We start from the raw sequence: 144,179 nt of genomic DNA, 5'->3' as shown, positions 1-144,179 counted from the left end.
TCTCCAAACACTTTTCTAATTTCTTTTTCCCCAAAATTCAACTTCTATTATTTTTGTAAGGTGATCTCCCTGAACCTACACTTGATTGAATTCCTCTGCTTCTGAAACCTGACTTGCTGAGGATACATTCACATTTCATTCTATTTGAAGAGAAATAAAAAAAAACCGCACAAATAGCAGATAAAAATCTTAGTATTGAATGTGTGACTTGCTATCTTTCTTATTGAATTATTGCTCACCAGGTAAAATAGCAAAACTAAACAAAGTAATAAAAAATCCAAATGATAATACTTTGAACTATTAGATACACTTTATTATTTTTCTTAATATGTGATTTTCTTGAAATGGATAGTACATGGATATTTTCAATAGCAAGTACATTTTATGATTGTTCAAATGTTATTTTCTTAGAGAAAAAGCACTGAGTTTTGTGCTTCATATTGAACACTCAAACTGTCTACACCATTTTAGTGACTTTATTCAAAGCCTCTCAATTCATTTATTCACCAAACACTTATTGGTATAATTCTAAGCTCATCTGAGATGTAGCATGTGATCTTTTACATTTTAAGTTTAAGAGGGAATGTTAGGAAATATTGAGCAACTTTAGGTTTGCTAGGCATATAAAATCTCAAGAGCAAGGACCGTGATGAGTTGTGAAGCATAATGAGAGAAGAAAAGCAAGGACCACAGAGGAATCAAATGAGAGATAACACATAGTTGTGAAAGGCTCACTGAGTTTGGTAGTTGGAACCCATGGACACAAGGATGGAAAAAGCACGTTAAAGATAAAATTTTTAATTTGAAATTGCAGGAGTGGACCAATGATAACAAAATGTGATTGTGGCTAAGAGGATCAATCTTTGAGATCAACACACTTGATCATAATAGTCAAGCTCTTTATTGAATATTGTGAAAATCAACCCAAGTGTTTATTGACAGATGAATAATAACATGATGGATATATGCATGCAATCAAACTGTATTCAGCCCTTTTAAAGGAAATTCTAATACATATTATAACATGGATAAACCATGAGAACAATATGATAAGCAAAACATGCCATATAAAAGGACAAATACTTTATGACTCCCCAAATATGAAGAATTTAGAGTAGTCAAACTCACAGACTGAAAACAGAATTATCTTTTCTAGTGTCTTGGGAGAGGGGAATATGAGAATTTAGTAGATTTTATTATTATTTTTCTATTGAAAGTAAAGTTGTGTATATTTATCATGCACCATATGAGGGATTGGAGAATATATATCTGTATATATACATATATATGTATATATGTGTGGATATATGTATATATATGCATACATGTATATATATGTATAATGAAAGAGGTAAATCTAGCTAATTAATAGATGCATTTTGTTTTGTAGTGATCATTTTTGTGGTGAGAACACTTTTTTTAATTCATTTATTCACATGTGCATATATTATTTGGGTTATTTCTCCCCCTTGCCCCCCTACCCCCAACTCTTAATATTCACTCTATTTCCATTTCTCAAGAATACAATATATTCCCATTAACTCTACTTGCAGTGCTCTACAAAAGAAATAGAGAACTTATTGCTGTATATAACTCTAATTATTTATCATTTTACTGACATCTTCCAAATTCTTCTCCCCGCTTCTTCAAGCTCAGTTCTTTCTAGTCTCCACTGTACTCTTTACTTCTATGATATCAGTTTTTTCAAGTCACGTATGGGTTGGATCATTCAGTATTTTTTTGTGCCCAGTTTATTTCATTAAACATAATGTCCTCCAGTTTCATCCACACTATCCCAAATGACAGAATTTCCTTCTTTTTTATGACACAATGAATTTTTGTCATGTATATGTACCACATTTCCTTTATCCATTCTTCCATTGAAGGGCACTTATGTTGGTTCCATACCTTGGCTACTGTGATTGGTGCTATAATGAACATGAGCATGCAGATATCTCTTCGATAAACTAGTATCATTTCCTTTGGATATGTGTGGTAGTCTTTAATGGTGACAGAATTTTAATTTGTGAATATAAAAATAGTTTCACAGATGGATAGTGGTCAGGGATGCACAAATATTTGAATATAGTGAATGGATGTATATGAGTACAACTAACTATACACATAATTATTAAAATGGCAAATGTGTTATATGTATTTAATCACAACTTAGATAGATATAACAGAAAAATGGAAATGAGTCCATACTTAGAGATTAAACTGTTAGTCTTTCATGTTCATAGATATGTAAATCATTAGGAATGATGCCAGGAGGAAGAAAAGTATGTGAGTGGGACAAATGGCCTTAAATGCAAAAACAACTGTAACCAAAGGCTGGATTCCATCAACAAGGAGGATATGGTTATAACATAGCTGAATGCTATATAGTATTAAATGTGCAATGTGGAAGAATAGAAATAGTATGACATTGGCAATATGATTGAAAGAGTGTTCTAGTATTACATTCTGATCTAAAATACATAACATGTGATAGAAAACTAAGCTTGCTTTCAGGAGAACTACAAGTTCTATTAGCTAGGAATTGTGTTAATTTGGGATGGTAGAAATTCTAAGTTACAGTGACATAAACAAAATAAGTGGTCTGATTTTTCTTTCATCTAATATGAATAGCTGTAAATATTTAGTTCATGAATGTCATCAAAGAAACATGCATCATTTACACATCTACCTTCTTTAGTCTTGGATTTTATCTCCAGTATGCCTACAAGTTACTTAACAAGGCATTGAATAGTAGCATGATCATAATATTCTTGGCAAGATGAAGAAGGAAAAGAAGAGCTCAAATATGCTTCCCAGATGATTCATTCTCTTTACAGAGCTTACTATAAGAAGGACAAATCAATCATTTCTGCTTTGATTTCATTGGCAATCTGTATATATGAAAAATGGTTGGAAATTGTATTTAATTGAGTATATTGCTGACATCGTATTTGACTTCTGCTGGGAAACTATACAAAGATAATGGACATCGGTAAGCTACAATTATTTCATGTCACATTGGGAAATTGGCATTTATACTTAGGGAGCAGTTTGATTTCAGTTGTGGGAGAAAAGAAAGGGAATGGAAACCCAAGACATAGAAACTGGACTGAGTTCATGTTTGCCAATTACATTAACATTTGAGACAAGTTAATAATAATAAATGAAAACCACATCACTCATTAAAACATCTTTATCATTTTATAATAGGTTTCAAAATTCAAATTATATGCAATTATTGAACAAAGACTAGGATGCTTATTGTACATTAACAATTAACACACTGAAAACTGTTAAACAACACAGGATAGGGGGAAAAGGATAAGACAGTGAAGAATAGGGGGATTAGATTGATTTAAGTACAATGCCTATACAGGTACAACATCAGGCAAAAATCCCACTGAACAATGAACAGACACCTAAACAATGAAGGACAAAAATGAAAAACAGGTCACACTAATGGCAGGGGAAGGGTAAAAAAATGGATGTAAAGTAAATATGACTCATGTAATTTCTATACAAGAATAAATATAAAATATTAAAGCTTGTTGAAATCACTATAAAAAAGGGACATGGTAGAAAGGAGAAAAATGGAGGAGATCAACCAATTCAAGATAAAACACATATATTCCAGGTCATGTTACAATGAAACTCCCTGTTTAGTTATCTTAAAAAAATAATTCTTGTTTCAAAAATGAAGGACAGGAAGGCAAAACAGATCCTGTTTTAAGGTTGGTATCGGTGGGAAGGAGGAGGACACAAGGAAAAAGTGTAAGAGAGTGAATATGGTAGAAATTATATGTACTTATGTATGAAAACGAAACAATGAGATATGTTAAAACTGTTCTAAGGAGAAGGAAGGGGAATAAAGGAGAATGATGGAGGGGATGAAGTTAGCTAAGAAATATTGTAAACACTTTTATAAATGTCACAATGTACCACCAGTACAATAGTAAGATGCTATAATAAAAATAAAAACAAAAACAAACACAAAAATTATGGAAGTAATATGAATATAGTATTTAACAAAATGAACACGGTTAAGGTCCTTTGATAGTGATGTTTTAGTGATGGTAAATGTATTAAACAAACCAATTCATAAATATTTAATTGCATGCAGTAGAAAATACTGCACTAAAAGTCCATGTTGATATAAGAAGTCTTTTTTTTTCTGAAAAGGACTAGATAGTAAATAATCTTGGCTTTGTAACCAAATGAACTCTGTCATAATTGCTTAACTCTACAGTTGTAATGGAAATGACAAAAATAAAAAAGTGTGTATAACTATGTGCCAGCAGTATCTCAATTACTAAAATAGTAGCAGACTACATGTAATTCCAACTGCAGTTTGCTAGCTTCTGTCATAAAGCATATTTTAAATTTATAATAAAATGAGAATTAGGTGAAAATAGTTGAATTTAAGTAGAACCCACTATCCTTTGTCATCTAGTAATAAATACACAAATGGTTTTAATGAGTATTATCAACTACTCTTCTCTCTAATTTTGTCAGAACTTAGTTGACAATGTCTTTGTTCATTTTGATTATTTTCTTTTCCTTCCTCAAATTTTGACATATTGAATTATTAACCTTTAATAATAAACACTATATATCATATTGATTTCAATTGCAAGAATAATAAATTAATTTCAGAAAATTTAAAATCTTGATCTTAAGGCACTCTGTCATAGTATACAGAAAATGAATGATTTTCACTTCCCCTGGAAACCACTTGCATCTCTCTCACACACACACAAACCCTCTTCACCCACTATAAAATTTAATTTTACCTATTATTATTTCTTTTATTCTATGGTTAATAATACCCCTACTGGAATTATCACTTGGTGGTTTTATTCTTTTGCTCGCACTGCTAAACAGCACATACTTATTTTCAAATACTTCTGGAAATTACAAGTCCAACAGAATTGGTTTCTTCCAAACCCTCTCCTTGACTTGGGATTGACCACTCTGTTGTTGCCTCTTCACATGATCTTTTCTCTGTGTGCACACTTCTCCATCCCTGATGTCTCTTTTTTTTGTTATAAGAACCCCTCTCCTATCAGATCAGATCAGTGAATCACCTGTAGGACCACATTTACCATTAATTACCTCATTAAGGCCCAATCTCCAATACACCCAAATTGTGGATTAGTTTCTCAACATGCAGTTTTGGGGAAACATAATTTAGTTCACAATCATGACTAAAGCAGGTGTCTGTAGAACAAAATGAAGCACTGCTGAAGCTTGGCCACTTCATTATTTCACAACCTGTTCATTAAGACTTAGCTGCCACTTGTGATTTTAATTTTGATGGCTTAACTCTTACAGGATTTCACTGGTAAAAATGTTATCTTGAGGGAAAGGAAAGGTAAGACTATTGACAACCCTCATTCAAAAAAAAGACAATTAAATCCTGTTGATCATGATTATAAAGTTTTGTGGGGTTTTTGGCTTTGTCTTACTTTGTTTTCACAATACTGGAGATTGAACTCATGGTAACACAGTTGCTATCCTAGCACTCTACCACATGAGACATGCCCCTAGCCCTTTTGGTTTTTATTTATTTATCTTTTCAGATAGGGTCTCATACTTTTCCCAGGACAGCCTCAGACTAAGATCAACTCTTGTGTAGATGAGATGAACGACATGCACCAACATTCCTGAATGGAGTATTACAGTTTTTCAAAATGCATATACATAATTATTATTACTGCAAAATATATATTTTAGAATTATATGTGAATTTTAAAACTAAGTTTATTATGTCTTATACAGAGGTGGACAAGTTTTGATGCTTCTTTTAAATTTTAAAGTAAGGTATTTTATTATAATATATGATATAAAATCCCTTACTCAAATATGAATTTGAGTATCTGCCAAGGTAACTCAGAGTAAATAAAATATCAGTATTAAACATATGTACTTTGTTTAGAAATTATCTGAGAAAACACCTGAAAAAAATAAAATTATTATGTTTTGTCAAAAATGTCATCCCTGTATTCTGAAGGAATGACTGATGTAATCACATAGTTTTCCTGAAATTATTTCTTAAGGAAGCAAAACATTATCTCATTCATGAAACAGATATTAAGAATATCCTTCACTGTGCATAATAGGCTACTAAACCATCTTTCAGGGAACATTTGTCTGGAGAAGTATAAAGTTAAAGAATTCAGTAGCAAAGCAGATTCAATACAGTGAATAGGAAAAAATGAATGTATACAAGCCATGAGAGACATTGCTTTCAGTGAAGATCTTTGACTTAAAATGAAAGAAACAACACTCAATGTACACATTATAGATAACTAGGGCAACCTTCCTGGCTTGCATTTACTCAGACATTTGGTTAATATTTAGCAATCAAACATGATTTTTTTTTCTCAGTTGTATTATTATTATGAATTGGAGATAAAAATCTGATTTGGATAGAAAAAGAGACATATATGACTGAGCATACTATTTTAAAAGAAAGTCAATAGAGTTTAGAAAATACAAGAGGAAATGCATATATATTAATTATACCTACGAATTGTTAAGCACAAAGAATTCTTTGAAGAAAATGCTACAAATTTAAGAACACTTCAATATTTTCTCAAAGTAAACATCACTCATCAGGATTAATCAAAATGTGGACTGTGCAAAATTTAATCAGTAATTAGTACTTTAATATCTGCCATTGCAAATTTTGTCACAATCAAATTCTTAATGCTTTGGAATTGACTTTTGCCATTTTTCTTAACTGAGACTTGAATTCACTTTTGATTTAATCAGAAAACAAATATGGGATGGAGTATTTTGAGATGCTGTTACCAAAACCTATCTTGTTCTACAGCACATTTTATATGATTTCCTTCCATGATTTCTTTTTTCAGTCAGATTCAATTGGTCTGCAAACCACAATGAAGAAATATGGAAAATGACAAATAGTCCAACAGCCACTCATGAAACAATAGCATTCTTCCATATTGGCAGATCTCTAAGGAGCTATAAATGTCACCTCTAGCAGATACACTATTTATTACAAAATAAAACTCAAACAAAGATTCCCCAAAAGAAGTTTTATTTTTTTTAAATCATGCATACCAGAGCCTCTCTTTGCACACGTAATTTTCTCATTTTCTCCCCCAGATCTTTTACAGAATCACAGCAATAGCTTCATAGAATCTCCACTACTTTTTCTTTTCTTTTTCCTTTCTTTTATGTTAACATTTTTACATATATTTACATGTGCATACATTGTTTGTGCCACCTCCTGCCCCCCTTACAAACTCCCCACTTCTGGGAAGAACCTGTTTCACCCTCTTGTTTGGGATTTCATTGAGAAAATATGAGATAATAAGAAAGATAGCATATTTACTAGTTTGAGATAAAGATAGCTATATGGAGAGATTCCTAGCACTGCTTCCATGCACTGTGTATTGCATCTCACATTGGTTCATTTCTTCCAGACCTCTTTGTTACTTCCTAATCCCCTTCCCACAGTGGCCTCTGCAAATTTAAGATTACTCTATTCTCTTCTCTATGGTGGTGAGTACATCAACTACATTCAAATTTTAGGTTTTCTTCCCTTTCCCTATTCCTTGCATGAGTGTTCTCACCTTAGGGTATGACCCATGTCCAATAATATTACTGCACTTGGTTTAGGTATATAATCTGCATATGAAGGAGAACATGTGATTTTTGGCACTCTGAGCCTGGCTAACTTAAGATGATGTTCTGCAGTTCCATCCATTTACTTGAGAATGACAAAAAATTTCGTTCTTCCTTGTGGCCAAATAAAATTCCATTGTGTATAAATACCTCATTTTCTTAATCCATTCATTGGTACTGGGGAATCTTGGCTGTTTCCATAGTTTGGATATTGTGAATAGTTCTGCAATAAACATGGGTGTGCAAGTGCCTGTGTAATAACCTGAGTCGTATTCCTTCAGGTATATCTTTAGGAGTGAGATTGCTGGATCATATGGCAGACCTAGGTTTAGTTTTTTAAAAAGCCTCCTTATTGTTTTCCAAAGTGGTTGTACTAGCTTACACCCCCACCAGCAGTGGATAAGGGTTCCTTTTTCCCCACATCCTTGTCAACATTTGTTGTCCTTTTTTTTTTTAGTTTTTTATTTTTTATTTATAATTTTTGTAATTCATTTATTCATATGTGCATACATTATTTGTGCCATTTCCCCCCTACCCCCACCCCCTCCCTCTCCCTCCCATCCACCCTCGCTTCCAGGCAGAATCTGTTCTGCCCTTATCTCTAATTTTGTTGAAGAGAAAGTATAAGCAATAATAAGAAAGACAAAGCGTTTTTGCTTGTTGAGGTAAGGATAGCTATACAGAGAGATTCCTAGTATTGCTTCCATGTACAAATGTGTTACATCCCAAGTTGATTCATCTTTAAATGACCTTTTCCCTAGTCCCTGGTCCCCTTCTCATATAAAGTGACCTCTGTCACTTTAAGTTTTCTGTATTAGTTCCTCTACAGTGAGGACATCAAATACTATCATGTTTTGTGTTTCTCACCTATCTCCATACTTCCCATGTATGCTCTCCCCTTATCACGTGACCCAAGTCCAACCACATTACTGTATTTGCCCTAGATCTAAAGTCTGCATATGAGGGAGAACATATGATTTTTGGTCTTCTGAGCCTGGCTAACCTCGCTCAGAAGAATGTTCTCTAGTTCCATCCATTTACCTGCAAATGATAAGATTTCACTCTTCTTCATGGCTAAGTAGAATTCCATTGTGTATAAATACCACATTTTCTTTATGGATTTGTCAGTAGTGGGGCATCTTGGCTGTTTCCATAACTTGGCTGTTGTGAATAGTGCTGCAATAAACATGTGTGTGCAAGTGCCTCTGGAGTAACCTGTGTCACATTACTTTGGGTATATTCCCAGAGTGGGATTACTGGATAATATGGCAGATCTATGTTTAGATTTTTAAGAAGCCTCCATATTTTTCTTTCCAGAGTGGTTGCACTAGTTTGCATTCCCTTGGTGGTGTTCTTGATGGTAGGTATTCTAATAGGAGTGAGGTGGAATCTTAGTGTGGTTTTCATTTGCATTTCCTTTATGGCCAGGGATTTTTTTTTTTTCATGTGTTTTTTAGTCATTTGGACTTCCTCCTTTGAAAAAGTTCTGTTTATTTCAGTTATCCACTTCTTTATTGGTTCATTGATTTTGGGGGAGTTTAGTTTTTAGAGTTACCTATATGGTCTAGTTATAAGTCCCTTATGTGATATATAGCTAACAAAGACTTTCTCCAATTCTGTGGGCTGTCTCTTCAATTTAGAGAACATTTCTTTTGTTGTGCAGAAGCTTTTTAATTTCATATAGTCCCATTTGTCAATCCTTTCTCTTAGTTGCTGAGTCCCTTGAGTTCTACTGAGGAAGTCCTTGCCTATATCTATTGCTTCCAGTGTAGTCCCTGCTCTTTCCTATGCTAACTTCAAGGTTTCAGGTCTGATGCTAAAGTCCTTAATACACTTTGAGTTGATACTAGTACAGAGTGACAGGCATGGATCTAGCTTCAGTTTTTTGCAGGCAGATTACAACTTTTCCCAGCAACATTCGATGAAGAGTCTGTCTTTTTTCCATCGTATGTCTTCGAAGCCTTTGACAAAAAATAAGGTGGCATAGCCATGTGGATCCCTATCTGGGTCCTTTGTTCTGTTCCACTGGTCTTCATATCTGTTTTATGCCAGTATCATGCAGTTTTTAATTGCTATAACTCTGTAGTATCCACTTTTCCAAACTGAAAGCATCATCAAGATCTTTGAAATGGAACTGATCTATTTGAAAGTCATGTTGACATTTACACACCTTGTCAGTTAAATAGACAGTCAAGCTTTCAATGTTTCAAAGTTATGCTTATCTTTTTTCCTTAATACTTCAATTATGTTGATCTTTTGCATGCTGGAGGAAATCCCATTGGTAGTAAAACAAAATTATTGTGTAATATAAAGAATGAAGATATCCTTAATAGTAACTACCAAAATATTTACCAATACAATATTTATTTTATGTATCTGTATAGTCTAGTTATTGTTAAATGTAAAATTTTATGTCTGTGCTACATTGAACAATAGAAAAATGAATAGAAGTAGATAATTGGTAGGAAAAACTCAGTCTACCTTTGTATTTCTTGTGTGTTCTACATAAAATATCTATTTTTGAACATGGTGGGATTATATTGTTCACTTTAAAACAAAAATGAGGATTTGAAGAAAATTTCTTGCCATTTTTTGTATTGTTTTAGGCTACAGATTAAAGAAAACACTGTAAAAGATGTAAGGTCCATTTTGTATGCCCTACATGATTTTAAAATAATTCAAAATAATTTACTGAAACTGGTTAAATACTGAAAGGGTTAAATTATTTACATCTATAATTACAAGTTTCATAACAAGTAATCTCGTACAAAATGATATAGTACTATCTTAGATCTTGCATCCAGAAAATTTGGACAGGATGAACTATGTGGGGATGGAAAAACAAAATACCAAGATAAACTTATGCTTCTAGGTTAGTAAGAATAAATTGTGTGGAGGAGAGTAATAAGTGATTTTGAGATAAGGATAAGGTCAGAACTAATTAAAAGAACTACCACAACCAAATTTGTTTGTGAGTAGCTGTTAATTCTGTGGGTTCCTAAGTTTAAGGAGGCATCTAACTTTAAGCTTTAAGACAAACAAGTTAATCTCAGGATTTAAAAAGAAATTGGGGTGTAAGGATAAGCTTACTTTTACTGATAAATTAAGACAGAAAAATATACTTTTCTAATCAATATTGAATATGGAAGATACTACATTTCAATATGCTTGAATGAAATCATTATTAGGTTGATTTTTAGTGGTAAGCATAGAATTTGAATCTATATTAGTAAGAATTTGAATCTATATTAGTAAAAAAGTACTAATTACTAATTATAAGAATTAATAAAAATTACAACTTAGTAGTAAGTCTATTTCAATTAATGTTACTTTCCTCTAGATAATTTTTATTGTAAGTGCTAACTTGTTACTTATAATGATAAACTGTTTTTCCCTTAATAATTGATACAATAAAATTTCACTGAGATTTTTGATAAAGTAGTTTCTTTTGACTAGAATATAATATTCATATCATCTGCAAGCAGAGATAAACTATCTCATCAATTTTCATATCTTTACTTGTTCTTATTTAACTACTCTGACTTCTAGTAAGATGTTGATAGCATGGCAAAAATGAACGCCTTTTTTCTCATTTCTTATTTTAGAGGAAAGCTATTAACTTTTCACCATTGATGATATGTATATAATTGTATATACAACATATTTTCCTATAAGCTGAGCCTCTTCAAAATGGCAGTGTATTATCATTTTTCTAAATAAAAATCTCTAAAACATGTTAAAACATTAACAGACTGACATAGTTTAATACACATACTAAAAAATTTCCAGAAAATACACAGTACAAAAGTTTGGATTTTTGAATCTTAATGTTTGCTGGGTTGTGTTTTATATATTGAATAATATAGAATATTCAAAAACCAAAGCAACATTTTATTTTTTATTGATCCCAATTAAATTATAATTTTAATTAAAGTTTATGCTGATTTGTGGATTTAGTGTCAATTGATATACACAAATTATTTGTAGGGAACTGTTGTTAAATGTCCTTTATTTAAGGGAGTTAAGAGTACTTTGGTACACATATGCCTAATCCTATAATCACAGACTGTAGTGCACAAGATGTTGACATATATAAAATAATATCTATCTCCCAAAGTTGGAAAACATGGGATTTTTGAAAATGTAAGAATCATCTCAAGAATTTTTTAAAAAAGAAACAGATCTCATATTGAATTTTTATTATTTGATTCTTTTTCCCTACCAGACACAGATTTTGGGCAAAAAGCATAATGTAATATCAGGTGGTTATGAAAAAGTCTGAAAGAAATTTATCTGACTCTATACCTGCAAACTCCAATTCCAATAGTCAGATGCTCATTTTATAATGCTATTAGAGCTGTGCAAAGGTATGTGAAATCCACACATTATTCTTCCAGAATTTTGTACTTTTATATTAGAAAATGGAAAAATTTTGTGATGTTACATTCCCTAGGTTTTAGGAAACAAGAAACTTATGTGATGTTTTACATCTATACTTGTCCAACTTATTTTATTTCTCTCAGTTTTTGGAGAAACATCTAACCAAGACATAAACAGAATTATGAAGCAATTCTCCTTTTTTTATCTTGTAGGACTAGATTATGTTACCTCAGTGTGTCCTGCTAAGTATAAAAAAGTAACAGATTATTCAAAATTAAGGTACATGTAGATTGTGTCACTCTGGCATTAATTCCATGTGCATATTTCCATCAATCAAAAATTGACACATGGAATAAATGAATAAGGCCCAAAGGAAAATCCAAAGAAGAAAAGATAATACATTAAAATCAGTTTGTAATCAGTGATATCTCAAAGTGCTGCAAAATTCTCATCACTAAGAGTTAAAATGGATAAAGGATGTTATTCAAAGATTCCTCTTTCAGCTATCTCAAATGCTAGCTGAATGTAAACTGGTAAATATCCTCTTTGAACCTTCTCTTCCTCTGAGATAGTTCAAGAGGCTAATGCCTCTAGGAATATGAATACATAGCAGGAATTCCTATGACAAGTTATGAAAGAAAAATTCTAGGATGTGTTAAATGTGTCCGAAGAATGTTGAGAAGAGCCCGAATGACCTTAAGGAAGGAGATCCCCATAGGTCCAGGGAAAAGCGAGAGCTGACAATGTCCAAAATTTCCTCTGGAGCAGAGAGTGGAGAAAAGAAGCTAATTTAATCAGAAGAAAATATTGTCTAGTAAGAATTTGGGTGTCAATTCAAGGAATGAGGAAGGAGACAGACATTATGGGGAATGAGAATAGATTAAGATAGAAGAGTAAAGGTCATACTTAGTAGCCAATAAATAGAACACTTTAGGAGAAAAAATGAGCATTAACAGGGAAAAGAGAGGAGTTACAAATGGACAGATTGACTGGAAAAGGTAGTCTTTGGGAGGTCTCCAATGGCATCGTGAATTTATTATCTTAAGAAATTTCATTCACATTTAGTAACTTTCAATTTATAATGCAAAAATAATACATCTTTCAAACCAAGTTGCTTCTGAAAAATATTAACTTTATTTGTTAAAATTGTTCAGGCTGATATTGGTAGCTCAAGCCTATAGTCTTTACTCAGAGGCAGAGATCAGGAGGATCATGGTTCAAAGCAAGCATGAACATAGAGTGAGTGAGACCCCCCCCCACCACCTTAATAAATAAATCTAGAGGGGTGGCAGGCACCTGTGATCCTAGCTATGTTATAGGCCCTACTAAGGGTGTGACTCAAGTAGTATGTGAGACAGGCTCTGAGTTCAGAAAATTGTTTTAAAAAACTTGTTCTAAAGAACATGGCTTTATCTTCACAAGAATTTCTGGAGAAAGACAAATTTTAACATGACCATAAACACAATTGACTGGCTATAGGTATTACTCATATTTTTCTTTAAATGATACACAGGAAAAATAACACTGTACTTAAAAGTAATCAGTTCTAATACCAACATTTAGTCATATCCATGCCTTATTAAAAACAAAGTCTCGGAGTCTGTCTTTTCAAGGAATTTCCTTGAAACATTAGTGTATTTATGTCAGAAAAATATGACATGATAAATGAATATAGCAGATCCCAAGTTAATTTTCTCTCACTGAATCATATGTCCTATTTTTGTAGATAAAAACACATTTTTTAATCTTGTGAATGTTTGAAAACCTCAATTGAAAATATGGAAAAAAATGAAGAAATTGACAGTTTTACCTCTTGCTGCCTATAATAGCCAAATTAGAATTCAATTGATAATTTAGTTGATGTGAGGTCTATTTTGCTCAAACTGGTACGCATGTTTTAAACCTGCAGTAATAACAATAGTTTTGTCCTAGAAGGAAGTAGAAGAGATTGGGAGAGAGAGATAATGAAAGTCATTGAAAGATGACATCTTATATGTAATGTTATTTTTTTCTGTTTCCATAGCTTCTTCATTAGAGCTTTTAACTTTAGTGATACAAAGGGAAAGAGTACTGTTATTAAAGATATATTTATATATGAATGCATATATAATGTATAATAATGCTGTTTCAATGTTATATACAATAATATATTTTCTATATAAGAAATGTCCTATCAATATTTAAAGTTAATGCAAAGGGAGATTTTGTGTAAAGAATAAGTGAAAATATGCATTAGCTTTTTCATACTGTGACCAATTGTCTGAGAGAAATGAAAGAAAGATTAATTTTGTCTCATGCTTTCAGAGGCTTCTATCCATGGTTACTTACCTCCACTTTTACAGGTCTTTCATGAGTCAGAGTATCACAATAGGGAACCATGACATCAGTGCATTGTGAAGCAAAACTGCTTACTCATAGTAGCCAGGAAGTGAAGAGACAGGAGAGAGAGAGAGAGAGAAAGAGATTGTTATTATAATGAAGCCTCTCTTGCAAAATCCAGTATGAATCCATCAACAGATTAATTGGATTAATTGTTGAGGGCAGAACCCTCATGACCCAATCACCCCCCAAGACACCACCTCTGAACACTGCTTCATTGGGAGCCAGCATTGTAGAATATATTTCATATCTAAGCCATAGCAAAATACTTAAATACTATTAGAGGTGTTCTTTAGAGTTTTAAAACTCTACCTGTGTCTTTGAAAAAATAATGTTTACTATATGCTATAGTCTTGATGTCTTACGGCTCAACCCCATTGTAGCACAGGACACTGAAAAAGTAAAAAATGGGTGAGCATGTGGAGATAGGCTCTGTACAGGCATATGGACATTCCTTTATTTGGTTATGAATTGGAAATAAGAGACCGTGATTCATCCTAGGCAGGTCTAAAATGGCATATGGGACAAAGCAGTGAAAATCTGAATTAAGGAGGTATATTGAAAATAATACAAATAAAAATATTGCCTATCTATTCTAGGCCTTTGGTAAACTGAGAGGTTTTGATAAGACTGCAAGTAAGATTTCAAGAGAAGGATGAACATGATATGAACATTGCAGTCATCCTCATCTTAAGAAAAGTGGTGTTTGGGTAGGATTTAGATCTCCAGAGTGGAAATAGAGCAAGGATCCCAGACATAATTTCAGTTTTATGGAACAATTGAAGTCTGCAAGGGCATCGTAGGGTTGTCCTGATATTTGATGGCTATTGAAGGGCAGAGCCTGAATCCTGTCATACCTGACATTGGATCAAAACAGGCTAATTTAGACACCTATCTTGCACACTCAACTTCAGTGTATTATCGAAAAGGACAGAAACTTAGTCTGCCCCAATGTGTCTTGGAAAGACAGCAATAATTCCAGCTGAAAAGAGCTGAGCTATACTTGCTCCATCAACAAATTTTAGGAGGTAAAATATTTTGCAAGTCACTAATTTCAAGTGTAATTACATTTTTTATTATTTTTAAATTTTTTTTTTTAGGCTCTCTCCCTCACACATAAATACTCCATGTTATTTACCATTCTCTTTCTAATCTCTCTTCCCTGGTGACCTTCTGAAAGCTCCTCCGGGGGAGGCAGTGAGCATGACAAAGAGAAGGGAAATAGACTTTAGTGTTAGACAGATTTTGGATTTGACTTTCAGCCCTGGCATTCACTAGCTGTGAGGCTTGAGAAAAGTTAAAAAAATAGCTAACATTTATTGTGAACTATTGGCTGGTACATTTGCAGATAGTTTATAAAAACTAGATTTTCGACAATATTAAAGGTAGGTCTTATTGTTCCTGAGAAAAATGTGGTAACAAAGAAACAGCTAGAAAGAAGCAGAACATTGTGGAGCCTAGGCCTCCCTCAGTCCACAGCACTCTCTTTTTTTTTAAATTTTTTTTTTATTCATATGTGCATACAATTCTTGGGTCATTTCTCCCCCCTACCCCCACCCCCTCCCTTACCACCCACTCGGCCCCCTTCTTCTCCCCCCCACCCCCTCAGTACCCGGCAGAAACTACTTTGCCCTTATTTCTAATTTTGTTGTAGAGAGAGTATAAGCAATAATAGGAAGGACCAAGAGTTTTTGCTGGTTGAGATAAGGGTAGCTATACAGGGAGTTGACTCACATTGATTTCCTGTGCGTGTGTGTTACCTTCTAAGTTAATTCTTCTTGAACTGACCTTTTCTCTAGTTTCTTATCATTGTGTTTAATTATTTTGGGGCTTAAGCATTCTGGATCTCGGAAGACAATACTATCACCAAATCAAATGTTATATGAAATAAATATATGATGTACATTGAAGATTATAGATAATGTGTGAAAATTCTGGCAGATGAAGGCAACTAAAATATGATGTTTTCCCATCTTTCTAAAAATTGTAAAATATCCAGAAACAGATCCAAAACTTTTTAAGTAATCTACTACTCAAAATCACCTTAAGGTAGTGTTAACAAGTTCATTTTGAGAAGAAAGCTATTCTAAGATAGCATTTGTAAATTTCAGTTATTGTATATTGCAATTTCTTACAATTGGAATAAAATTTTCATTCAAACTCTATGGGTCTTTTTCATTTTCTTTTAAACCTTCACAACATCGAATGCCATTCAAGCCATCCATACTATTTGGATCTTTTCATAAATTATATTTTTTATGTTCCCAAGCTTCTGCTCTAAGGAAATGTTCTCTTTTCCTGTTCTCATTTAGCAAAGACTATTAAAATAATTATATTACTTATGCTGTAATTATGAAATTGCTCATTTTGTGCCTTTCTTAAAATTTGATAATATTATTGATTGAGGATGCTCCATTATAAATTCAAAATGCACTTGAAATCTTATTTTATGAAGATATACAACTATTTTACCGTTCTGCTTCTAACTATCTGAAAGCTTATATTGCTACTGATAATGGCAGGGTTTGTGAGTGACTTATATTTATTTTTCATCCTCTAAGTTATATTACTAGCAGTACATTTTGTTCAAAGTTATAATGATTTCCTGTGTGCCCACTTTTTATTGAACTTGAATTATTTGACATTTAAATTTCTTTTATTTATTTTTGACTATATCTCTAATTCTCCTTAGGTCAGTACATTCCCCTTTTTGTCCTGTCAGATGAAGAATGGTAGGGAGTAAAACTTTCCCATTTCTTAGGTCTGTTTTTAAGTCAATCATCAAGTGTTATATCTGAAATCACGATTAATTCAATGCTTTAGCTAAGCATTAAATTAATGGAAGGCATGTGTGAAATGATCCGGTGGAGGGATTTCACATTTGAAATTCAGCCTTCTGTGTCATTATTCCTTATTTTACTGAATTTCACATAAGTAGGCAATGGATTATAATGTCTCAGTCTCCATTAAGATTCCTAAAAAAATCATTACAAAGCAAACCACTTAAGGCCCTCTGCTTCATGGACATTTTGTGAGAGTACTATAGGAAATATGTGTATAGAAGCATAATAATGGCTTCAGACCACTTATTTGGCTTTTCTTTGGTAAGTGACAAGTCTCTTTTGTCCTTAGAACAAGTCCCCATTCACATTCTTCCAACAGGTGCATTAGCACAGGAAGACTGTCAGGTGGATAATGAGAATTCAGTGACTTGAGAAGGCATGTCATAGTTCCAAAAATGATGAAAAGTCATTTTCCACCCTTTTCCCAGGGTGAATGTCTTATTTTCCTGCCACTCTTCCACCATCATATTAGTCACACGTTGCTTGATCTGGTCAGATTCATCAAATGATTCTCATCAATTACGTGACAGTTTATACTGTCCAAACTTGTCATGAGCCCCAATGATTATTTTAGCATGTTTCCTTAGATGCATCTCATGCTCTTAATCCACCTGCAGTTCAATCAGGATAAAAAACACTGATGCCTACAAAAGCTTGCTCCCATTTTGTTCCATCTCCTCCTTTCAGGTTTTAACACATGGGCCAGCCCATTCAGGGAGTTTCCCTTTATCTGTCTATCCACATCCACCCACACAACTAGACTCAGTATGGCTCTTTTTCATTTCTGCCACTAAAACATTCTGTTTATTCACCTATCATAAATTTCACACAGTTTGATAACTTGTCTATCTCCCTAACTAAATTCCGAGCTCAATGAGAGACTTTTCTTCTATATAGGAAAAAGAAAATCATTGAAGGTGTAGAGGAGTGAAATATTTAAGGCCACATTTTATTACTATAAGGAGTCTTCTTTCCATACTTTGTGTTGGTGTTATGGGGTACCTAGATGCAGTTGTAAGCCAGAAATTATTTCATACATGATCTAAAGAAGATTGGCTGCTTTTCATTTAGTTATTTTAAGCTTCTGGGATAACTTATTTATACTCCAACTCGTTTATTGAGGGCTTCTTTCTTGCACAATTCATTTGTAACTTCTGATTACTCTATTTGTTCTAACATTATGTTCTCATTTTGTGCTTGTGATACCATATCTTCCTTCTGACTGAATGTAGAAAATGGAACAGGTGGATTGTTAGATCCATGAGAAATGCCATCAATTAAATTCATAGAAAGCAATGTGTTGGGTGTTATGATCCACCAAACTGAAAAGAACTCAGAAGTATTGGAACATTAGGGCAGTTGCTGATGAGATATTAAACTAGTATATGAATAGCAGGTCGGAAGTATAGACTAGGTGAAGATTTTCAAAACAAATGATATAGTTTATGCAATCTATTTGTAAGTGTCTAATTTAGCAAATATAACAAAAATTCTAATAAATTTTCTGACTTAATAAAATACTGAATATCTGAGTATTTGTGCTATCAAAATATTTTATACAGCTATATGGGAAGGATTATAGAAAAGGCATGAATATTAAATTGGTAATAACTAAGGTAAACTATAAAAAAAGTAAATAAGCAAAGAGATGTGTTCAAATTTTATGACAATCATGCTCTTAAGTATCATATTTAAAAATAAAATTATTCATATCAGGAAAGAATGCTGAAAACTGTGTTTTAAAGCTTTGAGAGTGGATATCCCCAGGAACAGGGAACTGCAACGGCAGGAGAGGGGACTAAAGTGCTATTGAAAACATTGTACTGTGCCATGAACATTACTGAAGCAATTTGTACTGTCTTCTAATAATCAAATTTTAACTAAAAGTGGCCATCTGTGGCCTGAAATTTAAATTTATAGTATAAGGTGAGTTATTCAGAAAGAATACAAGACTTAAAAGTCTCATTTCTGACAATGTGTGTACATACTGGCTATGTTCAATGAGAAGACAAGTAAGAAATTAAACTTTTTTGGTAGATTTTCTCATTCATTACGTGGCATTGTGTGTGTTGAGGGCTTGTTGTTTAGTGGAATAGGATGAGCATGTAGATCTCTAACCAAATGAAAAGAAGAAACTAATGAACTCAACCCTTGTAAAAAACTTAAGCGATTTTTAAAAATACCCTCAGTGTCTATTTAAGCAAAATATTTTTTTTCTTCCTTCTCCTTTTCTGCTCAAAGCAATGGAAACACATTTCTGTTATCCTTTTCTACTTTTAAAAGCACAGGCTTCCTTTCATGGCTTAAAAATGTCTTACACAGGTGAAGCACACACAAGCGATTGATTCAGTTTCTCTCCTTCAAGGGGATATATGATTTTCACACAGAAAACAGTGAGTTCTATGTCATCCAATGATCCCTGTCACTTCCTTATGGTTGGGATGAAGTGTAGTTCTTGCAGCCGAAGGCTCACAGATACTTCTCTTAAATAGTGGCCATAATAAGAACAATGAGAAGGAAGACTGAAAAAAAGAGAAGGGAGTGAAGTAAAAGAAGAGAGAGAAGAAGAAGAGGAAGAAATGAAGTAAAAGAGAAACTAAGTCAAGATTTTAGATTCAGATTAGATCATAATTAGTGTCTTACTAGACTGCATTCCACAAAGAAATTAGTATTTAGGGTTTTTCTTTTTAAGTTACTGTTTCTTCATTTCTAACTGGCGTATGTGATCTTGTACACAGTAAGGAGCTTCATCATGACATTTCCATAAAGCATAAAATGTACACTAATCATATTCATCCCCTTAATTACTCTTTCATTTTCCTTCCACCTCCACCTCCCTAGCAGTCACCCTTTTACTATCATTATTTGTTTTGTTTTGTTTTGTTTCCCCTTAGCTTCCAAAAATGAGAAAATACATTTGATACTTGTCTTTGTGAGACTAGGACTTTTCAGTTAACACAATGATCTCCAGTTCCATTCGCTTTCCAGAAAGTGACTTGATTTCATACTTTTTTAATGCCTTACTAAAATTGCATTATGCATATTTACCACATTTTCGTCATCCATCATCTGTTTCTGGGCACCTAGTCTGATTCCATAGTTTGGCTGTTGTAAATAGTGCTGGATAAATTTGGTTATACAAGTACCTCTACAGAAAACTGACTGACTGGTTTTCAAGGTGGTATGCCTAGCTCATATGGAAATATTAACTGAAAAGATACTTTTTTAATAAAGAAATATGAATGGTCTAGAAATACGTGAAGAAATGCTCAATATCTGTAAGCATCAGAAAAATGAAAATCAAACTACATTGAGATTCTACCTTACCCCAGTCAGAATAGCTACCATCAAGAAAATATATGTTAACAAATGCTGGCAAGAATTTTGAAGAAAATGATCTCATACTCATTGCTGGTGGAAATGTAAATTAGTGCAGCCACTATGGAAATCAGTTTGGAGTTTCCTTAAAAAATTAAAAATAGAGATGACTGTTTTATTTGAAATTCATTTGATGAGTACTTAAGTATTTGTGATTCTTAGGTACTGAATTTTTTCTCTCTTGTGTCCCTCCCTTTCTTTCTCCTTTTCTAATTCCCTCTTTTTTCTCTCATACTGTGTATCTAGAATGTCTTCTCTCTAAAATTTTACTTCCTTCTCTTTTTGTTCCTCTCTCTTCTCCTTTCTTTTGTACTTCTTCAATTATGCTTCCAGACAATGGAAAAACTGAGGTTCAGGCACTTTTCTGCTTAGGTTGAGACAGCCTGCTAAGTTGCATATCCGTGACAGTTTTGTCCCAGAGAGCTGTGTGAGACATCTATCCAAATGTTACACACCTGCCAGACTCCTCTAAGTGAATATAATCCTTCTTCAGATGACAGCCTGTTGATGAGAATTCCCAGGTCCAAAATTCAACCCAGATTCTAATTAACCTGATTAAACCTGTTGTGCGTGGTTCGTTTTTTTCTTCCTTTGATCAAGTTGTCACTACCTATTTGGAAATTCATCTTTTTTCCTGTTATTTGCTTGCCCAGATATGTCACAAACAGAAGCAACTCCTGACATGTACTTTTATGTTTTTATAATCATCCCTGGTGCCATTCTTTCTTTCACATGCCAAAAACAACACCATCCTCCACAAGTTTGAGATCTAAGAGTACAATTATGATGAATTAGGATCTAAAATTACTTGTGCAGAGCGTTCACATTCATAGTGTTCAAAGAGTTAGGATTAAGAAGAACATATTCTGACTGATAAAATAAAACCATTTGCTCTCATGAGGAATTTTGGCCACACCGCAGTACATGCTTTATGGAAGGGATGACTACATGAAGTGCAAACAAAAAGTGTTGTAGTCATACTGATGCTTTAAAGATGAGGTGCAGAAATGTAGCAACAACCCTCCTGATGAAGTTCTTCAACAGGGCATATGCAGGTTATATTCAATATTTCAATAACGGTGAACTGGGAAAATAAGATGAGTATGAGAATCTGACTTTTGCTGTCACAGTATTTGAATCTTTGTGTTCACCACAAGATTTGTTGCTTTTGATATTTTTGCAGGGATTTATTCACACAGAACCCAGTTAATTATTATCTATGAATAATAATGCAATATTGCAATTAAGTCACATACCCTTGTTTTATTTTCACATACCTATTTTAACATGTTTTACATATTTTATATATTTATATAATTACTTGCAATTGTTATAATGAATATTGCTGACATTATTATATCTCAAACTAAAGCATTATCAATAATTTGCACTTAGGTAAGTAAGTCTCCCTTTTCCTATTTGCTTGCTTCCATCAAATGGTATCATAGGTTCTTAATTTGTTATTTACTTGCTTGCCTTTTAATGTATTTTCATCATACATATATATTTCTTCGTATTACTTTTTATAAAAAAAACTATATTGTTGTAAGCGATTTGCTTTTTATATTAAATTATGGCACTAAGTCATTCATATTATGTATAGATGCTTAGTTCCATAATATTTACTGCTGTGGAATAGTCTGTTGAGAATAAACCATAATTTACTTCCCCTGCCAATAGAAATTTGCTTCATTTTATATTTATTGCTGTTAAAAACAATAATATTATGGATATATATGTATTTTTTCCAAGTACAAAAATGTCAGAGGGTTTGGGGGCATATAATTAGGATTAAGAGAACATAGATGATATTTAAACATGCAAATTTTTTAAAATGCCAAGTAACTTAAAATTTTCTTGCAGCATAAAAAGTTTTCCCTTTTATTTATTTTTTATTAGCACACACAATTGTACTCCGTGGAGGTTTCATTATATACCTTAATGATATTCAGCCTTTCTATTACTCTTTCTTATCTCCCCTCTTCCAATCCACGCTTTTTCCTCTTCCTTGCAATTTTTTAAGTGGGTTCATTATTACCTTTTTATACAAGCACACAATGTACTTTGATTGTCTTCGTTCATCAATAACAACTTTTGAAGCGATCCATGTGCTCGGTAATATTTTGCATTGTCTCATTTAAATGAGTATAAAATAGCTATTAATACAGTAAACACTTCTTCATAAGTTCATGGACTATAAATGCTTTCTATTCTGTGAATGTCATACTAATATCTTTTTTATATCTTTTGTACATTTTCTAGTGAGTTTTTTAGATTATTATTTTTTGCCTATGTAATAAATATACATACAAACATATATCTGGAAATAGGTTATATATGCCACAACCATCTTCATCAATTAATCATTCTTTTTATCTTCTGCAATGTGCTTTAAATTGGTATAAGTTTGGAAGATTGCTTTTTTCAAGTATGCCAACACTTTATTTTATGTTTAACTCTTTGGGCTTTTATGATCAACAATACTTACAACAACATAATATAGTTTTTTAGAAATAGCTTTTATGAGTATAAATTACTGGATTGCCCCCAAGGTCATTAATTAAATTCAGAAGGAAAGGAAAGTATTTCCAATGAATAGTGGTGAGCCAATGCACTATTAACAAAATATTAAAAATGATCCCCACCTTATATTACAGGATTTAGTTACTTTAATAGGTATGGTAAAACTAAACATGAAAGCTAAGGCCATATGAAATTTAGAAGCCAATAGGATATTTTTCCTACAGTTTTGGGGTAATCAAAAATTGCAAAGAAGACAAGAAAATAACCAATGGAGAAAAATAATGTTAAAATAATACAGATAAAATAATGAGTTAAATAATAATTAAAATAATTATAAAAGGTAAAGATATATAAGGCATGTATGAATAAACATTGATATATTTAATTTTCCAATGTAGTTTTCAAAGTGGTAAACCAAACAATTGGGCAATTGATAATACTCCAAGATTCAGTAAGAACACATAATGAGATTCTTCAAGGGGAACATTGGTCAGAGCCATGGGAACAGCTTTGACTTCTTCTGCCCACTAAGCCAAGCAACTATGTCTGTTTTCAATTTTGTACAGCTGGTCCTGAATTTGAAGATAGGACATCTCAGTGTTTGCCACTGTATTTCAGTTTAAATAAGCCATTAGTAAAACATGGCTAGAATCTTGAAGACCATGTGTGAATGCAGGGTCCCATGGTTATGGCAGATTTGCTTCATGTTTCGTGGTGAATTGTTTCTAAGGTCAGGTCAATTATATTCATAAAGACGTAATTTCCATTTTCAAGACTATTTTGATGGGCCCTTCCCTTCTTGAAAATCATTAAGTTTGAGTTAAGTCAGACCAAAATGGGAATTGGAACCAATCAAGAATGTTTCATAAATTCATATCAAAAGCAAAGTATACATATGATACCTGCTTTAGAAAATGCATGCACATGGTTGATTCATCAGGGAAATGATAAGTCAAAATCTCATATTATTTGCCAGAAATTTCACTAGCCAGAATTATTAGTCACAAAACATGTACTCAATGTGATTGATGGGTTATGTAGCAACAAAGTTAAAAATTATCTAAGTTTTTTGAAGAGTTTTCAATGTAACTTGTTCTAAATAATGTTGATTTTCAGCTTAGCATTTAAGAAAAAACGTACAGTACCCAAGTGAGGTACATATTGTCTCTAACACCAAAAGTGTCCAAGAGACTGCTGAATTTCCCTTTAGGTAGTGTTGTCACATGAAGAGAAAGTGATTTTTTTGAATGCCAGAGGAACTGAGAGTTTGAATCAACTCTCATGGTCCCCAATACTGGTAAGTAACTCCTGAATTTAGACAGGGTTTATGAGCCACTCTTTCTAAAAGTATGATAACTCTGCAGTAAGAAACTAAAAATGAGAAAGCATATTTTCCCACCATCAGGATGTTATCTTACTATCTATCTATCTATCTATGTCATCTATACACATATTAGAATGTAAACACACTCACACTACACACTGACCTAATCACAGGTAGCAAATGAGTTTGAATACTCCAAGGAGAGCATAGCAATATATTAGTCCTTGAATTTGAATGCAAATTGTTCTCAGTTCTTAGGTTCATAGCCTAAGACAGAATATCAAATACTATCAGTTTTTCAACATTCAGTTATAATGACAATATCTTTGTAGACACAAAAACTGCATCAACACAGACTATCAGAGCAAAAATTATATTCAATTGATGGTCAGTGTGCCATAGTTCCTGAGCAAATGTCCCTCTGGTGTTATAGGTATTTAGGTTGGTGATATAAACATCAGTAGAAATAGAACCTGACCAGCAGAACCACAAACACCATTAAATTGGTCCATTTACCAGCAGGTCATCTAATTAGCCTAATAAACCCAATGCAAGGCATAATAAACTTGCATACTAGATTTATGGTTTTCTTACACACTAAATTTTCTGTCACAAGAAAATCTCTCTGAGACAGGAACTTTCTTACAACAGTCATGACCCATTTCAAACAACAACACTACCACCATTTCTAAAATAATAAACACCTCCCAAAGCAACAGAAAACCCTTTTAGTTTCCCATATGAGTAGATATTATGTTGACCTAGTAGACTGCAAAACAGACTCAGCTGATGCCGTTCTTTCTTATCATACATAATGAACCTCCATCTCAAAGTCTTCTAAGAACCCAGTCAAAAGATTAAAAATTCTGAACATTGAAACTTGTTAAAGTCATTTTAAGACGTGGAGAGGAGGATGAGGGAGAATAATGGTGGAGATGAACCTAACTGGGATACATTGTATGCATGTGTGGAACTGTCACAAGGAAACCCTTTGTATGGCTATTACATAGTAATAAAAAGATTAAAAGAAGGTTGACAGTTGACCCAGTTTGTGCATAGTAGTTGTAAATAACTATTGTCAATGTTGGTATAGATGTGTCTGTCTCTTTGTAAATATAGACTAAAATAGTGTTGGGGGAGGAAATATCTGCCAATCTGTACTTTGCTCCAGAGGTAGCAAAGATTTTTTGATATACATTGAAATGACAGAATAAGGGCAGTCAATACCTCTTCTCACAAAACAAGTCAATATGTGAGAGGTCTGTGAGCAACTGTCTCAAACATTGTGTTAAAACAAGCCATTAGTAGTTAAATATACACCTGCAGTATAACCCAGCAACTTTGTCCTAAGCACATGACACTCTTATGCTAATTGCCACAATAGAATAAATCTAAGGATGATTACCAGATTAGTGAGGATTATCTACCCAAATGGAGAATAGTTATCAAAACTCATGGCACCAGTTTGGAAGCCATCTTTGTACTAAATTTATGGTACTCTCTGCCTGCAAACACTTTACCAATTTTCTTTCACAAACACTGCTAACCTTACAATTTAATTAGCATGTATTCACCTGATTTCAATGCACTTCCCTTAAACCCAATAAGCAGATGAGGAAGTCTTCATTTTTCTTTTTTTTTTAGAAATCTCTGTCTAATTTTTGTCACCCAATAAGGAAGAACTGTAAAGGGTTTGAGATTTTACTCCACTGTGGCAAGGTAACAAGTCTAAGTCAGCCACAGTTTCATGGATGCTAGAAGAAAACACATGACTTCTGGGTCAGAGACAAAAAAAAAAAAAAAAGAGTTATTCACAGCAATGCCAGCAGTCGTGCACAAACCATCATTTCTACAGATCCCCTGGGTCACAATCCTTACAGGGTAATGAAAACAGAGTCAGGTGTCACCCATACATGTGGTACATATGTTAGAGGAAGAAACTTTGAGGTTAAGGGTCTTGAATCTTAAATAATAGTAATAACTTTTCCCTGAAAGGACATTTTTTTTATGATATAGACAGTAGACACAACTTCCCTTTGCTCTAGAGATAGCAAAGATTTTTCTGTATACATTAAAATAACAGAAAGATAGTGGTTAGCTCCTCTGCTCACAAAAATAGCCAATAATGAAAAGTCTGTCAAAGACTGTCTCACACACTTTAGTAAAACTGTTTGGCCATAAATAGTACAATATATACCTACATTATAACCCAGCAATTTTATTTCTAGGTATTTATCTACAATAAATGAAAACACATATTTACCAACAAACTTAGACTATAATGGTTATACCTTTACTCATTTGGAGCCCAAACAACTCAATTCTATACCAACAGAACAATAGAAAAACTGACTACGGTATAGCCATACAATGGAATACTTAATAAGTAGTAACATGTAAAAGTATTCTTTGGAATCCAAGAAATAAGACTGTATACACAAATTTCATTTACACTTAGTAACAGAACAATTATCAATTCACCCTTAGTGGAAAGAATAAAACCTGTGGTTTCCACGTGATTTATTCTGGAGAGGGTCATCAAGGAACTTTCTGACATGATCTATTTCTCAAAATTTATCAAACTGTACCCTTAATATCTATGTATACATATCACTGTGTATAAATTATATCTAATAAAAATTTTAGAGACTTTGGAGAATTGAATGCTTCAACCTTATGAAACTTATTTTTGAGTGTGTAAAGTATTATGTAGGGTTATAAAGACAGCTATATTGTGTAGGCTTGTGTTAAATAATGTTGTAATGCCTTATAAATATTAACTCAGTTAAGTCTCTCACTAACTTTGCTATTAATATCTACATATATAGAAGAAGAAGTTCAGGCACAAAATGGTTAAATGCTTACTCAAGATCACACTGCTAATACAGAGTGTAATAGAGACTAGGAATCATGAAGTTTATCATTACACTGACATTGTCACAACTTTTTTTACTATTGTCGTACAGGGAGTACAGTGTGACATTTACAAAAGTTCTTAAAATATAACCCTAGTTGAATTCATTCCCTCCCTAATTGCAGCAAATTTGAAGGGATTGGTAAACGTAAATCAATATTATATCAGTCAATAATTGCTACCCTGTTTTGTTGATTGGAAAGATGAGTTTGTCATCTGAATATAGTCAATTATGTAATTGAGACAAATTACTTGATTTACCTAGAATTGTGCTGCCCAATAAAACAGTAACCACTTTTCTTAAATGCTAATTATATTTAAATTTAAAATAAATTTAATTTAAATTTAGTTCAGTCATGCTACATTTTTAAATATTTGACTTTAGTAGCTACCATGGGGATAATTCATATATAGAACAGTTGCATTGTGGCAGAGTTCTCTTAGTAGTACCAATTCAAAATTAACTTATTTGAAGTGTATTCTGAGGGCACAGCTTGAGCTAAGCGTCTGCTAGAAATATAGACCTCAGACACACTGAATAAGAATCTGTGTTTTAAGACATACATATTAAGATGGCCTAGTGATTGATAAAATTAGTAACACAATAGGAGTCTGGGTTTGCATTCTAATTGTACTACTAATTGGGGCCAACTTTGTTTCATCTTTCACTAAATAGCTTTCTAGGCTCCAACTCATTGAATAATATAGGATGTGTAATGATACCAATACATACAGCTAAAGTAAATTATTGCTTACCAGACTTTAATGACACATCCATTAATTTTATAACTCAGACCAGATTGTGTCTTCTGCCTGAGAAGAACTGTCTCATGTTTGGTTTTATGCAATAGCTATCCCTGGACTTTTTTGAGGTGTGGGATTCAGGATAACAGAATCTGGAAAAGATTTGTTTAACTTGACCTTGCAATGTCTCTTTTTTGTCTCTAAATTCTATTTCATCATCTACCATGTTAGAAAGTAACTATCTTTAAAGAGAGAGGGAGGGGGCGAGGGGTCGGGGAGAAAAATGGCCCACGCACTGTATGCACATGTGAATAAATGAATAAAAAAAAGATCAGCTTTTGTAATACATTGAGAAAACTACTATATAGATAAAACTGCTATTTTATTTTTCAGTGAAAACCCAGTACCACTTCTTCCAAGTGATATGTATTGAAAACATATTTAGTAGTGGACATTGTGTTGAATAACTTACACATTTTATCTCAAAATTATCATGCCAATTGATATGAAGAATATTTTATAAACTCATTCTACAGATGCTTTACATCTGTTTCAAAAAATTAAAATAATATCCTTGAGTTTATACAAGCCAGGAAAACACTAGCAGGCACTGTAATCCACTTGAAACAAAAAGCAAGTCACTTTCACTGAATTTATACTAACAGTGCTGCTTAAACATGAGTGACGGCTTTACTTTAGTTGAATTCCAGCAACTGACCTTGACTTTTGTCTTACTTTTTAAAACTAGAGTCCTGTTTACTCTGAACTTTGCTTCCAATTATGTATCTCACAGATAGCAACAGTGGAGTGGCTAGACAATGGAAGAAAACCTGAGGAATGGCATTATTGGTCTCCATTTTTGCAAAAAAATATTTTGGTTTGTTTAAGATAGTTCTACAGGGAGTTTCCTTGTTACATTTCCATGTATATATGTATTATAACTCAAATTGCTTCCTACTCTACTTTTCTCCTTTTCTACCTCTTAGTCCCTTTTGTATGGTGATTTCAACAGTTTTAAAAATTATATATTCATTCTTGGATAGAAAGTACATCATCCATATTTATCTTCTTAACGTTCTTCTTTTACCCTCTAAAAATGCTTATTATTTAATTTGTAGTATCCTATGTAGTCTACATTTTTTTAAATTACAAGACAAGTGTACATAATTTTAATGACTGAATGTTTTCAGTATTCCTAAATAGCCACGATTCTATAAATCAATTTCATAAGAATATTGAAATATGAAACATTTTATCACTATAAAATTATTATTTACAAATGAATGCCTATTCTTAAATTCCTGCTTGTAAGAGTATTTGCAGTACATTCTAAATTATAGTGTACCCTTATTCATATAAGAAATAAATGAGTGTGATGCTCTTAAAACACAAGAGAGTAGTTAATATACATTTGGTCCTTGAGGTTCTGAAATTGGGTAATGCTAGTTTTATTGTGTGCTAATGCTGATGAGAGAAATAAGTTGAAACAATGTCTGTAAGCACCTGGAATTGGCTGGTAATGGGCTGTGTAACTTTTCCCTATGTAGTGCTGCTGGCGCTATCCAAACCTGCCTTCATGCAATGTTCATTTCAGTTAAGGCTGGTCAGAGTGGCACATTGAAGTGTTCATGTTGCCAGAAGTCTGCCAACAGGAACAATAGTGCTTGTCACTGGCTTAGATTCCATCCCTGATGTGGACTATGCCATCTGAATGCAAAAGTGTGTGGTCTCCCAAACTCTTTGTAAATGATGTTCTTAATATTCCAGATGTAATGCATTTGATGTTTCAGTCACCTGTATGTTTACAGCACTTTTCATATATTCAAGGCAGGGTATATATATCTCAAGATACAATGATGAGCATGGAAACAAAATCCCTTTTGACATTGTACTGAAACAAAATAAGATGAGTACAATGATATATGCTAGCAGAAAGAAATCACTCTTGATTCATCCGTATTGGCGGTGATGTTGATGTTTCTTTTCTCTTCATTTGTATAATAAGATAGGTGACAGAAAATGCCCATTAAATTCAATACTATAGTTTCTTTTTGAATACCAGATTTAATCTCTCACATTCATTAAAAGTAACCACTATACTGGAGTCACTTCAAAATAATGAATTTTCCCTCATAAGAATGGCTGACCAACTCTTTAAAATAAATATTTTAAATATACTTGCATATTTTGTAGAAATTAATATTAAAAGTAAAATTCAACATGAAAAAAAATAAAAGACTGGTTGGGTAACCCTATATTTCAGTCAAATCCTTTTTCTCTTGAGAGTTGAGGAAATGCTACCACCTGGTATGGTTTATAGAGAAGGAAGGGTGCCTGTAGTTTCAGAACTATGAGAGAGGCTTCAGGATTATGTGAGGACATTTTTGTTGACTAACTGGCTGATGTTAAGCTACTTGTGAAAGCAGCAGTTTTTGTAAAGACTTGGAATTTAGAGACAGAGCAAGTCAGTTCCAGAGAACAGAATGCATTTTTGTGGCTTTATCCATGGCAAAGACAATGAGTGGGAGCTGAGTGGCTAGATTTCATGGAAAGCATTCTGAGAAATGTTGACAGATTTAGAAAATATTGCAAAAAAAGAATTATTGAATCTAGAGAGTATGCAAGCAGTTTCATAAAACTGTGAACAAGGATAAATTTCTCATGCAGGCATTTTAGCTTGACATCAAATAGAGAATATAAACATGCTTTTCTTTTCTCAAAATTATTTTAATGATAAACAAGAACATTTAGTAAGAAAAATAAGTATCTATATACTGTGAAATGAGCTATTTCTTTTTTATTTTTTCCTAATGTATTTTTGGCTGAAGAATTTGGTGGCCATATTTTCTGTTTATTGTTTTTTGTTGTTGTTGTTGCTTTAATTTACAGAACAGCTCTTTCTGGGTGTCTATTTGACCTATTGGCACCATCTGCCAAAATCGATCCCTGTGTTGGCCTTGTTATCCTTTCCTTATTTGGCATGTGTTCTGTACTCTCAGTTTTTCTTCTATTTCACTATCAGCATCCTTTTACTGTCGTCAGTAAAAGTAAAACCACACTTAGTGTCTGGTATCTTGACCATCTTCATTCAATTTCCCATTAATATAACTGATTATCTCATATTAAAATACTATTAGTATTCTTAAATGTCATGAAGTATGTATGTCAGCTCCTTTCTAAACTTCAAAGTCATATTTTAAACTGAATACTTCATTTTCTACTTAAGTATTTAACAGATATTTCAAGCATAATTCATTTAAAATTTCAAATTCATTTAAAATTTAACTACTAATCCTCCCATTCAAATCCTGCTTTAATATTCAACTGCAATTCCAACTCAATATTCTGTTTACTCTGATTTAAAATCTATAGATCATATTAGTCCTCTTTCTTTCTCTCTCATTCTGTATCTGTTATATGAAAACTCCTATTAACTCTATTTCCAAAAGAAGTTTGATTTGGTTTTTTTTGTTTTAACTTGGGTGCTGGAGTTCAATCCAGGGTCTCATAGGAAGCATTTTACCACTACGCTACATCCCCAACCCTTTAAGTAGCTTTATTTAGATGTTTGCACACTGCCACCTTGACCGCCCTCCCACCTCACACACAGCATGCAAAGCGACTTTGAAAGATTTAGGTCAAATATCAGCATCTGTTCCTCAAAACACTGCAGGGGGTTTCTACTTCAGAATGAAATAACCAAATCCAGACAGATCCATTATCATCTTCATTGCATTTCTTTTTCTCTCCCATCCTTTTTGACTACTACTGTCTTAACAGTGATCTTCAAAATTCCCAATCACACACACACGCACACACACACACACACACACACACACACACACACACGACTCTAATTTCCCTATTATATTTTCACTATGAGATTTGTTTTCTAAAATGAAAATTCTATGTAATTTTGTTACTCTACGTATTTGTTGCCAGTTTTATATTCTATTTTGCTTCTAGTATCACAATTTATTCTTATATGCTTTATTTGTTAATATAGGTCTGTGCCCTAAAACATTGCCTGATATAGAGTGGTATAAAGTGCACATATAAAGATACAAAAAATTTTTATATGTATCACAAATGAATGTCAAGTATGATAATTTTATGGTTTAAACCCCAATCACAGTGCACATCACATTTTTCTATTTTTCTCAAATATCAAAAGGCTCCCATTAATTGATAAAACATTTTACTTGCTCTTGTATCTAGAAATAGAAAGAAGGCTATTTGTTGAGTAAAACAGATGAAGAAGACAGTGGGTTTTCATAGTGATTTAGTGTGGGATAAAGTGAGAGCTTTGGTCTTCACTACTTCCATAGAAAGCACTTAACCCTTTGGAAGTCTGTGTTCTCATCTATTCTGTGTGGTACCCCAGGTCCTCATTATGACCTACCAAAACTCTACCTTAATATTTATACTTAATTATTTGGAAATTAGTTATTTTAATAGACATATGATTTGTGAAAATGTAAAGTGTCATCCAGTTACCATTTTGTAAGACCATCTTTACATATATCATAGAGAAGTAATTGACCATGGCTATTTTTTATAGCTCCTATTTTTCTGTTAATGGTCAGGGTCTCTCTCTCTTTCTCTCTCTCTCTCTCTCTGCTATTGGAAATGAGATAATAATAAGTATACTCTCATATCCAGTATGTTTCAATGTACCTTAAACTTATTTTTAGTAGAAAAAGAAGAAAAGTAAATGAATTAGCCATCTGGAGTGTTACCTTTGTGCCTATGGGATCCTGTTTATGCAGTCACTTGATACATTGCTATGTTCAAGTTCTTAGATAATAGCTTTGGGTTTCTGCTGTCACTTGATATGTCTGTAATAAGTCCCAGTTTACCAACTGATGAGTGGCTTAATAGAAAAGGGAGAACAAGTGCCAACTTAACAAAATCAAGGAGCTACCCATGAAGAAAAAAACCACTTTTCTTTTTAAGTCTAATTTGGGTTCTGTATAAAAAGAATTAGAGTGAGGATTATTTTCTCTCTGCTTTCAGCTCAAGAAAGAAATAACTCCAAGTAGTAACAATTCTCCTTAATATTTCCTTTTTTTCCATTGAATGGGTGAAAATTATCCAATTCGAGCATCAATTACAGTTGCTTTAGTGATTCCCAGGAAAGCAAGCTATATCCTTCTTTCCCTAAATTGCTAAGGCTATATTTAAGCCCTGCAGCCTGATGAAGAGAAGACCTTTACTAGAGAAGACCTGTATTGCTCAATTTATGGGAGTATTTTTGAAGCTGCCTGATTTAGACATATAGAATGAATCCAATATTTGGATAGTTGAAAGTTGGTATTCCATGTTATTGAGAAAAAAAACTTTATTCAACCCATTATTTTCCACAGAACAAAATGAATCTGCAGATAGTTTAATACTTATGAAATAATGAGTGTCAGAGTTCCATGGACACAGGCTCTAGCACACATTCTTTGCTAATATTGTGGGTGAAAGTGTTGTAACGATGTGGAGCAGGAACTTTGGTATCAGACTGGGAGTTATATTAATATGGTTCTGAGTTTCCAATGTGAGAAATTATGAAAATCACAGATTATGGTCTCATCAATAACGTTAAATATGATGGTATAGTTACTATCTGGTAGCTAACTATAATAAATAATATTAATAATAATGCCTAAATGATAATGTATTCCTAACTCTTTTCTAAGTATTTTACACAATAAATGAACAAGCAACTCAAAGAGTACAATAGTACCATTATACCAAGATGAGTAAAGCGATGTATAAAATATAAAATAACTTCTATAAATTTGAAAAGCTTACAACCAACTATTGATTCACATAGACATCCCTGGTACTTGCATCAAGAGCTCGCATAATTTTCCTATATACTATACTAAAAGGTAGTATTTGAAGGTTTAGCTAATTATGGTATGAATTCATATAAAGAACTTTGTCAAGTTACTAACATATACACTATATGAGGTTTTAAAAAATTAATAATCACTATAATTTTCATTATCATCAATAATATTCATATTTTATTAGTGTTGTCATTAGTATATACTATGTATTTCTTCTATGTTTACACACTCATTTCTATATGTGACACTGAGCACAGGAGTAGAATTTGTGTTTTGGCAAAAATTTGTCAATGTACATCAGAAGTTATACTATAACAAGTACACTATTTTTTAGATTGCATATTAAATGGCTCATTTTATTATTTCTGAATCTATAGGGCATATAATATGTGACTCAATATGCCTCCTGATGTTTTATTTCATAGGTATATACCCACAAACATAAACTTAGACGTGTTGCTTTTCATTTCAAGCAATTGCTATTGTGTTAGGGTGGGATATACTAATGATGGTGCAACATAGCATGGCTAGTGCAGATTTGTTACAATTTTGTGTCTTAAGATAATTGGGTTGGATATCCTCCTTTGGGAACAATCTCAGCTCTGGAAGCTCTATTCTTTGTTACTTTTTATTTCAATCAACTCTCTCCTGCTTTATTCTCAAAAAACAATAATAATTGGTTTAACTTGTCTTCAACCAACACAGGAATGTGCTATGTTCCAGACACTGTATTGGTCTGTTCTTCCTGATCAAACATCTATGATTTGATTACAAAAGGCAGATCTGAGAGTATAGAAGAGAGAAAATAAATTCTTAATCTAGACATTCTTACCTATTAATTTAGATGATGCAATGAAACACAGTATGAAAGGGAAAAATCTTACTTCCATTCTTATTTTCCCTGTAAAGTGGATGTTCATTTACGATTTAGGATTGAAATTTCTCATTGTCTAGAACCACTGAAAACAGATGAAAGGGAATGGGAAATAAAAGAACTGATATAGTATTATTTAACTTCCTTGTGACATGTCCAAGTTGTGAATAAAGATTTATTTCTTTCCCATCTGATTTTAAAATATTCTCAGCTTATAATTTAAATATGCCTCATTTTCTTAATGAAAGACATTAGCCTTATAACTCCCAGAAGCTAGCAGCTGATGAAGACAGTGATTTAACTAGCAATCTATATCTTGATACATTGATAAAGAAAGAAGGAAGAATGTAAGGAAAATTTTACACAATTCTCTCTAATAAATAGGATATTGTAACAATTTTGTACAAAGCTATATCCTTGTAGAAGCCAAAATAACACTGTATTAAAAGAAAATTCCAGAAAAATAGAAATAAGCAATTAAGCTGCATTTCAATAATTTTTACATAAAATAGAATAAAAGCAGAGTGGTTGCTTACAGTGATTAGTCTCTGGTCAGTTACATTCTAAATCTCAGTTAATTACCTATATCATGGACACATGAGAAGCTGAATATATTGCATATCATTCAATATATTTATTCTAGTCTCTGCCCAACGTAAACAATACACACATTGCTGGTGCTATGGTTCTAACTTTTGTTATAAAAACAATAATTATAATGTTAATTTTACTAAAATAATTATAAGAATTGTCTTGCTCCTAACCAGAATCTTCTTTTTATGTTTTATTTGTTGTGAATAATGACAATATTCTTTTCCTTGTCCAAATATCAAGGATATCATTTTAGCTGCTTCTTGACTAGGAATGGAAAAATAATAGCATGTCAAATAATGCTTATGATGTTTAGATTAACTTCACATATACACATATCCCATAAAAACACACACAAAGATACCTCACAAATCTATGAGTCAAATAATAGAAAGAAATAATTCAATATGGGGAATATCTTTTGCTTATGTATTTAAGCATAGACAAATTAAACTCTTTGCAAATTCTCACCCTCTCTCATGTTACATTCATTATAAAGGTGCAAGTAACCACATCAAATCTCTAATACAAGAATCAAATAGTATTATATTTCAGAACTAAGAATGGTAAGTTCAGACAGCACTGTTTCCCACCACTGTTCTAATAATTTACTACAAATTTGGTGGTTTCAAACAAGAAAAATATTTTCTCTTTAAGTTCTTGGTCTCTAAAGTCTGATATCTGAAGGTCAGGTCCAAATCAAGGTATTATGAGGGCCACACTCAGACACTGGAGGAAAACAGTTATCTCTTCACCTTCCAGTATCCCGAAGCTGTCAGTACACATTACCTTGCATTGCATTACTCTGCTCCATTTTCCCATAGTGTCCCCCTAGTGTCTATACTCTTCATTTCCATCTGTAGCAAGTCTTCTCCTGCTATCTTATTTGTGACTGCATTTGGGGCCTAATCAGACAATATGGATAATATCTTCCTGAATTAAGTCACATTTGCACACTTCTTTTGCCTTATAAGGTAGTATTTTCAAGTTCATGGAGGGTGACCTGATATCTCTTCTGTGATTATGATTCATAACCTTAATTAGTCAAGATTACTATTACTATGTGGACCACGTAGAATTAATAGTAAGTGGCCATAATGAAGGAACATTGTCCAAATTTGAAAAATGTGTTCAAAAGATCACACTAACTCTTAAGCCAGGTGAATGAAAATAAAACTACAAAGAAAAGTTTTACAACATCAAAGATAAAGCAAAAGACTTCAAAACATCTGGAGGTGGAAAATACGTTATAACACACTCATTCTTATACACACACACATACAAACATGGTGTATCTAAAAATAAATGGGAACCAAATTGACTTCATTTTTAAAAATTGACCTCATAAAATTAAAAAAAGGAATAAAGCAATGTTACAAAATCCCCAAAGAATAAAATCAGAATATATTATTTTGTGATTGGCAGAATCAGTTAATGGTCTTAAAGCTATAGAGAACAAACATCCAACATTAATAAGACTTAAAAATAAAGTATTTAATTTCTTGTAGCAAGAACTCCAGAAGAAAGCATTCTTCCATGAGTAAAAATTGTTAGGGTCCCTCGTTCATAATAATCACCCAGATGGCACTGAGATTATAGCATTCATATCCTAGAGGTAGGGACCAGGTTGGGAGATCATGAGCACACAAACACATCAGCACTTGAAAAAACTGGGATTTTGATTTTAGAAAAGAGAAAAAGTCAAAAAAAGAGAAATCTTTCACAAAAGATGCCAGCATGACCTACTTCTTTCTGCAAAGGTTTGTTTTTGCTACTGGCACACAAACAACCAAATTGATCAATGTTTAGGGATACTAAGGAAAAAGACCACAATTCATGGTCAGTTATTTATGGCAAAATTCATATTATAGTACCTTTGAGACAGTGACTTATTCAATATGCAGCACTGTAGCACTGGAACCTTTATCATTCTATCCATTTGTCTATCTCTATCTATCATTTGTCTATTGATCTATCTAACTATCCACTACCAATCCATGTATGCATACACAGATACAGGTTATAAAGAATACATATATGAGGGTTGGAGATTTAGCTCAGTGGAAGAGCGCTTGCCTGGCAAGTGTAAGGCCCTGAGTTCGGTCCCCAGCACCGGAAAAAAAAAGGAAAAAAAAAATATATGAATGCATATTTAAGGCTATATATGGATTTTGTGCACAATATTATCTTTTATATTTCTCTTTTTTATACATTTATTTATTCATTTTTATTTTCATTAATTCTTGAATGAGAGTCACTGTGTTATTTACATATGCAAATATGATGTACTTTGATCACATTTATCCTATCTGTACTACTTTTTCCTAATCCCCTGCCCCTGCTCCCCTCCTTTGTAACCATTTTCTAGGTTTCATTATGCTATATGGTAGATCAATCACGTACATCCCCTCTTGACCTCTCCTTTCCTCCTTCCCCTACCCATTGGTTTTCCCCACCTCAAAGTCCCCCTTTTACAATCATGTCATATTATTATTGTTTTTAGGTCTAAATTACAAAGAAGAGTGAAATCATGTGGTATTTGTCTATCTGATCTTGATTAATCTTAGTATGTTTGTTTTTTTATCTTGCTAAAAACTAATTGCAGAAATAGAATATACTTTTTTGATAAATTTATAGGAAAAGATTTCTCTTTCTTTTTCTTTCCTTCCTTCCTTCCTTCCTTCCTTCCTTCCTTCCTTCCTTCCTTCCTTTCTTCCTTCTTTCATTCTTTCTTTTTTTCTTTCAGTAGTACTGGGAGTTGATGTCAATGCCTAATACTTCCCAGGAAGGAGCTCTATCACTTAAGCCACAACCTCAGCCCTTTTTGCTTTAGTTATTTTCAGATAAGGCCTTGCACTATTTGCCTCAAAGCTCAATCCTCCTACATACACTTCCTGCATACACCTCCTGCATAGCTGGGATTACAGATGCATGTTATAAAGCCTGGCTCCCAAAGATTTCTTAATTAAGACAAAACAAAATTGATAAATTGAATTGTGTTAAGAGTAAGAACTTAAAATAAATCATGAATACAACATTAAAATTTTTAAAGTGATAATCACACAGTAGGAGAAGATATTTGCATTATAAAGAGGCAAAAAAGACTTATTTAATACATGAGAAGGGTCGAATTTTGAAACTTAGAATACATAAAATATTATAAGACATTTAGTATATGAAAACTTTCCACAAATAAAGACAAGAAAAACCACTACCAACTTGAAAAATGGCAAAATTCTTGAAACACTTCACTGTAGTATCTATCAAAATAGTCACAAATCACATGACAAAGTATTAAATAATATCCATTGTTTATAAAGAATAGTGCATACCCTAATTCAATCCTCCCTCTTATCTAAAAATATGGCTATGTATAAGAAGCCTGGTTGTTTTAATTCTGATGAGACCACAATGCAAGAAAATCCCCTTTCTGTTAATAATGGGGGGAGAAAGAATAGAATGATCTTGGAAAGCTGTATCGATGGATTTAGTATTATGAACAACCTCACTCCCATCTATATTCCCCCCAAATTGGGTACATTGCTGTTTATGTGAACACTTACAGTGCTGTGAAAGCCTCAAAATGAGAATATATAGCCAAGTGCCCATCAAGATTAGAATGGATAAAATAAGTGTATCATATTCACATATGAAATATTTTTCAACATTGATGATGACAAATTATAAGTACATGTTCATAAAACAAAGTAGCTAACAATCAAATATATTGAATAAGAAAAGTCAGGGAAAAAAAAAGTACATTTGTCATTGGATTTACTTACATTTCAAACATATCATATGGTGCTATACGGCATGGAAACAGTTGAGATAGTTTTATAAGTAGACAGAAATAGGAGGCAGGTTCTATGATGTTCACAATCTCTTTTCTGAACTGTCCTATGTAAAATTTCAAGGCATTTTTGTATTTTTATGACATGCATATTCCCATGTGGCTTTAACAAAAATTAGAAAAAAAGCTAACAAAAGGGATTTTTCAGTAATACAACATTCAAGAATGTTATCAACTACAATGATTCTTTGTAAAAGTAATCATATACTTAATAAAACAGAAAGAATCATGATGTAACGGGAAAGTGATGATTTAGAAAAGGTGAAGAAATCAATTAATAAGATATGTTTTAAAATTTAATGGAAAGAAAATGTTCAGTCTGTGCTGAAACCATGTTATAAGAAGGACTTTATGTCTGCATGACACAGAACAAGACACTTGCAGTCAGCAGTCATTAGATAATGTTTTGATTAGGTAATACAACATTTTATTTAACCAATCAAAGATAAAGCTTGTATGTTCTATGAATTGGTGGAAAGATGCAAATATAGTAAAATATTTCTACCATATGTATCAGTATCAGGTTAATTTAAGAAAACACTATTACTTGTGATTCCATGTCCATTGTTGTGAGGGTTTTCCATGATAATAACATCATTTACATGTGTAACCATCAATCATAGGTGGATATACGGAGTATTTATCCACGTTATCTTCCATTACACTAATGCACAACATATTCTGCTTTGTTAGTGCTTATTCTGTATTTTTGTAAGACCATTTTATTTACCAGCAGTAGGAGGAATTCTGGCCAGAAATTAACCAGCTGTAACTTTCTGTCTTGTAAGGTTTTGTTGGTCTTTGTGAGTTAGCCTAGCGTACATGACTCTGACAGCCCTCAAGGAGTTTTCTGCAGCCTGGGTTGTGTTCATACCATTTTGAAAACACTTGTCTTGCTCTGTGAAGACAGAGCACGTTTGATTGATTAATTTTCATTGTCTTTCCTGAGCCACAAGCAAATATTGAAGAGCTGTTTGAGTTTGTATGTTTTTTAGAAGCAGGCCTTAAATTCCTCAAGGTATTAGAGTGTTGTGTTTCCCTCAAGATATCTGTAATAAAATTTTCCAGCCATTTAATAGTCACTGAAGTTCTTTGTACAGGTTTTTCTATTCATTTAATCTAATGCTGGTGTTACAATGAACTAGAAATTGCTATATTTGAGGCTTGATGAGTCTTTCTTTGTGCTATCATAAAGTTTGTTAGTAATTCAAAGCAGAAAAGATAAAGTTTTAAGAAAATTGTTAGTTGTCGCTTCCTTAGCTGGTGTTTTTATTTTTTTGTATTTAGAAAGCTAGGATTTTAAATTTTCTCTTAGTATATATGTAATAATGACCGAGTCATAATAAAATTTTAAAAGTTTTATTAAAGTTAGAATAATTGTCTCAAATAAATATACTTCCTAGATTTCTATTTGAAAGACAAAAATATAATGTTGATTTGGATTAATAAAAATGTATTATTAGCCTATGAATACCCTATCTGATTGACTTTGTTGAATTTTTCACTGGTAAAGGATTAAATTTCTGAGCATATGATCAAAATGGGAAGATAAAGACTAATAACAATTCTTTGGTGACATTAAGTTCAACAAATAGTCTTCCCATGCCATCTAACTGAAATCGGGAACTACCGTGTTCAACAGCTATTGAGAATATTAATTTTAAGACACAGGTAGAAGATACATTTATATATCATAATGATAGCATTAAATCTAATGACATTTCATAGAACATATCAGAATTGATTGTTTAGAAACAATTATACTAGGACATAATCGTAGGGATGATCAGCTCTTATAAAAGCAGATATTTTTAGTTTATGAAGGTAGTTTTTGTTTACATAGAACAAAGGAATAAAGAAAGATAAGAACATAGATTAGCAAAATTAAAGAGGATTTTTTAACAGTTGGGTGCTAGTGAGGATTGTGGTTAAAGGCCAATTTGGGTAAATAGTTTGCAAAACCTCATCTTCAAAATAACCAGAACAATGGCCTATAGGTGTGGTTAAAAGAGAGCTTGCTCTGTAAGTATGAAGCCCTGAGTTTGAATATCAGTCCCACCAATAAAAATAATAGCTTATCATTTAAATCATATTAGGTATTTTTTAAAGACACATCAAACACACTTAGTTTTTGCAAATACAAATAATAACCTTGCAACAAAATAATCAAGCATTAAAATTATAGAATAATCAGGAATGTATTAATCATTTAACTCTATTATCATTTGTTATGTAGTATAGAATGCAACATGGAAATAAGCAGTATAACTATATCATTTAATAAAGTTATTGAATTCTAAGAAAGTGAACAAGAGAAATCTTATTAATTTACAAATAACAGCATAAAAGTGACAAAAGTAAGAAGAAGATAAACATAAGTATGCTGCTAAATATAAAGAAATTTATATAGTCACATTTTGCACAGCAATATTTAGATCAGTGATGGTCTGTCTATATGACAGTGGTTCCATAACATTATAATATAGATGAAAGTTGCTATTGATTAGTATTTTTGCTCCTTTCATATGTTTAGATATGATTAGATACATAAATACCACTGTGATACAATTGCCAACAGTATTTAGCTTGGTAACATGTTGGATATTTGAAACCTGGGAATAATAGTCTACCCTGGGATTAATAGTCTATACCACCTAAGTTTGTCTAAGTATACTCTATGATACTTATAACACAATCCTGTCATTAAGTTGCACATAACTGTATATGTGTGTGTGCACAGGTATATCTGTACTCATCTACATACCCACAAATTTTAATTGACTACTACCTTAACACATTTTTCCTGGTAAGTTTAGGGAGTAGATAATTTATCATTGAAAAGAAAATTTCCAGTGCATAGCAACAAAGATTAATAATTGGCATGAGGCAGATGTATAAGTCAAATAAAAAATAGATACTATCATGGAAGAAAAATGTGATCAGAAATATTTATATGTTCTGTTGCCTCTTCCATAATGTTATTACCTCAGGCTATTTCCTTAAACCCTCTTATTTAAGTTTGGGTACAACGGAATTGACATTCCGGTACTTCCAAGGCATATGTGCAGAACTTGTATTTATGTGTGCAGAAAAGAAAAAGACACACTTGAAAAAGTTCCTGTGGACCACCTCAGTGATAAAGGCAGATTGAAATTTATATGCATTAAACTCAAAATGCTATGTCTTCTACAACACAATCGTGGTTGGATTGTTAGAGACTACCACACTTTTAAGACCTCAATGATAGCTCCAACCCATGAGATAATTGAGTTTTAGTATAGAGTTGGATTATAATCCTGATTTTGAATTTACCACTTACTATTCTCTATGAAACTTAGTTTGCTTATCTTTTAAATGAGGGAAATAATCCCAGCCTCAGAGTTATTATAATTTTTATTTATTAAGTTTTTTGCCAAATGTCTTGTACATTTGTGCTTAATAAATGCTCCTATGTTCTTGCATTGCAATTTTACTTAGAGTAAATAATTTAGTATAATGTGCCTAGCTCTTCAATTACTGATTTATTTTTACTGATACCTAGTGTAACAGCTCCTTGAAATATTATAGAAACACAAACATATATGTATGTATGCATGTATGTATGTATAAAAGACAAATAGTTGCTAGCTAGATAGTTTTATCTATGATTTTGATGATGGATAGAATATAGATAGATAAACGATAAATGTATCTGGCAGTCATTAGTCCATAAAATCTGTATTTTGTGAATTATATTGAATTATAGTTTTCTGAAATTGGTATGAATCAGAGTAAATATTATGCAGTAATTAGGAAAGTGAATCTTGGTAATTAGGATGCTAGCAATATTGTATGTCCTAATGTTTCATACAGTAACTTTCTATCTGTGGTACAACATCAGTATAGTCTGTGATATGCTAGGTGGCTATTCTAAGTTAAAGGATAAACTTCAAGTAGTTTCCCAAATATATATTTAAATTAAATTTTTGGAGTATAAAAAAATCATGTGGACTTAAATGCTAAGAAATTCTTATTTGTGATGGAATAGTATATGTAATTAAGTATAATAAACATTTCTCTGAGTTTTAAAGAGTACATTTGTAAATGGAAGCAATGCTAGGAATCTCTCTGTATAGCTATCCTTTTCTCAACTAGCAAAAACGCTTTGTCTTTCTTATCATTGTTTTTGTCTTCTCTCCAACAAAATTAGAGATAAGGCAGAAAAGGTTTTGCCTGGAAGCAAGTTGGAGGTGGAGGGGAGAGAGAGGGAGTGGGGGTAAACCAGAGAAATATCTCAAACAATGTGTGCACATATGAATAAATGAATTAAAATGTATATAAATACATATATATATACATATAAATTGGAATTCCTAATTTGTATGAGGGAGCATGTGCTTGTCATCCAGGCTGTCAAGTATTCATGTTCATGCTTTTCTGTCTTATTGTGACATGTAGAAAAGGTACTCAATGCAAGCCCTCGAGATTTCAACAGTCAACTTTCTTTCTTCTTTTTTTTTCCACTTTTCCATGTTTTGGAAGTATCCAGCAGCAGTAAGGCTGGCTGCTTTTGGCTCAGACTCTCTCATGAAGTTGCAGAAAAGCTATTGGCATAGGCAGCAGTTTTTGAAGACTTGCCAAGGGTAGAAGTTCTGCTTCCAAGCTCATTCATGGAAGCAAAAAGCTGTAAGTTCATCCCAAATGGGCCTTTCCAAGAACAGGTGATCCTCTAGCAAGAGTAAGATGGAAAGTGAGCACTTGCCTATATGATGAAATTTGTAATCTTTTGAAACATAAGTTAATCTTGGAATTGATATCTTTACTTATGCTTTATGTTATTGGTACAATGCAGGAAAGACATGTGGAAACCAGTGGAGACCATCTTAAAGGTTGTGAATAAATCAAAAAGAAAGGAAACACAAATGAATAGGAACAAGGTAAATACATCCTCCAAACATGGTTTTGTTTTCTGTTGCTCCAGTTACTCACAGTCAACTGCAGCCTGGATACATAAATAGAAAATTCTAGAAATAAACAATTTTAAATTTCAAGTTATATCCAGTTCTGGGCAGCATGAAAACACTTGGCATGGTCCTGCTATGTCTTTCCTGAGACATGAATCATCTCTTTGTCTAGCAAATCCACAAAACCTGCTCTCCTCACATCTTAGTCATTCACAAATAGCCACCCCACTGATCAGATTGATTGCTTGGTATGACTGCTTGTGTTCAATAACCCTTATGTAGTAACCTAATAACACATTCCAATATCTGCCCCACTCACCTAACATCATCTCATCATGGGCATTAGACCAACTCACATCATCATCTGAAGGATGAATAAAGTACAACAGATATTTTGAGAGAGACAGAGTGACATCACATTTACATAAGTGTCCTTGCATTGTATGTATTGTTACAGTTGTCCTAGTTTACTATTAGTTATTGTTAACCTTACTTTGCTGAATTTATGAACTAGACTTTATTATAGGTATGCATGTGCAGGAAAAAAGCAGTATATATTGGGCTTGGTGCTATCTGCAGCTTCTGGAATCCCATGGGGTCTGGGAATGTGCCACCCATAATTAAACAGGATTACTCTGCATGGGGATATGCATACAGAAACATATATCTTATATATATATATTTGTTTTAATTCTTCTATTCAAACAGAAGTGATTTACCTCTTAAAAATATTTCTCTTCTTTTTTATAAGTAATTTTCCCTATTACATGAGGCACAGTCCAAAAACCCTGTGAATCCCCAAGATTTAATAAGGAAGAACTTAGGTACTCACATAGTGGCAACTTTCAAGCCAACTAGTTAAATAAAAATAAAACATATTCGTAATATACAAAAAACAAAAATAGAAAGCTCTTTCAGAGAACAAAACTCTAATTATTTCCAGAACTGACAATTTCGTATTTCATGCTGCTATATAGGTTAAAATCAGAAGTAGAAGGGAAAAATTCTGAAATACTATCTACAGTGGCTGGCAGCCAAAAAACTCAGGTTGTGAATTCATCAGATCAACCCAACTAAACAAGATATAAAAGGCTGAGTGGAGTCTCAAAGGACTGCTTTGTACCAATGGTGACTTTGCATATTTTTCTCTCTTTTTAAATTTCAGTTATCAATAACAATCAGATAATTAGACAGACAGCAGATCAGGCCCATTCAAATAAAAAAATTAAATTTAAGTTTCTTTATAAAAATGCTTTCATAATAATATAATTTATTGCCTCCAAAATGGGAAAAAATAAATTATTAAATATTGAGACTCTTTCCATATTTTTATTTTTAATTCCTGATCTTAAAATATATGCTTTTCTTAGATAATCAATAAATTGCAGTTGTACAAAATAGTTAGCTTTTGATATTTTCTGAAATTTGCAAATTCAAAATTCAAACTGGTAAGAGTTGTGAAATATTTGATAGTGGGATTAAGTCGAAAAGATTTTATCTCTATTTTGTTAGTTCTAATGAATTAAATGTATTAATGATTTCAATATTTTGAAAAACTGAATATCAAATACTAAAGCTTTAAATTTTTGCTTAAATTCATTCTATCAAATAATGCTTCTTGCTTATAATTCCTATGTTTTGTTTGATTTTCTTGTTTTTGAAATGGCCAGAGTAGTATAATGAAGTAAATCAGAGTAGAAGAGAATCAAAAGGGACACTTACAGAAATGAGGTACAGTATCTACATTTGCTTTTTGAAGATTCTCACAGGAGTTCATGAGGTATAAATTGTATACTTATATTTTATCCAATGAATTGAGGCTTGAAGCAGAGTAAGGGTAGTGAAATAACTCATTCATGCATACAAAGTAAGGAAGAGGAAGACCTTTGCATCGAGATCAGGTCAGTTCACAGCAAAGCCTTTGCAGGTTTCAGCATACCATCCTTCCTATTTTCTGTAATACATTTTGGTAGATTTTTGTTTGTTGCAAAACGAAACAGCATATAATAAAATTTTTTCTGTTGTATTTTGGAAACAAATCACGAATGGTTTTCTACAGTAATATAAAACTTTCCCTGAATGATAAGCATGGCTCGCAACATCAAGACTACAAACAATGTGATATGTGCTAAACACCTGCTCTCCTTCTGGGATTCTACTTTGGTACACGAGAGTCAGAAGATACCCATGTGACAATAAAAACCCTTGCCATTGAGTTTTGAAGAGTCCACACTGTAGACTGTATTTCACGTATAATCATAGAGTTCAAAGCTGAAGGAATCAAGCAAGGTGGTGGCTCCATAGGAGAGGACTCTAGAAGCTTGCTCTTAGCTTCTCAAAATCTCTCCATGAGCCTGAGCCTGTCCCTTTACTGATTTTGTTTTTCATCCTCCTAAAAATATAAACCATGTGTACATGGTTAGTCCTACATATCTTTGTAATGAATCATCAAACACGGGAATGTTTTGGGTACTCCAAACAAAATGTCAAAGAAATAACAGAACAGAAAAAAAACAATAAAAAATTTCCAGGAAAAATTATGGAAAGCTGCATAAATCAAGGATTATCATTAATATAAATTTCTGCACCTAAAATAATTAAAATGATGAATAACAGTGCAAGAAATTCTATGGCTCTTATCAGTTTCCTCATTCTTACTATTTGTCTAGACATGTGTGATATTAGTAATTTACTACTTCTTCTCTGATATGTCCAAATTCATGACCAAGAAGGTGGATCTAGGTATCCACAAATATCCCAAATATCTCATCAGCCTTGTTCAAAAATTTAAGAGAGGTGATTTGAGCTCTGAACATGTGAATTCAACTATATGAGACTATACTTACTGATGCAACACAGAGGTTATATCTATTCTTCAGAAAAAAGTAACAAAAGGCTAAGAAATCTTGAAACCATAAAAGAGTTTGACTTATCTCAGGATGAAAATAAAGGAAGTAAATGAAGAGAATGGTCTGTGGTGTAGATAGATAGAGGAAATGTGGAATAATTATGAATTGATTTCAAGTTTCACTAATTTGCATAAATTAAGAAAGCCAAACACACAATGAAAGCATCCTGTGTGAATGAGATTGTTAAAAATGAAATTCAGATTTAAAGGATACACGGCACAAGAGAGAGTATATCAGGTAACTGAGAAATAGGAATGCGACGGACTGGGAAGTTTGAAGAAGTTCTCTGTTATAATTTTTTGTTTTCAAATATATAATAGCAGATAAAAGCCATTCAAATTAAAAATATGCCAAAATGGTATCTTGTACTAGGACAAGAAAATAGTAATTGCTCCTCTGGTAAAGAAGCCAAAATTGACATTTTATTGATACAAAGTACAGCCTAGTGACAGACTGGGCATATTAAGTGAAAAAAAAGTAACTTTTATATTAAAAATGTAATGTATTAGATACAGACAATTTTGTTCAAATGATTTCAACCACTTTCTATGCTTAAAAGAACAGATTAAATAAAAACACTCTAAACTTCAAATCTTAAATATTTCATATGCATCATACTTAGAAAAACTGTCAGAAGGAAGTCATACTGAGGGGAAGAATAATATTGTTTTCCTCTAAAAAAATGAATGAGTAGGGATATTATTTCATCATGGAATGGATAAAAAGAAGATAGACCATCTTTATTTCTCCTCCCATCTTTTTCAAAGTATAAAGTTAATGTGAGCATACATTTTTCTTTAAACACTTTAATTAAACTGTAACATGGGATATTAGGATGCTTTATTCCATTGCATTGTGATCTTAATAATTCTCTTCATGTAGACAATTGTATGTTTTGAAGGAAAAGACAGGACAGCTCAAAAGTAACTTGCAATTGCAGAGTGTGAAAGCAAAAAGTAGTTTTGGAGACTGAATCTGAAATAAAATATTTTTATTATAGTGATAAAATTATCTGTTGTACAGTTGCACTCATTAAATAACATAATTTCTTATAGAACAGAAAAGAGAAAAGATAGCAAGGGCTAAATGTAGGCATTCTCAGTTACCTTTGTCAGGTAGTTTTTATGGTCCCTTGGACATTAATATCAATATACCAGTAAAAGTAAAAGTGATTATAAGTGGGGATCAGCGGTAGTGCCTTTGTCTAATGTAGCCTCCCATAGTGCAGGAAACAAATAATCACAGTGATATTTCTGTAAGATTATTTAAAACACTCAAAGAGAACAATGTTCTACTTATTTCTTACCCTGAATTATAAAACAGCTCGTTACATACTACATGTCATTAATAACAAAATATCTCTTCACAGAGATCTCTCTGAGATACTTCTGATCCAAGAAAATGTAAATAACCAATGTTGGAAAGTAGAAAAGCTATGATTATATAAAGTTTCTCCTATACTTGAATAAGTTGATTGGCTAGTGTAAATTTACTCCAAAGTGTAGATTGCCAAAGAAATTATCTCAAAAAAATTAAATAGGAAATCAGAGATCCAAGATTTATGAAAATTCATTTAAAAATTTTTAAAACTTACTTATTTCCTTTATTAAGAGATGAGCAATTGCCTACAGAGTACATTGTGACTTCAAAAGATTATAAAGACTTATTTAGATATAATTGATCATTAAGAAAAAAGGCTGAAGGGGATGATTTAAAACCTATCAGCTCCAAAATTGACTGAGGGTGAGGACTGCCATTTTGAGTCTTTCCTCCCATTTCCTGCATGGGGAGCAGGAAATATTTCTCCTTTTTTCTCTATATCTCCCCTCTTTTGTCCCTTTATACTAAATTCCTGTCCTAATAAATTTTACTAGAATTTTCACTATATTTTCATATCTTGCCTCAATTCTGTCTCCCGATGCAAGAACTAAGGTCTACACCAGCACTGGACTTTCCAGTGACATTTTTGACCCATCCGGCTGATACTACCAGAGTTCTTTTCAAAAAAAACTACAAAAGAAGCCTGGAAGGCAGGATGGTTTACACTACAAAAGCAACCAAACAAGACAGGATCTTTTACAACCAAAGCCAAAAGGATACCCTCTTGGCATGGTTTGAGCACACCCCTCACCCTAATAAATCTACCAAGGAACAACTGGGCAAACAACTTGGCATTCTAGCATCTAAAATTAAGAATTGGTTTAAAAGATGAAGATCACTACAGAGAAAATAGAATTTAAACACTCTTTAGAAAAATGTCAAAGCCAGGAGCACAGCCAGTCTCAGCCTGGCACTCAAGAATACTTACCACAAAAATCCAAACAACACCAGATGTTCCTCACCAGAACTCAAAGAGGAATACTACTAAAAGCCTTTGAGAAGAACCTGTTTGCTACTCTTGCCACCAAAAAGAAAATGGCTAAACAAGTGGGCATCCAGGAGTCCAGAATTCAAATGTGGTTTCAGAAACAAAGATCTCTGATCACTGAGCAGAGCACAAATGAGCCTGTAAATTTCACAGCAGATGACTCAAAGGGAAGACCAGATATGACCACTGGCCAGCAGCAATCAGACCCACCTGCTCTCCCAGGCGAGCCTCAAAAGTTTCCTTCCTCCAGTTCCTGTGTAGCAACCAAGCACAGGTACTTACTCCTCTTCCATCTCCTGTGATCCTGGTATTTTGTGATCCCAAGAGTCTATGTTGTGAACAATCAAGAACCAAGTGTCATGATCATGCAACCGACACAAGCTGCACAGGTTGGAGAGAAATCTGTCCCCTCTCTGACTTTTATGACATGCTCTCCAGAACTACCAGCTCCAAAGAGGATTTCTCTGACATGCGTGCTCTTTTCTGGCACCAATACCGAGAAAAATGCCAAAGTCACAAAGAACACAGTGGCACAGGAGTCCGGTTCTAAAGGACAATTTTCAGCCTCATCCTGAGCACAAGGAACAACAGTGTGAGGATCCTGATCACTCCTACATATCGTACATAATGCAATGGTGGGAGAAGGATCGCCAGGCTCTGACTGCAGAATGGGAAACTCACGAAGGGACAGTGAGACAGATCCATGGCAGCAGCAGGCACAGTCGTTTCGACTGCCATGTTGTCCAGCCTGCAAACCCCATAAGCATGATATGGAAGCCTCAAGCCTGTAGACCAGCTACTGTCATCCACAGAGCCTCAGTAAAAGGAAGACCCTTCTTGAATTCTGATCACAGGAACCGAACCTTCCAGGACCTGAACAAGCCCCCTCCATAGGGAAGATGATCAGGCTCTGCTCCATACACTGCAACGTTCATCATGGCCCTAGTTGTTGGCTGGTACCACAATCTAGGCTATCTTGTGAGAAGCACAACTTCATCCAGTTCAAGAGTCAAAGAGTGAAAGGACAGGCTCACTGCAATTCCCAGGGTCAGAAATCAGATGCCCTAGGTTTTGCCACGTTAGACCCAACAGGTCTCAGCTTGGTCCTCAGCTCACAGAGGCCTTTCCCACAATAATTCTTAAGTCCTGGATGTGTCTAACCTTTTGCATATCCTGCCATCTCTTCAATACAGCTTAAGAATGGGACATCTGGTCACCTTGCACATGGAAAGGCCTTTTGATCCACATGAGATTCCAGACTGGTAGACCTGGCATCTCTCAAAAGACACAAATCCTTACCTTTAATTAATCAATAACTGTGCTGCTGGAAGTCTCAAACCCACACCTCCCACATGGTAGGCAGCACTGTACCACAGAGCTGTAACTTCAGTGCCTAATCCCTACCTATCTTTTTCTGTAGTGACTGGATGGAATCTTCTTACTGCAGAAGGTCAGATTCCTTTTTCTTCCAGAGAATTCAATCCTATTTCCCTCCAAAAGCTTATAGACATGTGAAGTTAGATAAGTAGATGTACATAGACATGTAGATTTAGAGACAGAGAAGAGAGAGGAGTAGGCAAGGAAGAGATGGTTGTAATATAGATAGATAAAAATACAGGTAAATTTGCATAGGCCTGTATGTTACAAATATATGGAGTCAAAAATACATGGAACCATAGATCTATATACTGTGTATCTGAAAATGTCTATTTCAGATGCAAATATAAAATCCCTTCAATAAGGTCACTTGTTTGTAACTGAGAGAACTGGGTCCACATACGTGGGAAGTATAAGGAAGTGATTAGTGATGTGAGAGTTTTCTCTGCCCATGAGAATCATCAGGGGATTTTACTTAAAAATAAAAATAGGCCTGGTCCCATCACTGCCAAACAATTATATCAGAGCCTTCTCCAGTCGCTTTATGCCACGAGATGTGTGCAGAAGCATGCGTGTGCACATATGCAGGTGTGTTTTCATTCCCTAGGTGATGACTGAAGGTCTGACTCATATGAGGAGCACTGACTTCTGCTGAGTGACTTTAACAACAAATACTGATACTGGGATACCTGGTACTTGTGCTTCCGTGCACACGCCCTTGAAGAAGCTCTCCTACGTAAAGCACTCTGATGCCTGTAAGGCTGTCCACTGCACACTGTGTGGACAAGTGATGGCTTGCTAAAACTGCGTCTCTGTGCTGACCTCGTTCCAACACCTTCCCATGAATCTCACTGAACTGTGATGAACCAAAAATTCATGTCTTTCAGTGATATGTTTATTGTACCACTGTCTGAACACCATAACATATTTAGATATTTTTAGAGGTTGCATTAAAGTCATCTGTCTTGTGTACAAGTTTTCACTTTTCTCTATCTTTACAAACATTTGTAAGCTTTGGATTTTTTTTAATTATTTTCTTTTGACTTTTTGATAATAGCCTTTCCATCAGATTAATTTTTAAAATGTAACTGTTAATAAATAAGTTAATAAAGTAAGGTTTATTCCTGATTTCTGTCAGGAACTTCCTCAGGGAAAAAATGCTGAATGGGATTATTTTAAAACCTATCATAAAATTTAAAACTAATTTATCAAAAACTAATCATTATTAGTAATTCCTATTAATAAATTCTTGATATTTACAAAATACATGCCCCATAAATTGGAATTTAACCACTATTTTATAAGTTCACACACCTAACAAGTGACAGAAAATTTACCAATGGGAAAATAAAGACTCCTGCCATTTATATTATCTTGAGGAATATTTGGCATAAGATTCAAATGTTCCTAGCCTCTCTCCAACTCAACAAAACTTAGCTGAATATAGAAGACACATATATAAAGCCAAAATTGATATGTAGTGGAAAGTAATAAAAATGTATGAAAATAACTTACTTTAGAGGCTAAGGCTTTAAAATTATACTACTTTTAATGAGTATAAAGATAAGAACATACAATTATTTTCAAACTTTCAAAATTAAGTTATCTTATTCCAGGCATGCAAGGCTTGTTCAAAATTTAAAAATTCATGAATGAACTATAATATACAATTAGACTAAAAAGAAAAGTCATATGGTCACATCAATTGACGTAAAAAAAATGTTGACAAACTCCAAGTCATGATAAAGCAACTAAGAATGAGGAGAAACTCCCTCAACTTTACAAAAACATAAAAATACTTAATGGTGAAAGACCACATGTTTCCTCAACCCCTTTAAATTCTAAAGGAGTCTCTTCTCACTACTCTTAGTCAAAATTGTATTAGAAGATGCTTGTCTAATAATAAAGGAACAGAAAAAGAAACTATATACAGATTAGAAAAATGAAATAAAAATGTCTTTTTATCACCTATAACACTATTTTCACTGTTGAAAGCAATTTCATTTTCCAACAGTAAAATATCAAACAAGAAAAATGAAATTTCAGGGCTGAGCATGGTGGTGCACATCTTTAATCCCATATCTCAGTAGGTAAAAACCATGAGGATTACAATTTGAGGTCATTCAGGGAAAAAAGGGAGTGAGAATTCATCTCAACTAATAAGTTGGATGTGGTAATTTCTACTTATAATTCCAGCATAGATAGAAGGAGCTCATTGTGAGGCCATCCGCAGGCAAAAAATGAGATCTTATTCCAAAGATAACTAAAGCAAATAAGGGCTTAGTGCGTGGCTTATGTGGTGGAACAACTACTACTACCTGTGAAAGCCTGAGTTCAACCCCAGGACCTACAAAAAACCTAATTCTTAGATATTTATCTAACAAAATATTTGTAAGATCTGAACACATATAACCATACAGCATGACTGTCAGTCATCAAAGAAGATTTTAATAAAGAGGGGTACCGTCTGTTCATGCATTCTAAGTTTTAAGATTGTTGAAATGCCAAGGATCCCCAAATTGATCCCTTAATTCAAAGCAATTCAAACTGAACTACCATAAAGACATGTTGTTGCTATTTACAAATTAATTACAAATTTTATATGGAAAGCATATATCTAAAATAGCCAACACTGTGGTAAAGAAAAACTATGCTAAAAGACTCACTTATTTCAAAAGTTATTATAAATATCCAGTAATCTATGAAGTGTTGCATTGTCAAAAAAAAAAAAAAAGACCTACAGGCCGATGCAACAGAATAGAGCAAACAAGGAATAGACTTGCACAATGACAGTTCAAAGGAAAGGCTTTGCCGCAAATAGTGCTAAAACAATGTAGTATTAATAGACAAAGAAAATAAAAAGAAACTAGACAGACTTTAGATAGTTTATAAATTTAAAATGAATCATAAAACTAAATATAAAACATCTAGAAGAAAATCCAGTTGACTTTTTTGTGACTTTCAACATAATACAAAAGCATCATCTATGATAGGAAAACTAGATAATTTAGACTTTATTGGAAATAAAAACTATTCTCTGAAAGGTACTGTAAAATAGTGAAATGGCAAGATATTAACAGGTATAAAACAATTGAACATTTTTATGATAAAAGAACTGTATGTAAAAATGTAAAAATTTAAGGAAACAATCAATCCAATTTAAAAAATAGTCAACCAATTTAAAAATATGAAAAAGATCTGAATTGCTGCAATATATGAGGTACACAAATTGCCATCTTTTGCACTGTTTCTACATGTAAAAATTCATATAATTCAATATCAATAATTTTGCAATGCAACCAAAAATCATTCAGATACCACTACATATCTGTTAAAATGCACAACCCCCTAAAAAAAAAAACCCAAAAGAGCAAGCTGACAATACTCTTTATTGGCAGAAATACAAAACATTAAGATCTCTCATTTATTGTTGGAGGAAAAGCAAAATTGTGCAGTCACTTTGAAAGATAATTTGGAAGTTTCTTACAGAATTAAATATATTTTTATTGCATAATGCAGTATTTATACTTGTAAGTATATTTATAGAAGTGATTAGACCTAATATGAGTTACAAACAATATTCTGAAAAACAGATCACCCTACTGAACGTCACATATGAGAGAGGGATGGTAGAAGAAGGAATTTAAGAAGTTGAATATGGCTGATGTACTTCCTATGCAAGAATGAATATAGAATTTTTTTTCTTTGTGGTATTGGGGCTTGAACTCAGGGCCTTATACTTGAGCCATTCCACCAGCCTTATTTTTGTGACAGATTTTTTTTTTTTTAAAAAAGAACTGGATTGGCTTTATTCATCAAAGTAGATTTCATCATAAAAATTATTCTAAAGGATAAAGAAGATCACTTAACAATGAAAAAGATGCCCACATATCAAGAGGATATAATAATCATAAACACTCCATAACAGACCTTCAAAACACAAGCGGCAACACCTGAGAAAACTGAAAGTTGTAGACTGACAATTACAGATAAATTTAGTACTCCCCTATCAAACTTGATAGAACAAGAAGACAGAATATAAAAATCTGTGACGTCACAATCAACAGATTTTTTGAGATAGGGTCTCATGGAAGTATTCTCCCGAGCTGGCTTGGAACCTCGATCATCCTCATCTCTGCCTCCTGAGTAGCTAGGATTACAGGTGTAAGTCACCATTGCCCAAATTTATAAACCTAATGAAACCACCATAAGGGACTATGGTAGAAAGCAGAAAAATAGGGAGATGAACGAATTTGGGTTATAATACATACATCCATGGAAATGTCTCAGTGAAACATTCTGTATAGCTATCTCAAACAAACCTAAATATCATTTCTTTTTTATAAAAACAAAGGACAAATCCTGGCTGGGGGCTGGAACCAGTGTGTAGGGGAAAGATATAAAGAAAGGCTATAGGGTGAATTTGTAGAAATATGTACTCATGTAGGAAAATGGAAACTATTCCACAAATGGGGGGGAGGAGGATAAAAGAAAATGGTGAATTCAACCATGATATACTGGAAAAACTTTTATAAATGTCACAATGCACCCTCAACACAATAATAAGAAGGAAAGAAAGAAAGAAGATGGAAGGAAGGGAGTTGAAAACCATATCCACATAAAAATCTACATGAAGGGTTTTATCTATTTTATTAACAATTGCCAAATTTATAAACCACTTAGATACATCCCTCAACAAGTGAATGTGAAATTTAAAAAAGTATGTCTGGCAGCTACACAGTTCAGTGATATCTGCTGGTTAAAAAGGAGTGACCAATCAAGTAAATAAAAAACATGTATGACTCTAATGTACATTGCTAAATGAAAGAAGCCAAACCAACAAGGCCTCTTTGTACAATTATGACTCAACATAATTGACATTCTTGTAAAGGCAAAACTAAAGATAATAGGTAAAAGTGTTGTTAACAGAGTGAGGAATGGGTTTGAATAAAATATGGGTGAATTATTTAGTGTGACAAAAACACATTAATTCTGTGATAATTAATGGTAGATGCTTGCCACCAAGCACTAGTCAAAAATCTAGAAAACTTTACAGCATAGAATGAACCTTTGTGTGTGTGTGTGTGTTCATATTTAAATGAGTTAGGACAGTGAGGGCTGAGGAAAAAATGCAGACTAAGGTCAGTATATTACAAATGTGTGAAACAAACAAAATGCTTTGCACCGTCTCACACTGCTTGTCACTAGACACCGTTGATGCAGAGGAAAGAGGATTCAGTTCATTACACCTTTATGTGAGTTGTGAAACATTATTTTAGAGATTAAGTCACCTTTTTGTAGAATTTTGGTGGGGAACAAGCTTTCCTTCTCAGGAATATGTCAGAAGTTTTCAAAACTTAAACAAATGTCTCGGAGATAGGACTGTTCCCACAATACAGTGAGCTGTGCCTAAAGTCAAATAATTTCATTGTCTGTGAATATGAATTTTCCAAGAAGTTTGAAAGACAGGTCAAATCATGGCATGCATTGTGGGTGGCAACCTTTGTGTGTTTGTTTGTTTGTTTGGTGGTTCTAGGGATGGAATCCAGGGCACCACTTGAACCACACCTTCAACCTCTACTTTGCTTTACTTGGTTTTTTCTTTCTTTGGATAGAATTTCATCATTTTTGCCCAGGTCAGCTTCAAGCCAGGATTCTGCTATTTCCACCTCCCACTTGTTAGGGATTACAGGCATGAACAGTAGTGCCTGGGGTGCATTTGAAGAGTTCCACACCTTTTCCCTCTACAGCTGTTGTAAGTCTCCTGTTTTTGACATTACCGTGGTTGTGAATCTGTGTGTTTTGAAAGTTTTCATACAAATAGAGAGGTGATGTTACAAGATCAAGGTAAAATGCCACAAAGTTCTCTTTCTTATAGGTTTACTCAGTCTTTAAAAAAAAATACCCCTCTTTCTTTTTTTTTTTTTTTTTTTTTTTTTTAGTGGAACTAGGGTTTGAATTCAGAGCCTCACTCTTGCTAGGCAGGTGCTCTACCACTTGAGCCCAAAATATCCCTCTTTATTTACCAAGCCATTGTATGAACAGAAGTTAGAAAAAGTTCATCTATATAATTTTCCCAGTGTTCTTTCCACTTTAATGGAGAAATGAGTTCAGATAGGGCCTCACTTTGTCATTCATGAAGTCCCTTATATTATTTAGCTTAAAAGCTAAAAAAATTAAAAAACAAATACAATTTCAATTGTAAAGATACCAAAATTCAATAAAGTATCTAAAATATAGCTCAAATATGTATATTTGAAGAATAAGAATCAATAACACTCCTGTGGGTAGTTCTTATTGCGTTTTTGTGCTTCAAATTTTGCATGCAAATAAAAATTCTGTTATTGCACAGAAGGATCAGAATGGAGTAATATTTTCTTCTATTTCTTTATCTTCACCACCATTGTGGTAACACTATTTACAGTGTTAACCTGTTGTTTATGTATACCTTATGTGCAATAGACACCAATATATAGAGTTACAGAGATTGAACACAAAATTTTTCTGAAGTCAAATGTGAATTTATTTAAATGAGTGTTGATTTTGCATTGACATTTGCCTATATTAAAAATATCTATGTAGAACAATGTTTTGTAGACCACATGAAATACGTAAATTTATAGCATAAGTATAGCTAATACAGTAGCCACACAAATGACTAAAGCTTAGAACAAGGGAAGGCACTTTGGAGCAGAAGCATGTTACCACTATTTTTGGAAATATTGTTACTAGGAGATAATAAAAAGTAATCTAGCAGTCAAACATGGTGACATACACCTGCAGGGCAAAGGCAGAAGAATTACAAGTTGAAGCCCAACTTGGATAAAGTTAGTAGGTTCCTATCTAAATGAAAACAAGAGATTTAGGGTATATCTCAGATGGTAGAGTGCTTGCCTAGTAAGCATGAGGCCCTGGGTTCAGTCCATAATACACACACACACTCTAACTATACCAGCTAAATACATTAATCTTATTACTGTTTATAAACTTTCGATGGACAATGCACTCCTTATTGTTTGTACTTGTCCACACCTCTCCAGCAATCCTATGAAACTGTTCAAAGTGATCTTTTCCAAGTTTGAATTATCAAGGTACTGGATGGACATATCACCCCACCTCACTTCCCTTAGTAATTGCACTTACTCTTATCCAAAGCAGCATATTTTATCATGTGCAGTACCAACTCTGCAAGGTGCTACAAATTAGAGATATACTAGTTTTTATAACTTTTGTAATTAAGGTGTGAAATATTAAGCCATAGAAACACAGAATTCACGTGAGACTTTTATTTTTGATGTTTAATAAATCTTTTGAGAATTTACTTTGATTTAGAAATGGAAAAGAGACTTCTCTCATCTCCTCTCTAGACGTCCTGGAAATTCTACTGCAATGTAGATTCCACTCTTTTCTTATTTTAGAAATCTCACTCTTTACAGAACGAAATTGCTCCTTTTTACCAACAATGTGACAAAAAGTGAGCAAAATCTACAGTTAGAGACTTAACTGTTTTCTTTGCCCAATCATTATACTTATTTTAAAATGCAAGTATTTTATGGGGTTTTCCAATATAAGAAAAAGGTATCTCTATCTTTATTATCTGAGTGACTGGGAAACATTTTTTTGAACAGTCTTTCCAGGAATACAGTTATTTTTGTCCAATATTACCTCTGAAAGTACCTTTGTTTTTGCCCTAATCTTGAATATTATATACCAAAATTCTCTCTGAGTTTCTCTTTTATACTTATAACACTTGAACAATAAAATGGCCTTTTCTCTTTTTAAGGTAGTCTTTACCTTCATTATGTAAAAGTCAATTCTATTTTTCTAAAGAAGGATCAACAAACTTTTTCTGTGTAGGGTCAATTGGCAAATGTTTTAAATCATTCTGTTTTGCTCTTATAGCATATACATGTAAAATATTATGATATCTACTTCATGATGAAAATTACTATTGAGCATAGAAATTTAAAATTCCATATAATTATATATATCACAACAGTTTATTGTTTGTTTTTTTCAACCATTTCAAAATGTTTACAAAATATCTAAATTCAGAACAAAAACACAAAATTCAAAATTGGCTGAAAGGCTAATTCTGCCCATAATATGAAGAATGAATATCCTTACAGTTTTCCCCTCAGCTGTGAAGATTTTGCTAGGTTCCTAGTCAAGAGATAAAAACATGCAGCCAGTATAGAGACGGTTTTAGGGTTTTATCCCCTGAATTTTATTTTTATTTTAAGAATATATGAGAAACCTTTGGAAAGTTCAACCATGTTTATCAAAAAAAAAAAAAAAGAAGAAGAAGAAGAGAAAAAGAAAAGAAGGATGAGTGAACATCCCAAAGTTAGGAGGATTCTGTCATAAGCCCTAACACGAGGCTTACGACCTGTGCTCATAACTTTTAAGTATGAGTGATGTTACCTGTTGCCTATACATTTCATTGGTACAAATAGGCCCTGTGTAATGTCAAAGAAATCTGCTCAAACACTTATGTTACAGAAAGCCAAGATCTAAAATAGTAAAACCAAGTTCTGTGTGTGTATGTGTAAAGAAAGAATCTGAGAATGGGTTTCACTCCTTGGAGGGCGGAATGGAGCTATATACCACCTACCATCTGAAAAGGGTTTCTCTATGGTCTGTTGGAAGCATTCTTAAAGACATGTGAGCTTGTGGGAAAAAATAATGTCCCCAAGGTTACATTTGATTTGTCTGAGATATGGAAAATCAAGCAAAACACAGAAGTTATCCATGAATGCAGAAAATTTAATAAAAATAAATGGAATAAGAAAGTCCATGTCATATTTACTCAAAGATTGAGTACTTACTCAATGTTAGACTGTGCTTTCAGAGTATGACTCTAGAATTCCCCAATTATACGCCAAGAAAGTCAATGCTTTGTTGAGCCTCACTTCAAATTTGAAACTTTTTCTAAATGTCTTTAGGATTTTCCCTTAGTAACTGAAATATGTTAAAGGCTGTTTATTGCAACTTCAAAGCCAATTAAATGTTCTCCTGTGGGCACATATAGAGGCCTCCTGTATACCTCAAAAAGTTCTGGTTAAAGAATAATTTAAGGATGAAAATGCAGTGGATTATTAAGCAGCTTAATCGTGACAGGCCTGCCTGGTGTAGGGTGGGTCAGAGAGGAAGAGAGATTTCTTGGAGAAGTGAAGGAGAGAAAAAAGAACATGTTTTAGCTCTTGCATTTTAATGTCTGGGTTTTATATGACACAGTGTTGAGCAGATTGAGAAGAAGATCAAGAAACATGGAAGTTTTTAAAGCCACAAACTAAACTTCTGAGTATCTGCAGAATATGCTTCAGTTACACTGGTCATTGAAGTTCATGTTAGAATCTCTTCCAAATATTTTCTGGGAAAAGCTGTGTGATTTATTCCTTTCTTAAAGACCTGAATCATATACATATTACAACACTTAAAACTATATTCTCATATCCAAAAGAAAGTTTAATCTTGTTAAACATTTTTTAAAAAAAATACCAGTTTGTGATACATTCTATATAGAAAACTGTACCTACCTGTGTTATGAAAGGCTCATTTATTGCCATTGAATAGGAAGTATTGACAAGGAATGGGGCAGGTAGAATAATCAAATGCAGTTTAGGAGGTGTGTTAAGCAAAATTGTTCTGGCAATTATCACTATCTTTATATTCATGCAAAGATCACACACAGAGATAAGCCATATAACACCTGCCTCCACCACCATCAACACCTTTACCAGATCTGTTCATGATTTACAATTAATTAATGAGTCTACACTGATACACCACATTCATCCAATGTTTACAGTTTACATTAGGGTTCACTAATTGGTGTTATATATTCTGTGGGGTATAATGACTGACATGTAGTACACATTATGGTGTCATAAAGAATAGTTTCATTTCCCTAAATATCCTGTGGTTTTGGCCATTCTTTCCTCTCTGTTCTCATTCTTGGCAACAGCTTATTGTTTTTATGGTCGCTATAGTTTCCTTTTATCTAGAATATCACATAATCGGACTAAAAATGCTGTCTTTTCAGATTAGCTTCTTTCAATTAATCTTACACATTTGTGTTTCCTCCATGACTTCTAATGACTTGATGGCACATGCCATTATAGCACTAAGTAATATTTCATTGCCAGGATGTTCAAGATTACCTACTTATCATCTTATTTGCTTCCAAATTATGGAAACTGTGAATAAAGTTGCAAAAAACATTTATGTGCAGATGTTTTCTTTGGGCATAAGATTTCAGCTCATTTGGATAATACCAAGGACAAAATTGATGTGGATCATGAGGCAAGATCATGTTTATTTATGCAAAATACTGATCAACTGTCTTTCCAAGCCTCTGTGTCCTTTTAAAGATAGCTCCAATGCTCCTATTCTTATCATCATATGGTGGGTTTTGAATTTTGGATGATGGATACTCTCACAGTAGAGCATTATGTCATTATTTAAATTTGTATTTCTTTCCTTGATGACACATGATGTACAGCATCTTTACATAGGCTTATTAACCACCTGTGTATTTTCTTTGGCTCAATTTTTTGGACTATTTTGGGGAAAGCGGTACTGCAGTCCTCCTACTTCCACCTCCAATGTGTTTGTGATTTGTGCATGTGCCACCTACCAAGTTCTTTAGCCCAATTTTAATTTGCATTGTCTGTGTCCTATATTGCTGAGTTTTAGTTCTTCATAGTTTTTGGTGGTACTGGGGATTGAATTCATGGCTGTGTCCTTTTGCTTTTAGCTTATTTCTCAGGTAGGGTTTCATTCTATTTTGGCCTAGGCTGGCCTCAGACCACCATCTTCCTACCTCCACCTCCCAGGTAGCTTGAGTTAGAGGTGTGTATCACCACACCTGGGCCAACAATTGATCTTTCCATACTACATCTCCAGCACCCTTATAAAAATCACTTATGAGTACATGAATTTTGGTGTGAATTCTTTATGATTTTCTGAATAGACAATTATGACATTTATGAATAAAGACATTGAATTTTTCTTCCCAACCAGCATGCCTTTTATTTCTTTTTTATCTCATTGCATTAGTTAAGACTTTCAATATGATGATGAAAAGTTATGAAAGGGAACATCCTCACCTTTTACTGATTTTAGTGGGAAAGTTTCCAGATTCTCGCTGATACTTAGATAGTAGCTGTGTTTTGTAGTTATTCTTTATCAAGTTGATGAACTTCCCCTTTCTTCTTAGTTAACTGAGTGTTTTTATGATAAAGGAAGTGTGTTTTTGCCAAGTGCTTTTTCTATATCTATATGACCACAACACTTCTATAATGGCTTGTTGATGCAATGAACTATGCTACATTGATTGATTTTGGAGTATTCTACTAGCCTTGCTTACCTAGTGTAAATGTCCTTTGCTGTAGCACATAATTATTTTACATACTGTTAGATTTGTTTTGCTAAATTTCCTGAGGAGTTTTGCATATATGTATGAGAGATAGGTGTAGTTTTTTTTTGCAATGTATTTGCTTTTTGTATTTGGGTAATGCTTACCTCAGTACATTAACAGAAAAAAATATCTACTTAGACTGCCAGCACCTCAGTCTATGGGTTGGATACTGCTTCAAAGGTAGATTTTGAGAAGAATCTACCTCTCAAAACAAATCAATTTATTTGCTTCCTTTTTCTATGAAATCATATTCTTGCACATTCTGTTGTCTGCCATATAAAAGCATATTCATATTTTGTGCAAAGTTAGAGTTGTTTAATGTGTAAGATTTACTCTAAAAGCAGATAACACTTTTAAATAGAATAAATTGTTTTCCTTTTGGCTCTGTTTTCCCATTCAGGGCAACTTACACGCTTCTTATAAGGAAATAATGGAACCTCATAAGGAAGCATTGCCATTTAGCATTGAAAATGTCAGCTGTTTCATTTCATTGTTCTTAGGAAAAATTCTACATGTCCATTATGGATTAACCTGGCAATCAGTGTTGGTCTCATGGTCACAACTATGGTTCTGTTAGTACCATAACCCATCAATTCGATATTCAAAATTCTATTATTATAAGCTATGATCATTTGATTGCATCTTCAATGTTTAAAAGAAAGTCAGAAATGACATAATATGATACTAGTCACTATTCTAGGTTTGTTGAAATCCAAGACCAACATTGGCCATCGCCCTTATCTCTCCTTTTCATTTCTCAGCATTTCTGAACACATGTAGTATAGAATATTATTTAAGATCATGAACTTTGAAGTCAGATGAATTAAGATGAGAAACAAAGTGATATATTTTATCAATAGTTTCTCTTTGAAAAGCTAATCTTTCCAAATGATATTTTTCACTTTTTATAATGTTCACTTTTTATAATTGTGAAAATGTAGATTATACATAAATACCATCCATCAAGCAGAGACTAAATAAGTCCTATCAATTGTGATCACTTAAATCCTTGAATTAAACAAAACTTTATTTATGTAAGAATATTCTAAACAAGCTCTAATTCTTACAACATTGTTTCAGCTTGCTTGAAAATGCCACCAACTTTGTTATAACACTATTCAGTAGGAGGGTAAAAAAGTGTTTTAGAGAATTGGTCTTTTGTAGACATTAAGTATGGCTTCTATTGCACAGATATGTAAAAAATACACTAAACAAATGAAAGTCTAAATAAATGAACCTAAATATTTGTTGCTATTGTTAACAACTCTATAGTATAGAGTTTTTTGAACTAGGAAGATTTATTCTAAAGAGAAATAAATGAAAGTATTTGGAAAAATGCCAATCAGCTCATTTGGAGCTTTTGTATACATTGTCAAGTGACAGAAATAAAAGTGAGTGGTGAAAAAAACCCAGAAACCTCTTTAGAATCAGTAACTACTAACTAGGTGTTTGACTTTAGTTCTGACCTAGACATCTTGAACATATTTCCCACTGTCAAAAGTGGTGAAAATTGCCAAGATTTCAGGTAGTTTCCATTTGCCTAGTCCCATCTCCTAGTGATAATCAAATACAGAGGAAAGTCATAGGACAGAGTAACAACACCCTCTGACCAGCTTAGTCTGTCTGCTGCTAATTTGTTTTGGAACTTGTCTGACATGCTGCCAATTTCAAAGTGTACTTCCCTTCAAAGATACTGTTAAATTAGTGGAAGAGGAGAATGAAGCACAACTAATCCTGACAGGGTGACAGAGTCCATAGCTATGACTTTGACAATGGTTCTTTAAGAGAGATATTCCTATTCCCAAAATAAAAACAATGGGAAACTGTATCTTCTAGGGAGAGTCAGGGAGGACCATTTAACTTTGTGAACAACATGCTTTACTTTTACCTGCAGTAAAAATTTGAGAACTAAAAATTAGGTTATTTCCTTAAGAGCATTTATTTTATATTATATTCTGTTTATCATCCATGAAATGTTATTTCTGTTTTTTCCAATAAGTTTTAAAAAAAGGAAAAAAAAATCATTGTTCTGAACCTCCTCTATAACTAAGATTTTTTCACAAGTCAAATAGAATTAGATGAACACTTGGTGTTTATGACCATTTGATGCATTCTAAATTTCTGTCAAGTTGCATATATTTTTCTGCTCCAATGAAAAACCATGATTTTTAAGATTGCATGAAGCTGATGTGGTGTAAAGGGGGCCCTAGGAATTAGGATTCCTGCAGGAAATACCATGCACATGAGACAAGCAAGACCCCTTATGGCAGAGAAAAGACCTACTCCCATGAGAAAGACTATCGTCATATGCATATTTTCTGGCTTTTATTTCATCTTTCTATAAATTGTAGAACTGCTATAAGCAAGACAGACAGACAAAGAATTACCGTCACCCCCAGCTTTAGCCAAAACTGTACACAAATTCATTTTTCTAATTCTTCATGTATTTGTCATCTTCACCTAATGTGGGTGAGCACTCAGACCATTAGGCCCCATGGCCGGGGACTCCAGTAAAGGAACTTTGCAACCTCTGTGGCATAGTGTTGACATATTTTGAATGTGGCACTCCCAGAGATAATACTGTGGCTTGCCAGCCCTAGATTGTTCTTGGAAATGTCTCCCTTCGTCTTTTAGCCACTGGTGGCAGCACATTTTTGATCCCCCCCCCCCAAAAAAAGGAAAATAAATTTTTGAAGTCTAAGGATCCAAAATTTGTTTCCCTGGTCAACTTTTGTCAGTTGTGCATACCAGTATTTGTTTTATTTCATTTTCTTGTTTGTAAGTTTTTAGCCAGTTTTTGATGGGATTTTTCTATTTGACAGGGAAATTTGGTGGTGTTGTTTGTAGGGTTTATAGTCAGTTCATGGAAGAAAATGGGTTCTTCTGACAACTCTTTGTTTCGCAAGGGAATTTGAGGTCCTTGTTTTTTGCATCTGGCACCAGTTTGTAAAGACCTTGGAGACTTAAAAAAGTGGTTTGTTTTAAAAACTGTATTGTTATTTGCATGATAACAGAAAGAACTAATTCTGTTTTGGAGCTCCCTAAAACTGTGTGTGTCTGCTTTTTTGCCTTTATGAAACCATGATTTATTTTCTTTTCTGTTTTGGGTACGCATATTAGTATATTTTTAATTTCATCTCTCTTTTTCTTATTTGATTAGAGGGTTTAGTATCTTTCTCAGTTTTTTTTTTTTCTGCTATGCAACCTGTTATTCAAAGTTACCTAGAGGATGGCTATTCAGCCACCTGGAATACAGGCACTAAAAGAATTAGTTCAGAATCTTTGGGGATATAAGAAAGAAGGTAAAAAAAATACTGGTAAATATAAGATTTGATGCAGGACTTATAAGGCTTGCAAATTAGACTGGTGGGGTGTCTCAAGTTTCTCAAGTGGTAAAAACACCAGGCTAGCAAGCGTGAAGTCCTGAGTTCAAACACTCACTAAAAACAAACAAAAAAAACATTGCAAATATTAAGGATTATCTATATAATCAACTGACCTCAGCTTATTTCAGTTTGTCATAAGTATAATTTGTATTTAACTCTCTATGTATAAACATGCTAAATTTATATTACCATACTGCTTTGTCTTATACGGTGCTCAAGTATAACCTATGTGCCTAGGGGAGGATTTTCCCTCAGCAAGGAAATGACTTAAGTAAGACACTAACTATACATAACTTATGTCTTAAGTTTCATGGGTAATCTAAAAGTAACTATTAAAATGGAATAAGAAAATATAAAATGTGATAAGTGTTGTACATATGATAGAAGTAAAACATTGGGAGTCATCTGTGAATAAAATACTAAAACATTTTACAAGTCAAGTATTCTTGACTTCTTAAATGCTTTGAAGAGGTGATATATTTGGGTCTATTAAATGTGTTTCATAGATTGATGATATGTAAAAGGATTTTGATGGTCTTTAAATCCGAGAAAAAGCAGTTTGGAGGGACAATAAAGTAAACTTAAAGACTTTACTTACAGTACATTTTCGTCTAATACAGACCAAAACTTTAAAGGGTATAAATTTTAAACTTTAAGGAATGAAGTTTCAAGATGATAAAGGGTCATATTTAACCATCAATTTAAAATGCCATACAGTGTGGAATCTGTAGAAGGGCGATTACTTTGATGGTTGAGTTATGAAATACTCATCATCTATTTCAGGTAGCAGCCAAAGATTTTTTTCTGCTTTGAGGCATAGACCCATTCCTTTAAAAAAAGAAAGCTATTTCAAGTTGAATTACTAACTGTTGCATAGATAGATAAATAGATAGATAGATAGACAGATGATAGAAAAATAGGTAACAATTAGATAAATGGTAGATAGATAACTATTTTATTTTTAATGTATAGAGCTACTGTATCTATACATCTCTAAATATATACACTGAAAGTTACTTTCCATCCCAAATAGGTGTCATTGGGGTGATCATATGTGTATGTGAATAATGGAGCAGCTGAAGGGGGATTTTGTTAGGCATATACAAAATAGGTACAATGCATAATTCTTACTGCTTTAAAATGCTAAAACATGTATATATATATATATATATATATATATATATATACATACAGAGAGAGAGAGAGAGACAGAAGTCTATATATATATACCTATACAGTTTTTTATATATACACATACATACATATCTTTGAATGTTTATATAAACATTCATTAAGTCATCAATTTGACATTTTTATTAAGTTGCTTGAAAATATTATATAGCTATTTAAATAATACATGTATTTCTTTTTGCTCTAAAAAATCTGCATTATTTTTACTGTGTGTTATTTTACTGCTTTAGTCATTCTTGAAGTCTAATTAATCTAAAGCAAACCACCAGACTTTGAACAGGAATCTGTTAAGATTTTTAAAAAATATTTTCTGTGATAATACAGCTAGGTTCCTTGGGAAATTTCTAAAAACATGTGTGATCAAACCTTTCTTCTAAAACAGACTCTAGAAAAGAATTAAGTTTTGCATACTTTTTAGTAGATAAAGGTAATAAAAAATAAGAGTTTATAATTAAGTACTGTTTAAGGTGTATTACAGGAATTACTGAAGTCAAGAAATTTGATTTTATTTGGTCTTTCTTTTCCTTCTTCCAAGCTTAAAAGTGGAAAGAAGTAGCAGATGATTTTATCCAAGTACTGACAGCCTATATGTGATCTTTCAATTTTATAACAGTTTCATATTAAAACAGTCTAAGGATTATATTTTTCTTGTAACTAAAAATCTAAATGAATTACAAAATTTGTATGCCACTATAGGAAGCTCATAAAAGATAAATCTTTTTTTTTATTTATTCATTTATTCACATGTGCATACGTTGTTTGGGTCATTGCTCCCCACTGCCCCCTTCCCTCCTTACTCCCTCCCCTCCTCACTTCCAGGCAGAAACTTCTCTGCCCTTATCTCTAATTTTGTTGAAGAAAAGACATAAGCATAATAAGGAAGACAAAGCATTTTTGCTAGTTGAGTTAAGGATAGCTATACAGAAATATTCCTAGCATTGCTCTCTTGTACACATGTGTTACAACCCATGTTGATTATCTCTAACTGATCTTTACACTGGTTCCTGATCCCCTTATGATAACCTCTGTTGCTTTAAGGTTTCTGTATTAGTCCTCTGGAGTGGGGACATCAAATGCTTTCATGTTTTGGGTTTTCTACCTATTCCTGTATCTCCTGTATGTGATCTCCCCTTGTCATGTGATCCAAGTCCAACCACATTGCTGCATCTTATAAGAGAAGACGTATATGTAGTTGAGTTGGGTATAAACTAAAGGCTACTTCCAGGGTTTTCTAGTTCTTTTATGTTTCAAAAAACTAGGTTTTCTAAAAGTATTCATTGGCTTTTAGTAAAATTTTTAAAGGAACTAACTATAAAGAACAAAGATAATTTCTTGTGTTTTCTGCTGTTAGTTTTTTTTTCTTTTATTCATATGTAGATACAATTTAATTACTTAGGGAAATTAAATCTTAAGGAAATTAAAGTTTATTTAGACATCTGTCTCATATAGGCTTTTTGAGTGAACTTTAATTTATAATTCTGGTGAGTGAGCTACTAGTGTTTTATAATAGATGTTTTACCTATACAAATTTTACAAAATTTGAAAGCTGAATACTCCTAATAAAATGTTGTATATTGTGATTGTTGTCTTAATGTGTTATAAAAATAAAATTCAGTTGCTGAGTTGCTAAACACTGTATATATTGCTATAGTCATTTAAATTTTGTGAGTCATCTGTAAGTCAGTAAGGCAAAATCTTATTTTATTCATCATCATTTCAAAATAAATTTAAAATTTAGACTTTAATGTAAGGTATGTATAGATTGTTTTAAATTGACATTCTCAGTATTACTGATTGTAAACATCTGAAAAAATGTCATATCGAGTAGTATATTTATGACATGATAATTTATAGATGTTGTTCTTAATGGGTAAATAAGAAATAACTCTTATAGTCTGCATTAAAAGTTTATAGCTCTGTGGTATCTGCTTAAAGTCCTCTCTTTATAAACATGTCTTGTTGCTCGAATTTGGTTTGAAAAATCTTCTGATTTTCAGTTATTCTAGTCATCCATTGTCTCCCTCTCCAACATGAGATCAGACTGACCACCAGGGGCACTTGCCTCAAGGAGCAGAATACCTGCCATGAGACACTGTAGCAAGGCATGATCAATCAGACATGCCTTTGGAGAAAGAATTCATTCAGAGACAAGAAGAGGAAAATGTCACCATCAAAATAGTTATTTCTATCTAACCTCCCAAAGAAAATAAGCAGAGCCAAGAGCGATCACAAAAGAAGGTTCCTATGCATGTCATTCTATGAGGTGAAGCAATTAAATACCTTCTACCTTGGCACCTACTTGTTCTGTGCATGGCATTTCTTGCAGCACAGCATGTGGATTTCTTTCTTTCTTTTTTTTCAACCTATATACTTTAGAGTTTCTTGATGAAATTTACACACCAATTTAACAATGTATGGCACAAGCCCCACATCGCTCAAGACTGATGATTCGGCAAGTAGGGAGAAACTAACAAGAGCTCCCTCAGGAAATCCCATGCTGGGAGTAAAGAAGGCATTGTGAAAGACCCTTGACCCCCCAAAAAAGTTTAATTTCCCAGGAAAATGACTCTCTCTATATACATTTATCCTGGTTTTCATTTCAACTTTTCTATAACTTTTAGCAGTATTACAGGCAAAGCAGGCACAGATTAAGAATTTCTCTTTGCCCAGTTTCAGCTGAAACTGTAAATAAATTTATTTTTTTCATTTCTGTACATATTATGTCACTTTCTTTTAATGTAGACAAGTTTTCAAACAAAAAGTCAGGCCTTATAGGTGGGAGCTCCAGTAACAAAAGCTATGAAAATAAAGCTTATTTAAAAAAAATAGTAAACTTGGAATGTACTTTAACAAGTAGATCCCTCAGTAAATATAAGTTTTGGCTTATTCTCATTCTCACTTGAATGATGAGCCTCTTTCAGTCTCCTGAATGTCTGTTTCTTTCTTACCAAACCTTACAATCTCTTACTTTCACTGCATTTTTGCCCCTTGCCTGAATTTTTTTCTCACCAGACACAAGGACTAAGATAGATAGCTGTGCCATGACTCAGATCTCAGATCTAATACAACTGTTGCTACAAGAGTCTATAAAACTACAAAAGACATGACTCAAGGGCTAACTTTTTTAACTTTGAGCATTATTCATCTTCTTTGTATACAACTGCCACTGGTTATGATCTCCAAAGGACATTACCCTTTCCCTAGAACTTCCCTGGATCTTTGTGACCTGGAATCTCAGCTATCCCTGTTAATATCAACAGAGAGCAAGACAAGCTTTTGACCTATTCCTGCATCTGTAGGCAGCAGGAAGTAACTAGACTGACTTCAACTTCCCATTCCCTGAAAGATTTCAGGGTCTCTAGTCTTTGAATGGGGAATGGTGGCTTCAGTTAAGCATGACTGGTGTGGTTATGCAAAAAGAACTCAAAATGAACCATTCTTCAAGGTCTCTGAGAGAAAAACATTGTAATTAAACTTTCCAACTCTTTTTTTTTTTTCATTTTTCTTTTATTATTCATATGTGCATACAAGGCTTGGTTCATTTCTCCCCCCTGCCCCCACCCCCTCCCTTACCACCCACTCCACCCCCTCCTGCTCCCCCCCCTCAATACCCAGCAGAAACTATTTTGCCCTTATCTCTAATTTTGTTGTAGAGAGAGTATAAGCAATAATAGGAAGGAACAAGGGGTTTTGCTGGTTGAGATAAGGATAGCTATACAGGGCATTGACTCACATTGATTTCCTGTGCATGGGTGTTACCTTCTAGGTTAATTCTTTTTGATCTAACCTTTTCTCTAGTTCCTGGTCCCCTTTTCCTATTGGCCTAAGTTGCTTTAATAGTTTCTGTTAAAACCAAAATAGCCCACAAGGTCAGGGGATAGCACATGATGTTTTTGACTCACCTGCTCTAAGGTGGATGAATTCAATTCTTCAAAGAATAGATCTTTACTTAGCTTTAGACTTCCCCTATCCATGACACAGACAGCCTTATGGGCTGGTCCTAGGAAGAGACTTATGCTCCAAGCCTGTTCCACTTCAACAAAAACTTGAGCCAGGGTAAAAATAAGTGTTCTCATTATCAGTTTAGAGGTAACTCACTTTCAGTCTATTGAAAGTGTTTTTCTTTCCTAATAAACTTTATTCTCACTGTTGCTACAAGAAAATAAATTTTGTACATTGAAAAATATAAAATATCAAAATGTAATAAATGTAGTAAAAGCAAGCTACTAATCATTTTTAGTCAAATAGTTCATCCATGAGTTTCAACGTTGTCTCTGTAATGAAAAGTTTTGTGGGGAAAATACCTCCCTTTATTTGAAACCCACTTCCTCTAACATCTTTTTGACATTTACATAATACAAAACATGGAAGACTTATTTTGTTCTGATGTCTCACTCATGACACTTATGTTTGCAGAGGAGATAGCTGTTACCATCTAAATTGTGACAAGGTGGGAGGGTTAAACATATTGCTTCATGGAATAGATAAATCTACTCTAGTATTAAAATAAAGTAAGTGAAAGCAAACATGCAATGAGCTCCAGAAAAAATTCAAAAGTAACTAAATTTCCCCCTTTTTCTGGTGTATTTTCCTCATACCTTTTCCTCTTTATGAATCTTTTAATATTTCTCATAAATCTTAAAATGATTTATTTATTTTTGAATCTTCGATAGCTTCACAGACTGAATTTTCAATATTCTTTCATTGTTCTAGTTCTACTCCATGACAGCAATCTACTTTGAATAGGTCAATGCTGTATTCTAGATTAAGAAATCACATTTTTGACTGTCTTTCCCTGGAATTCTTTCCCTCAGACTCAACAGCATGACTGCAATTGTAACCTTGGACATGTGATCATTACAAATGGGCTTAAACTTCCAGGTATACATTAAGCAAGATTATGTATGGAGGAGAATTCTCCAAGCAGTGGGTGTGAACACAACAGGAAATTTAATGTATATCTGGGGCTATGTTTTATTTAAAAAAGAACTGGAAACAAATGAATTTTCCAACACTAAAGGATTATTTTAAAATGATGCTACCAAAATATGATGGAAAATTGTTTAGTAAATATTGTGAAGGAACATAGAAAATTATTTGCTGATAAGGGATTTAATATCCCAGATGGGCAGCATGGTGACAAAGTTAATGTTATTTTCCTCAGATTCATGATTTTACAAAGGATTCTTTTAGCCATATGCCACTGATCTTCCTCTATAGAAGAACATTTACTTTGGGAAAAATTTAATTGCAAATTTTTTACCTGAAATTTTTTTATTATTCATTTATTCACATGTGCATACATTGTTTGGGTCATTTCTCCCTCTTGCCCCCACCATCACCCTCTCCCCACTCCCTTCCAGGCAGAACCTGTTCTGTACTTTTCTCCAGTTCCTTTGAAGAATAGAAGATGTAAATCTTTTAAAAATCATTTACTATTTTTCTTAAGCACAATTACTCTTCTCAAGGATCTAGGAGTCATCTCTGTAAGATGTAATCTTCAAAGACTTTAGTGCCTATGTCTCTTAGTGGGAGGGAAGAAATTTATGTGATTTTTCCTACTCCAAGTTGTAAAAATACATACTGTCATCAAGTAATGATATGGAAGTATTGAGTTTTTATTTCATTAAGGTAAAACAGGAAACACACATCCTCCTCCCCTCTTAAAATCTGTCCAGCAATTTTTTCAGTATAGTTGAATTCAACCTCAGTTCTGGTCTTTAATTCAGGCCTCTTTTCTCCTGTTGAAATAATTTGCTGTCTTTCTCCTTTTTTTGAGGGGGTGTCAGGGTTTGAACTCAGGGTTCTGCACTTGCTAGATAGATACTCACTGCTTGTGCCATTTCTGTAGCTCTTTTTTTTTTCTGGTTAATTTGGCAATAGGGTCTCATTTTCATTCCTCCTATTTTACATTTTACACTGTTGCTGGATTGACAGGGCCCTTCTAGCTTTTACCGTTGAGATGGGGGTCTCACAAACTTTTTGCCTGGACTGTCCTTAAACGAATATCCTCCTCATTTCATGCTCCCAAGTAGTTAGGATCACAGCTAACTACTGTAGTTAAGATTACAGTCATGAGCTACCTGAGCCCAGCTTCTATTTCAATAGTTGTGAAAGAAATTTTCCTTGTGAAAAACTCTATATTTCTGTGTCATTTTAATTCAAACTTTGTTGGGCTTTTCATGCTTATATATTTATAAAGTGAAGTACAGGAAACTTTAGCTTTGAATATTTAATTCCAGATATTTTAAAAATATATCATTAACATTTATGCTTATAAGTCAATGTTGGAGGTAGAAAACTAAATCTTAGGAAAATATATCTATGTTTTAATATAGCTCCTATTGGTAATAATATGAATTTACTTTTTATTCTAGAATTGTACAGAATTGAGCAAAAAAAAATAGTTTTGGTAGAATATCCAAAGTAGGTATAAATAGAGATTAGTTATTTGATGAGTTTTATGTTATAAAAATATGTGTAAAAATTGAAAATGTCATGGTTTTCTTTTTACCTTTTCTCTTTTTTCTTCTATAAAATCAAAGAACAGAAGATCAGAACTTGCAGGGCTGTTATCAGTGGGAAAGGGAAGGTAGCTGGGAAAGGGTGTAGGAGGGTGAATATAGTGCAAAATTTGTGTGCATGTGTAAGTAATTGCAAAAATGACACTTGAAACTACTTCAAAAATCAACAGAGAGACGGATAAAGTAATAGAGGTGAATTCATGTATGATATATTTGATACATTGTAAGAAACTGTGTAAATGCCACAATGTACTCACACCCAGCACATTAAAGAAAAGAAAAACAAAAATAAAAACTATGAGATGTCAAAAAATTGCATTTGACAGCTAAAGTTATTATCCATGAAAGTGTGCGGGCTAATATACATGGTTCAAAACAAATGATATTAGAATGAAAAATATCCTCTAGTTTACAAAATCTGATCTGTATGTATCATGTACATTATCAACAGCACAGATAGGATTTTTCTAACTGAAATATTGTATATTTTAGTAGTAGTTTGCAGGAAGCCATATCAACCACAAAATAAATAAGTATAGAAAAATTACTGCCTTTTAAACTTTCTAAAAACTGTCTGGGCTGAATTTCTTACAAATTTTTTCAGGGCTCAATAGTTTACAACCAGCCAAAGTTAAAATCCAAATCTTGGAATGGACACCACCTCACAACAGGAAGAATTACACATAGATTGAGTCTTCCTGGGTTTACAACTTACAAATGCTTAACTTCAGTTTTTGTGCATGTTGGTGGTTTTAAAATATTGCGATTTGCCTAAAGGGAAGATATCATTGGTCATTGCATCTGTTGTTCTTTTATTTCCAAGGTTGGATATAAAACATACCATGCAGATAATGACTCAGAAACACATGATTTATAATCTGTTGAAAAAGTGAACAAATGATGGTTTCTATATTGCAGAAAAGGATTTTATTTATGACATTACATGTTAAATGTAATATAGGAACTGACAAAAACTAGAAAACTCCACTGTGTTTAAGCTTTAAAAATATTAAAATTAATGTGGAAAAATTGAAATATGAAATTATATATAGATAGCTTATATATATATATTGAATTGCACATTGACAGATTGGGAAAAACAGATCATTAATAAAAGAAAACACCACAAAAAATGCACAAAAGGAGGATGACTCTATGGAAAGAGAAGGAGAAATAGAGAAAGAAGGAGACAGGAAAGAGAGAGAGAGAAAAATAGATATGGAAAGAAAAGGTTATATTATTTAAAAGCCTTGTGATCCATGATAATTGAAGAAAATAGCAACCCATAGAGCCAATGAACATAGCAAACAATAAGCAAGAAAGATTCAAAGACAATCTCTCCTAAGTACCTTCTAGTAAAAATGTTGATGACCTAAGATAAGGGTAAAAAGACTAAAACCTCGAGAGAAAACAAGACACACATTGCTTTCAAAGAAGCAAAAATAGTATTGACAGCTGATATTCAACAGAAATGAGGAAAGACAGAGGGCAATGTATTAACATCTTTAAATTGCTGAAAGAATTGACTGCAAGCCTAGAATTATGTAACTAGACATTCAACCTCTAAAAAGGAATAAAGACCTTCAGATAATCAAAGACTGAGTGAATTGATGTCATGTGCCCTACAGCAAAAGATGGAAACTGATTCAAACATTAACATGGATGTGAAGAAGGAAATAAGGAACAATACAAAAGACAAATCTATGTATATGCTTAAAACAGTGAAAGCAAAACATAATTCAAATATTTTGTGAAATTTAAAATATGTATATAAAATTCCTACATATGATAGCATGATATAAAGATGTGCTTATATGAAATATGAAGTTAATGACATTTGAACAGAATTGAAAGTGATGAAGTACTTTATTTGTATAAAATAATAACAAGTCAGAATATAGATTAATTTAATGAATTGAGTTTTGTTCATTCTCACTCCATCTTGTATTTTCCCAAACAGTAATTTTTATGTTCTTCTTCACCTGCAATTTTGATGCCTTGAAGGATTCTCTCACATATTAATGTCTAAGGATTTGTTAAGTGTTTCATGTCCATTCACCCCATTCCTTTAGTGGTCCTAGTCTCTATTAGCTTTTATCTATAGAGACTTATAAATGATGAATTATCTTTTAGTGCTTTTTTGCAGAAAAACATTTTTTATTTTGTTTAGCTGTTCTCTGCAATTTTTCCAATTTAGGCAAAAAATGCAATTTTTTGGCTTACAAATAGAATACTATATTGCAATCCAGGCACATGCATAGAATATGCTTCTCAACAAAGACTTCACTCTATCCATCATCAGTCATCCCTTGTACCCACAGGGGCACACATAACTCAGATCCCTTTTGTGGGTTACAGGTAAATTTAGCAGTCATACTTTGAGAAATACAATTCTACAATAAATGCAATTACTCATATTGCTTATACTCCACTTAAGCTCTCATTCTTCTCAGTGTTTTTGTGATAGTAAAATATTCCAGCTTTTGAATATTAAACATCTTGGAATTTCATAATCACATGCTGAGCAACCTGTCACATCTTTAGGCACATAATCTCTAGACAGTAATGGAATGAGAATAAAAGGTCATGTATGTCAAAACAATGATATTTTAACCTTGGTTTATTTTTTTGATTGATGTATTGATTAAAAAGAAATTACAAATGTATGAATTATAACCAATAAGACAATTTTCACTTTCTTTTATTTCTGTCATCTCAAAAAAATTTAGTCTTGTCCTTATTATTCTTTTAATGATGCTCTATTATATAACATTTAAGAATGGAAGACTACTAGATTTTATGAAATGAGAAAGAATAAGAAAAAATTTTATTTGCTTATATGTTAATCAAATAATTTATTCATTTCATGAATATATTACTATACTCTAGCAAAAACCTATGATGAGAAATAAATTACTTCCATGACTCACTGGGTTGGGAATAGCAAAATCAAAGGAGATCGTATATATCTGCCTGTGTGTTACTCAGGGTGTTAGAAAGATCAGTGTTTCCTTAATGCAGTATATCATGGGACCAATCAAAAAATGATGATGTAGTATGTTTAGCTATATAAGCTTAAAATAAGGATCATAAAGATCTACTTGTGCCACATTGATGAGAAAATAGTGGCACAGTTTTTATATGTGACAAAGGTAAGAACAAGTGCAGTGCTGCACCACAAACAGCCTCGGTTCCCATTTAGATAACATGATTGTCTTGAAGAGACTTACTAGTAAGAAAAAAAAGGGAATAAAGTGGCAACACTTGCAAACCTGACAAAAATAAAGAATATGTATTGGCAAGAAGATAATGTAACAAACAGAAAAATACCATACAGGCAGACCCTACACATGGTGGAAAGGATGCTCATTTAATTGGCATGAAATTCTTGCCACATACTGAAGCACAACAACCAAATAGATATTAATTCCAGTGGAAGAAAAAATAAGAACAATTATACTAATTTAACTGAACTAATTTAATTTGTAGGCAGATATTTTCTTCTTATTCACAGTGAAATAAAATAATTTGCAGTAATGGAGTTGATAACACAATATTAGTTAATAAAGGGCAGATACTATTGAAGTTTAATAGAAAATTTCTGACACTAAACCTTTCATCATTTTTAAGTTCTAAATGTGTGCTTATTATACAAATAACAGCATTCACTTGTATGAAACATACTGTCAAATGAGTTATAAATTTATGGAAATGATCAGGTATAGTAAGACAATTAAGTTTAGGAATGTTTAAAACAATTCAACATATATAATTGTGCTACAAAACTTATGTATGTCCTTTAAACAAGAGCTTTTACAATATGATCTGTCATTTTTATTTATTTTTTGATGATTGTATAGTATGGTTTGAACTCAGGGCCTGATCTTGTTTAGCAGGCCCTTTATCACCTGAGACATGTTCCCACCTCTTTTGGCTTTAATTTATCAGGTAGTATCACACACTTTTTTCCATTGGACAGCCTGAATAGTCACTTTCCTGGGCTGTCATCTCTCCTCTAATGTAACTAGAATGACATTCATATGCCACCTTGTTCAGCTTTTTGTTGATCTGGCGTCTCACTAATTTTTTGCTCGGGGTGGCCTTGAACTTAATCCTCCCAATCTCTGCTTTCTAAGTAGCTATGATCCAATTTGTCTGGTTGAGGTATAAAAATGGTCAGGAAAATAACAACCAAAAAGTAACTTTAAACAATGTGTTATGAGCTGAGTATGGTGACACATACTTGTAATTCCAGGTACATGGGAGGCATAGATAGGGAGTATCATGGTCTGAGGCCAGCCCTGGAACAAAACTTGAGACTCTATCTAAAAAAAGCAAAAAGGGCTCAAGACATGGATCAAGTGGTAGAAAGCTTTCCTAGCAAGTGCCAGGCCCTGAGTTCAAACCCCATCACTACAAATAAAAACAAATAGAAAAATAAAACCAATGTGTTAAAATAAAATTAAGTGGTGAATACTAAATTAAGTGATAAACACTAAATTCAAATTTTAATTCTACACCAAGATGTATACAACTTAACATATATTTGGTTAATATGTTCTTCACAGCACCTTACTTATTATACAAATTTTAATTCTGAAAACACTATTGTAGATTTTTCCAAGATGGCAGCTAGAGGGTGGAAGCAGAAAGCATGCCTCCTATAGTGAAATCTTGGAGAGACACTGGAGACACACCTTGCAGGCAAAACCACCAAGAAGATGCAAAACTTTGATCCCTCCACACCTCCAGCTGGCGCAGAGCAGCTCCACTTCACATTAATGGAGAAACCAGGAGGGCTCCCGGGCCACCAGACGCCCATGCACAGAAGGCTTGGGAAGACGCAGACAAGGTGAGCTTAGTGGTACCATGGTACTCCCACAGACAACCCTGGACCAGAGCAGCATAGCCCCCTGAACTGACCGACTCAGGGAAAAAAGAGAAACTGAGAAATAAGCAATAAGAACAATAAAGACACATGGGAAAGAGGGTGGGGTGCACTGAGTTCTGAAGATTGGGGAAAGGGAATCCTTCCCAGAACTGTAAATAAACAAGCCAGGCAGGCTGAAGAGGTTCCAGCGGGAGCCCAGCAACCAGGAGCGGGAAAGCTTGTGAGAGTGGCAGAGGGAGGAAAACTCCACAGGAGAGGAGGGAAGATCCACTTCCCATGTGAACTGTAAACAAACACTGAGGCTGGCAGGAGCAGCAGCACCGCCCAGTAATCAGGAGCGGGAAAGCTTGTAAAAGCGGCAGTGGGAGGAAAACTCCACAGGAGAGGGGGGAAGACCCACTTCCCACGTGAGCTGTAAACAAACACGCAGGCCTGAAAAAGCGAGTGCACTGTCACCTCCCCCAGTGTGCTTAGAAAGGGGAAAGCTTGTAGCAGAGGCTCGCACACAGGAGAACTCTGAGTAAACAAAACCTGCAGGGCCAGGTGAGTGCTAAGTTCACGCCTGAGATCTGCATAAATAATGCCTCCAGCAACAGCAGGCTGACAGCACCAAGCAGGCAAGTCACAGCCTCAGATACCATTCACAGAACTGTCTCCAGACTCTTTTTTTTTTTTCTCTCTCCCTACCTCTGATGAGAAAACAACTGAACTACACCTACATGCTGAAAAACTTACTGAAATTGTATTGCATTTGAACTTGGGACACTCTGTGGGTTTTTGTTTTTTGGGGTTTTTTTTTTTTTTTTTTTTTTGTGCAGTTTTGTTCTACTTAATGCAGCCCTTTGATGAGACAGCTACAGTAAAACATCTGAGGCACCATCTCCAGGATTGGAGACTTAGACAGACACCAAAATTATTAAAACTGATACTTCATTGCATTTGAACTTGGAGGGTTTTTATTTATTTATTTATTTATTATCTATTTTTCTTTTTGTTTTATTTTATTTATATATATATTTCTTTCATTTACTTATTTTTCATTTTTATTCTTATCTTTATTCTTTTTATTTTTTATTTTCAATCCTCTCTCTGTCTCTCTAATGCCTGTTCAGCTTACTGTCGATTAGTATACTAATGCTCCCTGTTTATACCTGTGTAACTTCCTTGATTGATTCCTTGTTTTGTTTTCTCCTACTTGTCTGTTTATTTTTTTTTCCCTTTTCTTTAACTTCTTGCTTTCCATCTCCTCTCACCCTTCCATTCTAAATCTTACCATTGTTATTATTACAAGCTAGAAAATACTTAATTGCACACAGTACAGGGACAGTAACAACACCAAAGACAATGATGGGAAGACAGAAAAAACAGGGAAACTAGTTTCCCCACAGCAAAAAATTAGTACAGGAACCAGAGGGAAATGAAGAAAACAGATACTCAGATCCAGACTCCAACAAAATGAAGATAAACTATGCCAAAAAACCCAATGAAGCCCACAAGAATAATTTAAAAGAAGATATACTACAGGTACTCAATGAGAATTTTATAGAGATGATACTGAATATGGTCAACCAAAATGTACAGGAGACACTCAAGAAATTCCAAGACAACAAAAATAGAGAATTTGAAAAAGCAAAAGAAGAAATAAAGGAAACCATAGAAGCACTGTATAAACACCAAAGTGAAAGAGAGAACATGATGAATAAACAGAAAAATGAACTCAGGACAAAAATAGACAACATTAAAGAGGAAACAACCCAGGATATGGAAAACCTCAGAAAAAAGAATGAAACAGAACTGCAAAACAAAACGGAAGGCCAATCCAGCAGAATAGAACAAACAGAAGACAGAATCTCAGAACTTGAAGATTAAATAGTAATCAAAGGAAAAACTGAAGAACTATTAATTAAACAACTCAAGACCTGTAAAAAGAAAATGCAAGAACTCACCAACTCCATCAAAACACCAAACTTGAGAATCATGGGCATTGAAGAAGGAGAAGAGGTACAAGCAAAGGGAATGTGTAATTTATTCAACAAAATAATAATGGAAAATTTCCCAAATCTAGAGAAATATATTCCCATACAGACGCAAGAGGCCTCCAGGACACCAAACAGACCAGATCAAAATAGAACTACCCCACGACATATTATCATTGAAACAACAAGCTCAGACACTAGGGAAAGAATATTGAAGGCCTTAAGAGAGGAAAAACAAGTAACATACAAAAGTAAACCCATCAAAATCACAGAAGATTTTTCAACAGAAACATTAAAAGCAAGAAGAGAATGGCGTGAGGTCTTCCGGGCACTGAATGAAAATAACTTCAACCCCAGGATACTCTACCCAGCAAAACTATCATTTAAAATAGATGGAGCAATAAAAGTCTTCCATGATAAGCAGAAACTAAAACAATTTGTGACTACAAAGCCACCACTACAAAAGATTCTTCAAGGATTCTGCACACAGAAAGTGAAAGCCAACATAACCATGAAAAGACAGGCAGCACCAAACCACAGGAAAAGAAAAAGCAAGAAAGTAGAGAGTAACCTCAAGTTAGGCACACATAATCAAACCTTCAAACAACTAAGACAACTAAATGACAGGAATCACCACATACCTACCAGTACTAACACTTAATGTTAATGGACTTAATTCACCCATCAAAAGGCACCATTTAATGAAATGGATTAAAAAGGAAGATTCAACAATTTGTTGCTTACAGGATACCCATCTCACCAACAGAAATAAGCACAGGCTTAGGATGAAAGGTTGGAAGAAGATCTACCAAGCCAATGGCCCCCCAAAACAGGCAGGAGTAGCAATACTTATCTCTGACAAAGTAGACTTCAAACCTACATTGATCAAAAGAGATAAAGAAGGGCATGCCATACTAATAAATGGGGAAATAGACCAAAAGGAAATAATAATAATCAACCTGTATGCACCCAATGTCAACGTACCGAATTTCATCAACCATACCCTGAAAGACTTAAAAGCATATATTAACACCAACACAGTGGTTGTGGGAGACTTTAACACCCCATTATCATTAATAGATAGGTCATCAAAACAAAAAATCAATAAAGAAATCCAAGATCTAAAATATACAATAGATCAAATAGACCTACTTGATGTCTACAGAACATTACATCCAACTTCTACACAGTATACATTCTTCTCAGCAGTCCATGGAACCTTCTCCAAAATAGACTATATCCTAGGCCACAAAGCATGCCTCAGCAAATATAAGAAAAGAGAAATTATACCTTGCATACTATCTGATCAGAATGCAGTAAAAGTAGAACTCAACAACAAAAGTAAAGACAAAAAACATGCAAACAGCTGGAAACTAAATGACCCATTACTTAATGAACAACAGATCATCAATGAAATAAAAGAGGAAATTAAAAGGTTCCTGGAAGTCAATGAAAATGAAAACACAACCTACCAGAACCTATGGGACACAGCAAAGGCAGTCCTGAGAGGAAAGTTTATAGCCATGACTGCATATATTAAAAAGACTGAAAGATCTCAAATCAATGACCTAATGATACATCTCAAACTCCTAGAAAAACAAGAACAAGCAAATCCCAAAACAAATAGGAGAGACATAATAAAAATAGGAGCTGAAATCAACAAAATAGAAACCAAAAAAACCATACAAAGAATCAATGAAACAAAAAGTTGGTTCTTTGAAAAAATAAACAAGATTGACAACCCCTGGCAAACCTGACTAAAATGAGGAGAGAAAAAACCCAAATTAGTAGAATCAGAAATGCAAAAGGGGAGATAATAACAAACACCATGGCAGTCCAGGAAATCATCAGAGACTACTTTGAGAACCTATATTCAAATAAATTTGAAAATCTTAAAGAAATGGACAGATTTCTAGATACATATGATCATCCAAAACTGAACCAAGAGGAAATTAATCACCTGAATAGATCTATAACACAAAATGAAATTGAAGCAGCAATCAAGAGTCTCCCCAAAAAGAAAAGTCCAGGACCTGATGGATTCTCTGCTGAATTCTATCAGACCTTTAAAGAAGAATTGATACCAACCCTCCTTAAACTGTTCCACAAAATAGAAAGGGGAGGAAAACTGCCAAACACATTTTATGTAGCCAGTATTACACTTATCCCAAAACCAGGCAAAGGCACCTCCAAAAAGGAGAACTATAGGCCAATCTTCTTAATGAACATTGATGCAAAAATCCTCAACAAAATAATGGCAAACTGAATTCAACCACACATCAAAAAGATTATTCACCATGACAAAGTAGGCTTCATCCCAGGTCTGGAGGGGTGGTTCAACATACAAAAATCAATAAACATAATAAACCACATTAACAGAAGCAAAGACAAAAACCACTTGATCATCTCAATAGATGCAGAAAAAGCCTTTGATAAGATCCAACACCATTTCATGATAAAAGCTCTAAGAAAACTAGAAATAGAAGGAAAGTACCTCAACATTATAAAAGCTATATATGACAAACCTACAGCCAGCATTATACTTAATGTAAAAAAACTGAAACCATTCCCTCTAAAATCAGGAACCAGAGAAGGATGCCCACTATCTCCACTCCTATTCAACATGGTACTGGAATTCCTAGCCAGAGCAATTAGGCAAGAAGAAGGAATAAAAGGAATACAAATAGTAAAGAAACTGTCAAAATATCCCTATTTGCAGATGACATGATCCTATGCCTTAAATACCCAAAAAAACTCTACTCAGAAGCTTCTAGACATCATCAATAGCTACAACAAGGTAACAGGATATCAAATCAACATAAAAAAATCATTAACATTTATATACACACTAACAATGAGCAAACTGAAAAAGAATGTATGAAAACAATTCCATTTGCAATAGCCTCAAAAAAAATCAAATACCTAGGTGTAAACCTAACAAAAGATGTGAAGGACCTCTACAAGGAAAACTATGAACTTCTGAAGAAAGAGATTCAGGAAGACTATAGAAAGTGGAGAGATCTCCCATGCTCATGGATTGGTAGAATCAACATAGTAAAAATGTCGATACTCCCAAAACTAATCTACATGTTTAATGCAATTCCCATCAAAATTCCAATGACATTCATTAAAGACATTGAAAAATCTACCAGTAAATTTATATGGAAACACAAGAAGCCACGAATAGCCAAGGCAATACTCAGTCAAAAGAACAATGCAGGAGGTATCACAATACCTGACTTCAAACTATAGTACAAAGCAATAACAATAAAAACAGCATGGTACTGGCACAAAAACAGACATGAAGACCAGTGGAACAGAATAGAGGACCCAGATATGAAGCCACACAACTATAACCAACTTGTCTTTGACAAAGGAGCTAAAAATATACGATGGAGAAATAGCAGCCTCTTCAATAAAACTGCTGGGAAAACTGGTTAGCAGTCTGCAAAAAACTGAAACTAGATCCATGTATATCACCCTATACCAATATTAACTCAAAATGGATCAAGGATCTTAATATCAGACCCCAAACTCTTAAGTTGATACAGGAAAGAGTAGGAAATACTCTGGAGTTAGTATGTATAGGCAAGAACTTTCTCAACGAAACCCCAGCAGCACAGCAACTAAGAGATAGCATAGATAAATGGGACCTCATAAAGCTAAAAAGCTTCTGTTCATCAAAAGAAATGGTCTCTAAACTGAAGATAACACCCACAGAGTGGGAGAAAATATTTGCCAGCTACACATCAGACAAGGACTGATAACCAGAATATATAGGGAACTTAAAAACTAAATTCTCCCAAAACTAATGAACCAATAAAGAAATGGGCAAGTGAACTAAACAGAACTTTCTCAAAAGAAGAAATTCAAATGGCCAGAAAACACATGAAAAAATGTTCACCATCTCTAGCAATAAAGGAAATGCAAATTAAAACCACTCTGAGATTCCACCTCACCCCTGTTAGAATAGCCATCATTAGCAACACCAGGAACAACAGTTGTTGGCGAGGATGCGGGGAAAAAGGAACCCTCTTACACTGTTGGTGGGAATGTAAACTAGTACAACAACTCTGGAAAAAAATTATAGGCTACTTAAAAGGTAAACATTGATCTACCATTTGATCCAGCAATACCACTCTTGGGGATATACCCAAAAGACTGTGACACAGGTTACTCCAGAGGCACCTGCACACCCATGTTTATTGAGGCACTATTCACAATATCTAAGTTATGGAAACAGCCAAGATGCCCCAGCACTGACGAATGGATTAAGAAAATGTGGTATCTATACACAATGGAATTTTATGCAACCATGAAGAAGAATGAAATGTTATCATTCGCTGGTAAATGGATGACATTGGAGAACATCATTCTGAGTGAGGTTAGCCTGGCCCAAAAGACCAAAAATCGTATGTTCTCTCTTATATGTGGACATTAAATCAGGGCAAACACAACAGGGGGATTGGACTTTGAGCACATGATAAAAGCGAGAGCACATAAGGGAGGTGTGAGGATAGGTAAGACACCTGAAAATTTAGCTATCATTTGTTGCCCTAACACAGAGAAACTAAAGCAGATACCTTAACAGCAACCGAGGGCAATAGGAAAAGGGGACCAGGAACTAGAGAAAAGGTTGGATCAAAAAGAATTAACCTAGAAGGTAACACACATGCACAGGAAATTAATATGAGTCAACTCCCTGTATAGCCATCCTTATCTCAATCAGGAACACTTATTCCTTCCTATTATTACCTATACTCTCTCTTCAACAAAATTAAAGATAAGGGCAAAATAGTTTTTGTTGGGTCTTAAGGGGGTGGGGGGAGAGGGAGGGGGTGGAGTGTGTCGTAAGGGAGGGGGTGGGGGCAGGGGGGAGAAATGACGCAAGCCTTGTATGCACATATGAATAGTAAAACAATAAAAAAAACACTATTGTAGGGATGCAAACTCTAACTGGTGTATTTTATAGTTTAATTTTGCAGTTTGTATATTTGCAACAATACATGAAACTTCCACAAATTTTATCGATCTGTTTTGTTGCAAAGCTAATCATGTTCATTGCAAAGTATTTGGAAACACAAAAAATGAAAACAATTAAAATACTCAGTAATTTCTATCACTATCTACTTTTTCTGCACGTGTGTTAGTGAAACTTCTTTAGAAAAAATATTAAAGCAAAGACATGTATTCCACAACCCACAATGAAGCAGCTCCCACTTCTCATGAAGTGGCATGAATAGTTTGAAAACTCTTGCCTGTGGACATCCTGAATCCCTGTAGCTCTGTGGATAATGCTGTAGCACGAGTTAGAGTGTGCAGTTCTATGGCTTCATCGTTTATGGATACATGGCTGTGATCATTGCTATGATCTGAATTTTTAACAATATGATACCCCTTGATTTACCATGAGATTAGATGCCAAAAAGCCCATTGTATTGTATATGTTTCAATAATGGCTTTAATACACTTAAGTTATGTGATAGATTAGCCACACAGTACGTGGTAGAATAACAATTGTTTACCCTCCTGACCTAGTGGCTGATGGAGTAACAGCTTGTTGCTGTTTCCCAGCATCAAAAGAGGGTCGCATTCCATGTGTTGCTGACCAAGAAAAAGATCAAAATTCAAACACTGAGCTTGCTTTCTAATGAATGTATGCTGCTTTTGCTCCATCATAAATTTGAAAAACCCTTAGTCTAACTTGTAAATTGGGGACAGTACATACAAAACAAAGCACAAACTCAATTTTTTCTTATTATACTCTTACCTGGCATGCAAACACAAAACACTTCTGTGACCAAATATATTTGGATTTTTCCACATGCCTCAAGCAAATAATCCTTCAGCTTCCACAGTGGCCACCACCTGGATGTCCTCCAATTCAATGGAGAAAGCATCAGACTACACAGGTTATGGGGTCTGTCCCATTAAACTTTCCACTGACACACACATGCAAAGCAATTAAGATGCCAGTTGCAAGTCCCCAGCTGTAAGGTTCCCAAGTCTCCATCTTTGGGTTTGATTAAATTTCTAGAACAATTCACAGAACTCAGGGAAATATTGTACCTAACTTTATTTATAGTTGTGTTGGGGATAGATTGTGGCATTTACAAAAGTTCTTATAATATATCAAATATATCCTACTTAAATTCATCCCCTCCATCATTCTCCTTTATCCTCCCTCCCCCATTCCTGGAATAGTTTCAACAGGTCTCATTTTTCCATTTACACACATATATACACAGTATTTGCACCACACTCATCCTCCTACACCCTTTCCCTACATTCTTCCCTCTCCCACTGGTACCAGCCCCACCAGAGAGGACCTTTTCTGCCCTCCTATTCTCTGATTTTGCAAAAGGAAAAAAAATGACATTTTTCTTTGTTTAAGATAGCTATATAGAGAGATTCCTTTTGACATTTCCATTTATATATGTTTTATAACCCTAATTGGCTCATCTCCTCTGTTTTTCTTCTTTCTATTGTATATTTTAGGGGATATTTAAAAAAAAAAGAAATAGATGAAATAGGGTGAGTGATAGGATAAAGAGTATGGAGTTTTCATGCCCTTTCCAGATGAACTACATTCCAGAAACCTCTCACTGTTCCCATATCCAGAAGCTGTCTAAGCCTTTTCCTTTAGGTTTTCATGGATACTTCTTTATAAAGGCACAATTGATCAAGCTATGGCTGTTCATTATCAATTTAACCTTCAACAGCTCTGAAGTTTGAAGGAATGAAATAAAACGTTTTAATACTCTAATTGTGCCTTGGTCTTTCTGATATTCAGCTAAATGCTCCTTAAGTATTGCCAGTTGTCATTCAATTCTTAGCATACAAATTATGTTTATCACTTTGAAGATTCCAAGGATATTAGAAGTTGAATATCAAGAGTGGGGTTGAGGGCCAAATATATATTTCACGATACCAAAATCTCTACACCACCAAAATGCATATGTTGAAATCCTGACATACTGGGTGATCCTAGTAGAAGGTTTGACCTTTGGGAAGTGATTAGGTCATGAAGGTGAGGCCCTCATGATTGGGGTCTGTGTCCTTTCAAAAGTCTGAAAGAATTTCATTTCTCTTTACTTATAGGAGGACATGCTAAAAGTACAGCCTTCAATGACCTAGTAAGTGAGCTGTTCCCAGACACCAAATCTGCCTGTACCTTGATTTTGCACTTCCTGGCTTCCAGATCTGTGAGCAAAAAAGTGCTGCTATTTATAAAATGCCCATGTTATAGTATTTTGTTGTGGCAGCCCAAATGGACTAAGACAGGAATCAGATTTGATGTTTCTGTGCTTTGTTTTTCTCATATTTAAAAGGCTGATAGTAGTAACTCTTAGTGTGAGGATTCACTAGAAATTCAGTTCTAGGAATTTATAACAATCCCAACCATATACTATCGCATTTAAAACAGAGATGTTACTATAGCTAACTCATAGGGTGCATAACTACTAATTAGAAACCAAATCTTTAAAAGTTTATATGAACGTCTAGGATATATTGCTATGTTCCATAAATGTTTTTATTTATACAGATTATTATTGTTATTATTATTATAAATTGCAAACATAAAACAGCTGAAAACTTTTTAATTTAAGCATATATCATTGGAAGCAATTTATGTTATCATTCATATTTTAAGAAAATCATGAGGACAAACCAATCTATGAACTTCCAGAATCAGGAAAATTAGAATTATTTTTTGAGTTAACTTTGGACTTTCAATTTCTTTCCTATGAAAAGCAATAAGGGGAGAAAACCATTGCCTACCTTTTGTCGTCACCTTTGACTCTGATCATTCCTGTCTTACCTTTAGACAAAAAGCAATTTTTTTGTCATCTTCCTTCAGTCGCCAAGTATAAAGCACTTCATTTGAGGCCCAGAACTATCAACTGCATTAGAGAGGCCACAGAATTCTGAAGTGGGCCAATTTTCTGTATATTTCAGAGCCTTGCAATAAATAAGGCATTCTTCAAGTTTTGATTTCATATAATCCAAAAAGTAGGAGCTTGTCAAAGTCTAAAACATTATTTCCCATGAATATAGTATGTTTTAGTTTAAACATCATGATCAAAATTATGAAGATTTTAATAAATACCTTGAAGTTGATTAATTGAAAAGAACCAATTCAAGGATAAAAATGATTGCATAATTTTTTGATAATAGAGGTAAGCCACAAACTTTCTGACATTAGGGAAATTAGGATGAATGCATAAAAATATAGATGCAAAAAGATAACATCTACACCTTCTAACCTATCTTCATTTTGTTTTCTATTGAAAGGAGAGCCACAACCATAGGACTGCATGCTCATAGTTTATTTGATGAAATGATTCCAATGGGGATAAACATAGTCAAACTAAATGTCCTCCAGTAACATTATAGACGTATGAAGGTTACCAGGTTCCTGCAGAGTCAGACTGAAGCATCAGAACCCACCTGGAGCTGAAAAGGAGGTTTAGCTGAGGTAAGACACTCAAGTCAGAGCTGAGAGAAGCCAGTGACAACAAAATGGCCAAAGTAAAAGGCTAACTGTGAAATTGTGAATGGTGGGGAGGGACGAGCATGTCACCCACCCTGAAATAAACTTTTAGTAATTCACACCAATTCTTTCTTGGAAAAGTAGATTTTTTATACATGCTTTATGCTAAAATGACTAATCATATATTATTGAAAATAAGCACTGAGTGTCTTAGTTTTTTTTCTGTTGCTATAGTTGAGTACCACAAGACTGTGTAATTTATAAAGAATAAAAGTTTATTAGACCGTAGTTCTTAAGGTTGGGAAATTCAAGACTGGTTAGCCACATCTAGTACTCTCTGCAGAGTCTGGGATAGTGTGGGACCTGACATAACTAGAACCTGGATCATGTTTCTCTTCCGTTTTTTAAATAGTCACATCCCCTATAGATTAATCCTCCAATTCCTATGTTCCATTTACATTTAATTACCTGGTCAATGTATCATTTCTAAATATCATAGTCAAATTAAATTTTTACCCTGTTAATACCTCAGATTGGGGAATAAATTTCACCTATGTTTTAGAGGGAATATTCAAACCATCACACTGAAAATAGAATTAAATTTCCTTTTTAAATACTTTCAAGTTGTTAAAAGAAATTCATAAGAGTATATTACTAGTTTTACACTTATTTTGCTATTGACAATTTAATTATAGTGTTATCCCTTTCAATTTCTCCTTAAAGAACAATCCAGATCTGAATACTACAAAGGTAAACATATCTACAATACTGATATAAAACATAAAAGATATGAGTCTAAGAAATACCACCAATTATTTAAGTTTTTCTCAGAGATTTATTCAACCTCAGTCTACTTTCCTACGCATTTTAGGTATTACTTTCAAATGACAAATATCGTCCTGGTTAAGTGGATATGGTAGGGAAGTGGTTTAGAAGCTGATTAAAAGGATTTAATACTTCACAAATTGTATAGTTAGCATCTCTGTGCCTCAATTTTATTTAAGGAACAAAGAAAATAGCAGTTCCTATAGAATGCATGCATTTTACTAAGAATGCCGCATACTAGTGCAATTAATTGATTTACCCAAGCTCACACAGCTTCTGAATAAAACATAAATTAGAGCCCTGTTAGACTTCTATGCAAGTCCATCCTGGGTCTTCCTCACAGTGCTTCACACAATGGTCTGTATCTTTTCTTCATCTTTATATTTATTAACTCTTTTATTTAAAAAAGAAAGCACTATTTTAAATTACATAATGAACTCACCAGCAATCTCTAATAAAAATTTTAGCTAATCACTACAGATTATTTTTCCAATGATTTTGAGATGACTTGACAATATCTAGTTAACCATCTTTTTTAGCATTTAGTTGGAAAATATTTGCAAGCGCCTGATCTTAAGGATTTATTTGCATTGCTTTTAGAAGAAGAACTGCTACATTTTAGAAGCTCAAGATTTATCTGGTTTGGGAAATAGCAAAGACTAACAAACTGATTCTTCAAATAGTATCCTGTAATACCTTTCAGGGATATTCAGCAGAGAATGGGTTTATGACACAGAGTAAAACCAGAAATCAACAATAGTAAGCCATATAGCAAGTAGAAGGGAATGTCCTTGGGGGTATCACCATGGAAACCAAAGAAGCTCAAGTTAGCATACCAGAGAAATGGAAAGGGTGGACAGAAGCAGAGCCGCAAACAAATTAAACCAAAACCTTGGGGTTGCAACTGAAGCAGTATTTATAATCCCTTACAATGCATGCCTTTATTTCAAATTTCTTCTCCCTTGATGGTGCTAGGCTTTATAAACACCCATGGCTAGCAAGATCAGGCATTCCAACTCAGAATCTCTACTTCATCATAACAAAACTATTTCAAGCTACATTAGGCTTCCCCAGCTAGGCTAAACACAATTGTGATATAATGTTTGTTTCTAAAAAATAGGAAAGAAGCTTTCATTCAGTAGCCAGTGAGCCGAGACTGCTATATCTTAAAATCCTCAGTGAACTTCAGAGTTATAAATTAGGTCCTAGTCTTCAGAGTAATAAATTAAACTCTTGTTTTTCCTTTGCCTTAGGAGAAATCAGTGGAAAGGACTCAAATAATTTTGACTGATTTTCAAAAACACATACACATTTTGAGAATGTTTTGAGTAACAATAGACATCCAGGAATACCATAAAGTTTAAACTATTTCATTGCTGATGTTGTATATATGTAAGATTATGTTGCTTTCATCTGTAAATTTATCTTAGTAATTTTAGCAAGCACTGTTGTACATTCTATAATCTGACCCATGCACATTGTATGACTCTTAGTTCTAAGCAGTAATGTATGTCACACACTGACTGTAAGTACAAACAGTGAACATGGTAACATACTTTCAGCACTTATTAATAGTACCAAAGAATTGCCTAAGTAAGAGTTCTTTCTCTCTCTCTCTCTCCCTCTCTCTCTCTCTATATATATATACATATATATGTGTGTGTATATAGACACATATATGTACATGTCTAAACAAATAGATGAAAATATATGTATATAATATATCTACCTATAAAATTGACATATAAGTTTCTAATTAGAATTAGATTAATTGGCTGGTGGAGTAGCTCAAGTGGTAAGAGCCCTTGCCTAGTAAGCCTGATGCCCTGAGTTCAAACCCCAGTGTTGTAAAAAAACAAAAAAAAACTGAAAGAATTAGATTAATTGATTTTTTGCAGTCACTTGCCTTGATTTATAAAATATCTCATACTCATTTTCTGGAATTAATACTAGCCTGCATTCCCTTCTGATATTATGAATACAGACATATTAGAAATTATTCAAACATAAGTTATTGATTTGGACTTTAGTTGTTCAGAATCTCAAATTCTGCTTGCAAGGTATGTCACAAAAGATAGCGTGCTGACAAATAAACATGGATAGCAATTTTTCTGATCTTCTATACACAGAGGAAAAAAGGATGCTTTATAATACATGAAAATCTTTATAGGACTTTGATTTCTACATTAGCTGAAATATCTGAGGATCACTGATAGCTTGAGTTAGGCGTAAAAACTGACTTACTTAGGAATGCCCAGAACTTGGAGTCATTTTTCACTGAGTTAAATAATTTGACAAATGATAATATTTTTTAAGAAAGTCCTTATTTTCCTTTGTTATGCTTACACACAGTATTATTTGAATTAGTTATATATGATTGGGACTTAGAGATGATCAGGTCCTATTTTTTTATGATTTAATCGTAAAACAATCTATTAATTATTCATGGATTTGGAGCTATTGTACAGAGTTCTGCTGTGACTTCATTGGGATTCTGAAGCACTACTGTCAAAAGTAGGAGTTTAAAGAAATTAAACAAGAAACATTTAAATAATAACCTGATGAAAAAAAGTTTCTGACTCATGGTAAGATTTATGTTTTGGTCTGTGTAATGAGCCTTTTTTTTAAATGTGTGAGATTATAGATATGAGATACTAGACATACAGTCTTTATGGAGACAAAATTTCTATATGCATACAAAATACAAGACAGTGACCTTTATATATTATGTTGAATTATAATAAACTCCTGTTGGTTGATTGTAATTATACAATATACTTGAACATGGTTGATGTTTGCTGAGCACTAGTGGCTCACACTTGACATGTAATCCTAGCTACTTGGGAGGTTGAGATTGGGAGGATATTGATTTAAGGCCAATATGGACAACTAGCTCATAAGACCCTGTCTCAAAATAACCAAAGGAAAATGGACTGAAAGTGGTAGAGTAACTTCTTTGGAATCACGAAGTCCTGACTTCAAAACTCAGTCCAACTAACTAACCAACTAACTAAATTTTGTTTTATTTCTATAATAGATGGAAAATTTGTCTTGGAAAATAAACCCTTAACATTTTCACTAGATAATAATGTCAATCATGTAAAATGTTATGTGAGGTCTGAACTCAATCTTCAAGCTAATCTGTTACCTCAACTTTTCCTCCTGTCACTCTACCAAATATCCTTACAACACTGAACTCCTCATTCCTGTACTAAATCTCTCAATGAAAAAGTTACCTGAGAAAGCAATGGCCTATGCCAATATAAGTCCTGTTTCAGGGACTTGTTTCTACTGGGAGGTGGAGAAGACTGCAAAGCAAATGGACTTTGGTACAATATTAAAGGAAAAACTAGTGCTTATATTTTTCATAGGAGTGAAAATAAGTTTGAGAATTATTCAAGATCATACTTAAATGATGCTAATAAAGAAGTAGTGTAGATCCATGCCTGTTATCCTGTACTAGTATCAAGTTACAGTGGATTAAGGACCTTAATATCAGACCTGAAACCTTGAAGTTAGCATAGGAAAGAGCAGAGAATACTCTGGAAGCAATAAGTATAGGCAAGGCCTTAGAACTCTAGCAGAGCAGCAACTAAGAGAAAGGATGGACAAATGTGACTACATGAAATTAAAAAGCTTCTGCACAACAAAAGAAATGGTGTCTAAATTGAAGAAACCACCCACAGAGTGGGAGAAAATATTTGCTGGCTATACATCAGACAAAGGACTGATAACCAGAATATGCAGGGAGCTCAACAAACTAAACTCCCCTAAAATCAGTGAGCCAATTAAGAAATGGGCAACTGAACTCAACAGAACTTTTTCAAAGGAAGTCCAAATGGCCAAAAAATATATGAAAAAATGCTCACCATATCTGTCTATAAAGGAAATGCAAATCAAAAACACATTAAGATTCCACTTCACCCCTGTTAGAATTGCTATCATCAAGAACACCACCAACAACAAATGTTGGCAAGGATGCAGGAAAAAAGAACCCTCATCCACTGCTGGTGGGAATGTAAGCTAGTACAATCACTTTGGAAAACAATATGGAGGCTTTTTAAAAAACTAAACATAGATCTGCCATATGATCCAGTAATACCACTCTGGGGGACATATCCAAAGGAATGCGACTCAGGTTATTCCAAAGGCATTTGCACACCCATGTTTATTGCAGCACTATTCACAATAGCCTAGGTATGGACACAGCCAAGATGCCCCACTACCGATGAATGGATTAAGACAATGTGGTATTTATACACAATGGAATTTTATTCAACCAAGAAGAAATTTTTCATTAGCAAGTAAATGGATGGAACTGGAGAATATCATCTTAAGCAAAATTAGCCAGGCTCAAAAGGCCAAAAATCACATGTTCTCCTTCATATATGGATAATCGCTTTAAAACAAATGCAGTAGTGTTATTGGATATGGGTCAGACACTTAGGGGAGAATGAGCATGGGAGAGATAGGAAAATGGAAGGAAACCCAAAATTTGAATGTGGTTGATATGCTCACCGAAATGGAACGAATATAGTAATCCTCAACTGGCACAGGCCACTATGGGAAGGGGGCCAGGAAGCAGTGAATTGGTCTGGTAGAGATGAACTAATGTGGGTTATAAAAAACACGTGCATGGAAGCAATGTTAGGAATCTCTCTGTATAGCTATCTTTATTCCAAACTAGCAAAAATGCTGTCTTTATTTTGGTCTCTTATGTTTTCTCTTCAACAAAATTGGAGAACAAGAGGGCAAAACAGGTTCTGCCTGGAAGTGATGAGGGAATTAGGAGGGAGGTGGGAGTGGGGAATGGGGTGGCAGGCATGGGGAGAGAGGGCCCAAACAATGTATACACATATGAATAAATGTAAAAACAATCTCTAAAAAAGAAGTAGTGTGGAGATTTACACTCTCATTGTTTCTAATATCCTGCCCTTTCTATTTCAAAAGAGGACAGGTACTCTACCACTTGAGACATGCCCCAGTCCTTTCTGCTTGAGCTATTTTTCAGATAGAACCCCTCAGTTTTGCACAGGCAAGCCTAGACTGTATTTCTCCTATTTACACCTCCCACATGACTTACTGAAGACAGGCATGTGCACCGTGCTCATTGGTTTATTAGTTTGTGGGTTTATTGGTTTGTTTTATTGGTTGAGATGGGATCTGTTAATAGCTTTTTGAGCCACACACTTTTGTGTCACAATCCTCCTGATCTCCACTGCATGAGTAGCTGGGATTACAGATATGAGCCATTATGTCTAACCTTGAAATGATGTTTAAGACAAGCATTTCGTATTTTAAAATACTTTTAGATTCAGAGGTTAGTGGCAAAGGTTGTGAAGAAAATTTTCATTGATCCCACACCAGGTGTCCTACAACACACAATGCAAAAATCAATACTGATACTCCAGTAGTAACTAAAATCCATCCATTATTCATATTTCCTTAGCTTTTACCGTCCTTTGCTGTTTCAGTATCCATTCCAGAACATCATACTGCACTTGTTATATTTTCTTTCAGGTCCTTTTGGCTGTGGCAGAAATCACACTGCTCTTGTTTGTGATAACTAACAGTTTTGATGACCTACATTCTTATCTTATCAAAATAACTTCATGAATTAGAGACCAGTGATCATGTATAATTCTTTTTTTTTCTATGGTCCCATGTCCTAATTTACTTAGGATATCAATCCCAAGCTATTCAATAAGGATTTTTAGTGTTTCTAAAACAGTGGGAATGTTTTGTCACAGTGTGCATTCAATTTTCAGTTTTCCTACACTCTTAAATGATTTTTTTTGTCTACTTTAGGGTTCACCATTTGTGCAGTAAAGTTTTATAGATTTTGACAAATGCATGGGCTTATCTGTACACCATAAATTACTGTATGAAACAGTTTTACTGCCCACCAAAATGCCCTGTACTTCACAAATTGAACTCTTAAACCCTGAAATCTCTGGCAACCAATAACCTGTTTATGTTCTCTCAAGTTAGTTTTTTCTTGAGCAATGTGGATTTAATATTTCTCTATGTCTCATTATAAGCTGGTGGTTTATCTCTTTCTAGTGCAGAACAATGTTATATTGTATGAATTTACTAGGCTTTAAAAATTTCTTCCATCCTTCCATCCTTCTTTCCTTCCTTCCCTTCTTCCTTATTTCCTTTCTTCCTTCTTCCTTTTGTTCCCTTATTTTCTTTTAATATTAATGGTGTTGAACCCAAGGAAACACTGAATTCTTCCTAAGCAGATGTTCTACCACTTGAGCCACTTCCCCAACATCTATAATTCATTTCTTGGATTTTTAAAAATGTGTGTGAGGCTGAGGATCAAACCTAGGGCTTTGCACACACAAGAAAAGTGTTATACCTCTGAGCTTCATTCCACCTTTAAAATTCATTTCTTAATTGTTCCATTGGAGAACATCCAGTCATCTCCAATATAGGGCAATTATAAATAAAGCTGTTATATTGTTCATACATGGAAAATTATTCTATCATAGTTCTATAGGCTAGAAATTTAAATCAAGGGGTTAATATGATTGCCGGCTCTCTAAATCTTCTAGAGGAGGAAATTTCCTTGCCTTTTTCATAACTCTGTAACTCTAGACTTCTGTCTCTATCTCCACCTGCCATACTGTCCCTATGTCTGTGTCTATTCTTCTTATAAGGACACGAATCATATTAGTTATGAGACCAGTTTAGTATTCTCATTTTGACTCAATTATTTCTATGAAGACACTATTTCCAAATAAGGTCACAATAATAGCTGCTAGGGGTTCCTTTGTGAGACAATTCAACTCTTATAACACTATTTTTAAAACTCTTCAAGATATATTTCACGACCCTGGAATATGTTTTATCTTGCATAACCCATGAAAGTTTAAGAATCAATGACCCAGTGAAGAAATAGGCAAACAATATGAACAGAGCTTTCTCAAAGAAAGAAGTCTACATGGATAAAAAATCACATGAAGAAATGGTTAATATCCTTGGTCATAAGGGAAATGCAAATAAAAACCACATTAAAATTCCACTTTACTCCTTTTAGAATAGCAACCATCAAAAACACAAACAACAACAAATGTTGGCAAGGATGCAGGGAAAAAGGATACCTCATACACTCTAATGGAAATGTAAGTTAGTTCAGCCTCTATGGAAAACTGTATGAGGTCCCTCAAAAAACTGAAAATATAACTGCCATATGATCCGCATCATATATTTTTAGCTCCTTTGTCAAAGACAAGTTGGTTATACTTGTGTGGCTTCATATCTGGGTGCTCTATTCTGTTCCACTGGTCTTCATGTCTGTTTTTGTGCCAGTACCATGCTGTTTTTATTGTTATTGCTTTGTAATATAGTTTGAAGTCAGGTATTGTGATACCTCCTGCATTGTTCTTTTGACTGAGTATTGCCTTGGCTATTTGTGGCCTCTTGTGTTTCCATATAAATTTAATGGTAGAATTTTCAATCTCTTTGGTGAATGTCATTGAGATTTTGATGGGAATTGCATTAAACATGTAGATTGCTTTTGGGAGTATAGACATTTTTACTATGTTGATTCTACCAATCGATGAGCATGGGAGATCTCTCCACTATAGTCTGCCTCAATCTCTTTCTTTAGAGGTTTGTAGTTTTCCTTGTAGAGGTCATTCACATCTTTGTTAAGTTTACACCTACATATTTGATTTTTTTAAGGCTATTGGAAATGGTATTATTTTCATATATTCTTTCTCAGTTTGTTCATTATTAGTGTATAGAATTGCTAATGATTTTTCTATGTTGATTTTATATCCTGCTACTTTGCTATAGCTGATGATGGTGTCTAGGAGCTTTTGAGTAGAGTTTTTTGGGTCTTTAAGGTATAGGATCATATCGTCTGCAAATAGGGATATTTTGACAGTTTCTTTACCTATTGTATTCCTTTTATTCCTTCTTATTGCCTAATTGCTCTGGCTAGGAATTCTAGTACTATGTTGAATAGGAGTGGAGATAGTGGGCATCCTTGTCTGGTTCCTGATATTAGAGGGAATGATTTCTGTTTTTCACTGTTAAGTATAATGCTGGCTGTAGGTTTGTCATATGTAGCTTTCATAATGTTGAGGTACTTTTCCTTCTATTTCTAGCTTTCTTAGAGCTTTTATCATGAAATGGTGTCGTATCTTATCAAAGGCTTTTTCTACATCTATTGAGATGATCAAGTGATTTTTGTCTTTGCTGCTGTTAATGTGGTTTATTACATTTATTGATTTTCATATGGTGAACCACCCCCGCATTCCTGGGATGAAGCCTACATTAACTCCATCACAGTGGTCATGGGAGACTTTAACACCCCACTATCACCAATAAATATTTTATCCAAACAAAAAATCAATAAGGAAATCCAAGATCTAAAACATATCATAGATCAAATGGACATAGCTTATGTCTACAGAACATTTCATCCAACTTCTACACAATACACATTATTTTCAGCAGCTCACAGAACCTTCTCCAAAACTGATCATATCCTAGAGCACAAAGCAAGCCTCAGCAAATATAAGAAAGTACAAATTATACCATGCATTCTATCTGATCACAATGCAATAAAACTAGAACTTAACAACAAAAATAAACACAAAAAACATATAAAGAGCTGGAAACTGAATAACTCATTGTTTAATGAACAATGGGTCATTGTTGAAATAAAAGAGGAAAATAAAAGGTTCCTGGAAGTCAATGAAAATGAAAAAACTATCTACCAGAACCTGTGGGACACAGCAAAGGCAGTCCTGAGAGGAAAGTTTATAGCCATGAGTGCATATATTAAAAAGACTGAAGGATTCCCAAATCAGTGACCTAATGATACATCTCAAACTCCTAGAAAAACAAGAACAAGCAAATCCGAAAACAAATAGAAGGAGAGAAATAATAAAAATAAGAGCTGAAATCAATGAAATAGAAACCAGAAAAACCATACAAAGAATTAATGAAATAAAAAGTTGATTTTTGAAAAAATAAACAAGATCGATACACCCCTGGCAAACCTGACTAAAATGAGGAGAGAAAATACCCAAATTAGCAGAATCAGGAATGCAAAAGGGATGATAACAACAAACACCATGGAAGTCCAGGAAATCATCAGTGACTACTTTGAGAACCTATATTCAAATAAATTTGAAAATCTTGAAGAAATGGACAGATTTCTAGATACTTATGATCATCCAAAACTGAACCAAGAGGACATTAAATACCTGAATAGATCTATAACACAAAATGAAATCCAAGCAGCAATCAAGATTCTCCCCAAAAAGAAAAGCCCAGGACCAGTTGGATTCTCTGCTGAATTCTGTCAGAACTTTAAAGAAGCCAGTATTATATTTATCCCAAAACTAGGGAAAGACACCTCCAAAAAGGAGAGCTACAGGCGAATTTCCTTAATGAACATTGATGCAAAAATCCTCCACAAAATAATGGCAAACCAAATTCAACAACACATCAAAAAGTAGGCTTCATTCCAGTTACTTTTAAGGTAACATTTACTATTACTACATTGGAGAATTAACCCCTTTTCATTAAGTAATACCCCTTTCATACTTGATAATCTTTTTTGCTCTGAAGTCTGCTTTGTCTGAAATAGTAAGAATACTCCAGACTTCTTTTGATTCTTGTAGGATTGTATACCTTGCTATTACTTTACTTTGAGCCTGTTTAAGTCTATATGTTTAAAGTGTTTTTTATGGACAAAAAGTTTTTTGTTCATGTTATCTTATATATTCTTACAGTTTCTGTCTTTTAAGTAGCATATTGTCATTTCAGATTTAATTATATTGGCATAGTTGAGTTATTGTCTACAATGTTTATAATGTTTTTATCTAAAGTCAGACAAATGATTGTCCTATTTGTAAATTAATATTTTCTTGTCCTTTTTACCTTTGTTTAGTTGAACATTTTACAGAATTTTTCTCCACTCTTAGCTTATAAATTGCATTTCTTTTTAATACAAAATCATTGAACACCCTCTGATATATACCATGTATATAAAATTAATTTTTGTCCATATTCATATATAGCATACCACTTCATGTGTTGGGAGTAAATTCTAACTGAATATTTCAAATTCTTTCCTCTCATCTCTTTTGTTACTGCTGTCATTCATTCCATTAATGCATAGTCTATAACCATTCAATACATTGTTCCTATTGCAACTTCAGGTAAAAGTTATCTTTTTGATAAATGAAGAGTATACAAATTAGAGATTTCATTTTCCATTCATTTATTCCTTCTCTAACACTCTTCTTCCTAGGTAGCTCCATGTTAAGGTCTTTATCATTCACCTAATTGAAGAGATTCTTTTTGTTTATTTGTTTGACTTTTTTTTTTTGGTGGCAGAGTTTGAACTCAAGGACACACCTAAATAATAAGTGTTCTGCCCACATCTCCAGTCAATTTTGTTTTGGTTAATTTGTAGATGGTGACTCCCGAACTATTTGCTCAGACTGAGCTCATACCTCAATCCTTCATATCTCAGCCTCAAGTAACTAGGATTACAGGTGTAAGCCACCAGCACCTGGCTTGAAGAAATTCTTTTATTATTTCTTGCAAAGCAGGCCTATTAATGACAAATTTCTTGTTTTCATTTCAGAGAATTCTTACCTCTCCTAAACCTTTGAAGGATAATTTCATGAATACTGAATGCTGACCTTTTGTTTTTCTCATCACTGTAATTATTTCATTTCACATTCTTGTCCACATCATTTCAGAGGAGTCTGCTGCAGTTCTCATACTTGGTACACTATAATATCTAACATAGGTGAATTAGTTCTTAATGACTTTCAAGTTTTTTTTTTCTGTTTCTGGTTTTCTAGTTTTAGTATAATGCACCTAATACTTCTGGGTGGGGAAGTATGTTCAGGGAGAGGAGGTACTAATATTTGTTAAGCTTTGTATAAGGTTCCTAAATCTATGGTTTATCTGTCATTAATTTTGGAACATTTCAGCCCTTTTATATTAAATACTGGATTCTCATTCTTCTTCTAGCATTCAAAATATACATGTATTATATATTTAAAATTGTCATCATTCTTAGGTATTCTTCTATTCGTTTTCAGTCTTTTTAAATTTTGTACTTTAGTTTGGAAAGTTTCTATTAACCTTTTTGCTCAAGCTTACTAATTCTTTCTTTGGCTAAGTGTCCAGTTTACTCAGGAGCATGCTGAAATTATTTTTTACTTTTGTGACAAGTATGTTTTGTTTCTAATATTTATCTTATATTCTTTCTTGGAATTCTATCTCTGTTTACATTTTCCACTATTTTTTCATGCTGTCTACTACTTCTATTATAGCATCTAACCTACTACTAAAAGATCCCTGTCTGGTAACTCTATATCTCTGTTATATTTAAGTAGGTTTCTAATGCCTGTTGTTCCTTGTCAAACTGTATATTTTGTGCTTTACATGATTGTCAGATTTTATTTAGCCAGATTTTTTATTATAATAGGAATCAAAATAATAAGGCATTTTATATGAGGATTTATTACAATCTGGCTAAAATTTTAATATTTCTAATGTTTCCAGTAGTTGTAAGTGGCAGAGATTTTGGATTATCCAACTGTTCTTGTTTTGTCTTCCTCCTTGTCTTTGTATTCCCTAATGTTACCATCAGAGTAAGTCTTTTCTGTAATCCATTGTTATGATACTTGAGCCCAATTATGGTGTCAAGTAGAGATGAAGGAGGAGCATTCTATAATCCCCTGATTATCAGTGCTTTAATGGATTTATGTTTAAGCTATGTCATTTCACATACCTTTCTCCATTGGCTTAGTTCCGTCTTCCCCTCCACATCTCCCCAGTCCTACTCACTCTATGTCCTCTATTACTTTCCTGGGATGTGGTATCATCAGCCTTTTCTCTTAAAGACCTGGTGCTTGTTGAATATTCTTCTCCATTTCTTGAGGCAAGAAAGACTAGTAAGGGCAGGAGTGAAAATGAATGACATTTCTTAGCTGGGGTAAGTGCCTGCTAATATTCTTTCCCCTGAAGCATAATTTATTATAGGAAAGTTTCTGAGCTTATTTCAGCAAACCATGGTTTTTTTTTCAATATCTGTGAGATCCACATGGGGATACATCTTGGGTCATTGCTTCAGGGACCAGAGAGCTTGCTATATATAAAATCCATGGAAGTATAGGGTACTCCCTAATACTGCAATCCCCAGGACATTCTCAGTCTTGTGGTAGTCTACACTCAGTTCCCATAAATTTATCAAAATTTCCATATAATCTTTTTACCAGTATATACTATATAACATCTTTATTATATCTTTCTGAATTACTCTGTGTTTCTGGATTTCAAGGTGGCAATTTGACCTGTAGTATCAAATCTCTAATGGTCCACAAATATTTCCTATTTTCATTGCATCCAGCTTTTCATCTTAATAAAGTCAGGAAAGATGACTTACAGCTATTCATATTTTAGAGCTTAACTCACAGTCATCATTTTCTATTTAAATATAGGAATATCATTTGGAAATGTTTCTATTTGGATACAAAGAACTATTTCATATTTTGAATATAACAAAATATTTTGTTGGTATTTTTAAGATCAATTTCTAGACATTTCCTATTTTGTTTATTTTGTGATTTATATATTCCCTTTCAAAATGCTGTAAAAACTACAATGCACATATAATTAAGGTGCTTGAGATATTTCTTAAAATATTTTTTCTTGCACAATCACTGTTTTCCTACCTTCTAGGACCCTGACAAAACTTAGGTTAAGCTAATATGCCCCTAGTTCACAAATACTTCCAGACCTTCATTTCTGTATGTTCTGCATCCACAGATCCAATCAAAAGCAGTTAGAAAATATTTGGGAAAAATGAGTCTGTACCACACATGTACAAATTTTTCCTGCAATTATTCCCTAAACAATAAAGTACAAACTGTTTACATATCTTCTACATTTTAAGTAAGATAGAGATGATTTAAACTATGCAGGAGAATGTGTGCAGGTTGCACACAAATACAACACCATTTTGTAAAAGACATTAGGGCATTCATAGATTTTGGTCTCTAGGGGGATCCTACCACCAACCCAAAATGGATGTGGATGGATGACTGTACTAAATCTAGTTCTTTTTTCCATCTTTCCTCTCTATGGTCTTTACATTGGAAATTCCTTTCTTGTCAATTTGATCTTTCCTTTTTAGTCTCCAAATAAATACTTATGCCATTCTAGAAAATTTTCACTTTAGCTCTTGTAAACTGTTCTATAATTTCCATTTGGTTTATTTTTATAGTTTATAAATTCACTATGTGTGTCCATTTCTTTATACCCTTGTTCATTTTTTAACAGCTGACAATGTCATTGTCTGGTAATTGTAGCATGTGAGCATATCACATTCAATTTCTATTGAATTATTTCTTATCCTCTCTGATTACAAATGCAGGTCTAATGCTTATTTTGTTTTTATTAAATACTAGAGCTTGTGGATGACATGCTATAAGGATCCTGAAATATGTTGTCTTCATTTCAAGACTATTGAATTTTGTTCTGGCGGACAGATAAATTACTGTCTGCAATTACTGTTGATGTTTTCAAACTGGGGTTCATGGTGTTTTAGATAAATTTTATTATGGTGTTACTCTTGTGTGTAGTCCTTACAAAAGTTTTTTGGGGCTCACAAGATGATGTTCTGAAGAAGAGAGGGCCTAAGATGCTAGAAGGTCACTCTGACCTTACTGCAATTTTGTGTGTGAGAGCTGGCCACAAAGAAATTCTCTAACCTATATTGCTTGAAAGTAAGTCATAAGCCCTCATTCCCAAGGGGTGGTACCTGATATTCAGAGGGAAGGAATGGTACATAGCAAAAGCAAGAAGAATCTGAACAAACAGGCCTTGCTGGGATTCACTTCTCACTCTATTACCACTAGATCATACCTTTTATTTCCCAGTCACATTTCTACATAGCTACCCTTTTTTCATGAACTATATGCATAAAATAACCACTTTTCTTTGAGTATCTGGGTCTTCCTTTCTGAAAGCTTCCATATGGTGAAAAACTTTAAATAAATACATTTATTATGTTTTTTCTCATTCATCTCCCTCTTGTTATGGAAATATTGGTCATGACACTTAAAGCATAGCTAACACCTTTCTGCCCCTACACAGTCATGTACTTTTGGCATTTACAATTGTTTATTAACCATAGTAAAATCTCTACTGTATGTGGGTGGGCGTATATAAAATTTCCATGTCTGGTGATCTCGATTCATTCTTATTTCCACACTGTATACTCTCTGCTTGAATTTTCAGAATCTCCCTCTGCTCATATGCAGCCAACACAGCTCAAACTCCAATCTGTTTCTCTTTAGTTCAGCAAGACCATTGCTCTCTCCTTGGACTCTACTTCCTTATGTTCCTATTTAGAGAGTACCAACAGGCACAAACAAATGGTAAGTATACATTTTCTTTGGCTCAAGTACACATTTCCACCTCAACTATGTTCCCATTGCTAAAAACAGTTGTATCATATTTGTTTTATAGGTTTTTTAAACAGTACGATCAGTAATTTCCTGTTACTACATCACAGCAGAAAATCGAAGTTCTATGCTACCTCCTTGCCTTAAACTTTTGCAATAAAATATATTTATTTTTAAGCAGTCCATTTTAATTTCTTTTCCTCAAGGTTTTACATTTTGTATTGTTTTCCAACATCTTTATGGTTAAAAATAGGGAAAGGTAAAAACTTATTTAAATTCTTGTTTCACAGAAAGTTTTCCTTTTCCTTTCTTTTTATTTTTGCTTTTTTGTTTATCTTTGGATTGTTTCCAAAAAAATTAAATGTGATACTAGATACGACACATACAATTTTCCTATTATTAGAAGATGTTTGGACATGAGATTAGAATAACTGAAATTGGAAAGTTCCCAATTGCACTTTCAGAAATATTCATCAATATCTGATAAAATAGGTCAAAGGAAATAGTCTTTGTCTTGTGGCTTCACTTCTGGTATGTCTCTCTTCTGCAATGCAATAAACTCCCCAAGTGAAAGCATACTCTTTTGTTTTCTGCCTGGAATATCACTTATATCCTCCCATAATACTTCCATAGATTTTCACTGTTTTTCTCTGATATAGCAGCTTCATAATTGGACCTTTCTCTAGTCTCTATTCCTCAAATCTTCCTTATCAATACCCTTCCTGATCTTTATTTGCAAGTAAAAAAATTTCAGATGTAAATTCATGGAGATCAGTGATGTCCTCAATCTTGTTTACCTTTGATAGTCACCACCCAACAATACAATTTTTGGCAGGTGACTTTGACTACTACCAAATTTTTGCAAAACAGAAACTTCTGAATTCATTGTATCAGTGCAAATGACCTTTATTTATGCTTTATATGCTAAAATAATTGCTTCTGTTTAATCACTGTTATCTATTGCTAAGATTATCTCTGGTTACTAAGCATGTACATAATTCCATGGACTGTCTACATTTTATTGTACACACTTTTTTCAAATAATTCTTACAATGATCCCAATATACAAACTGATTGTTCTGTCTGCCTATTTTAGAAATTTAAAAATGCTGAGGCACAGAAAGGTTTAAGTATTTTTTAAGGACACTCAGCTATTAAATTAAACTCATACCCCAAAATTACTCTTATATCTGACTCCAAATTCTGTGCTGTCATTTGCTATGCTTCACTATCTTCTACATTTTTCTCCTTCCTAAACAGATAATAAATCCCTAGGAGTTTCCTATTTATTTCACATACATTCCTAAATGCTAATCTCAACATGCAGTTACTGAAAACTCGTGGTCTCTTAGATTTCAATTAATTTTGGAAATTAAATAAATTGTTCACTCTAACTGTTCCTGTTCACTAGTGATATTTTTTTAAAGGGAAGAATTTCCTGTCACTATATTTTACTTAGGGCATTTTTCTCTTTCAGTCATTAAAAGTACAGGTTTGTTTCATTTAAGATTTATCTCACATCTCAATTCTGAGATAGTTATTCCATTCAACTCTAGTGGCTCTGAATCTGGTTCTACAAGGCATGATGTCTTTCATGGGATTTGTCTTCAAAAACCATTCCTATTCCTCTTTGTATAACACTGTGTGTTTTTAAAGAATCTTTTTAGTTTTTGATGGTTTGTGCTTAAAAGTGTGGTCTCTTTCCATCCCCTGTAAGCTCATCTATTCATTGATCTTTCCACTCAGGAAGTTTCTGGAAGGAAGAGATCTAATAATGGACCCATGATACTGGATTAAAAACATAACAGAACCAAAACTTAGTGTCTTCTTTCTGAGCACACACACAAAAAAATGATTGACAGATAGTTTTGGATTACTGTAGTCACAACTGAGGTGGAACTGCCTTTGGTAGTGACTAGAGAATCCTTCCTTTTGGTCTAAGAAAAAAACAACTTTCTCCAAATTTGTTTTGGAATATATTAAAATTACTAGTCATTTCTTATAATTCATAGATACTTCAGGACAATAAGTGAACTGTGTAACTTTCCATGGGAAAGATTACTGATTGAAGCTCATCAATTTTTACTTGCCTTTGGAAGTTTCACCATTTTGCTTGTACATCTCTACCAAGGAATTCTGAGACCACAGGACATTCATTAGCTACATAATCACACAGCTTCAAAATTAGCCATCTCCTATTATACCTGTGAGAACAGAGCTCTATTACAAGGAGGCATATAGTGATATGTCATTTTGGTTTTAGTTGTATTTTCTTGATGACTTATGATTTGTAATGTTATATAGTCTTTACAAAAGCATTGGAATTATTTTCCTGTCTTCAGTATTAAGCCCTAAAAACTAGTTTTTTCCTACACATGCACAGCATATACAATACCATAAAATCATTCCTGAAACTTTTTGTAATGTATCTCATGTGAGAAAATCATAACCATTTAGGAGTTATAGAAGTTGCACATTATTGGATGGAGTTCTTTAGGTATGTGAATTCCATTCCATTCCAATCCTGGAGCAGTAACTAAATGCAGATCTATAAGCCATGCACTCTATTAAGTGAGATGATGTAAGTAAGCATGCATAATTTATATTAAGCTTTCCTTCTTATGAATTTGACAGAGAGGTATTCAAGTGAAAAATTGCAAGGGGTTCAAACTAAAACCCAGACTTTCTTTATTTCAGTTTTCCTTGTGGAGATATTATGTATTGAATTTTTTTGAAGATCAAAAAATCTCAACAATTTCTAGCCTTTCTTTTGCTGGTATTCCTTACTGAGAACCTTAAGAACTTGGTTACCCACTCAGAAATAGTCAAGAGACTCAACATGTTTTCAATATACCTGGAAAATTGTGGTTTTTGAATGGATCTTTTCCTTTACAAATGCATTTATGGGTATAAAAATTAGCACATGCAAGGAAAACACAAAGACTAAGTAGCCAGTTAACTCAATAAGTGTATTGATGATTGGGAAAATAAGATAAAAAGCATATGGAAGAAAATTTGCACAAAAATACCTAATTATTGCAATGAATATTAATATTGAAAAATTGTCTAGCTCTACTTTTATTTTAACCCCAACTCTGAGTATTTAGATCCAGTGGATAAGACATTTTCAAGAAGGTTAAATATGATACAAGTAGCTTTACGTCTATTTCCTCCAGAAAAGCTGGTAGAAATAATTTATTTACTGTACCTTAGACTAAACATTTAATAATTTTACTTAAGGAAAGACTGGATTTTGTCATTAACCTTAGCATTTTTGCTTTGGTTTTCACATTATCTCTCCCACTGTGTGCCAATAATTTCTCAATTTTCAGGTTGTTCTCAAAAGTCTTTAGAATTAAGTCAAGTCATGGATTAAGCTGCCTAAGCTGCCTCAACAAATGTTGCTGGGAAAACTGGTACCTTGTTACAAGTGTTGGCTCAAAGTGGATTAAGAACCTTAATATAAGACCTAAAACTTTGAAGCAATTGAAGGAAAGAGTAGGGCATACACTGGAAATAAAGGTAAAGACAATGCCGTCCTAAACAGAACTCAAATGGCTTAGTAACTGAGAGAAATAATTGACAAATGGGACTACATGAAATTTAAAAGCTTCTTTACAACAAAAGAAATGGTCACCAGATTGAAGAGGCAGTCCACAGAATGGGACAAAATTTTTGACAGGTTTATATATGACAAGAGATTAATAACCAGAATATACAAGGAGCTCAATAAACTAAACTTCCAAACAGTCAATGACCCAGTGAAGAAATGAGCAAGTGAACTGAATAGAGTTTTTTTTTTTTTTTTCAAAGAAGTCCAGATGGAAAAAAGAAAACACATGAAGAAATGCTCAACAGCCCTGGCCATAAAGGAAATACAAATCAAAACCACATTAGATTTTGCCACACTCCTATTTGAATGGCTACCATCAAAAACATAAGCAACAACAAATGTTGGTGAGAATATGGGAAAAAGGAACCCTTATACACTGCTAGTGAAAATGTAAATTAGTACACTCACTGTGGAAAACATTATGGAGACTCCTCAAAAACTAAACATAGAACAGTGATATGATCCAGCAATTCCACTCCTAGGGATATACCTGAAGGAATGTAAGTCAGGTTACAACAAAGGCTCCTCTACACCCATGTTTTTACAGCGTTATTCACAATATCTAAGCTGTGGAAACAGCCAATATGCCCCACCACTAATGAATGGATTAAGAAAATGTGGTATTTGTATACAATGGAATTTTATTCAGCCATAAACAATGAGAGACAGAGGGTAAAGGGAGGAAGTTAAGAAAGTGAATGTTCTTGATATATTTCCTATACAATAATGAATACAGAATTTTTAAACCTGTTGAAATCACTATAAGAAGGGAATTAAGGCAGAAAGGAGAAAAATACAGGGTATGAACCAATTCGGGTTATAATACATATGTACATGGAAATGTCACAGTGAAACTCCCTGTACAGCCATCACAGACAAGCAGAAATGTCTTTTTTTAACCAAATCAGAGAACAGAAAGTTAAAATAGGTCCTGTATGGGGGGTAGACAACAGTGGGTGGAGGGAAGATATAAGAAAAAGGTGTAGGAGGGAGAATATGATGGAAATATTATGTACAAGTATATGTAAATGGGAAAATGAGACTGCTGAAACTATTGCAAGAATTGGGAGGTGGGGAAGGAGAATGATGGAAGGAGTGAATTAAAATGTGATATATTGTGAGAACTTTTGTAAAGGTCAAAATGCACCCCCAGTACAATAATAATAATAATAATAATAATAACATGGAAATAAAAGACTCATTACAAAAAATTAAAATAAATAAATCATTGTCTGTGTGCCAAAAATTTCCTGGCTGAAGGAGGAAAACACTTCAAAATAAAACAAAATTACCAAAAAAGAAAGATCAGAATAAGAAAAATTATATCTATAATTCCAGTTATTCAAGGAGTAAAGACAGGGAGCAATGAAATTCTAGGCCAGCCTGGGTAAAAAGTTAATGAGGACCCATCTCAACCAACAAGCTGGGTACAATTTTAACAGCTTGTAATTAAACTTTATGGGTGACATTTGTAGAAGGATCAGAGTCTGAGGCCAGCCTTGGGCAAAAATGGGAAACCCCATCCAAAAACTAATTAAAAGCAAAAGTTGGGAGTAAGGCTAAAGTGGTAGAGTGTCTACCTATCAAGTGTGAGGCCCTGAGTTCAAACTCCACTACTGCCAAAAAAAAGAAAAAGAAGTAAAATTATTGGTTATCACTATTTTTTGCATTTAATTTTGTTACTGTTATGTAGTTATACAGCATTTGAAGTTGAATTGACTTCTATATGAAAAGACCAGTTGAGAAAAAAGTTTTACTATTTGAATGTTCATTATTTCAGAGAGGTTTTCATAAGTGAATGTCATCTTTAATAAGACATGGAATCAACCATTAGCACATAGTGAGACTTCCTAATGTGGTGGCGTGCACCTCATGGGTTGCTTGCATTGCTGCATGCTTACAAGTCAAAAGTATGGGCAGTCTTTTGTTTTGGATGATCTTTTCAAGGGTATTTCTGAAGATGAAAACAAAGCAAAACAAAAACAGTGTATCAGTTTAGACCAGAGATCAATCAGCTGGTCCTTCTGTCTGTCTTTCGGTCTGTCCATTGATCTTCAACATCTATTTTCTCTCCAAGGCAAATTTGCCCAGATAGTGGGCAGGTATGCTTGCATCCCATGGTAGAAGGTTAATGTTTCCAAGTTTGGGGTAAGGAAAGGGAACCCACTCTGCAATTGCGGGCTGACATTGGAAATACTTGTTCCTTCCATGTTTAATAGTATTCATTTATACAGGCTATAATATTTCTGTATAATTTATACACAAATCAGTTAAAAAAATTTTCTGCAGCTGAATATTATTCTATTTCTTACATGAGTTGGCAAATATAAATCATCTCATATTGTTGTTATTTTGTAAGCATTATATATATAATTATTTTTATAAGTCTGTCAATAATTAATAAAAATAATTATGGAAAAGAAGAAATTCCACACACCTCTGAAACCTACTCATTTCTCGGGCAATGTTAACATATTGCACTTCTGAGGCTAACAGCAGTTTTGTCCTTAGCTTTACTTAGTTAAAAATGAATCTTTTCTAGAAATTGCTTTGTCTTGCAAATATCTTAATGCTTGAGCTATGTCACTCTCATTTAAAAGGATAATGACTTCACTTTGAATCAATTTTTATTGCCTGCAATAGAATTTAGGGAAGTATAACAAACAATCTCAATTACAAAAAGGTAAAAAAACAGCTGCCTTTTATAATGTTAGTTTTTCAAAATTCAACAACTGATTCTTCAGGGCCAATATGCTTTAGCAACTCACTCAACAGACATCTGTTCCTTGGAAAAGATTCCCTTAGATTTCCACAATGATTATCTGCTTTTCGGAACCAGCTATGGAACTCACTTCTGCACATGTGGGATCAGTTGCCACTCTGCAAAGGACAAAATGCAGTGTGTGTCTGTATGTGTGTGTCTGTGCCCACACCATTCATGATGCCAATCTATTTTCAAAGACCTTAAATATACTTAAATTTTTGCTGCTGAAATGATCCTTTTATTTTCAATTAACTGAAGAAAACTTATAGTACTTGTAGAGTTTTCTCCTTGATATTTTCATTTCTCTGTAGATATTTTATTTGACCCCACTGCTTCCCTGCCTTACTTCTATTTCTACTTCTGTACCATTATTCACCATTCATTAAATGCCATAATGTTTAAAAAAAAAGGTGTATCCATATACTCCAACATTTTAAATATCTATAAACTATTTTCCTTTCGGAGGTGTACAAGGCACGTATATGTGAACTTTATAGTGGAAAACCATTTGTTTTTAAGTATTTTTGAATGCTTTAAATAATATTGCATATTATACATATACATGATCATACTGCCAATGTAATTTTTCTAAAATTAAAATTGGATTATGATACTACCGAGAAAGGTTCTGAATAACACCCTGGCAGCACTGAGCACATCCAACATGTTGACATTGGTTTCCAAATTCTTTCCTCCATTAAAGTAATTCAAATAATAAAAGATCCCAAATTACCACATATTAAAAATTAACACTGGTATATGGTACAAGGTCCAAAATGGAAAGAGACCTGATAGGAAAGATGAAAGATGAAGAATATGGAGAAAAGAGTCTTTCCTAAAAACTCTAAATATTTAAGACTATGTATGACCAACTCAATGACAAAAAAAGAAAAAAACTAGACAAGCCCCATAGTGGTTTGTCATAGAGAACAGCTCGTCTCAAAGCAATTGGTAGAGATGTCTTTGGTCAAATAGCATAAAGTGTTATTTGATAAATACATGTTCCACATTTTGAAGGAGTCATACTTTCATAGAACCACTATTCTAGATGAAAATGGATTGAGATATTTAAATTGCTAAAAATGCAACTTCAGCTTCAAATTTCTCAGCCTTGTTGGGGAAAATGAAATTAGAAACAATTTTATTTTTCAATCCAGAAAATCATATTTCTGACACTTTCAACATTCTATCTGGAAATCATCTTACTAAGATCTGTAAGTATATGAAGTACATATTCTATATTCAAAATCTCTGTGGGGAGGAATGTTTGTATTTTCTTCAGTGGTTATTGTTCACAGGTCATTGTACTTCTAACATATCATATCAGTATCCTCCCAACTTTTCCATCCTTTGCTAATGAAATGTTTCCTTTTTCCAACCTCTGATAATAGTTTCTTCAATACTTTTACAGTCAATCACTTATGATCAGTATGTTGACTGACTAGATCTTTGGATGTCTGTTAGGTACATAAGTGTCTCCATAGTCTAGTATGACATTATTTGAATGTTGTGGTTGATATTTTCTAGCTTGTAATGGCGAGGACTACTGGGTCCACCCAATCAATTTATCCAGCATTCTAAGGACCCAATAGTCCTTGCCATTACGTCATGCATGTAGATCATAGCTATATGCTCATAGCCATGTGTCATACTACAGCTCATATACATCATGAGCTATTATGAATGTTATTATAGCCATTAATTGTGCAAATGGTCCAGGATACATATAGCTTATCACTCAGAAATGCATTCAGGTTCTTGACACATGGGAGTGTGGGAGTGTTTGAAGAATAGCAAGAATTTAAGGCCCTGCACAGAAGTGCTTTTGCAAGTCTCAGTATGTGTTATAAGTGCTTGTATGTGTTTAGTCAAAGCAAATCACCTTGGTCAATGTGGAAGGGAAGAACCAAATGGGAAATATAAAGAGATGGGAATAATTCATTAGGCAATATTCAGTCCACGAAATATTATAACCAAGAAGCACTGGGTAATTTTGTTTGTTTGTTTTCTGATGACACTTTAGTTAACAGCTTATCACTGTTATACTACATGAGGATGTCAGTTTCTTCTGATTGACTTAAAGGATGTTATCTTTCTCTTTGGATCTTAAATTGTTTTTATTTTCACTGCTGAACTCAGGGCCTCAAAATTACTATGCAAACAGTCTACCATTTGAGACATGCCTCAAGTCTTTTTTCTTTTAGTTTGTGTTTCAGATATGCTCTCTATAACTTCTCCTGGGCTGGTCTCAAACAACAATCCTGCTACTTCATTCTCCAGAGTAGCTGAGATTATAGGCATTCACCACAACTTCTGGTCCTTGGATTTCCACATTCTGGCTACCCTATGTCCTGTAGTGGTTTTTACATTAGAGTGTGTCAAGCTTCTTGGATCTGTAGTATGTTTAAACTTTCATAAATTTACAAAACTATAAGCTAATGTTTCTTAGATATTCTGTTCCACAGGCTTTCCCTACTACATAGCCAATATCCCATGTAGAAATACTTTAGACGAATTCATATTATCACGCTTGTTTTCAAAACTTATTTTAACTTTTTCAATTTATTATTTGTGTATCAATTTGAATAATTTCTGCTGGCTTAGTGGCTCAAGTGGTAGAGCACCTGCCTAGCAAGCATGAGGCTTCAAGTTCAAACAACAGTACCACCAAAAAAAATTTTTTAAATCCCGAATTTGAAAATTTTCTATTCCTCTGTCCTTGAGTTCACAAACTTTTCTTTTGTACTGTCTAACATGATATTAAGACTGTCTATTGGAATTTCGATTTCAACTGTAAGATTTTCCAGGTTTACAATTTTCATTTTATGCCTCGTTTAGAGTTTTGATACTCTCTTGACATTTTCCACATATGGAAAAACTAACCTTTTAGCTTCCAGCCATTAAATTAATCTCCATCTCCTTGTGAACTGTGGAACTTCCTCAAGGAAAAAGAAAGATAAGTGTACATCTCAACCTGCTGTATCCTCATGTCATTTCAAGAACCATTTACCCTCTGGTTTCTATGGGCTGTCATTAGCTTTCCTGTGCTGTCTTACAGTTGTTAGTGTGTTTGATTCTTTTTCCAAACTTTGTACTTATTGTTACAGGCAGGAGGATAAATCTGGTCTATGGTACTTATTTTGGAAGCTAGAATATTCATATATGATTATTACACCCTCAATTATTGACTATTAATTTCTTGCTTTTAGTTAATACAGATAAATTTTACATGAAGGGTTTACCCTTTGTCCATATGCAATCTCTGTATATTTCATAAAATCTAGTCATAGAAGAATATAATGTGTTAATTTGATTGGGCCACAGATGCTCAGCATCTGATTAAATATCATTTCTAGAGTTGCCCATATTTCTGAAAGAAATTAGCATTTTTATAGATGGCTAAGTAAAACACATTGTCTTATCTAAAAGATGGGACTTTTCCAGTACTTTGAGGATTAGGAATAGGACAAAATATTAGCAGCAGATGTGAACTTCTCTCTTTGTTGATTGCATGAGCTCAAACATTGGATTTCTCCTGTCCTGTCTCCACATATTTTAAGTTAAATTACCATTGTACATGAAGAATTTTAATGTTCAATTTTATTATAGTAGTATTAATGAGTTGTCATTTGGCAAGGAAGTTTTCTAAGGTAATAAGACATATGTTTTCTTTAGATGAGGCATGTTGTTTTATTTTGTCAAAATTATAAAATTTTCATGAGTAATCCAGGTGGCAGCATTTGAACCTGAGATTCTAAGACAGCTTTCCAGGATGAGAACCATTCTGCAACTCTCACCTGATAGCTAGCACTAGGTCAGATGATTGCAACAAAAAAAAACTGATGAAGCAAAGCCAAAACTGATAAAATAATTACTCACATTTCCATACCTGATTAAACAAAATGAAATAAAAGCAAATTTTTTTTATAGGAAGTATGTAAAGAAAGAAGACATAATGTGACATTTCCCACTATCATATAGTGGTGAAACTGCAAAAGACAATTATTTTTCTCATGAATTATATTTTCCATTTGTTTAGTTGCCAGTTAAGTTCCAGAGCACCTTAGATTGTAAAATACAGGCTAAGGAAATAAGTGCTGTTTTGAGTGAAAGAAGCTGAAATAACAGTGAATCAACATACTATCTTTAGTACCTTTAATAATAAGTCATATGTGATTTGATTCAATATCCAAGTATTCAATACCAATTATATGTTAACTATTTATGATGGAAGGTTTTATTTATGTTGTCAGTCAATATACAATGATTGAGCTAAGTATAATTATTATTACTTTTATTAACATCTATGTACAGGAAGGAAACTGAAGTCATAAAGTGCATGGTCACTTACCATAGCCACACAGATAATGCAAGTTTAGGATTTTACCTTGGATTCCTGGCCATTAAGTTAGAAACCAATGGCAACTTTAATATACATAATGGATGGATAATTATATATCCCTATATATATATATATATAAAACTATACATATATATTGAATTACAAATACATATGTTCAGTCTTGAAAATTAATGTGTTGAGGCTTTTAAGAATTGTTACAGGCTATGAGAGTTCATCTGTTATGAATAGGACTCAGGTCCTTAACAATGAAGGTTTTGACAGCATTCATTTTATGTTACTTTGCTATCTTCCACCAGCTGAGGACACAGCATTTCTCACCTCAGGTGAATCCCAGTAACTTGATATTTGAATTCCTTGCTTCCAGAAGTTTTTGTTCTTTATAAATTACCAAGTCTCGGGTATTTTGTTCTTGTGGTACATATAAGTTAAGAAAATGCACATAAAATTACACATGTATATTCTATTACTGAGACAGATAGGCATAGAGACACCAAAAGAAATAGACTGAGGGAAATAATATGAACCCAAATACTCTTAGAGCTATAAATCTATCATATCAGCTCATTGATAGAGATTCAATCACATTTTAGAAAATATCTAATAATGCATGGCTTTAAATTCATCATCTGCACTGCTATACAACCTCAGGTCTTTTTTCCCAAAAATGTCTGATGACTCAAGTGAAAGTCTCCACTTGTCCTTAGAAATGACTTTGCAACTGCCAAGTGTTGCTTTTCCTAGCCAGCGTCCCTGGGCCTCCACGCTCTTGAGAGCACTGCTCTCGATGATTCGTTTTCAGTACTGTACTTAGCAAGCAATGTCATTTTTCTTCACTCCTTTATTGTTCATCAGAGATAGGTAATTTTGCACAGGTGATAGTGAGATGGTGTCATCTCTTCCCTGTTCATTTATACAGTCTGTCTTTTCCAACAATAAATCCAAACATAAGTGATTTTATGTTTTTTTTCCTTCTCCATATTTTCTGGCACTCATTTTACATTTTAAAAATAATTACTATTTTATTGCATACATTTATGGGGTGCAGTGTGGTCATTCAGCACAAATCAAATCAGGGTAGTTAGTATTACAATCTCCTTATGCATTTTCTTAAAATGTTTATCCTAATTTTAAAAAATATTATTTACCTCTGTATTAATTTAATATCCATAATATTTCCTTGTATGTTGCTCCACTAGTTACATTCAATAATAAATCAAAAGTTGATAATCTTGTAAATTGAAGGGATATTTGATATATCTCAACTGCAGAACATCATAGATTGACAGCACGGTACCTGTTGGAGTGTACATTGTTTATACCTGCAGTTGTGTGCTAGTCTGGGAGCTGTGAATTGCTGCTGTTACCCAGAAAGGAGAGGGCATCATAATGAATGCAGCTAGCCCAAGGCAAGGCTGAAATTCCAAATTCAAATTAGGATTTCTATGGAATGTGTGTGGCTTTTACAGCATTATAAAGTTGGTAAACATTAAGTTGAATCATCATAAATCAGGGATTATCAATAGTTTCATGTTTTTCATTGAGTTTAAAATCTTTTATTTTTAGTTTGTATTATATTACAGGAAACATAGCATAGCTCTAAGATTAATGAGAGAGAAATGACCCATCAAACATCTCAAAAGGCCTATTATGTGTGACCTCGTAATATTGTATAACTTGACCTGGTAATTCCCAGCTCTACTCTTGAGATTACCTCCCAGAGGAAAAAAAAAAAGCCAACTCAAAATCCTGGTTACCCAGGAGACTAGACCATCTCAGCACAGATGTGAATCTCATAGGTCTTGAGATAAAGCTCACACATATGAGAATAGCTTTCCCTCCTTTTATAAAAGGAACATACTAACAGACTTGTACTAAAGACTGGTATAAGAAAGGTGGGAAGGACTCCCCCAACCTAGATAGTAGAGTCCACATGGAGACACTCCCAGACTGTTGCTCATCTGAACCACTGACTGCCTTCAGCTGCTGGATTCATTTGTTCCCGCGGTACATCATGTAAGCACACTGTCAGAATAAACTACTTGAATACCAGATGTGTCTGAGATTCATATGTACAATGTAAAATGTTGATTTCATAGAGGATGATGGTGACATGATGGTTTTCAGTGGCTGGATGATCAGTGGATACTAAGTTGTGCTTAGATAGGAGCAAGAATTTCTGGTTTGCTATTGGACAGTAAGGTGATAATATAAAACAACAGCATGCTGCACATTTCAAAAAGCTAGAAGAAATGATTTTGAACATTTTCACTGTAAAGAATTTATCCTTTATTGGTATGAAGGAAAGCAGAATGTTGAACTATTTACCAAAATATTTTCCTTTTCCTTCTTAGCACAAAGTTTCTACACAGTCACAGTTTCCCTTGCAATTACATGTGGCCACTTGTCATTCATTAGAATATAGAGGTTAAGTGTATGTGTCATGCCTGAGATCTGCAAAAGTTAGTGGGCTATATTCTCTTCAAAACCTGATTCCCCAGTCAGCCACAGCTACTAAATACATGTATAGAGATGAATTCATAACCATGTGTTTCAGATGGCTGAAGATCCATGATCCTGATCTATTAGGGATGTTTTTGATCCAATCCACATCTTAAGGAAGAAAATACTCAGTTCTGATTACAGATAAACACAAATACTGATGCTTCATGAAATTAGACTACTATAGAAATATATTCCTATTTATAGGGAGTTTTAATGTCTAGTGCAAAAAATGCCTAGTAGGAAAGAATTTAAGCACTATATTTACTAAACAACTTTGCATGGAATAAAAGATGGTAAGAGCTATGTATCCATACCAATCAACGTGCTGTGATTGATGATTTATAACATAGGGCCTGGGAAAGAAATGTGACTGAGAATGGATAACACAGTAGTCTATTTAAGGGAGTTGACTCAGGAATTAGCAGAGTATAAGTACTCACTGCACAGGAGACTATCGATGATCAAATGGACATACATGACTCATTCATTGGATATCACTGTGTCTTCCTTAGATACTCCAATAATGCTCATTGGACTCAAAAATTGGAAGGAGGAAGAAAAACAAAATCCATTTTGGTTTTATGGCTACAGCAAGCAGATTAACAAATGAGTGAGATATTTACTTTATTCTGATGTTCCAATAATATTTTGAATACACTTTCAAAGATAAATCTGATCAATTGTAGTATAGGAATCTGTACTTAAATTCTTAAGAATGTTGTGTTTTCTTTAAGTTTATTAATTGATTCTTGGTATACAATAATTATTTTTAGCTTCAAGTACATCTTCAGCTGTATTATAACTCTAGTTTACTCTTAGTTAATTTTTCTATGGAAGTCTTATCATGAATGATTGCAACAACCTCCACACAATATGCTTGCTCAATGGTAAAGTATCCTTGTATTTCTTGTGGGAAATAGGCATAAAAGATAGCATGTGCACATTATATGAGAAGAATGATGATATTCCAATAAATGACATTTAAAGATCTACCCATGTCTGAATATTCTACTATTAATCTTTTATCTTCATCCCTGGAAGGTTCTATACCATGAATGCCTGTAACTTAGGACAAATTATATGTTTGCTACTTAAAGAAACAGGATTCAGTGTAAAAAGCATAAGGCAAGAATCCTTCACTCTTTTTTGGGGGGCAGGACCTCTGTTTTTAACTGAATCCTGGACCTCATGAAAGTTGCTTGGTCTCTCAGAAATAGTTTCCCTGTGATTAACATGAAAGGTTTGAATATATGATGATTGTAGTTTGATTGAACCTTTAACACTTTCTGATAATTTTCCTGTTTTTTTCCTATGATTTGTTTTTTCCCTATTTTTGACTTTTTTCCTATTTTCTCAGAGTTCACTCTCATTACTGTGTAAATTTTTATGAGACTACATCACAATGAAGAAAATGATGACTTGGAACATTACTTCATGAAAATGTACTTCTCTCTGGTACTGCATCTTTCACAGATTAAGTCTTTCAGTCTTTGTTTAGGCTGGCTTAAGGCATTTAAAGTTTTTACAATAAGGAACTAAATGATTAGGAGTCTCAGGAGAATAGTTAATTGGCTACATGTTTGGCGCAATAATTGTAACTGATAAGAAGATTTGCCATTGCAGGCATGTTTTCTGTTAGCAGATGACACAGAAAGGACTAAGGGCATATGCATTACCCTTCTTTTTGTTGTTGTTAAGGGATAAAATTACTAAGTAGTAAAAATACAGTCTTTAGCATGAACATTCTAACTCTGATTCACTGGGTGAGGTTGGAATGGTCATATGTCTTTCTCATTCTGCACGATTACATGCTGGGAGTATCAACCATGGGACAGAGCTCCTGGCTTAAGGCTTGATATATAAATGAAAAAGTATTTTCCAATGAAAATTTTCTGTTGTATGATGCAAAGTCAATATTGAAAAGAAAGAAAGAAAGGAAATATTTTAATAAACTACTTAGCCTGGATTTTGTTTGACTCATTCTGGAATAGACAGCAACGCACCCACTCAGTCATGGAGTGAGGGAAGAATAACAGTACAGCATTTTTTCCTCACATTCTTGAGTTAACAGCTTATGCCTAATTTCTCTCTTTAAAATTTTCCTTCTTAAAAAAATCTTGAACAGAGAACAGAAGGGATTAAGGTTGGTAGGAAGAGATCAAAATAATGTTGCTTGATACAAACTGCACTTTCTTTTTTTTCTTTTATTATTCATATGTGCATACAAGGCTTGGGTCATTTCTCCCCCTGCCCCCACCCCCTCCCTTACCACCCACTCCGCCCCCTCCCTCTCCCCCCCCAATACCCAGCAGAAACTATTTTGCTCTTATTTCTAATTTTGTTGTAGAGAGAGTATAAGCAATAATAGGAAGGAACAAGGGTTTTTGCTGGTTGAGATAAGGATAGCTATACAGGGCATTGACTCACATTGATTTCCTGTGCCTGGGTGTTACCTTCTAGGTTAATTCTTTTTGATCTAACCTTTTCTCTACTTCCTTGTCCCCTTTTTCTATTGACCTCAGTTGCTTTTAAGGTATCTGCTTTAGTTTCTCTGCATTAAGGGCAACAAATGCTAGCTAATTTTTTAGGTGTCTTACCTATCCTCACACCTCTCATGTGTGCTCTCGCTTTTATCATGTGCTCAAAATCCAATCCCATTGTTGTGGTTGCCCTTGATCCAATGTCCACATATAAGGGAGAACATACGACTTTTGGTCTTTTGGGCCAGGCTAACCTCACTCAGAATGATGTTCTCCAATTCCATCCATTTACCAGCAAATGATAACATTTCGTTCTTCTTCATTGCTGCATAAAATTCCATTGTGTATAGATATCACATTTTCTTAATCCATTCATCAGTGGTGGGGCATCTTGGCTGTTTCCATAGCTTGGCTATTGTGAATAGTGCCACAATAAACAAGAGTGTGCAGGTGCCTCTGAGGTAACCTGTGTCACAGTCTTTTGGGTATATCCCCAAGAGTGGTATTGCTGGATCAAATGGTAGATCAATGTCTAGCTTTTTAAGTAGCCTCCAAATTTTTTTCCAGAGTGGTTGTACTAGTTTACATTTCCACCAACAGTGTATGAGGTTTCCTTTTTCCCCTGCATCCTTGCCAACACCTGTTGTTGGTGGTGTTGCTGATGATGGCTATTCTAACAGGGGTGAAGTGGAATCTTAGTGTGGTTTTAATTTGCATTTCCTTTATTGCTAGGGATGGTGAGCATTTTTTCATGTGTTTTTTTGGCCATTTGAATTTCTTCTTTTGAGAAAGTTCTGTTTAGTTCACTTGCCCATTTCTTTATTGGTTCATTAGTTTTGGGAGAATTTAGTTTTTTTAAGTTCCCTATATATTCTGGTTATCAGTCCGTTGTCTGATATATAGCTGGCAAATATTTTCTCCCACTCTGTGGGTGTTATCTTCAGTTTACAGACCCTTTCTTTTGATGAACAGAAGCTTTTTAGCTTTATGAGGTCCCATTTATCTATGCTATCTCTTAGTTGCTGTGCTGCTGGGGTTTCGTTGAGAAAGTTCTTACCTATACCTACTAACTCCAGAGTATGTCCTACTCTTTCCTGTATCAACTTTAGAGTTTGTGGTCTGATATTAAGATTCTTGATCCATTTTGAGTTAATATTGGTATAGGGTGATATACATGGATCTAGTTTCAGTTTTTTGCAGACTGCTAACCAGTTTTCCCAGCAGTTTTTGTTGAAGAGGCTGTCTTTCCTCCATTGTATATTTTTAGCTCCTTTGTCAAAGACAAGTTGGTTATAGTTGTGTGGCTTCATATCTGGGTCCTCTATTCTGTTCCACTGGTCTTCATGTCTGTTTTTGTGCCAGTACCATGCTGGCACAAAAAGTCAGGTATGTGATACCTGAAGTCAGGTATTTGTGATACCTCCTGCATTGTTCTTTTGACTGAGTATTGCCTTGGCTATTCGGGGCCTCTTGTGTTTCCATATAAATTTAACAGTAGATTTTTCAATCTCTCTAATGAATGTCATTGAAATTTTGATGGGAATTGCATTAAACATATAGATTACTTTTGGGAGTATTGACATTTTTACTATGTTGATTCTACCAATCCATGAGCATGGGCGATCTCTGTATAGTCTTCTCAATCTCTTTCTTCAGAAGTGTATAGTTTTCCTTGTAGAGGTCTTTCACATCTTTTATTAGGTTTTCACCTAGGTATTTGATTTTTTTTGAGGCTATTGTAAATGGAATTGTTTTCATACATTCTTTTTCAGTTTGCTCATTGTTAGTGCATAGAAAATCTAATGATTTTTCTATGTTAATTTTATATCCTGCTACCTTGCTATAGCTATTGATGATGTCTAGAAGCTTCTGAGTACAGTTTTTGGGTCTTTAAGGTATAGGATCATGTTGCCTGCAGATAGGGATATTTTGACAGTTTCTTTACCTATTTGTATTCCTTTTATTCCTTCTTCTTGCTTAATTGATACGGCTAGTAATTCTAGTACTATGTTGAATAGGAGTGGAGATAGTGGGCATCCTTGTCTGGTTACTGATTTTAGAGAGAATGGTTTCAGTTTTTCTCCATTAAGTATAATGCTGGCTGTAGGTTTGTCATATTCAGCTTTTATAATGTTCAGGTACTTTCCTTCTATTCCTAGTTTTCTTAGAACTTTTATCATGAAATGATGTTGGATCTTATCAAAGGCTTTTTCTGCATCTATTGAGATGATCAAGTGGTTTTTGTCTTTGCTTCTGTTAATGTGGTTTATTACATTTATTGATTTTCATATGTTGAACCACCCCTGCATCCCTGGGATGAAGCCTACTTGGTTGTGGTGAATAATCTTTTTGATGTGTTGTTGAATACGGTTTGCCATGATTTTGTTGAGGATTTTTGCATCAATGTTCATTAAGGAGATTGGCCTATAGTTCTCCTTTTTGGAGGTGTCTTTGCCTGGTTTTGGGATAAGTGTAATACTGGCTTCATAAAATGTGTTTGGCAGTTTTCCTTCCCTTTCTATTTCGTGGAACAGTTTAAGGAGGGTTGGTATCAGTTCTTCTTTAAAGGTCTGATAGAATTCAGCAGAGAATCCATCAGGTCCTGGACTTTTCTTTTTGGGGAGACTCTTGATTGCTGCTTGAATTTCATTTTGTGTTATTAATCTATTCAGGTGATTAATTCCTCTTGATTCAGTTTTGGATGACCATATGTATCTAGAAATCTGTCCATTTATTTAAAATTTTCAAATTTATTTGAATATAGGTTCTCAAAGTAGTCTCTGATGATTTCCTGGACTTCCATGGTGTTTGTTGTTATCTCTCCTTAAGCATTCCTGATTCTACTAATTTGGGTTTTTTCTCTCCTCATTTTAGTCAGGTTTGCCAGGGGTTGTCAATCTTGTTTATTTTTTCAAAGAACCAACTTTTTCTTTCATTAATTCTTTGTATGGTGTTTTTGGTTTCTATTTTGTTGATTTCAGCTCTTATTTTTATTATTTCTCTCCTTCTATTTGTTTTGGGATATGCTTGGTCTTGTTTTTCTGGGAGTTTGAGATGTATCATTAGGTCATTGATTTGGGATCTTTCAGTCTTTTTAATATATGCACTCATGGCTATAAACTTTCCTCTCAGAACTGCCTTTGCTGTGTCCCATAGGTTCTGGTAGGTTGTGTTTTCATTTTCATTGACTTCCAGGAACTTTTTAATTTCCTCTTTTATTTCCTCAATGATCCATTCTTCATTAAGTAATGAATTATTTAGTTTCCAGCTGTTTGCATGTTTTTTGTCTTTACTTTTGTTTTTGAGTTCTACTATTACTGCATGTGATCAGATAGTATGCACGGTATAATTTCTATTTTCTTATATTTGCTGAGACTTGTTTTGTGCCCTAGGATATGATCTATTTTGGAGAAGGCTCCATGGGCTGCTGAGAAGAATGTATATTGTGTAGAGGTTGGATGAAATGTTCTGTAGACATCTACTGGGTCCATTTGATCTATTGCATCTTTTAGATCTTAGATTTCTTTATTGAGTTTTTGTTTGGATGACCTATCTATTGATGATAATGGGGTATTAAAGTCTCCCACAACCACTGTGTTGGCGTTTATATATGCTTTTAGGACTTTCAGAGTATGTTTGATGAAATTGGGTGCATTGACATTGGTTGCATACAGATTGATGATTACTATTTCCTTTTGGTCTATTTCCCCTTTTATTAGTATGGAATGTCCTTCTTTATCTCATTTGATCAATGTAGGTTTTTAGTCTACTTTGTCAGAGATAAGTATTGCTACTCCTGCCTGTTTTGGGGGAACATTGGCTTGGCAAATCTTCTTCCAGCCTTTCATCCTAAGCCTATGCTTATTTCTGTCAGTGAGATGGGTCTCCTGTAAGCAACAAATTGTTGGATCTTCTTTTTTAATCCATTTCATCAAGCGGTGCCTTTTGATGGGTGAATTAAGTCTGTTAACATTAAACATTCGTACTGATAGGTATGTGGTGATTCCTGTCATTTAGTTGTCTTAGTTGTTTGAGGGTTTGATTGTGTGTACCTAAGTTGAGGTTACTCTCTACTGTCTTGCTTTTTCTTTTCCTGTGGTTTGGTGCTGCCTGTCTTTTCATGGTTAAGTTGGGTTTCACTTTCTGTGTGTAGAATCCCTTGCAGAATCTTACATAGTGGTGGCTTTGTGGTCACATATTGTTTTAGTTTCTGCTTATCATGGAAGACTTTTATTGCTCCATCTGTTTTGAATGATAGTTTTGCTGGGTAGAGTACCCTGGGGTTGAAGTGATTTTCATTCAGTGCCTGGAAGATCTCACCCCACGCTCTTCTTGCTTTTAATGTTTCTGTTGAGAAGTCTGCTGTGATTTTGATGGGTTTACCTTTGTATGTTACTTGTTTTTTCTCTCTTACAGCCTTCAATATTCTTTCCTTAGTTTCTGAACTAGTTGTTTTAATGATGATATGTTGTGGAGTAGTTCTATTTTGATCTGGTCTGTTTGGTGTCCTGGAGGCCTCTTGGATCTGTATGGGAATATCTTTCTCTAGATTTGGGAAATTTTCCATTATTATTTTGTTGAATAGATTACTCATTCCCTTTGCTTGCACCTCTTCTCCTTCTTTGATGCCCATGATTCTCAAGTTTGGTCTTCTGATGGAGTCAGTGAGTTCTTGTATTTTCTTTTCACAGGTCTTGAGTTGTTTAATTAATAGTTCTTCGGTTTTTCCTTTAATTGCCATTTCATCTTCAAGTTCTGAGATTCTGTCTTCTGTTTGTTCTATCCTGCTGGATTAGCCTTCCATTTTGTTTTGCAGTTCTGTTTCTTTCTTTTTTCTGAGGTTTCCATATCCTGGCTGTTTTCATCTTTAATGTGTCTATTTTTGTCCTGAGTTCATTTGTCCATTTATTCATCGTGTTCTCTCTTTGACTTTGGTGTTTACACAGTGCTTCTATGGTTTCCTTTATTTCTTCTTCTGCTTTTTCAAATTCTCTATTTTTTGTTGTCTTGGAATTTCTTGAGTGTCTCCTGTTCATTTTGGTTGACCCTATCCAGTATCATCTCTATAAAATTCTCATTGAGTACTTGTAGTATGTCTTCTTTTAAATTATTCTTGTGGGTTTCATTGGGTCCTTTGCCTTAGTTTATTTTCATTTTGTTGGAGTCTGGATCTGAGAACCTGTTTTCTTCATTCCCCTCTGATTCCTGTACTAACTTTTTGCTGTGGGGAAACTGGTTTCCCTGTTTTTTCTGTCTTCCCGTCATTGTCCTTGGTGTTGTTACTGTCCCTGTACTGTATGCAATTAAGTATTTTCTAGCTTGTAATAATAACAATGGTAATATTTAGAATGGAAGAGTGAGCTGAGATGGAAAGCAAGAAGTTAAAGAAAAGGGGAAAACAAATACACAGACAAGATGGAGAAAGCATAACAAGGTTTCAGACAAGAACATTTCAAAGATATAAACAGGGAGCGTTAGTGTACTAATTGACAGTAAGCTGAACAGATATTAGAGGGACAGAGATAGGATTGAAAATCAAAAATAAAAAGAATTATGATAGGAATAAAAATACAAAATAAGTAAATGAAAGAAATATCTATATATTAAAAATGAATTAAAATAAAATGGAAAATAGAAAATTAAAAAAAAAAACAAAAAACCAAAAAACCCTCCAAGTTCAAATGCAATGAAGTTTCCATCCTAATAATTTGGGTGTCCGTCTCAGTCTCCAATCCTGGAGATGGTGCCTCAGATGTTGTTCTGTAGTTGTCTCATCAAAGGGGACGCATAAAGTAGAACAAAACTACACACACACACACACACACACACACACACACAAAACCCCACCAAGTGTCCCAAGTTCAAATGCAATACAGTTTCAGTAAGTTTTTCCACTTACAGGTGTAATTTGGTTGTTCTCTCATCAAGGGTAGGGATGAAAAGAAAAAAAAGTGTCTGGAGACAGTTCTGAGAATGGTATCTGCAGCTGTGGCTTGCCTACCCGAGGCTGTCAGCCTGCTGTTGCTGGAGGCATTGTTTATGCAGATCTCTGGGGTGAGCTTAGCACTTACCTGGCCCCGCAGGCTTTGTTTGTTCAGAGTTCTTCTGTGCGGGAGCCTCTGCTATAAGCTTTCCCCTTTCCAAGCACACTGGGAAGGGTGACACTGCACCTTTCTTGTGGGAGGTGGGTCTTCCCCCTCTCCTGTGAAGTTTTCCTCCCACTGCCACTTTCACAAGCTTTCCTGCTCCTGATTAGTGGGCGGTGCTGTTGCTCCTGCCAGCCACATGTTTGTTTACAGTTCATGTGGGAAATGGGTCTTCCCTCCTCTCCTGTGGAGTTTTCCTCCCTCCGACACTCTCACCAGCTTTCCGGCTCCTGGTTGCTGGGCGTGCGCCCCTTCCCCGCTCCCACTAGAGCCTCTCTGGCCCGCCTGGCTTGTTTATTTACAGTCTCCAGAAGGGTTCCCTTCTCCCAATCTTCAGTGCTCAGGGCGCCCCACCCTCTTTCCAGCATGTCTTTATTGCTCTTATTGGTTATTACTCAGTTTCTCTTTTTTCCCCTGGGTGGAGGTCAGTCTGTCCAGAGGGCTATGCTGCTTTGGCCCAGGCTTGTCTGTGGGAGTACCATGGTACTGCGAAGCTCACCTGGTCCATGTCTTCCCAAGCCATCTGCATGCTGGCAACTGGTGGCCTAGGGGCCCTCATTATTTCTCTGTTTAACATGAAGTGGAGATTCTCTGTGCCGGCTGGAGGTGTGGAGGGGTCAAAGTTATGCCTCTTCTCAGTGATTATGCCTGCAAAGTGTGTCTCCGGCCTCTCTCCAAGATTTCACTATAGGAGGTTCGCTTTCTGCTTCCTCCCTCTAGCCGCCATCTTGGAATCCCTCCAAGCAGCACTTTCATACCTCCACTTCCTGAGGAAGTTCAGAAACCTTCCTGTGCCAGTGTTTTTTTTTTTTTTTTTAATTTAATCAAGTCTGCATAACAGACAATCTTGGGAAGAGTAGAAAAGCAAATCATGCTATTACAAAGGAAATCACATGTGTGATTCTTAGAAGGCAGTCTAGGTGATGATTGACAGTGACCAAAAGAGCAATGAATTGAGATCTCACATGAGCTTCCAATTCACCTTCACGTTTAAGAAAGGTACTAAGTATTGGATTCGTGAGGGAAAAACAAACAAATGCTTACTATAGATAAGATACTTATACTGTAGATAAGATGTAGTTTGAAAAAACAAACCAATGTTATTACATTGGCTTATCCAATTAACCAAGGAGAAGATAAAAACAAAGAATCAGAAAACATTTTTGTTTCATTGTGAGTTGGGTATGCCTCTTTAATAAATTCTGCCTGAAAGGAGGAATAATATTATAAATATCCACCCACCTAACTCAGAATAAAGAGAATGAAACTCATTTATCTCAATTTCTTTATAAGCCAAAAACACTTTAGGCAGAAGTTATAAACTGATGAGATTTTCCTGACATGATGTAAATAATAAAAGGAAGATACTAAATGCCAAGTTTTATTATTAAAAGAAAACTACACTGTCCATGAACAAGATAGACTTTGGTGGCACTGGAGGATTTTAGGACAAGATTTAGGGAAACATGCATAAATTCTAATTAAGTTAATATCATTCTTGGAGAATAATATTTTTTGAAGCTATAGCAGTGATTTCCTTCCCATTGGGTCATGAGCATAGATGAAATAATTAGTTTTAATTCAGGGTAACCAGCAAGGGTACAGTTTTTGAACTTCAAATGTCAAATTTAGCCATACTTCACTCCTGAACCGGGTGAGTAATCAGTGTTACAAATGACATCCAACTCAATTGACAAGGAATTACTTTGTTCAATGGCAGACAGCACTACCTCCTTTCTATAACACAATGGCATTGATCTAGTCCTGTGTTTACTAAAGAAGATCCAGGGAGTACACATTCTGCAAGATTTTCTATGAAAAAAATGACACAAGATCAAATGATTTCAAAAAGTATTGTATTCTGTATCCTCAGTGGAAAGTCACAAAGCTTGTTGCTATGTTAAATGCTCTAACATATCAGGTAGTAAATATGTTTATATTGGATAAAATATTGTCTGAAGAATATCACTTAAAATGTTTTCTTTTTCTTTCCTTATTTTTCTTTGGGGGAGGATGTGGTGGGAGGGACTACATCTTGATATGTAGGTAGCCTGAGCCAGTCTCAAACTTGAGATTATAGGCACGTACCACTAGGCCCAGCTGAAAGTGATTTCCTTGTCTCTCCATAGCACAGCTCTAACACAGGTCCATTTATTATAAACAATATAATCAGTAAAACACAAAAAATGCCTAAATAAACATTCAATGGATTAGAACATAGAATTAAACATTGCTCCTCTCTCTTTAAAGACTCAAGAATTCATCACCCACCAATGAATATGCATTAAAAGATCATGCAGTAGAAATAAGGAACTGACACTACAGGATAAATGTTTTACCACTGCTTTGTACTTATCCTTGCATTGTGTTTGCAGGTCCATTCTTTCAGGGAGTGGAAAATGTGATGACTCCTTATATAGTAATTTAGCTGGGAGGATCAACTCTGTCACTCAAAAAAAAAAAGATTGGAATTAAATGAATAAGAAAAAAGTCTTTTTTAAAAGGGAAGCATATTTTTTGGAGGTTATAAAATGTGCTGAAAGTTTGAAGTGAATTAAATATTATATCTTTGCAGAAAATAATTAAATTTGAATTTATTTTACAATGAAAAGTTGTCCAATCTCTATAGGTCTGAACAACCTCTTTAAAATTAGAATATATAGTTTTTGAAGGGGCACAAAAGATTGCCATAAATAAGGAAGGTAAACAAAAAATGTATAATGAATGCAGGATCATTCTGTGCATTTTAAAGTTAAATAATAAGTTATTTGAAGGAAGAATTGTTAGAGAAAAATAATTACTTTAAAAATGTAAGGTACTTCTGGCACAAAAACAAATATGAAGACCAGGGGAACAAAATAGAAGGGCCAGATATAAATCCACACAGTTATGCCCACCTTAATTTTGACAAAGATGCCAAAGGCGTATGATGGAGAAAAGATAGCCTCTTCAACAAATGTTGCTGGGAAAAGTGGTTATCTCCTTGCAAAAACTGAAACCAGATCCATGTTTATCACCCTGTAATAGTATCAACTCAAAATGGGTAGAGGATCTTAATTTCAGACTCAAGAGTCTGAAGTTAGTACAGGAAAGAGAAAGGAATACTATGGAAGCAATAGGTATAGCAAGGACTTCCTCAATAGAACCCCAGCAGCTCAGCAACAAAGAGAAAGGATGGACAAATGGGACTACATAAAATTAAAAAGCTTCTGCACAACAAAAGAAATGGTCTCTAAACTGAAGAGACCATCCATAGAGTGGGAGAAAATATTTGCCAGCTATACATCAAAAGACTGATAACCAGAATATACAGGGAACTCAAAACAATAAACTCTCCCAAACACCAATGAACCAATAAAGAAATGGTCAACTGAACTAAACAGAACTTTCTCAAAAGAAAAAATTCAAATGGCCAAAAAACACATGAAAAAATGCTCACCATCTCTGGCCATAAAAGAAATGCAAATCAAAACTACACTAAGATTCCACCTCACCCCTGTTAGAATAGCTATCATCAAAAACACCATCAACAATAGGTGTTGGCAAGGATGTAGGGAAAAAGGAACCCTTGTACACTGCTGGTTGGAAGGCAAGATAGTGCAACCACTCTGGAAAATAATATGGAGGCGTCTCAAAAATCTAAACATAGATCTGCCATTTGATTCAGCAATCCCACTCCTAGTGATACCCCAAAGGAACATGGCTCAAGTTACTACAGAGGCACCTGCACACCCATGTTTATTGCAGCACTATTCACAATAGCCAAGTTATGGAAACAGCCAAGATGCCCCACTACTGATGAATGGATTAAGCAAATGTGGTATTTATACACAATGGAGTTTTACTCAGCCATGAAGAAGAATGAAATCTTATTATTCGCAAGTAAATTGATGGAACTGGAGAACATCAGTCCTGAGCGAGATTAGCCAAGCTCAGAAGATCAAAAATTGTATGTTTTCCTTCATATGCAGACTTTATATGTAGGGCAAATGCAGCAATATTATTGGACTTGGACCACACGCTAAGGGGAGAGCACATATGGGAGGAATGGAGATAGGTAGGAAACCCAAACTTGAAAGTGTTTAATGTCCCCACTGCAGAGGAGCTAATACAGTAACCTTAAAATGGCAGAGGTCAATATGGGAAGGCGACCAGGAAGCAGTGAAAAGGTCATGTAGAGATGAATCAATTCAGGTTGTAATACACTTGTACATGGAAGAAATGCTAGGAATCTCTCTGGATAGGTATCCTAATCTCAACTAGCAAAAATGCTATGTCTTTTTTATTATTGCTTATGTTTACTCTTCAACCAAATTGGAGAAAAGGGCAGAACAGGTTCTGCCTGGAAGCAAGGGAGATGGGGGGAGGGCAGCAGGGAGAAATGGCCCCAAAAATGTATGCACCTATGAATAAAAAATAAAAGCAACAGAGGTCAATATGGGAAGGTGACCAGGAAGTAGTGAAGAGGTCAGGTAGAGATTAATCGATTTGGGTTGTAATACGTTTGTGCATGGAAGCAATGCTAGGAATCTGTCTATATAGCTATCCTTTACTCAACTAACAAAAAAGCTTTGTCTTTCTCATTATTGCTTATGTCTACTCTTCAACAAAATTGTAGAAAAGGGCAAAACAGGTTCTGCCTGGAAGCAAGGGGGGTGGAAGGAGAGGGAAAGGGTGGGGGGCAAGGAGGAGAAATGACCCAAACAATATATGCACATATGAATATATGAATGAAGAAAAATTAAATCCTGAATGTATACATATATATATATATATATATATATATATATGTATAGTTCATTAAGTTAAAGGTCTTTTAAAATTAAATTTATTGCTTATAATGTTATCAGCAGAGATTATAAAGCTAAAATTAAGAACCAAATATGGCTTAGGATGACCATATTTATGCAGTATCCATAATTAACAATTGTTCCTGAATTTGTTCTTGAACTAAATTATTAAATAATGTCTTATGTGATAGATACACAGTATGTATAGATAGAATTTTAATTAGTTAATGAATCTGGAATTGAAGAACTTATTAGGTCTATTAAACTTATATCGGTCAGGATAGACTATCTTATATTGTACTAATGGCCATATGATACAAATGGCTTAAAACAAGTAAAGTTTATTTCATCTTTGAGTGACGTACATATTTTACTTTAGCAGCAATTGGCTTTCTGTCATCTTTACTTGAAATCCTGCTCTGGCAGACGAAATTCTATTGAACAATGAGCTGGTAATTATGATGGGGAGACATGGAAAATACGTTCAGCTTCAAAACTCCCATGTAATAATAGGAAATGTCATCTCTGCCCATATTCCACTGCCACATCAACTTCAGGCTGCTTTTTGCATTCACCAGGGCTAAACCTTCTAAATCCTTTCTTAGGAAGAAGAACATGGAAGGAAACTAAGGTATTTAGTACACAAGAAAAAAATCTAGCCAAACTTTAGAAATAGAAACAGGGTTATAACCCAATAAAGTTGGCAATTCAAAATGATTGGCTTGACAATATGTTTGCTGTTCTAACATGATTTCTCTCTACGTTGCCTAGACTGGCCTCAAGCTTAGGATCTTCCTCCTTTAACCTGCTGAGTTCCTGGAGTAATTAAGGCAAATTGGACTACTGTGACCAATTGCATTATTTTAAGTAAATCATTGTTTATTATTGTGTTTCAGTAAATACATTTAGTGTGTACTATACAAATGAGAAGCATGTTGGTAAAGTGCACATTAATGTTATCCTACTAACTATTTCTAATCAATGAAAAGTAATGTGTAGTAGCAATTTCTCTTATGCTCTAATAAATAGAAAACTGGAAAAACTGGATGAAGCACCTCTTTTTAGGTATTGGATAGCAGACAGTGCAGGAGAACTGTCCTGGAGAAATGGTAAGGAAATGAGGGCCACAAATGAGGCAAACCCTACAATTTCTCCAGCTTACTGCCTAGAGGAGTTCTCCAGCTTCAGCAAGGCATGGAGAAGTCAAAGAGAGACAAGCAGTTTCACCACCACAAGGAGATACAGCTAGACCAGGCATATTCTACACAGAATATTTCAATGGCAACTGTGATTAAAATCAATATGTGATTTTGTCACACAAGTGTGACAAAACATACAATCTAAACATGAAAATACTAAAGTAACAACAATGACAAAAGAGTTTTATAATAAATAAATTATAGTACTTGCAAGTGGTCTGAAAGTGTTTGATTTTTCTCTATCAATTATGGAATTAGCAAAAGCTGTGTTGAAAATACACATGCATACATGAGCAATAAGTTCTTTGTTATCAAGGGACATACTTATCATGGGGAGGAGAGAAAGGAACTTATGTCAACAGGCCCAAGCAGAATATCTAGAGATGAAAAATATAATATGTAAAAATTTTTTAAATGTGTACCATAAGCAGCTGATTGAAAATTTCAGAAGTAAAGTTTAGTGGACTAGACTACATAGTGATGAATTATTATATGAAATAAAGCACATAAAAAACTAAGAAATTGAACATTCTCAAGGATATGTTTGCCAAGGTCAACGGGACTAAAATATCTGTAAGTGAAGGAGTAAAAAGAGAAAAAAGATGAAATAAAGAGAATAGAATAAAATGTTTTCAAATACAAAGCAAATAAGAAAGAAGAAAAAAGAAATTGAGCACATTTATATATATATATATATATATATATATATATATATATATATATATATGTAAACAAAGACAAAGATAATAAATTTAACCAAAAAATATTGGTAAGAAAGTAAAACCAACCTCTATTAAATAAAATAGAGGCTAAAAATAAAGTTTGGACAATATGCAATGAAAGTATTATATTAAAAAAATCTAAAGTGTCTTTAACAATACTGAAATTGACTTCAGAATAAGAACACTACAAATGGGACATCTCATAATAAAAGGAGTCAATGCATTAATAATTATTACAAGATCAATGTATATGCATTTGACAAAAGAGTGCAAGGTGCATGAAGACAATGATGACAGTGAAAGAAGAAATAAGGAAAGTTTATCATAATATATGGAAGCTTCAAAACTTTATTTTCATTGGTTGATAGAAGGATAAATAAATAGACACTTGCAAATCAATATAAATAACCTCTCTCTTTTTTTTTCAGTACTGGGGTTTGAACTCAATGCCTTGCACTTGCTATGCAGGTGCTAAATATATTCATTTTGAAGTATAAATATATGTGTATACATATACATCTTTATGCAAATCTCTCACATGAGGAAGAAAAACCTCCTTTACTTCAGATATCTTAATCCTTTCAGGTTGCTGTAACAAAATGCAGCAAGCTGAGTAGCTTTTTATGAACAGAAGAAATTTCTTTCTTACATAGCTGGAGGCTGAAAAGTCCAAGGTTGAGCCACTAATCAACCAGATGCCAGGCTCCTGTTGACCAGCTCCCTCATCCATAGATCAGCACTTGCTTCCTGCTTCCTTCTGTGCTGAAAGGGATGTTGGAGCTCCCTTGAGCCTGCTAAATAAAATCAGTAAGACTACATATGAGGATTCTTTCAGGACCCACTCATCTCCCCATATCCTCACTTACTTATGTCACCACAATAAAGGCTGTGATTCCAACATAGAAGCTTCATGCAGATACATTCAGTCTACAGCATCAGGATAATAGCAGTAAATTTTCCATATATTCCACCACGTACATTTTAAATGAAAAGCACTGTTTATATTTAAACTTTCAAAAACTATAAAAGGACCATTTTATTTTTTCAAATAATTGTAATAAGCAATTACACTTTGGCTTAGATATGGATCACTAATTTTCTAAATATTTTCTTCATGGAAAATGAATAAATAAATGAATTTCAAAATTTAAAAGAATTTAGGATGCAAATTTAAACCAAAAAATATACTGTGTCATACTAAGTTCTGGTAATTGCTATTTATGACCTGAAAGTATTGGGCTAGGTACAGTGGCATACATTTATAATCCCAACTTCTCAGGAAGTAGAGATCAAGAGGATTGCGTTTGGAGGACAGCCTGGAGAAAAAAAAAGTTAGTGAGATTCCCATTTCAAACAACCTGGTAGATATGATGATAACTGCCTATGGCCCCAGATACACTGGAAGCATATGCAGGAGGATCCTAAACTAAGGCTACCTATGAACAAAAGTGTTGAACCCTACCCCAAAAATAACTAAAGATGAAAAGGGCTGTGTGTGTGGCTGGGTGTTAGAGCATCTCCCTAATACATGTAAGGCCCTGAGTCCAAACCCTAGTGTCCCCAATATAAATAAATAAATAAATAAAGAGTGCAAAATAACTTTTTCGGGTTCTCCTGAAAACTTATTTCAGAGATTGATCTATGTAAAATAAATTATATATTATCACGGTTGGTACAATTTCAGGTTTTCATATCTATTTCATTTTCATCACTACAATGGCTTCTTCATAGGTGTGCACCACTATTGTTTAAAGCAGAACTTGAGAAGGTGTTATGTTACATAACAAGGATGAATTACAATCACAGATGGAATTAAGGTTTCTTTGTTTAAAGCTATTTTAGAATTTTAAAAATTAATTAGGTAATTTTTACAACATTTCTTTTTTATGTTTTTATTGTTGGATTGGGAATATGTTGTGACATTTGCAAAAATTCTTGCAATATATTATAGTTGAATTCAGAAATTAAGGTTTCTAATAAATTAATCATAAAATTAGTCAGATTATCCAGTAGATGCAATGTTCATTTATTATTTAGGATTTCTTTTGTATTAATGTATGTCAATTGTTTTCATTGTAATAGTTCCATAAATGCATATAAAATACTTTTATTAAATTAACCCTCTCTACTACTCTTTCTTATTCCCCCACCCCATTTTAAAACCATTTTAATGGGTCATTATTTTATTTTCATACATGCATATAAAGAACTTTGAATAGTTCTTTCAGCCTTTCCTTTTGCCTTCCCCCTCCAGTTCTTCCCATCCTCAAGCAATCCAGTTCTCAAATGGTCAATAAACATATGAAGAAATGTTTAACATCCTTAGACTAAAAGGAAACTCAAATCAAAACAACAGTGAGATTTCTTCTGCTCCCATTCACAGGGCTCTTTACTGGTGAATGAGAAGTAGTGCTAGAGTCAGAGGTCAGGGTAAAGGATGCAGGATGACAAAGTGATGCAATATTGTCCTCAAACTACCATTGCTGGGTTTGAAGACAAGATAGGAAAAGGACTGTGGTCAGGTTCTAGAGGATGAAAAAGCAAAGAACACAAATTCTCCCAGGAAGAAATGTAGCCTCACTGATTCCTTGACTTTACTTTCTTCAGAATCATTTCAGATTTGTGCCCTCCAGAACTGTAAGATATTTGCATTATTATAAGCTACTGAGTATGTGGTGTAAGAACAATGTAGAGCTAGTACAGAAACTATATTTACTAGGTCCTCAGAGGATGAAAGGAGGGGACTGAATCTCTACTATGTTTATCAAACTCTTGCTCTTGGATATAACTATCCTCACCCTAAAATATATGAAAAAAGAAGCAGGAGTCATAGTATCTGCTCTTGGGGAAAAAAAGTTACAAACTAATCAGATTTTCTAATGGGAAAACATGAACATATGGCAGAGATGTTAGAAGCACAAAGCTGTGCCAATAGGATAATCAACCATCATTTACATGGCCAGCCATCACAAAGAACTGGCAAGCCAGGAGCATCACTGTAGCAGCTGCTGCCATAGCCCCCAAACTATGAAAGTGACTGAAAAAGAAACAAAACAAGTAAGCAAATAGAAATCCTCAGAGACCTTGAATTGTAAAATTGGAATGCACCAGTATAATCAAACAGAGTATGGACCTGCCTTTCACCATCTGAATACTGATCTCAAGTCTACCCACCATGGGTTTCTGACCTTGGGTAAGTTACTTAAGCATAATCACTTCCATATTTCTAAAATGAGAGTGGATCCTTAAAGCTATTCTCTGAGAAATGATAAGATCACTTCCAAAAAAGTCAAACTAACTTCTTTCCTTCCTTCCTTCCTTCCATCTTCCTCCCTCTCTCCGTCCCTTCCTCTCTTACTCTTTATTTCTTCTTCTCTTCCTTCCTCTCTCCCTTCTTTTTTCTCTCTCTCTCTCTCTTTCTCTCTCTCTTTCTTTCTTTCTTTCTTCTTGTATGCTTACATAAAATGTTATATGAAAACCTACAGTGAAGGGACAGGTAAAAACTAAGTATCTGCTGCTATCGTTGCCCAAAGATGAATCAGATATTGGAACTAACTCACAAAGATTTTAAATAATTATGGCTATAATCTTCAAAAAACATGAAAAGTTGAAAGAAAAGTATTGCTAATTGAAAAATTTCATAACTTGAATCTAAATAATTGAAATCTGAATAATTGAATCTAAATAATCTAAACAGAAATTCAAGGCATGGTTAAATAAAATATTTGAATTAAGAAAATGATTAGATCACTTTAACAGTAGATTAGACACAACAGAATTTATTGTTGGCTGTATTTTTGATATCAATCATTTATCAACTAAGTTACTAAAACATTGGTAACTCCTTAAGCACATCCATTGACTCCACACTATTTAAAAAGCACATTAATTTAGTACAATTTAATGTGATTTTAAGAGTAAGAAACTTGATTCCTAGCTACGAGGAGAGGCTGAGATCAGAAGAATCACAGCTTCAGGCCAGTCTGAGCAAAAAAAAAAAAATGTTTGCAAGATCCCATCTCAATGGAAAAATCTGTGCTTGGTGGTACATACTGACATCTCAGTGATGGCTGGAAGCCTAAAATAAGAGGACCACAGTCCAGACCAGCCTGAACAAAAGTAACACCCTATCTCAAAAGTAACCAGACTGAATAGAACTGAGGGTATGGCTCATGTGGTAGAGCACTGGCCTCACAAGTGCAATGTCCTGAGTTCAATCCTGAGTAGCGCCAAAAAGAAAAGAAAGAGTAAGAAACTCTTAAAATCAGTAATCATAAAATTATCCCCTAGGTATCTGGTATGTATCATATGCATGTATACATTATTTTATATGTAACCTACATAATTTATATACATATTATATGCTATTACAGCTATATGCCATATATTATTATAATATATTATGATATGTTTTATATATGATCTATTTTTTCATTGTACCTTCTATATTTTCCTAGTTAGATTTTGTTCTCATCATCATGGTAGATATTAATGGATAAAATCGATATGAGATTTCAATGTGGAATACTGACTCTTGTATTAAAAAGTAGCCTCTTAGCTGAGTGTTGTGGTCCGTGCCTGTAATCTCAGTGACTTGGAAGCCAAAAACAGAGGTATCAAGAGTTAAAGGTCAGCTTGGGCAAAGTTAGCAAGATCCTATCTCAAAAACAAAACAAGAAAAGGAAAGTATCCTTTTGAAAATTTTAAGTCTCAAATGAAATCATTACAGTTTTTTTACATATTGGGGTTCAAACTAAATATGGAAGGACTGTCCATCTAGTAAGGGAGTTTTAAAGGACTTGTGGTTTTATGATATGTCATGCATTTCCATTCACACAGATACCCCCACTACAATGTCTTAGATTCTATGCTCCCATTTCATACCTTGACTTTTCCATGTCAGGCTTAGTTGTTAGTTTAAATGGCATCTTGATTCTACCACCAAAGTAACTCTGCTTGTGCTGCTGAGTTACAGATACATTTGTTATGTTTCATAATATATAGAATATTTAGGAACAGCTTTATAAGTATCTTTTTTAATAGAGACTGAAATGAGAATTTTAAGTTCCCAAAACATTTTGCATCAGTGATATCCTCAATGAATCCAAAGGCAGCCATTCATTGTGCTGTAATGTTAGCCCCATTTCTAACCTAGTAGTGTATTGTGTCAGCCCTTGATCTCCCAAAACCTTGTCTGCAATGGGCATGACATTCTAAACATATGATTGCCTACTGATATCAGATGTTCTTGCTGATTGCAAAATTAATTTTCTATTTTTATCATTTATGGTATATTTTATGAAATCATCTCTGGTAGCAAATACAATACCAGTCTGTGTACAGACAGGAAATCAGAAAGAATTATAGCATTACAAGTTCTTTTTAGAGTGACTTCAAGACTTTAAAGCCTTTTGAAAGGACAGAATAAATTAACAGTGGGAAAAACAGCTTTGACTATTGTGAGTGAATTATGCTTCCAAAATTCTGACCGAAACAAATAACAACTGATTAAAAAGGAAAGCCCTGTATGTTACCAGGTAAGGATTGACAAAAGAATCTCATCAAACACAAGCAAAGGATAAAAGTTCCTTTAGCATAAGATAAAGAATTTGACTTCCTGAAGACATTTGTTCCAGGAGGAAAAAGGGAAGCTTTTTTTTTTTTTTTTTTAAAGGGAAGCTTTTGATCAAAGGAGAATAGTTTCTGGCTATCACATCAGATGTCCACACAGTCACTGGATGCTATCAGTAACACTTTTTCAGGTAAAATGCTAGTAATACTAGTGTGTGGTATACTTGCTAGTAGATATCCTACCACTTGAGCCATGCTCCCAGCCTGTTTTTAGATTGAGTTATTTTTTGAGAAGAGTCTTGCTCTATTTCTGGGCTGGCCTGGACTGGAATCCTTGTATTTGTGTTTTCCCTGCATAGCTGAGGATAGCAGAAGCATGTTAGTGCACTCAGATATTGGTTAAGATGGGGTCTTGTGAACTGTTTGCCTGTGCTGGTCTTGAACCACAATTTTCCTAGTCTTTGACTCCTAAGTACCCAGGATTGGAAAATAATCTTTAAAGTGGCCTAAAATACAGGCAAAGAAGAATAATAATGATAAAGAGGAATGGTAATGATAAAGTGAAGCACTTTATACTATTGAAAAGGTCAATTCACACAAAAAGTTTAACAAAGTTAAATTGTATCCACCTAACAACAAAACGTTATAAGACAGGAGGCAAAAATTAACAAAACTAAAAAGAGAACTGGAAACATAGTTTATATTTATTTCAGTTATTGTAGAACAAATGTGTAGAATCTATAAGTATACAAAACTGTAAAATACTACCAAGGAACTTGACCAATTGACACCAAAAATGGCATAGTAAATCATTATTTCAAGTGCACAGAGAATACACAAAAAGACACATTGTGTTCAGAGCCACAAAACAAGTCTCAAAAAACTCAATATTTGAAATAATAGGAAGCATGATCCACAATTGCAACCTTGACCAGAAAGTCACAAAAATAATATAAAAGAAAAGAACCTGACTGAGAAATATTCTTCAAGAAAGTAGATATCAAATTCATTGATATAAATTTAACCATTTCTCTTTATATAAATGAATATTATATGATCAATAATGGTATAACTTCCATATGTAAAACTTATTTTAAATTAAAAGTCAATGTGATTTACCTTATTAAAATTTGAAGGAAAAATATCACTTGGTGTTCCCAAAGGATATAGACAATGTTTTTAATAAAATGATGATTGAGTGTTAAAAAGCTATCCTCATGAAATTCATTAATAGACATAATATATTGTGCATTAGTATTCCAGCATACTTATGCACAGACATTGGTGACCTAATTCTAGTATATTACATGGGAGTGCAAAAGTCCTTTATAGTCAAAATAATTTTGAGAAAGAGAACAGACATAAATAATTTAAACTCCTGGATTTCAAATTTTATTATAATGCTATTGTAATGAAGAAAGTACAATAAATTACATAGAGATGGGCATATAATTCATCAGAACAGATTGAGATGTGCAGAAATTAGTCAATACATATAGTAAATTTAATTCTGGCAAAATTTTAAGAAATTAATGGTGGACAGGGTAATTTTGTTGTTTTATTTTTAAACAAGTGGTGCTGTTATAAACCACAGCAAAAGTGTGATATAGTAAAAAGATAGATATGTTGATTAACTGAAAAGAAAGAAAAGTTCAGAAAGTGTCTTCCATGTGGATGGTCAATGAATGCTGTGCTTGGGCTTTTAAGATGGTCCGTAGTTAACTTACCTACCTAGTGGTGGCTTTCCCCTGTTGCTAGGCCTGCATCACAGATGAGTCACAGGCCCCATCTGGTGTTCAAGTAGTACTTTTTTTTGGCAGAACTTTCATAAAATCCATAGCAGAAGCAGGCTGGTGACATGGGTCAGATGCAGTCAGATGACTGGGAGAGTTTCCATTCAGAGACCATGCTCAAGGTTTGGGGAATTCTTTCCCATTTCCTAAACCTCTATTTAATCTGTCACTTTGCTGTTTCTTACATAAATGAGAACTTAAACTGTTCTTTTAAGGGAAACTGTTGTAAGGTTTATAAAATTTGCAACTGTGCTATGTTAGCCGTGGCCCTGGAGCTATCTCATGAGGTCTGGAAATGCCTAGTCAGGTTGTATCCAAATGGTAAGAGAGAAGCAATGCAGTTCCTAGGCCATGTTTAAGTGTTTTGGCAATCATGAATCTTAAAGTCATGAGATATTTCCTGTAGTACACTACAGTGAACAGTACTACCAAGGTGCTTTGAACTAAAAATGACCTTTAAACAATGGTACAAGACCAAAACTTATAAGTTCCTTTTTGTATCACTTCATACTCTGGAAATGATTCAAAATGGATTATAGACCTAAATATAAAAAATAAAGTAAAAACAATTTTTGCGAGATAATGTAAGAGAAAAACTTTGTAACTTTGGAGATAGCTTGGAGAATATAAAATAGCAAGTACAAAATAAACAAAAGAAAACTAATTTGGACTTGACCAATATAAAACTTTGGCTAGAATAAGATGTGATGGATAAAATGACATTACTAAGATTCACTAATCAAATATTACTAACTAAATGTAAATCACAAAAACACATAGGCATAGTTATTACAGAAGCATGATGAAGACATATGTCCATGATATGTAAAATGAAACTCAAAACTAACAAAATAAATAATAAAAAATTATCAATATATATGAAATTATATGCAAGTGAAAACATATGTACCCATAGGAAGCTCATAGTCAGGTTCCATTGGCTCACACTTGTAATTCTAGCTACTTGAGAGGCTGAGATAGAGATGATCAAAAGTTTGAGGCCAGTCCAGGCAAGTAGTTCAGGAGACATAATCTCCAAAATAATTACAGCAAAATGGACTGGAAGTGTGGCTCCAGCATGAGAGTGCCAGCTTTATAAGCATGAAGCACTGAGTTTGAACCCGTCTCTCCACCCAAAAATAGAAAGGTTTCTCAAAATAATTATCAGAGAAATAATGATTGAAACCCATAAAATAAACTTAAATATAATAGTGGCCAATATTAACTTTAAGCAAAAATGTTGAGAAAATACAACTTTTGTTCATTTCTGATAGGAGTATAAAGTATATATTTAGGTTGATACAAAATTTACTAGTTCTTGTTAAACTATATTTATTATGGCATCTAGCAACTTCACTACTTTGAGTATGGCCAAGATAAAAGAAAATATCCACAAAAAGAATTATTCTTAATAGATCCAAACTGAAAATACTAACTTGTCTACCAAAAACTGAATGGAGAAACAAATCATTGGACATTCATAGGATAGAATACTAATTAGTAATAGAAAAGAATAAACTACTAATATACAAAATAATGTGCTAACCAAAAGAAGATCCAAAACACTACACTACATATGAGTCTATTTATATGATTCCCTATAAGTAAAAAATTAAAACATGTCAATAGAAATCAGAACACGGGTTTCCTATATGGTAAACATTAAGGAAATTTATACATGAACTCTTATTTTGAAATTATGGTTATGTTCTACTTCTAGATTGATAGAATGCTTTCATGTGGGAATACTGATCAATTATCAAACTCTATACTTAAAATGAGTTCATTTTTTTGTAAATTATATCTCAATGTGTTTTAAATAGAAAAATTAATAATTATCTATAAATTATGTCATATAATTATAAGACACATCTAGAGAATTACTAATTTTATGAAGTATAACAACATTAACATCTCAATTCTAGAGTTATCATGATTAGTGTTAAACATATAAAAATCATCTTAGACCTCTCAACACAAAACCTAAAAGCCAGGAAAATATGGAGCAATATAATTCAAATTATAAGAGAAAATAACCACCAACCAAACAATATATCCAGTCAGGCTATCCTTCAATCTCAATAGAGAATTAAGGACCTTCCAAGATAAGGATAAATTAAACCAGTTCATGTCCACCAAGCCTGCACTGCAAGGAGATATTTAAGGGAATATTTCACACAGAAGATGAAGAAAAGCAATTACAAGCATTAGAGGCCAGCAAAGAATAACACTCAAAAGGGAAATTGAAGAACCCACAAGAGCTAGGAAAGTAGCAAGCATGATCAAAACAGTAAACCAGAAAAACCTGAAGATGAAAAATGCCAAGAAGAAAGAACAGTCAATACTAGACTAAACCTAGAAAAAAAGTAATAGGAATGTAGGAATCAGAAAATATCTCTTAATCATAATCCTAAATGTAAATAGACTTAACTATTCAATCAAAATACACAGATTGTCTTGAGTCAAAAAGCAAGATCTAATAATCAGCTGCCTATAAGAAACACACTTAACAGCAAAGGAAACACACAAACTTAAGTGAAAGGTTAGAAACAGATATACAGTGCATGCAGAAATTGAAAGCAAGCAGGAGTGGCTAATCTCATATTAGACACAGCGGATTTTAAGCAAAAATCAGTCAGAAGAGATTAAAAAGACTGCATATTAATATCTTCAGCAAGATATAACAACTCAAAATATATATGCACTGAGCAAAGGTGCACCTAAATTGATAAAGCAAACACTTCTGAACATAAAGGAGCAGATAGGTCCAGGTACTGTAATGGTAGGACATATCAATACCCCACTCTCATCAAAAGACAAGCATTCAGACAAAAATATAACACATATACTTTAAAACCATGTGTAAAATTAATTTAACAGACAATTACAGAGTATTCCAACCTACAGCAACTGATCACACATTTTCTTAGCAGTGCATAAAACAATCACCAAAACAGGTCACATCTCAGGATTTAATACCTAAAAGACCCCAAAAACTCCACCAAAAAATTCCTAGACAAAATAAACAGCTTCAATAAAGTAGCAGGATACCAAATAAATTTACAAAATCAGTAGCCCTTCTCTACACCAACAATGAATAGACTGAAAAAGAATATAAGAAATTAATTCCATTTAATAGCCTCAAAAAAATCCAAAATACCTAGGAAAAAAGTTAACAAAGGATGTCACAGACCCATACAAGGAAAATTATAAACCATTAAAGAAAGAAATCAAAGAATCAAAGACTACAGGAGATAGAAAGATCTTCCATGCTCATGGATTGATAAAATCAACATAGTAAAAATGGCTGTATTACCAAAAGCAATTCATATGTTCAATGCAATTTCCATCAAAATTCCAATGACATACATCATAGAGATTGAAAAATCAACCTAACCTTCATTTGGAAGCACAAAAGACTGAGAGTAACCAAGGCAATTCTGAACAAAAAGAGCAATGCTGGAGGTATCACAATACCTGAATTCAAGTTGTACTACAGAGCCATAGCAATAAAAACATGGTACTGGAACAAAACAGATATGAAAAGCAGTGGAATATAATTTAAAAAATCTAGCTATGAATCCACATAGCTATGCTCACCTGATTTTTGACAGTGGTCCCAAAAACCTACAATGAAGAATAGACAGCCTCTTCAACAATATTGCTGAAAAAACTGGATATTTTCCTGCAGAAAACTGAAACTAGATCCATGTCTGTCACCCTGTACAAGTAGCAACTCAAAGTGGACTGAGTACCTTAATATAAGACCTGAAACGTGGAAGCTAGAGCAGAAAAAAACAGGGAACACATTGGAATTAATAGGCGTAGACCATGGCTTCCTAAATAGAAATCAAATCGTTCAGCAACTAAGAAAAAATATTGACAAATAGGACTACATGAAATTAAAAAGCTTCTACACACAACAAAAGAAATGGTCTGTAAACTAAAGAGGCTGACTACAGAATGGGAGAAAATCTTTGGCAGCTATACATTTTGCAAGTGATTAAATAACAGAACATATAGGGAATTCAAGAAACTAAACTCAAAAAAAAAAAAAAAGACCTAGTGAAGAAAGGGACAAATTATCCCAACAGAAGTTTTTCAATGGAAGAAGTTCAAATTGCTAAAAAAAGAAAAGAAAAGTGAAAAAAACCCACATACACATGAAAGAATGCTCA

This window comes from Castor canadensis, chromosome 1, assembly GCF_047511655.1.
Source record: "Castor canadensis chromosome 1, mCasCan1.hap1v2, whole genome shotgun sequence".
In the NCBI taxonomy this organism is placed as follows: Eukaryota; Metazoa; Chordata; class Mammalia; order Rodentia; family Castoridae; genus Castor; species Castor canadensis.
Note: the sequence above shows the minus strand (reverse complement) of the source record.